Source organism: Cornus florida, unplaced genomic scaffold (genome assembly GCF_030987335.1).
Source record: "Cornus florida cultivar Cherokee Brave unplaced genomic scaffold, ASM3098733v1 CherokeeBrave_3.0.0_Hap2_Chr04, whole genome shotgun sequence".
In the NCBI taxonomy this organism is placed as follows: domain Eukaryota; kingdom Viridiplantae; phylum Streptophyta; class Magnoliopsida; order Cornales; family Cornaceae; genus Cornus; species Cornus florida.
In genome coordinates, this window is record NW_026775574.1 from 95,578,396 (window position 1) to 95,722,574 (window position 144,179).

The following is a 144,179-nucleotide window of genomic DNA, read 5'->3' on the forward strand; positions in this document are numbered from 1 at the left end:
ACTGTTTTATTTAGGAGTTTATTTAATTGTACTTGTTGTTATTTTGAATTGAATTAATTGTATTCTTTATTTTATTTAAATGTTTTGTTTAATTGTTTGTTTTAATTATTTGTTTTCCTTGTTATATGCTTATGTGGATTAGTGAATTAAATGTTTTAATAGTTTTAGGGTTTTATTTTCTTCATGGATGTAGCCGACTTGGTTATGTAAGTAGGTTAGTTTTCCTTTCCTTCTCTCCATATAATTAGAATTAGGGTTGGTATTTGTATAAGCCTATATATGTACCTTTATACGTCTGCCAAGGGTTTGTAAACCCTGTTCACGCATACAGAGAGACAGAGAGAAACAGAGAGAAATAGAGAGAGGAAGATTAAGGTTTGGCTTAGACTAAGACTAAACCAAGGAAGGGAAATTGGTTTGCTCGTGGGTTGACCAAGGAGCAACAGTGGTCGGTGAAAGCAGTAAGGTCGCCGGAATTATTAAAGACAACGGTTTAAGGTTTTGAACGAAAACATAAAGGCAAGTCTTTGTTCTATCTCTTTCCCCTAAACCTGTGTTCTGTGCATGCCTAGGTCGACTCCAGGGGTTTAATTAATGCTAAAACAAATATTTTATGCATGTTTAAACTATATTTAAACTCGTTGAATTAAACTGGTTTGCAAATTCTTAAAGTTCTGTTAACTGGTTTTTACTGTCTTTGAGTTTACGCTTTGTTTAACTGAGATCGTTGATGCATGTCAACGTCTTATAATTAACTTGGGACGTTGAATGAACACTAGAACAAGTATGTAAAACATTACAGAGGCCCTGAGTATAGTCGGAGGCAAGGAAGACGAAGCAGAAACACATAACTACTTCAGGGAGTGAGAGAGCAGGCTCCCAAAAGGAGGGAGCCAGCTCCCTCCCTCATTGATGGAGCCTGCTCCAAGGAGTATGAAGCTTGCTCCCAACTCCTTAGAGATGGCTCCCAAGTTAATGGAGCAGGCTCTCAACTTATGAGAGCCTGCTCTCGCCCGAAACGCATAGTTTTGATCTTTTTAGGGTCTGTTTGGGCTATCTGGAGTATTTTTAATCCGTTTAAATTGCACTGAAGGATGTAATTAATTGTGATAAACCTATGAAAATATTAGGAAGCATTATCCCATTAGTGTATTAAAGAATGAAGCAACATGAAGATAAAGAAAAGCCTACATGTTGAGCACTATTTTGTTAAGTTGTTTGCTTACTGAAACTTACCAAATCTTTCGCATATGATTTAATCATATTTCAACAGTGTTATAAGGGTGATGGAATACCCGTAATTAACTAAGCTTGGTTTGGATTAAATTGATATTTAATTTATTAAAAACGGTATCAATTTCTAGACTGTTTGGAGGATTTAATTGCTTACTATAATGCTAACATTTTGTGTATGTATGATTAAACAGTATTAATCATGTTTAAGCACTGATATAAGCATAATTAATTAACTAAAACTGTAGTATGCTTATATGGAGTTAATTGATGTTTTAACGGTTTAGATTGCATCAATTGTTGGATTTATGGATTGTTATGAAATTTAAGTTTAAGAATTTCATTATAATGTGTTTAGTAACGATTCTGATTATTATTATATTGTTCTGGATTATAATTGATGAACTGCTTGTACTATTTTATCAATTGTTAGATTGGTTGTGTGTGTATACACCGGTATGGGACAGTGGCATACTAGGGATGAATTAGTTCAAAACACTAAGTCCTCCCTTATTTTTCAGGTATTCGTCACTTCCATGGTCAGAGCTTGATCGTGCAGAGCAGATACAGTCACTCACTCCTCCAACTACGTAGGATTGCTTTCTATGTTTCGTTTTAGATTTTGTTACAATTGTTTCCTTTTTAGTGTGGGATTTGGATAGGGGTCCACTATATGGATTCCCGAGTTGTACAGATATTGGAAAGTTTGGAATTTATATTAATTTATAAATTTTGAAGATTTTATAATTAGAATTCTTTTCAGCTTATTTCTTATTTCATTTTAGTATTCTGTACTTATTTACATATTAATTGTCTGGTATTTCTCGGATCTGTGCTCGGACTTGATCACCCGTGGCTTTAGAATCGAGGGGTATCACACAGTACGATCAATGATTATCGAAATTCTTGTCATGGTTTTACTTACTAGGACTTTCCGTCTCACCATCTTCCAGTTTCAGGTACCAAAGATAAACGTGGATTGCTAGTTTCGGGCTTAGGTGGATGAGTTGGCGTTGCGAGATTTAATTTATTTATTTGGGGAATTTTGTACATATTTGAGGAAATTGATTTTGTATAAAAGAGGACAGTTTTCTTATGATAACGGGATTATAGTGATATATTTGTATTTGAATGAATTGAGGATTTTATTAGCCTGCACCTAGCCGAAAGTGTAAGTGTAGTGATGATGTAGACGGGTGTGAGTGAGCGAGTGTGTAGTACTGGTCAGCTACCACTTGTAGCCGAGTGTGTGTGTGCGAATGGTATTCACTGGCAGCTACTGGGATGGTTAGTTAGTGTGGTTGGGCAGGTAACCCAGGTTTGCTATTGTTTGTTTTTTTTTTAGTGGGCGGGTGACATATCGACTAGCTACCATAACGGTTACGGAGTGTATGGGCGGGTGACTAACACTGGCAGCTACCACAACGTCCTACATATCACAGTATCTTACATCACCTGGGATAAGAATTTATAGGTTTTGTTTTGAGGTTATTGTTGTTATCGGGTATACGAAGGCTGTTGGATTTGAATTTCGGAGACGAAATTCTTTTTAAGTGGTGGAGATTGTGATGACCCAAAATGTTAGGATTTTAATTTAATTTATCTTATAATTTTTAGTGATGTTATTTAAATTTGGATTGGGGACTTACTAATTGGATATTCGAATATGATATTGCAGTTTAGAAGAATTAAACTTGTGTTGATTTAATCTTTTTGCATTTGTATATATATAAGGCCAGCCAAAATGGAAAGAAAAAGAAAGTTGAAATTGGTGATGGTGATGATGGGGCCCACATGGAATGATGTTTATGAAGTTTTGTTTTGCTGTATTGAGATATTTAACATTTTTTTTTATTTTGCTGAGGGAATTTGATGGCTTCCGAAAGTGGGTTTGGTTTTATATTTTGATATGGTGATTTATCTGCGGGTCCCACCAATGTGATTTTGTGGCCAAAAAGCTTTTGGCCTTTATTTCCTTCATGTGGGCTAAATTAGTGTGTTATTAAGTTATGTCAGAAAGAGATTTGAACTTAGAGAAAAGTAAAGATAAGGTAATAATGTGGTGGGACCCACTAATTGATATTTGGAGTAAAGTTTGTGGGGTTATGCTTTATGCACGTGGGTTTATTGGTTGATTTTGTGTGAAATCAATGCCTTGCCTATATATTTTGTTTTTAGGACTTTGGTAAGAGAACAAAAAGGATAGAAAAAAATTAGAGAGAGAGAGACAGAAGAGAAAAATTAGAGAAGATTGAGAGAGGGCCGAGATTGAGGATACAGAGTGAGTTGAGAGAGAGAAATAGAGGAGCCAAGAGTTGCAGAGAGGTCCGAGAGTTTACAAAGGAGGTCTTGGAGCTTGAGGCTATGATGATCCAATGAGGAAAATTCTTTTTCAGGGTAGGGGTCTCTAATTTGCATTTTCTTGTTCCTTTGTGAGTCAATTCTTGTTATTTGATGCCAACATGCTTAATTGAAATTAATTACTTCTAGAATGATTTTCTTGCGGGTGTAAAGTTCATGACTATATGTGTAATTATTGATTTATATAAAAAGTATGCTATATTATTAATTTCTTTATGTTATTGTGTTGACAAAATTGCTAAAAATGATATATGGAAGCTTAAGAAAATTTTCTTAAAATTATTGTAATTTCTTTATGTTATTATGTTGACAAAATTGCAAAAAATGATACATGGAATCTTATGAAAATTTTCTAAGAATTATTGTAAAGTATGCTTAATATGTTAATTTTTCCATGCCTATGATGCTTAATAATTTATTGAAAATTTTATATGGAAGTATGTTAATTGTGTGATAATAATTCTCTCCATTTCCATAGTATTAAAAAGACATGTGATATGCATTCATAGCATGGGCCTGAAAATTAGTACAATGATTTAATAAGAATGAAAAAGGAGATTTTTGGGGAGAATTTGATGAAACGGTTTTGAGAAAACTCGGTCGCCGCAAAGTCACCAAAGGGCTGGTGTGTTAATATAGCCTAGAGGGAACTAGGTAGATTGTCCTAGCGTGGTTGATCTATCTGGGCCCCAAATGACGCTGCAAAGGTACCAAAGGTCAAGGACAGTAGCCAATCCTTCTCTCGTGTCGCTGCGGAGTCACCAAAGGGCGGGTTATATTAATAGTTTGTGAAGTGATGGAAGTTTTCTAAAAACGGGGGGTGACATGCATGACATTGCATTCATGGCACGACATTCATTTGTTTTGAACTTGTAGATTTACATTGTATTTTCCCTGGTTTAGCATGACCCCTCTCCCTATTGTCCTATTCATTATTTGGGTTCACAGGGTCACAAGAGGTGCATCTTAGGCACTACCTACTGAGCTTTACGCTCACCCCATTATTTAACATTTTTCAGGGTTGGGAAAGGAAATAGTGAATGCCGATCCCTTTCAAGCATGAAGAGAACTAAAGATCTATTTTGATACCTTTTGTGTTTTGGTTAAATTTTTGTAAAGTCTCAAATTATGGAAAAGAGTATTAATTTATTTTATCATGGCCATGTAACATAACTAAGGTACTTGACTACTTTTTTTGGATGTAAATTGAGACTATGTAAATGCTTAAGCTGAATGGAATGACGATGATGGGCCAACTCGAATAGGTTGTTGATGTGGTAGTATTGGGGAATGTATAATTTTTTTTTGTATTATGTGTTGGGACAGGTTGGATATGTCTTGAAAGGCCAAGAAAAGCCATTGAATTTTTTTTAAGCAGGTTGTTGTAAACCCCTTTTTAGCAAAGGTCATGTATAAATTTTTTTTTTTAAAAGTATCAGTTTAGGGTCGTTACATACATACTTTCATGTTTGATCGAATTACACACACACACACACACACACCTTTTTGTCTTCATCTTACAAAAGTTTTTAATGTTGGGGATAAATTTATTCAATTATATATATATATATATATATATATATATAATAAGGATATTTATGTAATAATCCATCAAATTGTCACTTTTTAGCAATTAAGTTTCAAAATTGGTGACTATTTATCTTTTCTCGACTTTAAGGTTAATTTACAACAATTTTGTATAGGTTTTGTCACCAAATTCTAATTTTTCCATTCTTCTTTAATGCATGGAAAAGGAGTGGAGGGAAAATAGAAAGGAAAGAATGAACTTTCTTTGTTTGGTAGAAATGATATAAGGAAGAAAGATGATCCATCTTTCGACCTTTATAAATTTTCATCCGAAAAAAAATTGATGGAAGAAAGGAGAGAAAACAAGTGGACTATTATAGAAATTTTAAATTAAATATTATCCTAAATTATATAAAAGTTTTAATTATAAATATTATTTGATATAATGGTAAAAACAATTAAAATATTTTATTTCCTTCTCCCAAAACGAACATAGTAAAAATTATGAAGTTATTCTCTTCTCTTTTATCCAACCCAACAAAAAAAAAAGGAAATATATAATCTATTCTCTATGAATGTCTCATCCATCCATTTTTCACTCCATTCTATCTAATTTTTTTCTCTCCCACCAAACAAATCATTAATGAAAACCAATATTAATTATCCATATCTAATTTCACTCCATTCCATCTAATTTTTTTCTCTCCCACCGAACAAATCATTAATGAAAACCAATATTAATTATCCATATCTAAAGTTTGTGTCTTCACTCTTCTCCCATTTACTGTCAAATGATTGCTAAGCTTACACAAACACAAAAACTGGAAATTAGACAGAGACATGAGGAGGACTTACTTCATATGCTTGGTTTGAAGAAGCTTCTCTGCAACAGAAATGGATGCATCAAGCTCCTCATTCTGGTAGAGCGATTTCGGATCAGAAACCATCTGGAGATTTCTCTTCTTGAACACGGCCACACACTTGCATCAATCTTGTAAATGGGCTCCCTGCAGGGTCTATATTTCGATACAAAGGGTATCCAATTATGAATGCTATCACTGACAGAGCCATTGCTATGGCTGGAACTCCGAATCCCCATCCCCATCCAATGTTGTCCTGAAGTTTTTGACTACTAGCCATGTTCATTGAATTGCTTTTCAAATTAGTCTTAAGCGTTGAATATACGAAATTTGGGCCCCTCCAAATTTGACAATTTTCGTTTTAGTGCCCTCAGTTGAATCTAGAGTTGAATATTTGAATCGGAATTATGTAATAATAGTAGATTTTCAATTAATTTCTAAACACATTATCAAAACCCAAAATATATATATATATATATACACACACTAACAAACTAGATTGTGAAGATATCCGTTTGAAGAGCTGGACACTCCACCATCTAGACCGGGTATTATCCCAAACCCATTGTATTTATATGAAAACATGTAGATTTTTTATTTATCAATTTACATTTGGCTAGTACATTGTTTGTCAAATTTGTCATTTATCTCCATATATCCATGCATCTTTTTCTAATTGTTACTTATTGATTTATATTTTTCCGCACCAGCTTACTATAATCTTTAGCGTGTCTGTTATGAATTTTCTTTATTTTATTCTTATTGTTGGATGAAGTAAATATGTCTAATTTTCTACAAATTTTTTTTTTTTTAGTTAATTCTTTGCCATGTGTTCTTTATTTACTTATAAGTTTTTTTATGCTTATGTGCATGTAAAATTTTGGATTGTTTAAATGTGCTTTACTTACCAAGAGTCTTAAGATATAGTGATATCTTATCTATCTTTCAAAGGGAACGGTAAGGGCCTGTTTGTTTAGTGTTTTACTTTGCTGTTTTTGTTGTAGGCTCCATTTCAGGCTCAAAAACATGTTTGGTAGCATTTGTTTTGTTTTAAACAGTACAAAAATATTGTTTTTAACAGTGCACAATTTGAGCCCAAAAGTGAAACACCGAATTGGTGTTTTTTGTTGTTTCTAAACTGTAGCCCAATAAAAAGAACTATAGCGCTTGAAGTAAGTTCGGTCTTGCACTGTAGCGGAGGAAGTAACTTCAAAACGTCGTTTGCAACATTTCGCCCGATCTTTTCTCTCTCCTCTGAAACCCTAGAGAAGGCGATTTAGGAGGCGATTTGGGAGGCGACTGCGATATACTGTGAGTATTCTCTCTCTTCTATTTCTCTCCTGTTTAAAGTTTCCTTTGATGTTGCTTTACTTCCGAAAAACCTCTTTCTTCTTGCTGCGTGAATCCCCCCATATTTCAGTCGATTTGATTGTGACGCCCTTAATGCTTTTCTGGATTTATTTGTGTTCTTGAGGTATTCCATTTCAGAAATTATTTTATGAAAATTTGGTGATTTAGAACAGTTAAAATTTTTAACTTGTTTAAACTCTTCTACTCCTATATCAGATTTTTAAGAAATACATCTTTCCAAGGACCAAAACGCACCTATACTTGTAGTTTTCTTTTTCTGTGTTTCTGGGTGTGTATATAAAAGTTGAATTAGAAAAAGAAAAGTACAAGTAAGAAACATTCCATCATGACCTTTTTTTTTTCTTCATAAAATGTAATTGGAAAAATAAAGAGTACAATTTCTTTGAAATTTCCACCATAGCCACAGTTAACGAGTTAATAATTGATGATTGAGGTGACCACTACATGGCATAATTTAGAATTTTTTTTTTATCTTTCTGAATGAAGGTAATTTGTCATGATAAATGTCTCTTGAGAATTTTGATATAACATTGACCCTTACTGAGCTAGCTTTCTAAAGTACGTACAGTTATATATATATATGTATGAAGCTCTAAAGTTTAATCCAAGGAGCTACCCCTGGCTGTTCTGTACAATTAAGAGACGCTTTCAAATTGGATGCTAACTTTAAATTATTTTGAAATGTATAAATTAAACAATATTTTATATTACGCGTTTGAATTGGAGGAGGATCAGATGGGGAGATCGAGCTCAGCAAATTTATAGAAATAAATAATATTGTCAGAAACCAAGGAGACATTGATGAGGCTTCATTTTAGTATTTAATTTACAAATACAATCTTAAGTTTGTTTGTTTGTTTGTTTATTTATTTATTTATTTATTTATTTATTTATGATAATGACTTAAAATCATCATCTTCATTTGTCCACGTCTTTGGGTTGATTGTTATTGTTATGTGAGTGATCAAACTGATTACCAAACAAGTATGAATGGCAAGTGGTGACGGGAATGGTGACTCTCCATTACTGCATGCCTAAGCTAATAGCTAGGAACAGAGAGTTTGTTGCGATTCATACATATTTTATTCTGCCTAATATTTAAGTGTAGACTCCATCTTACTATATAAGTATGATATCAAGTGTGAGCATGTAATATATACATACATAATATATATATATATGATCACGTATGTGTAGAAATAGTAATATATATGGATCAAGATTTTTTAAGACATAAATAAATAGACAACAAGAAGATTGAAATTTGTGTGTGTGTGGGGGGGGGGGGGGGGGGGGATACATTGTAGTATTAATGTAGTTGCTTGATGAACTGGACCATATTCATTGCACTCACATGCTAATGGGATGATATTATATACACAATTATTGACTCAACTTGGGTTTTGCTCTACTGTGTCTCTCTTATCCATTCTTATGTTGAAAATTACATCTTATATATTGATTTTCTGGATTTTCTTACCATATACAAAAGATTGAAATAATCAGATCAAGCTTGACTTGTTACAAACATGACGAAGTAATGAAAACCAATGAAAACTCAATGTTTTCTTTCATAATAGAGCAATGGATAGTTTTATAGAGAAATAATGTGTGTGTGTGTGTATATATATATAAGATTATTAACTGCTTATACTAAAAAAGCAAAACAAGTGCCCGGAGTCATTACTTTGGAAAACCCTCCCATTAATGTCCCCATCTAAAAGAAATTTTCAAGTTGTTAATGTCCCCATGTTTATCAGAAAACTTTTGAGGATCTGCTATTTAACTTTCATTCCAATATGTTGTAGCAGCCTTTTCCCTCTTCCTTTCCCTTTTGATCTAGACAGCAATACTATGAAATACTATGTAGTTAAATAGAAGACTGTGTTGATCAACCAATGAATGTGAGGTTTCAATTTTCAGTTGAGTATTGAGGAGTACTATTTCCAGTCTCACTTCACTTCTAATGTACTTACCAATTGTGTGCTATGTAAAATGCAAATGGGCACCCAACACTCTAGCAGAGGTTTCATTTTTCAGTTGAGTATTGAAGAAAACTATTTAAAGAAATGATAGAAACATAATTGCAATACACAAAAAATCATAGAGTATAGTCAGATTTATCCAATATGTATCAAAGTATAAATTAACTTAATAAATTTATCATAACTTGAAACCCTTTCATCAAACTCTTACAAGATTTGCAACAAGAGAGAACCCAAACGACATTAGCTCAGAATATGTATGAAACTATAGAACATTATTGATCCTGTTAAAAGAATGAAGAATATCAAGAACAAAGAATATGAAAAATAAAATTAAAAAAAATGCTCACTTTGATTTACTATTCCTGTCCTCTCTATTATTATATCATTATGATTATCTCATAGAGTCAACTATTATTATATTACTTATGTTTCTTCTTTCTTTTTTTTCTTTTTTCTTTTCCCTTTCTGTTTCCAAGATTAAGGAAAAGAGAAGAAATGTTGGAATCTTTCGCATTGCTTATTTGAATTTTTATATATTTTGAATCAACCTGTAAGAGTCAAAATTTTGATTCACTCTAGATTCCTAATTTTTATATATTATACCAATGTTAAATTTTATGTCTCCCTTATCTGATTTTCATGATTTAAACAAATCTTCTATAATTTTGCTTTTACATGTTCATATCCCAATGATGAACTATTTAGAAATCTAAATTTTTGCATGGAACTTGTAAAATTTGGTGCTCTCTCTTGCAAGCTCATTGCTGAGGTTGAGGAACCATGAGTTCATGCTAGGTAGATAATAGGCATTTTGAGGGATATGCTGTTGTTTGATTTTAATATTTTCTTTTTGTTTTTTCTTTTTGGCTTCATTTTTTTAGCACAAATATACTTATGATGCTTTATTGTCCTACAATGTATTGTGCCATAAGACTCCACTTGTCGTATGGGTTTTAGAAATTTTAGCTTTATCTAGAATTATAAGATAATTTTTTTAATAAATAAGTTGATGCCATGGAGACCTGGGCTTCAATCACTTGGCATGATTCATTGTTTGGAGAAACTTATATCAATAATATTAATTTAAAAATGGTTGTTTTGTTATATAATTTCTACTAAATTTATTTACTGAGGTCACTTGTTTTGACTTTGGCATATTGTGCATCCATTATACCAATGTTAAATTTTATGTCTCCCTCATCTAATTTTCATGATTTAAACAAATCTTCTATAATTTTGCTTTTACATGTTCATATCCCAATGATGAACTATTTAGTAATCTGAATTTTTGCATGGAACTTGTAAAATTTGGTGCTCTCTCTTGCAAGCTCATTGCTGAGGTTGAGGAACCATGAGTTCATGCTAGGTAGATAATAGACATTTTGAGGGATACGCTGTTATTTGATTTTTTTAATAAATAAGTTGTTGCCATGGAGACTTGGGCTTCAATCCCGTCAGCCGATGTGTTTTTGACACAACTTCATTAGAAATCAATATAAGCCTGATGATTTATTTGATGGTGACGATCCTCCTCGAGAAATGGATCAGTTGCGTAATACTATTGCTGATCGAATCTGGAATTCTCTTGGGCACTCTTGATCTTTCTGAAACTGATGGTATGTTTTTTCTTTTATATGTAATATATTTGTTGCTATTATTGTTAATATTTTTCAACTTAAATTTTACCATTACAGATGTGAAGTGTGTTGATACTTTCTTGAAGGTGATGTGTGCTGTTATGAAGATGACGTGTCCTACTACTGAAGCTTGTTCCATGGAAGTGAAATTTGTGTTTTTTGAAGTATGTCTCCTGTAAGGAAAACATAAGGAAACATCTTTTTATTTGTAAGCATCTTTTTTTTCGTTTTTGAATCCTATTGTTGAAATTTGTAAATAATGAAGTGAATTGTGTTTGAATTTTGAATTATATCTCCTATTTAATTTAATCTACTGTTTAATTTGTTCTGAATTTCTTTGTCATTTTTCCTAATATAGAAGAATGAGTATGATTTGAGAAGCTTCCTTGCAAGCTTCCATTCTAGCAGGGTGCTTCTTTTTTTATTTATTTATTTTATTTTATTTTATGATTCCTTGATAGATGTTTTGTGAAGTTTGACTCTAAATAGATGGATTATAAATGAAAAAGGTAATCTTAGATCATAAGAATACAGTAAAAAAATAGAACTCTACATGTCATCAAGATTCAAGTTGATGTCGAAACATTGGTCTCGCTGAAGCAACACTTCTGTAATTACACTTTGGTTATATATATGTGTGTGTGTGTGTGGTTGTGTATTCAAATTTCAATATATTTATTAAAAATATATAGACTATTTATATAGAAATAAATTTATAAATATATTTAAAATTTATAAAAATAAATTAAAAGCAATGATAACCAAACATGTTTTTTTGTTTCTGTTTTATTTATTTTTAACAACAATTAGAGTTACCAAACATATTTTGTTTTCAAAATTCTTGAAACGCATGGCTTACCAAACATGTTTTTTATGTTTCTGTTTCCGACATTTCCACAACAAAACATCGTTCCCAAACGTGCTTCCGATTTTTGCCAAAACACTCCAATAGTAAAAACATTGTTTCTGTTTTAGCCAAAAACAAAACGCCTAAAGTAAAAAGGATGCCAAACGGGCCCTAAGGGTTCGATTCTTCAAATAAGCAAAGTGGGTATGTAAGTTTCTAAAAATAAAAAAAAAAATGTGTTTTACTTAATATGTATCATGTCACATTATCTAGATTAAATGTTGTCGAACACAATTTAGTTTTAAAAAAAATGATACAGGTTCAGTTTTATCTTTTATTTCAGTTTTTTAGAGATTCAGAACACGTTGGACTAGATCAGGGCCGTCTAACCAATAAAAAAGCTCCAAAAAAATTCTTTTTGCTTTCATTGAAATTTAATTCTTTTTGAGAGAATATTCACTTGTTTGATACAGGAAGACCAGTTAAATTTCCGTAATGCTTTGGCCCATCTCTCCAACAATTTGGGATTGAAATGAGTGTGAAACTGTGTAATAAGTTTAGAGAATAAATTGGAATGGTCACTTTTATGTAATTAAGTTTTAAATTTGATGACTATTTATTCTTTTCTAAATTTATTATTAGTTTAAAGATATCTTGTTTAGAATAATTGATCAGAAAAATAAAATTTTTTCTTATTTTTAATTAACAAATAATGATCAAAAGACAGCTTTGTTTGATTATACCATAGCATGAGCTACAAGAGAACAGTATTAAATAGACAATGGTTATATCTTTTTTACAATCCAAAATCTTCTGCTGAAGTCAATATAGCTGAAAACTCAAAAGATTAAAATCAGGAGCTCTTTGATTATGTTGAAGATGACAGCTACTAATAGCTTTAGACAGAGAGAATATATATATATATATATATATATATATATATATATATATATATATATATATATAATAGACGATTTATGAATCGAAATCCACCTACATTTTCTGTGTTTATTATTTGGTGTCCAATCACCGTTACAAAGGCTATTGAACTAGATTTTCACCATATTACAGAAAGGAACAGCCAAACAAAGAAAATTACACCACCAGCAAAAGGACACAGGATCCCAATTAAAAACACCCCCAGCAACTCCAAACAGCACCACAGCTCACACTACACTCTTTGATTTCCAACAAGTCCTGCAGATTAACATTCTTGAAATTTTCATCATGTAAAACTTGAACAAAGAATCAATTTTAGTAGTAGTTCTTACTTCATAAACATGAAAATTGCATATTAAGCAAGTGTGAAAACCGTAATCCCAAATACACCATTCAGATTCATGAATGGATTGTGCATCGTATAGTTATTAATTCCATCCAACCCAGATTCTGCCCCACAAATGATAAATCCACTTTCCACAAGAATTTAACTTTTTCAAAGCTTTTGTAGAACTAAAACAGAGCTAAAATTGGCTGTAAATATTTTTAGGGTGTGGCTTGCATGAAAAGGGCTACCTACGAATCTAGAAAATTCAAATAATATCCAAAGAATGGATGTGCTCTATATGAATAGAATAAATTTATATAGAAACATTAGAAAAAGGCTACCTATGAATCCATCAAATTCAAATGATATATCTAAGCAAACAATGAATGTGCTGTATATGAATAGAATAAAATCTACCTGCTCAATATCACATTCAAATGCTGTAACAGTTCATAGAATATCTAAATATAGAAAAGTCGTAGATGATCAGTACATACCAAACACTAGCGATGGCATAAAGTGCTTGTGTTTTCTCAAGCATCCCTCCTACTCAATAGCTATATGCAACTGACAAGAACCAGAAGAGGATGAACCACTGTTGGATGAAGAAGTAAAAGCCGAGGGATCTTTCTTCTTCATTGAAGCACGCCACTCATTGATATCAGCCGCCTGATCAGGATTCAGACTAGGAAGTTCACGCTGTTGAAGGATTTCGAGAATCTCTTCAGTTTCACCAAGAAGATGAGCTGCATGCTGAACATTTTTCTCCCTTTCTTCTATGGCACTGCAAAAGCATTTTGTAGTTATAACACGTGGCATGTTGGTAAGACAAGCACCCAATATATCGGCAACCATAACAGATAATTGATCAAACAGCCTTTCATGATCCATCTGGTCTTTGCTGCCTTCTTGGTCAAGCAGCAAAGTTTGGCTGATTCTGTACATTGAATTAGCAGCAATAACCTTCATGGGCCACTTCAAAGGGTTCTCCTTCCCATTCATGTTTGCCTTGAATTCCATGACAATATTTTTAGATATGTCAAGAAGTCTCTCCAGCGTCTCCTTTGAGGTTTTTCTTTCAAGAGCGATTTTTCGGAGATCTTCATCTAGCCACTTGCCGAAGAGATCAACTCCAAACCACACTATGTCGGCAGTATTTTTTATGCTCACCAAGTCTCCTTTGGCATCCAAAATTTTTTCTACAAGGTTGACATACAAGAGGCCTTCTCTCACGCTTCGACGCAACCAGTTCACCTTCTGATTTTCATTGTTTGGAAGTGCAATGGCAATACTTGTTAGTGTAATCACAGGAAGAGACCAACAATTGGGAGGTTCTTCAGAATTTAGAAATGGGACTCGGTCACTGTCAAACTTTTCCACCCCCATAAAAGCAGTAGATTGATCTAAAAGCTCTTTCAAATATTTTGGTTGCTGCTTTTTACCCTTCTGAATAAAATGATTAGTAGCATCCCTATTGTTCTTCATAATCTGTAAGGGCAGTTCCTCTTCACCTTCAAGATATATAACATAACGGCTAAGATCCAGTGTTGTACCAGGCCCCGACTCTGGTTCTCTGTGATTGTTTGAGGTAGTAGGCTTACAGTATCTGAGCTTCTGCTTTAACACCTTGTAGTAGAGACCAAATGACATCAACGTGCTCACTAAGAAAATAGGAATGAGCAAAATTAATTTGCTGGCCATGACAATCGTAATTTGAACTCGTATAAAGAAGTTTAGAATTAGATTCTTGGTTGAATGAACAAGTTTTCTGCATTTTTGGCCCCAGATCCGTAAAGCTAAGGGCTTCTCTCTCCACCCTACTAGCTTTTCAATCCAGTAGTTCTCTATATTCAACTCAGTTCTGTAGCTCTTGACTCTTTTCACTGAGCATCTTAATCTTATGACGGCAAACCATCTAAATGCTACGGCAATTGTACCTACTACCACCCCAAAAGACTGAATCACAAAAACTACAAAGATTGACCACCTATAACATGATCCAACCACGTACATATAATGCATGTACAATTGGTAACCACGGGTCCACATCCTGACGTTTGCTTCTGCTAAAGTGAAAGCAGCCAGAAAACAAATTGTCCCCGAAACATAGCAGGTAACTGAACGTGCTATAACAAATTGAAGACTACCCGTCTCTGTCATTATCCAATATTTTTTAACATCCTCTTTCAAGTTAACAATTTTAAACTTTTGGATTCCCTCTGATTCTTCACTCAAAATCTTTTTGTATATGTCATCATAATTCAGTTGTAGACGCTTTCTAATGGTGGAAACCGTCAAAGCGGAGAAACTCAATATTAGAAGCAAAACAAGCATGAAAGACACAGCTGCAATATATTCTCTCTCAAGAAAAGGATCTATTAGTTGAGTACGTAATTGGATGCAGATATCTACAAAAATGGTGATCACAAGAATAGCCAAGGCTGTTATGTTCATGAAAATTTCTCTGTCATTCATAGTTCCTAAAGAAGGCAGAAAATTACCCATCGTTGTAGACATCAAGACGGTGCCGGTAAGTTTCACCAGCTGATCCATATTTCCTGGCATTTGGGTACTGAGATCCACCGGAAGCTTCATTGCTACACCTAATAATGTGAGGGAAGCGGCATTGAGAGTGAAAAATTTGCATGGAATCCAAAGTTTTCTGTGGCGAAAACCGTGGAAGACGTCAGCAGCCATTGCAAGGGAGCAGACTAGAGATGCTGCTGCAACATAGATACCGATCCATGGCATTGGTGCTTCGTGTTGTTTGTCCTGCTGACAGAAAAGCATCACGATTCGATCATTGTAACTACAAGAGTAATTGGCTTCCTCGTATTGGTAATAGTCGCAGATGGACATTTTCTTTTCCTTTTTCTCTCTTCTTTATTTTTTCTTCCCCCTTCTTTAGTTATGAGCTTTATTTTCTTTGGAAGAAAGGGATGGGCTTGGGTTGTAGTTGTTGGTCCTGTGAATGCTACTATATGTATAGTTGCTGATGAATCATTTTCCGGGTATGATTCATCGAGAAAACCAATGTTCAATATTCATTGATGGATACATGGGCCATGTTCTGTCTAACAAGCAAGTGGCACAGTAGCTGCTGAATCATTTTCCTGGAAGCTACCATGCAGGAATGTGATTGGTGTTGAATTTCTCCAAGTGAATTGGTCTTCTAACTGCGAAGTGTCTGAGAAGGAATATCAAAGTTTGAAGACACATCCGAGTGTCATACTAAAGCTTTCCAAGTGGTAAAGAAACGATTTCTGATATTTTTCCTAGAAGCTGTGGATAACGTGAGCATGTCACATTCATAAGTCAATCAGTAGAAGACTGAAAGAAAATTCAAAGTAGAAATGTTCCGCCACTGTGGATAGACTTTGGTTGGTATATATTGAAATCATATTATTTAATGAAAATTCAAGTAGTGGATTAGAGCAACCGGAGTAGTGGCTGGTTTGGTAGCTGGGAAGTCACAGAGGCTAGTAAGTTGTTTGGTATGAGGCTAGCCAATAGTGGGTCCCATGTGAAGAATAGCAAAAGCAATAGCCACGTAAACATGTGATGATTGGACCCAATAAATTGCAATGGCTTTGTAAGAACCGAACATGAGGGTTCGAATCGTTAATCTGGTTTTTACTCGAACCTGAAATTGTCTAAGGGTATTATAGTCAATTTTAATGTCAATACATAATATACGTGTCACCCCAAGGCTTATACAAAAAAAAATGTGATCGCAGTTACAAAAGATGTCAAAACAGTTCACTAACCCATCTAAACTTGTGGAAGAGCGTCGTCCGCCACTTTCTTCCCGTGACCTGAAAATAACAAAGAAAAAGGTGAGTACAACGACTGAGTAGGAGGTGCCTGTCACGACCCGAAAATTTCTAGTAAAGTCCTCAATTCATTCAAATCCAAATACATCAAAATACACTCAGGAACAAATAAAATGCCTTCATTTATACAAAATCAACTTCCTTAATATAGACAAAAATTCTCCAAATAAATAAATAAATCCTGCAACGCCAACTCTTCCACCTAAGCCCGAATCTAGCAATCCCCGTTTATCTTCGGTACCTGAAATTGGAGGGTGGTGAGACAAAAAGTTCCAGTAGGAAAAATCATAACAAGAATTCCATAGAGATTTACTAAAATAGCTTCACAAAATATACATATTCATGTGAATATATAAACAAAATACATATGCATTTAATTAAAACATTTAATAAAAATCATTGAAGCAAAATCACTCTAAGCCATTCAAGGTATAGAGAATCCTACACTGAAAAAGAATTTTCCTCACTGGATCATCAAAGCCTCAATCCTCCGGCCTCCTCTGCAACTCTCGACTCTCTCTCTCTGTCCTCAACTCGGCTCTCTCTGTCTTTTTCTATGTCTTAATTTTCTTCCCTCTGTGTATTTACTAATGTCTCAAAACATACACTAATATATATAGAGACAATCCACCGGCTCCATACACACGTCAATACTGCTCACCACACCCTCAAAAAAGATGTCAAACAAAATAATACATTCAACTAACAAAAATCAAAAGTGGACCCCGCCACCCACTTATCCTTATCTTTACATTTCCTTTATCACATCTTCATTCATCAGAATCCATAACCAACATCAGCCCACGTGAACAATTCAAGGCCATAAGAGTTTTGGTCAAACAAAACTCTTTAGTGGGACCCGCCACTAACACATCACCATCATCACAATCCCCTAGTGGGTCCCATGCCAAAACCATTTCTCTCTTCCCCAGTTTCGGCCAACCTGCCTTCCATCTTCATCATTCAAAATATATATATATATATAAATAAGGGAAAATTACATATAAATGGAGTCAAAGTTCCATATTTACTTAGAGGCTGAGTCAAAGTTCCATATTTCTCTAAAATGGATTGCTGAGGTGGCACATGGTTTTTTACTGTTTAGAAATTGTGGTGCCTAAAATACCCTTCCGCGAAGGTACTACTTTTTCTTCGAAGGTACTACTTTTTTGAACTGAAGGTACTACTTTTTGGTGTCCAGGTACCATGTTTTTTAAACACCCGCGAAGGTACTACTTTTTCTTCGAAGGTACTACTTTTTTGAACTGAAGGTACTAATTTTTTGTTAGGGAAGGGCATTTTAGGCACCACAATTTTCTAAACAGTAAAAAACCATGTGCCACCTCAGCAATCCATTTTAGAGAAATATGGAACTTTGACTCAGTCTCTAAGTAAATATGAAACTTTAACTCCATTTATATGTAATTTTCCCTATAAATAAATCACATTTCAAAAAACCAAAAAACAAACCCATGACAAATGGAACCCGCCAAAAACAACTTTTCCTTATTTATTTCATTTCTCATCACTTCGGCTCACACTGTACCTTCAGATGCCACAAGGCTATATATATATATAATATGCAACAACCAAATAATCAAATCTTTTTATTGGGTAAATTACCAATAAAAATTAAATACTCAATCCTGATAATTATAAATCATGAAATAAATATAAATTAAAATCCTAAAAATATGGGTTATCACAATGCCTAAGACACATCTCTTAATGACCCCGTAAATCCACACAAAATATAGAGTAAAGATATACGAGATCATGCCATAGGAAAAAATACAATAACCACAACAACAACAACAATACTACAGGTCATCCGATCATATGTATACAATACATGCCAATATAATGCAATGACATGCCAATGTCGTTTCCTATTTTCAAAACATTTTTGTTTCACCATTCCAAACCATTAATGCAACCCAACCCATGGCAACTCCATGGCGACACGAGAGAATGATTGGCTAGCTATTCCTGATCACATGGCAACTCTAAGGCGTCATTTCTGGCCTATAGGTAGCTCAACCACGCTAGGGTCTTTTCCTAGTTCCCTCTAAACCACATTAACGCCATGGACCATTAAGCAACTCCTAAGTGCCCGGGTTTTCGCAAACCATTTCAAAACATTTCCCCAAAAACCAATTTCTTTGCTTTAAAAAAAAAAACTTTTCCTTTTTTTTCCCAATGAAATGCATGAATGCTTCATGCCATACAAAACCATAACGATATATATACATTTCCATAATTTACATTTGACCATAACAATATAACATGCTTTCAAGAAAAACTCACAAGGAATTATATCATATCTTGACATAATGAAATTTCAGTATTTATAATTATACAAGGCAAACAATAATTTTAGTTTAGCATACTTCATCATATCTTTCCAATTAACTTACATTTTCAGTCAATTAGTCACATAAATCACATTGGCACATAAAACCCTCAATATCATAAGCAAAATAATCAAATAAAGCATGCTTAGAATCAATTTAAAGAGGAAAATTCACCAGAATCAAAGAAATTGTGTATTAGAACACCCTTACCTCAGCAAATTGAAGAAAAGCCCCAAAATTTTCCAAAATCCCGAAATCCAAAGGTGCTCCAAATTAAACTTTGCCTCGATCAAATTGAAGCTCTTGTTACACTCTCCAACTTTGTTTTCTATGGCAACATCAATTTCCAAGAAGAGAGGGAGGGATTTAAGCTTAAAAGCTTGAGAAAGGAAAAAGAAAAAAATAATAATAAATACAAAGAGAAAGAGAGAAGCTGCGGTCTGGGAGGAAGAAAAATGGGTTTATGCCCCTTAGTCAATGGTGGGATCATGTGGGGTCCACATGTCTCGCAAATAATCTATTTTTGTCTTTCATTATATACACATATACATATACACATGCTACAATACACACCCAACTACATAGTGTAGTGATTCCAATTTTCATCATTTTTCATTTTTTTAGAATTTTTTATTTTTCGAGGGTATTTTCGTCCTTCCTCGTTTTTGCGTGCTGGACACCGTGGAGTGTGTCTGTTCTATCCGAGAGTTGGTTGGAGGGTTTCATTGAGTTCATGGCTCTTTAAAATGCAAGGGTGGTCATTCTGGCATTTTCAATTTTTCGGGCCGGACGGTTCCATGAGGGACCCGCTACCAGAATTGTTATACACGAGGATTTTGGTTCGGTCCATTTATATCATATTTATTTTATTCAATGTGTTATATGTGGTTATTGTATAGTTGGTGCAGCATATATATATATATGTTTAGGGTGAGAATTAATAAGAAAAATAAAAATAAAAATAAAAGAAAAATAAAGTGGGACCCACCACCCCCCTTAAAGGGTTAAAGACCACCTTTTTGGTCTCTCAATTTTCTCTCTTCTCCCGCATCTCTCTCCATCCCCTTCTTGTTCTAGATTTTTTTCTTTTCTTTTGGCTTCCAAATTTCAATTCTTGATCTCTCTTTCAATACTTAGTATTTTTGAGTGCCGTTTGCGGCAAACTGAAGCTCACGACTAGATCTACAAGTTGATCGGAGCAATTTCTAGTTTGGTGCACTATTTAATTTTTGAGATCTAGGGCACAAATTGAGGTTTTTTACTTGATTTGACGTAGGGGTCTCTACTACATGTTTTCTTATACTTTTGTGAGTGAAATTTCTACAAATTGTTGATTTGCATGCTTAATTGGCTTGAATTCTTGCTAGTTACTTATATGTTGCACATAGAAAATATGAGATTATGTGTTAGTTGTCAAATTGTGTGATAGCATGCACTTGTGAAATGGAAATTTCTCTTTATAATCTTAATATGCTAAATTAATGTTGAATGAAAGCATAAGGTACTTGTTTTAGAAATTTAACTTGCAAGCATGTGTGATGTTCTATAGTGGGATTAACAATTAGAAGCATGAGGCATTCATGCATCCATTGGAAAAGGAAAAAGGGAAAAATGTTTTAAAAGCAAGTGAAAGGATTTTGGGAAAATTGTTTTGAAAAGTGTTGCGAAAATTGAACGCCTATGAGGCACCTAGTGGTCCGTGTTGTTAGTGTAATCTAGAAGGGAGTATGGTTGAGCTAACTAGGCTGGATGCGACACCTTGGAGGTGCCTTATGGTCGTGGATAGTTAGTCAACCCTCCATTCGTAACGCCTTGGAAGTGCTTTGGGTCGGATTACACTAACGGTTTGGAAGTTCAAACGGAAATGTTTCAGAAATGGGGAGCGACATGAGCATGGCATTGCATTTCATCGGCATACATGGCGTATTTGTGACTTGGATGACGTTTGTGTTTATACTGGATATTATGGTTATGGTTTGCATCCCCGGTATAGCGTTCTCTTGTTTTCTATTCTACACGTGGATTCACGAGGTTATAAGAGGTGTGTCTTAGACACTTCTTATTGAGCTTTATGATCACCCCTTTATTATTAACATTTTTCAGGTTTGGGCAAAAAAACGGCAGATGACAATCCACCACTTGTTTAGTCGGGTTGATGGACTTGGGCTTTTGTACTCGATATGCATTTTACTCATATTTGTTGTATATAATATTGAGGAACATTTGGTATCACCTACATGGTCGGAGATGTTCTTGAGACCATTCATTTGCAATTAGAGGCCTCATTATGATTTCAATATCCATGTAAGGCCTTAAGGCCATAATTTTAATGTATGACGTTTTTGTTTGAATTTAATGATATATTGGACCCATGTATGGCCATATTTGATTTCATTACCATTTAATTATGTTAGTTCCACCATTAAATGGATGATTTGGGACAGGTTTAGGCTTTGAATAAGGTTACCAAAGGACCAAAGTTGTGCCAAGGTGAATAAAATCATAATTTTAGGCAGTTTGGGGCATTTTGGAGGTTCAAGGCATCTTGAACCGGTTCAGCCCAATTGAACCGGTTCAAAAAGGGATCTTTGATTCGAGAATAGGCATACTATCCATCTTGAACCGATTCAAGACCATTGAATAGGTTCAAGTCCCCCAGTGCACTATTTTGTCTTCTATAGTTTGACAGCTTTGATCACCAGACTTTGGACGGTCATAACTTCTTCGTTCCTGACCCAAATAAGGTCATTCTTGAGTCCATTTTCAAGAATTTTTTGTTGGATTTCCAATGAGACCAACCTCATCCTCAAATTCCATCCATGTTAAGAGTTATTATCATTTTAGTGGGATTGTGTCGAAAATTTTCTTAAATCGTGTAAGGGTACTTTTGGGAATTTTTATCCGGCGACCGTGGAACCTCACTGAGCATCATGGAATGACTAAAATAGTTGTTTTAGACCTCATTTGACTACTTTAAGGATGGGTTATCCTTTTATATTGTAAAAAGACCATTTTACCCCTAGTATGTTCTCGGGTTCTGGTTAGCGATCCGGACCCCTGATTTGAGTCATTACAAAATGGTATCAGAGCTTTAGGTTCGAAAACCTAAGGACAACGGGTAGGGTTGACCTAAGTGGGACTTCAGTTGATTTGGAAGTAAACTGTTAAGCTGTTTAATGTTTTGAGAAGCATGTTTACTTGTTACTTGTGTACGTGTTCACAAATTTGAAGGCATGCCTATTTGCTAAGTGCTTATGTGCTTAAATGTTAAAATTTATGTTACATAGCCATGCATGTGAAGTAGTTATATGATCCAACTATGAAGATGAATTGGGAATGTATTTAAAAGCACGTTATACTTGATAAGATGGCAAGTTGTGAGCACGGATTGTGCAAGTGTATAGTATATGAAATGATGATGAGGATGAAAAGGATATTTAATTTCACATAATAATTTAATGGACTTATTGTTTAAAAATTATGTGATAGGACAAGGTCGTGTCAAGGATTATGCTTCGGTTATTGTGAATGTATATATATAAGTATGTCTTGTGTATATACCTATTTTCTTATGTGTATACACTGTCGAGCATGGGATGGTTGTGTGAGTTTTGACTTGAGTAGGTGAGGAGCTCGGTTGCTCTAGGATTGTTTGGATGCCAGTTCTCATCGAACGAATTGCTTGGTCCCTTAGCTCGTGGATTGAGCTATTTGGTGTGTAGTCGTTTAGATTTCCTTGTTGCATTTGTGTGGTGCTTAGAGCACGACTTTTGAACGGGTTTATATTTCATGGCATGGTGGATGTGTTGTGTGTGAGTCTCATGCATCGATGGATGGGTTCTTGTGATCATGGAGGTCAGGTGTGTGTGAGGGTTTCGGTACGACCTTAGGAGGTTAGTGTTTGTGACTTGGGTCACGGTTTGGTACAGAGGTTCTTTTCAAACCAGTTGTAGTAGGAGTGACTGAGGTTGTCTAAGTCACGAATGTAATTTATGGGCTGTAGATATATATTACGGGTGTCCTGGTATGGTCTAAGGAGCGTGTTGTGGTTAATTGACTCTCAGTGAGTTGATTTCATAGCTCGGTGGATGAGTAGGGTTGTAGGTTGTATCGGTTGTCGAGAGAGCCTTGAGGTGGTGTATAGTGGTTAGTTTTAGCTGTGTAGTGCAGGGTTGCACGATAGGGCAGGTTGTATGAGGTCATTGAAGTGTTTAGTTGTTTGTGAATAAGGTGATTGATGGTAGGTACTGTGTTATCAAATGGACTGTGTTCTAGGATTTGAAAGCTGTGGACTGGAGTTGAATTTTATGTTGCGTCTGAAGTATGAAAAGGTAGTATTTATTGTTTGAAGATTTAAAAAGGTAGACTGGTAACAAGAATGATTTGGGATGAGGTTGATCTTGTAGGTTTAGTTGGTAGCCCCATTCAACTTTTGTCGGGGCCAAGGGTGTTCTGAGGAACGGGAATGATGAGAAGTAGTGATGTTGAACCTAGTACGTGAAGTTTCATTGTTTAGGCATGTAGATTGCCTTAGGAATAGTGATTCAAGTAGCTGGATAAGCATTGGTGACTAATTGCATCATTGATGGTTTTAAGGAGACAATTAGGTGTTGAACATTCTAGGTTTTGAGCCATTTTGTTTTGAGGATTTGTTGGCATGGCATTGCCGTATGGAGGTTCTTTTCTAGTGGAATGTAGTGGTCGTTATGGGGAGTATTGAGGATGATAGTTATTTTCTTGTTATAGTGGTATCATCTTAAGGATGTTTGAGGGAGAATCCCTTAGTAATGGCTTAATGGTACGGTGGGATGATAGGTTTGAACTATTGTTAGAATGAGTGGTAGTAGAGGTGATATGGTGTTATGGTGTGATGTTTAGTATTGATGAGCTTAATGGTTTGAGGTATGATCCAAATGTGGTTTAGAGATTGTAAGTTGTTTATTGCGTATTATCAGGTAGGTGAAGGGGTTGTGCATCAGTCGAGGTAATGGTGAGCAACTTAGTTTTTAGAGCCAATAAGAGTGGTGTTGTCAAGTAGGCATCTTTTCCTTTTAAAAAGTCAGTGGGTTATTGTGACTGAGGTTACGGGTCTTATGCGCAGTGTGATCGAGACAATGCTGTCTGGGTAGGTAGAGATGTAATGGACAGTAAAGTGTTATTTTATGGCATAGAGGTTGTCGGTTGGGAGTGATTGATTCTAGGTAGAACGGGATGTGGAGTCTGAAGGGCTGTAATTGTTTCTTAAGTCAGTATAACGTGAGCGTCGGTGCCCTTACCTAATTGGTTTTGGTTAGCAAGGGTATCGCGGTGTATCGTATGTGAGATTTCTATATTGATAGAGTGTAACGGTCCGTTAGTGGCGAGATTGCCTGGAATCGAGATCGTAGTCCCTTATATGTTTTCAATTGGTTCTTCTCTTTGTGTGTAGGAAGTTCATTTCATCTCAGGTGAGGTTGGGTGTCTATGGTTGGACGATTGGTGCGTAACGTGTGATAGGGTGTTTAGTTCATTCAGGTGCTAGTTGTCAGTCTCTTGTGAGAGCGGGGATCATTACCATTTTTCCATTTGTTCTAATCCTGGCAAAGACTTCGTTCATCATAAGTCTTATTCTCCTTTTAGGAGTTGTGTGCGTCTGCAGATGGACAAACCTGTATGTAAGTTGTTGTGTTATTAGAGTTCACCAGTAAAGGTTTGGTTAATTCCACAGAGGGAGGTGGAGTCTTTGGTTTTGTGGTGCTTGTTCTGAAAGTGTTCTTGATGGGTGGTGTGTGAGGCATGATTTGCCGATTAGGGATGGTATGTTCCCGGTGTTTAGTACTAGCGGTGATGACTAGAGAATGTGTCGTGAACGGCAGTTTGAGGATGGTTAGGTGATGTGATGTAAGTCATGTACTCGGGTGTTTTGTTGATGTCTGGTTTGAACAGTGTCTTAAGGATAAATGTTGGTGTTCTTTGAGTACTGAGTAGCTAGAAAGTGAATGTGTGATTCTATTGAGGAATAATAGGAACGATTGACTTTGGTTTTGAGGTTTCGAGACGATCATATTATGCGTTTTGAAGAAATAAGAATTGAATTAAATGATGTTATGATGTTGACTACCTGTTATAGGTAATATAAGGTGACTGGAAAGCTTTTAGGTTGATTGATGATTGTGGTGTTGGCGCTATGTTACTTTTAGTTTGTTATGATTAAGGTATAATTGGGATTTTTAGAGTATGTATGTGACTATATAACCGTTGAGGTTATGTAAGGCGATAGATTGATTAGAGAATGGATCTCGTGGTTGTTTTATGGACTGTGTTTGAGGTTTGGACCTAAGGACATGAACGATATTTATGTCAAGGTCGGATTGAGGATGAGAATGGCCTGGCCAACTATTTCTCTTGAATCAATCCCTTTTTAACACGATGTCGGGTCAAAGGTCAATGATTGTTTCAAGTTATCATAAATAGTGAAAAGTATGGTGTTGGGTGTTGTGTCAGTGTGATGGTGTGGATTTAGGAGGTTGTCTCGGGTGACGAGGTATGTTAGGTGGGACCAAGTGTCCAATCCACCTGATTATTAAAGATCTTGTTTTGAGAATTTGAGTTATGGGCACAGGATAATACGCTTTATTGGTTTGGAGACTCATGATTGTATGATTGTTAGATTCATCATTTAGTTATCTCAAGGTTGATTAGTATAATAATTGCCGGTTGGTGTGGTTAGTGGTCGTTGTATGATTATGCAGTCGTATAGCCGTATATTGGATGGCAAGTGTTGGTCTGACTGAGAGGTGTAGATCTGAGTTTGAGTCCGATTATGTGGTGGATAGTACTCCTTGTCTGGGACTTGTGTGTCCTTTAAAGGGATGGGTTGAGATAGGATGATGTCATGTTCAGGGGTCTTATGACCATTCTTCTTTCAAGTCTTGTGTAACAGTGTAGCGGGGACCAGTGTTGGTTTTAAGACGAGTGTAGAATTCAGCGGGTTTTGTGTATGATGTTGTGAGTGATGAGTACCCTTATAGGGTGGTGATCATTGGGTTTTCTAGCAACATTGTGTAATTGCCTATTGACATCGGGTGTCAAAGGCAATAAGGTTGTTAGGTCCTTAGCTCTGCGGTTTTGTGTGGTATTCTCGGAAGGTGTGTGGTTGTGGCCTCATTCTTTAAGGAGGGTAGATTTCGAGGACGAAATCTTTTAAGGAGGGTAGATTGTAATGATTCCAATTTTCATCATTTTTCATTTTTTTAGAATTTTTTGATTTTTCGAGGGTATTTTCGTCCTTCCTCGTTTTTACGTGCCGGACACCATGGAGTGTGCCTATTATGTCCGGGAGTTGATTGGAGCATTTCATTGAGTTCAGGGCTCTTTGAAATGCAAGGGTGGTCATTCTGGCATTTTCAGTTTTTCGGGCCAAACGGTTCCGTGAGGAACCCACTACCGGAATTGTTGCACACGGGGATTTTGGTTGGGTTCATTTGCATCATATTTATTTTATTCAATGTGTTAAATGTGGTTATTGTATAGTTGGTGCATATATATATATATATATATATATATATATAGGGTGAGAATTAAATAGAAAAAAAAAAGGAAAATAAAAGAAAAATAAAGTGGGACCCACCACCCCCCTTAAAGGGGTTAGAGACCACCTTTTTAGTCTCTCATTTTTCTCTCTTCTCCTGCATCTCTCTCCCTCCCCTTCTTGTTCTAGATTTTTTCTTTTCTTTTGGGTTCCAAATTTCAATTCTTGATCTCTCTTTCGATACTTGGTATTTTTTAGTGCCGTTTGTGGCAAACTGAAGCTCACGACGAGATTTACAAGTTGATCGGAGCAATTTCTAGGTTGGCACTCTTTGGTTTTCAAGATCTAGGGCACAAATTGGGGCTTTTTACTTGATTTGAGGTTGGGGTCTCTAATACATGTTTTCTTATGCTTTTGTGAGTTAAATTTCTACAAATTGTTGATTTGCATACTTAATTGGCTTGAATTCTTGCTAATTACTTATGTGTTGCATATAGGAAATATCATATTATCTGTTAGTTGTCAAATTGTGTGATAGCATGCACTTGTGAAATGGAAATTTCTCTTTATAAGCTTAATATGCTAAATTAATGTTGAATGAAAGCATGAGGTACTTGTTTTAGAAATTTAATTTGTAAGCATGTATGATGTTCTATAGTGAGATTAACAATTAGAAGCATGAGGCATTCATGATCCATTGGGAAAGGAAAAGGGAAAAATGTTTTAAAAGCAAGTGAAAGGATTTTTGGGAAAATTGTTTTGAAAAGTATTGCGAAAACCGGACACCTAGGAGGTGCCTTGTGATCGTGGATAGTTAATCAACCCTTCATTCGTGACGCCTTGGAGGTGCCTTTGGTCGGATTATACTAACAGTTTGGAAGTTGAAACGGAAATGTTTCAGAAATGGGGAGCGACATGAGCACGGCATTGCATTTCATCGGCAGACATGGCGTATTTGTGACTTGGATGACGTTTGTGTTTATACTGGATATTACAGTTATGGTTTGCATCCCCGGTATAATATGATCCCGTTCTCTTGTTTTCTATTCTATACGTGGATTTATGGGGTCATAAGAGGTGTGTCTTAAACACTTCCTACTGAGCTTTATGCACACCCCTTTATTATTAACATTTTTTAGGTTTGGACAAAGAAATGGCGGATGACAATCCACCACCTGTTTAGTCGGGTTGATGGACTTGGGCTTTTGTACTCAATATGCATTTTACTCTTATTTGTTGTATATAATATTAAGGAACATTTGGTATCACCTACATGGTCGGAAATGGTCTTGAGACCATTCATTTGCAATTAGAGGCCTCATTATGATTTCAATATCCATGTAAGGCCTTAAGGCTATAATTTTAAATGTATGACGTTTTTGTTTAAATTTAATGATATATTGGACCCATGTATGGCCATATTTGATTTCATTACCATTTAAATGTGTTAGTTCCACCATTAAATGGATGATTTAGGATAGGTTTAGGCTTTGAGTAAGGTTACCAAAGGACCAAAGTTGTGCCAAGGTGAACAAAATCACAATTTTAGGCGGTTTGGGGCATTTTGGAGGTTCTGGGCATCTTGAACCGGTTCAGCCCCATTGAACCGGTTCAAGAGGGGATCTTTGGTTCGAGAATGGGCATACTGCCCATCTGGAACCGGTTCAAGTCCCCCAGTGCACAATTTTGTCTTCTACAGTTTGACAACTTTTATCACCAGACTTCAGATGGTCATAACTTCTTCGTTCCGGACCCAAATAGGGTCATTCTTAAGTCCATTTTCAAGAATTTTGAGTTGGCTTTCCAATGAGACTAACCTTATCCTTAAATTCCATCCATGTTAAGAGTTATGATCATTTTAGTGGGACAGTGTCAGAAATTTCTTTGAATCGGGTGAGGGTACTTTTGGGAATTTGTATCCGGCGACCGTGGAACCTCACCAAGCATCATGGAATGACTAGAATAGTTTTTTTAGACCTCATTTTACTACTTTAAGGATGGGTTATCCTTTTATATTGTAAAAAGACCATTTTACCACTAGTATGTCCTCGGGTTCGGGTAAGGACCCGGTTAGTGATCTGGACCCCTGGTTTGGTTTGTTACACATAGTCACACAAACATTTACTAAATAATCATGCATGAAATAAAATAAACCCAAAACACAATCCCTGTGCTCAACAACTTCCGTAACGGGTCCCACCTGGGAGCTCTTGACCCGAAAAATAGAAAAATGTCGAAATGACAACCAATGCATTTTCAAAAGTTCTGAACTCAAGGAAATATCCCAATCAACTCTTACCACTCACCCGGCACACCCCACAGTATTCGGCACGTAAAACGAGACGGAATGAAAATAATTCAGAAAAATCAAAAAAACCCAGAAAGTGAAAAATAGGAAAAATCAGGATCATTACAGGCTCTTTATTTATTTATTTATTTTTATTTTCTTTACTATTTCCTTTTATATGTAGTTTATTTTTATTGTAAAAAATATATTTATGATTTATGATTTTGATTATTTTATTTTTATTTTCAAATAAATATGTATGATTTATATTTCTTTGTCTTTTGAAATTTTTTTTAAAAAAATTTGTGAACAAATATTTTAGAAATTTTTTGTAAAAAAATAATACTGTTAGAAATGGTCTCTTTTTTTTTTTTTTTTTTACTATTTCCTTTTATATGTAATTTAAGTTATACTTTTAATGACTTTTATACCTTGAAAATTCAAGTGGGGTATAGTAGGATAATCTTAATAAGAAATCACCTATATGAGTGTGAAGTGGGGTCGCTTCTATGAGAACTTCTAAGACTAAGTATTCTAGAGCACTTATGAAATACCAGGAGTTGTTCAGGGCCATATGAACACAACCATGAGAACCGACTTTGTGCGGGAAGGAACTGTGTGCTTGTTATTGTCTTGGTTTACATCAACGGCTGAACAGTTTAAGACATCATGTTCACTGGTTAGTCAGTAAATCCGATAATAATATACTAGGGAAGGTTTAAGGCCAAAAGCTACCTATCCCGATGCAGTTACTTTCCAATAGTACTCTCTCTAGTGTCTGTATCTTCTTCATTTGCAATTTACGCAAATTTCCATTCATGTGGGGGATTGTTGGAAACGGGGGCATTAAAAACATAAGCTTTGGATGAGATTTTGAATAGATTCTGCTAAGAATTGTTTGCGGATCTATAGACAAGTGCATTCCTCTCCGTAAGGAGATCAATGTGGTATATTTACTTTCTCAAACCCGTTTCCGAGTGAATGAGAAATTACCTTCAAAGTAAGGTGTTTGATAGGCTTAAATGGGTTTGTAAAATGTGAAAAATATTTGTCCCACATCGAAAAAATATTAAAACCTAAAGATACCAAGAGGACTATTTAACCCTTGGGTTCATTCCAAAGTACTCCAATTCAAAATCCTTTTCTCTAATTCTGAATTCTCTCATTTCTCTTTTTCTATAAGTGTCTATGGGTACGAACCCTTGTCTTTAGGTTCGAGTCTTAGTCAGTCACTCCTAGTCCAAGTTTAGTCAGTCACTACGAGTCAGAGTTCGAGTCAGAGAGTACTACACCGAGCCGGTTCGCCTATCATTTGGTTTGCAGTGCTACTACCGAAGGAAGTAAAAGTCGCTGTATCCTGGGAGATAGACGTCACTGAGTCCATTAGCACCATAACGGGGCAAATCTGTCTTAAAGATATAGAATCAAATTCTAACTTCAACTTATTTCCAGATTCTTTTATTTTATTTTATAAGATATTATATATACAAATTATTATTTTATAATAATAATTATATATATACACACATTATATTTATGTATAATATTTAAAAAGTAATAGTATAGTGTATGGTATATTTAAACCATATTTTGGACAACATGTCACACCACAGCTTTCAAGTGGTAATGAATGATTTCTGTTATATTTCTTAGAAGCTGTGGAGAACGTGAGCAAGTCACATTCATAATTCGGCCATTGCGGATAGACATAATTCGAAAACTGAAAGAAAATTCAAGTAAAAATTTTTGGCCATTGCGGATAGACATTGTTTGGTATATATTGAAATCATATTGTTTACTCCGTAATATATATGTATATAGTATAATTAAAATTCAAGTAGCGCGTGTGGACCGACATTGGTTGGTACATATTGTAATCATATTAATTGTTTAGTGCCTTTGGCGGTGGGTCAAATAACCCATTTAGAGCATCTCCAATGCTAAAAAGCTAAATTCGGATGCCAAATCTATATTTTGACAGTGCTACAGTGTCAAAATGCTACATTTTAGCAATTCTGCTCCAATGATGCATTTTATGCAAAATGCTATTTTTTAACACAATTACCATTCTTTTTCAACTACCATTCCCACCATTCATATTTGCATCAATAATATTAATATTAGGCACATTCCAAGTCAAGTTATAGACATTAAGAGGAAACTATAATTAAACCTAATAAAAAAGAAGCAAAAATCTAAAATGCGGCAGGTCAAAAAAGGACCAAAAAAAATAAAAAATAAAATGATCAAATTAATGTAATCAATTTTTTTTTTTTTTTCTGAATGGAGTATTTTATAAAAGAAATCAAAATAGTAGTTCAATTACAACAGGAGAAATTCTCCAATACATAAAAGAAAATGGACTAAACCCATTTCCAACCATCCTAATCTGAAACTAGGATACATTAACAAAACCAAGAAGCCCATCAAAAAATTTCAGTAGCAGCAGCTCCTGGAGCAAGCAACCAGTCAAGAAAAACCAACAAGAAGTCATTGGTGTCAAAGATACAAGCAACCAATCAAGGTATACCAACAGCAAGTCATTTGTGTCGAATATGTAAAGTGAAAAAATCTTATCTGTCAAACCACAGCACAATGTAAAACAATCTCCAATCCTGCAATGCAATCTTGTAAATGGAATGTCAAACCACAGCGCACCCTGCAACTGAACTTTAGCTTATTTCATCCGGAAAAAGCATCCCTAAAAGCATCTAAACCAATTGAGAAGAAACTCAGCACCTCCCAAATAATGCCATTTGCTGCCACTAACGCCAACTCCTGACCTTCTCCATGCAACACAGAGTTCCTTACCCTCCATATCTTCCAAAGAAATACACAGAAAACCCCTTTTAAAATTTTGGATTGAAGACACACATTCTGAACCAACTATAAAACCCAATCCACCATCTGATTTAACCTTTGAAAATGCACAACCTGAATAAAAATGAACCTAAAATTAGCACCTATCATTTGATACTGATTGATTCTCTTTGATGTTTAATGTACATTTGCTTCTTTCTTTTTGATTTAAATATTGATGTTCTTGTTTTATTTTTAATGCACATATGTTTTCCACCTTTTCTCTTGAAGAATGAGAAGTCATCAACTTTGAATTGAGTCTATATTGTCATGATAAATAAGCCCATAAATTTTTACAAATAGAACTGTGTTGAAGTTGATATATATTTTAAAACACAAACGTAAATAGTGTGGTTGAAGAGAAAGAACAGTTTGGACCTTGAAAGTATGTTATGCAGATGTAAGGTTTCTAATAGATTAGTGTTATCAAACAAAGAATGATAATGATCACATTAAAATGCATTGATTTGATTCAAAACTATTATCTAATAGATTGTATAAAATCTAATAGATTAGTGTTACTAATTGATTAATGTTATCTAATAGATTGTATAAAATCTGCTCCATATTAATCACCATGTATACAACGATATATATTCAAATATATGTCTTCAAGCCTAAGGACACATGAACCAAACTATATATCTGTACCTTGAGCTTATTTTAAAAAAAGATAAATTAAAAGGAGACAATTTTTTTGACCAAAATCATATGATAAACCTAAATTATCAATATGCTTCCTAGTTGCATATTGAACTTGGAAAATCCCAACACCTATACTTAACATGTCTTGTTTCAAAATGTTACTTCTAACATTTCACACTGGTATAGAATAATTGATGTAACATATATTTCAATTAAAAAAGTGCATCAAACAATTACCACTACTTTTTTTTTTTTTTTTCCCCAGTAAATTTGTTCCAATTTTATCGGAGGTTCAGAAAGAAACTATAACTTGAATTTAGCATAAAATTATCTAATTGAGCTGCACAAGTAATTGAGACACATACATTATCATGATTACACAAACATCACATGAGAAAGAGCTTACCAAGTAAAGAAAAAGAAGCCGGTAACTAGAGCCAAAAATTTCTCAGCAAAGATCTTAGAAGGTTTGGAGACCCTGCAATTAACATTAAATTATCTAAATTTATATTCTCATCAACAATCTAACTAAAAAATCTTGTTGTATATCAAGCAAAATCAAAGACCCAATTCACCCAAATTTTCCCTCACGTATATTGCAATCATTTAAAAAAATAATAATATTAATGAATCCATTTTTGATTGATTCTGCTTTCTAGAAGATTTAGATTAGAGCTGAGAGGAAGATAATGAACAACAGTGTACCTTCGAGGTCAGCAATGGATTGATGGTGACCCAGCGACGAATCGGAGGGACAACGATGAGGGACAAAATGAGTCTAACAACAATGAGGAAGAGCAATGGATTGACGGTGACCCAGCGACGAATCGGAGGGACAACGATGAGGGACAAAATGAGTCTAACAACAATGAGGAAGAGCAATGGATTGATGGTGACCCGGCAACGAATCGGAGAGACAACGATGAGGAAGAGATTAACTTTTTGTCGCTGGTGGCCGGTCTCTTCTGTTTCCGTTGCCACCATTCTCTTCTCTCTCTCTCTGTTGCCCTAGATAAATACGAGCGAAATTGGAGCTGTCCCTTCTTTTCTGTAGCCCCAGTCTATAAGAAATAACAAAGTTAAAAAATAGTGGCCCATATAGCATTGCATTGGAGAGCCCAGTTTTAAGCCCACCTGATATATTTTGAATTGACAGCCCATATAGCAAGTGGGCTGGAGATGTTCTTAGTGCCATGGAACTTTCATTGCACGTGTTATATAATGTAGCTTCTTTTTATGCTATGTACTATTTATATAGCTTCTTTCATTTATTCATTTTTTTGGTAAATATTCTTCATTAAAAATGATAAGTACGTAGTATTTGGAAATGAAAGTGGGGTATGGAATTAATTTGACTTATAGATCCATAAATTTCAAGTCTTTAATTATTTGTTATCCATGGGAGTTTTATAGAAATTTTGGAAAGTACCCATGTATCAAAATACCCATGTTAACTATTTGTGTATTATCTACAAATTTATTAGACTTAGTTTCACTAATAAATTGTTAATTACCATTCAATACAAAATTTTGAATATGATGGGATGTATTTTTTTCAACATGTTATTGGAGATGTTAATACCCTTATTATTTTTCATGAAGATGATTTGTGTTGCATTTCTCAAGTCAATTGGTCTTCAAACGTGAAATGTCTTAACAAGGAACATCGAAGTGTTAGTAATGCTATTTTTCCACGATGCCATGGAAAATGTGAGCATGTCACCTTCAAAGTCAATCAGTGAAGGACTGAAAAAAATAATAATAATAAATAAAATAAATAAATTTTTGTTGTTATGCTGGAAAGGGACAAAAGTAGTGAAAAAGTAGATGCCATGCTCCATAGGTACTAATTACAGGTTTCACAAGATTACCTGAGGAGGCCCCGGACGACATGGGCCGGATCCGACTTGCAAACACTACATTCAGTCCGTACAGCTGGGTCGGCCCATATAAAGACACTGCCATATGGGCTGAACGCGAGTAAGCCCATCAAAGGTGACCAGGACTTATGGAGGAATAGGCCCAGATCCAGCAATCAGTAAATATCTTGTAAATATCTTGTAAATATCTATAAATAGGATAAGGAATGGAAATGAAGGGGATCTTTTTGAGTTGAGGTGTAAGAATTCTAGAGAGAGAAAGAGGGGAACGAATTTCTTACATCTTCAATTGGCGCCGTCTGTGGGAAACGCATGGAAGTTTGGTTGATCAATGAGGAATATCGAGTGGATTCAAACCAATTCGGTTGATCGAGACTCGATCTTTGGGATTTGGATCCAGATCTGAGCGATTGTGACCTACTCTGGAGGAATTACAATTCTTGAAGCTTTGGCAGGAGTGACTTCAGATCTACGCAACAACGAGTTGTTCGATTGTGGCAGGATCTGACGGATTTAGAGTTCAGACAATTCAGATCTCGTAAACAGTGAGCATAATTCGGAGAATTAGAAGCCAGATCTAAAAATTCCTACTCACAAAGCTCGGATCTACTTGCGAACTTGAGATTAATGCCTTTACTCCGTTCGGGAATAATGATAGGTGAAAGCTCCAATCCGATGGAGGCTGTCCAGCAAACAAAGCTTGAGGAGTTGATGAACTTGATTGAGAAGAGAATGCAGAATTGAAAGCTGGAATGCAACATCGGCAAATACCTGCGGTTTCGCATCCACTCCCGGTCGGAGAAGGAGGTGTTCAATCTAATATCGCGCATCAAGGCGAACAGGACGAGAACAATCAGTCAGCTCACCACCGTGATGAAAGGATGATGGACAATTTGCCGCCAAATGTTCGTCGAGTTGAAGATCACGAAGGATCGACTCACGTTGATCCGCATCGGGAAAGGTTCGACCGAGAGGAAGTGATGGAGGTTGATCGCCGTCGAGTAGCGTCGCCTTGGCAAAGAGAGTTCATAGAGGAACGGTCGTTCGATCCGTCTTACCGGCCCTCCATGGTTACTATCACTCATCACGGTTCGGAGGGCAGAACCGTAACTCACAGAGCTACCGCTGGACTCCAGAGAGAGAATGAAGCTCTCCGATCCGCAGCTCGGACGGTGGATTCACCATTCACCGACGAGATCTTGAATGCCCCGCATCCAAGGAAGTTTGCTATGCCAGTCTTTATTCTGCTCGACGGAACGACCGATCCGATCGATCATGTGTATCATATCCAGTTGAAAATGGCCCTGAATACGGAAAACGACTCTTTAATGTGCAAATGTTTCCCTACAAGCCTAGCCGGACCGGCGCTCAGCTGGTTCAAAAACTTGCCTAGGAGCTCCATTGGTAGTTTCCGAAACCTGTGCGATCGGTTCATAAGCCAGTACTATGGGAACAAGCGCCCGCCGAAGGACATCTCGAGCCTATTCACGATGAGGCAGCACAAGGATGAACGTCTCCAGGCCTTTCTTACCAGGTTTAATCTCACTAAGAGTATGGTGATCGAATGCCACCCTTCTACAGCAGTTCAAGCCTTCAAGTTAGCCATGACACGCGGAACTCCGTTTCACACCAGTCTGGTAGTGAACACGCCGACTACTATGGATGAACTCAATGAAAGAGCCGATGGCTTTGTGCGCCTAGAAGAAGAGGAGGCAGCTAATGCTCGGACAACGTCGCTTGTGTCGACCGAGGAAAAGTCCAAGGCAAAGATCAGGCAGAAGCAGGCTCAGCCGCAACGTCAGACCTCTTGGAAGGCAGAAAAAAGGTCCAGGGAGGAAGAGCTGATTACTCCGCTGAAGGTCACTCTGGCGAGGCTGTATCAGGAGAACAAAGATAAGTTTCATCCACCACTGCCAATTAGGCAACCCCTCGAACAGAGGGATCAAACTAAACATTGTGCTTTTCATTCTGATTTCGGTCATCAGACTAACGAATGCAGGAACCTGAGGAGGCAAGTGGAGATGTTGATAGCTAGAGGGGAGTTCGCGAGTTATGTTCAAGGTTCGGCGATGGAGCAGAATCGACCGGTGGAACAAATAAAAAGGAGTCATAAACAAAGCTCCTACAATTCACAATCAGTTCGTATAATCAATGCTATCCATGGTCGACCCGAGCCTAGTGAAGAGTCAGATGAGCTGCTCCGGGTGCGCCTGCGGCAGGCGCAGATGAAGAAAAGGGTCGGCAGTGTGAATACTCTACACCAGCAGAGCCCGTCGATGCAGATAAAGTTCAACTGGACAGACTTGCAGCGTGTTCAACTACCTCATGACGACCCGTTGGTAGTCAGTTTGACAGTGGCAGATTGCTTGGTGCGCAAAGTTCTGATCGATCCTGGGAGCAGTGCGAATGTCATGCCGAGGGACACATTTGACAGGCTCGAGATTAAACCAGAGAGGCTCAAGCCCACTGGAAATCCCTTGTTAGGGTTCGATGGGAAGAGGGTGGAGCCCGTCGGGATGGTGGAAGTGGAAGTTCAAGCTGCAGAACGAGCTCTTATGGAAACTTTTGTGGTTGTGGAAATTCACCCCTCGTATAATCTCCTGATGGGAAGAGGATGGATTCACAGAGTCCAAGGTGTACCCTCAACTCTGCATCAGGTCATGAGGTGCCTCGGACCCGATGGAGATAAAGTGATAGACATTCGGGGGGATCAGGTTGCAGCCAAAGAGTGTTATTCTGTCACACTAAAGCATGTTGGGAAAGGAAAGGCGCCCGTCCGTTCGGCAAGCCCCAGATAGCAATTACAGGAACCTCCGCTCGAGCAGAATAGGGTGGAGGAGTCAGTCGACTTGACCGAGGAGCCCCTTCTGGATGTGCAGATCGATCAGTCCAGGCCAGAACGAACTACCAGAGTAGGTATAAGACTGACCAGAGAAGAGCAGCAAGAGCTAGTGGATTTCTTGTCCCACAATGCCGACGTATTTGCATGGAGTCACCTCGACATGCCTGGAATTAGTCCCTCCGTATCCTGTCATTCCCTGAATGTCAATCCCAATTTCAAACCAGTGAAACAGAAGTAGCGAAGATTTGCTCCAGAACGTAATCAGATCATAGCGGAAGAAGTCGATAGGCTGCTTGATGCGGGATTTATCAGAGAGGTGCACTACCCTAATTGGTTGTCCAACGTCGTTGTTGTGCAGAAGAAGAATGGGAAATGGCGAGTATGCATTGATTTCACCAATTTGAACAAAGCCTGTCCGAAGGACAGCTTCCCGCTGCCTAAGATTGATCAAATGGTGGATGCCACCACTGGGTATGAGCGTTTAACCTTTCTGGACGCTTATTCAGGTTATAATCAGATTCCTATGGACCCCGCAGATGAAGAAAAAACTTCTTTTGTCACCGAGCGAGGAACATACTGCTACAGAGTTATGCCTTTCGGACTAAAGAATGCGGGAGCAACTTATCAAAGACTTGTTAGCAAAGTTTTTAAGAATCAAATGGGTAAGATTGTGGAAGCCTATATTGATGATATGGTGGTAAAGAGTAGAAAGAAGGATGATCATCTGAAGCATCTGCAAGATGTATTTGATGTACTAAAGCGATATGGGATGAGGCTCAATCCAACCAAGTGCTCGTTCGGTGTGAGTTCCGGACAGTTTCTGGGACACATGGTCAACCGCAGAGGCATCGAAGTTAGCCCCGCTCAAGCAGAGGCTTTGATTAAGAATGCCGAGCCAAAGACGATCAGAGAGGTGCAAGCCCTCACAGGACGAATAGCTGCATTAAGTCGATTTATTTCAAAATTGTCAGATCACTGCAAACCATTCTTTGACACGATTCGGAGCCATGGAAGGCAGGTCTGGGGGGATGAACAACGACAAGCATTGACTCATTTGAAGGAATATATGCAGAATCCACCAGTCCTGTCAGCCCCAGATCCGGAAGAAAAGTTATTTCTATATCTTGGAGTATCTGGTGTCGCGACGAGTGCCGTTCTGATTCGTTGCAAGGACGGGGTGCAATACCCGGTATTTTATGTAAGCAAAACACTGACGGAGGCAGAAAAAAAATACTCAAAGGCCGAACGGGTGGTACTTGCACTTGTAAATGCAAAAAGAAAGTTGAGGCATTATTTCGAATCCCACCCCATAGCTGTTCTAACGACTTTCCCAATCAGAACGCTTATGCACAAGCCAGAGCTCTCGGGCAGAATGACAAAGTGGGCCATAGAGTTGAGTTCATTTGACATAACGTATGAGCCGAGAACAGCTGTTAAGGGGCAAGCGGTGGCCGATTTCCTGCTAGAATGTGACGCCGAAGATACGGAAGAAGACCTTAGATGCGGCTCTTGGAAACTTTTTGTGGATGGCTCCTCTAACCAGATGGGGGCTGGAATTGGGATCAAACTGCAAACCCCAGAGGGTACTTCCTTGAGCCAAGCACTCAGACTTGAGTTCCGAGCCACCAATAATGAAGCGGAATACGAGGCGTTGCTAAATGGATTAAAGTTGGCCAGAGAGCTACAGATCAAAAGTTTGACAGTGTATAGTGACTCGCAGCTGATTCTTCGGCAGGTAAATGGTGAGTACGCGACCAAGGATAACACGATGGGGGCATATCGTTCTGCCGTTCTGCATAAAGCCAAGGACTTTGCAAAGATTGAATTCATACAGCTGCCGAGGGAACAGAATGCAGATGCAGACCGGTTAGCATGTAGTGCTTCGAGTTGCGGTGAAACATTGGCGAGGGTGATTCCAGTAGGAATAGTGACCCAGCCATCTATTTTCGAAGAACCGTTGGACTCTGACCCTTGGCAAGTCAACGTCATACCGTATGAACCGAGTTGGATTGACCCCATCATTACCTATATTCGAGATGGCGTTTTGCCTATGCAAAGGGATGAAGCTAGGAGACTCAAAAAGAATGCTGCAAAGTACGCCATCGTGCGTAACCAGCTGTACAGAAGGTCCTACTCTGGCCCATACTTGAAATGTGTCACCCCCGCGGAGTCGCAGCAGGTATTGCGAGCTATTCATGAGGGTGTGTGTGGCAATCATTCTGGGGGGCGATCATTAGCGCATAAAGCAATGACACAAGGGTATTTCTGGCCAAACATGTCAAGAGATGCGGAGGAGTTCTCTCGAAGGTGCGATAAATGCCAACGATATGGACCATTGATCCACCAACCACCTGAGGAATTGCACGTAATGGCCTCGCCATGGCCTTTCGCGCAATGGGGGATGGATGTGGTCGGTCCTCTGCCAACTGCAAGAGCTCAGAACAAGTATGTGTTACTGGCCATGGATTACTTCACTAAATGGGTGGAAGCAGAACCATATCCTAGCGTGACTCAGACTCATGTGAGACGATTTATTTGGAACAATATTATCTGCCGTTTCGGTGTTCCCAGATCAATAGTCATGGACAATGGCACAAACCTCGACAGCAGGCAAGTAAGAAAGTGCTGGAGGAGTATGGAATCAACCAGAAGTTGGCTGCAGTAAGTCATCCTCAGGCCAACGGACAAGCAGAAATCACAAACAGAACCATTTTCGCCTGCATTAAGAAGAAGCTGGAAAATCATAAGGGGAAGTGGTTGGATGAACTCCCGAACGTTCTATGGGCTTACAGAACCACCCTAAGGCGGCCGATTGGGGAGAGCCCGTTCGCAATGGCGTATGGTACCGAGGCAGTTATACCGGTTGAGCATTTAGTCCCCACTATCAGAAGCTTAGCATGGAGTCGAGATCAGAACGACAAGATGTTAAGATTGAACCTCGATATGATAGACGAAAGGAGGGACGCAGCGGCTATAAGGTTAGCATCGTATCAGCAAGTGTTGGCGAATAGTCACAACAAGAGAGTAAAACACAGGGATTTTGCCCCTGGCGATCTGGTTCTGAAAAGAAAGGTGGGGATGGTCAAAAAAATGATGCCACCCTGGGAAGGCCCATACAGAATTGTAGAAGTCATTGGCAAGGGGGCATATACGTTGGAAACCATGGCGGGAAGGTTGGTCAGCAAGCCCTGGAACGCCACGTCTCTGAAGAGGTACTACCAATAAAAGCTAAGTTCCGGCTTTAATTGGATGTTGTTTGTTGTCAATCAAATACGTATGAATGAGCAAGTTACTGAAATTTACAAAAAATAACTTTCTTTTCCAACGGTCTACTATAAAAATTTAAAGCCAAGTGGCAAGTGGCATTCTAGCCGAGCGCCAGGCACTTAAGCAAGATAAGTGGCAGCTGGCACCATGAGCCGAACGCCAGACACTTGCTAAAAATTTAAAGCCAAGTGGCAAGTGGCATTCTAGCCGAGCGCCAGGCACTTAAGCAAGATAAGTGGCAGCTGACACCATGAGCCGAACGCCAGACACTTGCTGAAAATTTAAAGCCAAGTGGCATGTGGCATTCTAGCCGAGCACCAGGCACTTAAGCAAGATAAGTGGCAGCTGGCACTATAAGCCGAACGCCAGACACTTGCTAAAAACTTAAAGCCAAGTGGCAAGTGGCATTCTAGCCGAGCGCCAGGCACTTAAGCAAGATAAGTGGCAGCTGGCACTATAAGCCGAACGCCAGACACTTGCTAAAAACTTAAAGCCAAGTGGCAAGTGGCATTCTAGCCGAGCGCCAGGCACTTAAGCAAGATAAGTGGCAGCTGGCACCATGAGCCGAACGCCAGACACTTGCTGAAAATCTAAAGCCAAGTGGCAAGTGGCATTCTAGCCGAGCGCCAGGCACTTAAGCAAGATAAGTGGCAGCTGGCACCATGAGCCGAACGCCAGACACTTGCTAAAAATTTAAAGCCAAGTGGCAAGTGGCATTCTAGCCGAGCGCCAGGCACTTGCCATAAACAAACACACGGCAAAGCTAATATAAAAGAAAAAGAGAGAAAAGATATGTATGTATTGAAAATAAGTTGAATAGAGCACAACACATAGGGAAAAAGAGTTCTGTCGTTTCATTAATATTGAGCATTGAGTTTACAAAAGAGAGATGTCCATCATTACAAAAAGATATGGAATGGAAGAATCCAAAGGAGCCCTAGCTAGACGCCTCAGTACCAACAGCATCCTGGTCGTGCCGACTCGCCTCCTCGGCCCCATCAGCCGTCTCACCTTCACGAGGTGGGGAATCAAGGTGAATGACTGAATCGTTCGGCTGGGGCTCAGCGTCAGCAGTGGCTATGGAAGGAACCACGGTTGACGATTGAGGAGCGGTCAGTGGCAGAGCGGTAGGAGGAGCTGTGATGATCCTTGAGGAAGCAATGTCCTGGCACTCATCGAATATGCGCTCCGCTTCGGTGGGTTCTGGGTTGACATAGACCCCCAGAGGTTCGATCCCCAGATCCTTGTCTACCTCATCCGGAGTGGAGCTGGTCTGTCCCTCATCCGAAACCCGGTCGGCGAAACCTTCCCGAAATCCTTGAGCATACCTAAGAGCACCGACCCTTGAGAACCGAGCGTGAAGAGCCAGCATCCCACCACCCACTCTGCTGATCGCATCGATCAGAGCGGTACGCTCGTCCAGAGCTCTTTTCTCGAAAGCCATCCGAGCAGACTGTTCGTCAGCCAGAAGGCGCTGGAGTTCTGCCTTTTCTTCTCTAATTGATTCACGCTCAGTCTGCCAGACGCTCTTTTCAAGCTGGAGGGCGTCCTTCTCATCCTGAAGGGAATCATTCTCCTTCTTCAGGACATCTCTCTCTTGTTCGGTTTTGTCAAGCCGAGCCAGTACCTCGGTATTCTTCATGGCGAGGAGGTCGTTTTCTTTATTAGCCACCTCCAGGCTGTCAGAAAACTTGGCGTTCCCCATCTCCACCTGCTTCTGCATGGCCATCATTCCGAACAATGTCTGCATAGGTGCACATTAAAAACGGTTAAGCCAATAGTCAGGTCGGGCGAAGGCAAGACCAAATAATATGAGAGAATTCATGAGTTGGAAAATAAAAGTCACCTCCATAGCAGATTGGGGAAAGCGGCTGAACACATCCTTCTGGGAAAGGCCCTTTGCCGCCTCAAGGTCCTTCGGAGTCCACATGCTCCTGTAGTAGGCCATAGCGGTCTGGCCATCCTTCAGCATGGTCTCGTTCGGTTTCACGAACGTCCCATCCGTTCGGGTGTACCGAGGGGCCCATGGCGGTAAGGTGGGGATAGAAGGGGGGCCTGAAGCAGAAGCGGAGCCACCAGCTGCAGCAGGCCCAGAGGGAGCAGGAGCTCTGATCGCTCGGTGCAAGAGAGCACCCGGCCCGGAGACCCGGGTCCTTCTAATGAGAGGCTCCTCCTCAGGATCGACTTCACTGTCAGGATGAGGCCTTTTGCCTCGTTCTTTGTCCCGAACGCCCCCCGCAGCAGCAGGAGCTATGGTAGCTTGGGGAGACGCGCTCTGGCTGGCAGCAGGGGCGCTGGCAACAGGGTTAATAGCCACTGTGCTCGGGACAGTGTCAGAGATGGTGGCTGAGGAAGAAGCTGACGCTGGAGAGGAGGTCGCCCCAGCAGTAGGAGTGGCTGGGGGAGTATTTTTCTTCCTGCCAAAAGAAGGAATCTGAAGTCTGCTCATGTTGTAGCCGAGTGATGAGAACGCTAAGAGGTTGTCTGAAGTGAGGAGATCTGAGCAAGAAGGAATATCGTTCAGAACGTATTTCTTCAAGTAGTTACTCCTATCCCTGCAAACACTATAGCTCAAGTCATCACAAGGTATTCCTAAGGAACGGCATAAGAAAGTGCAAAAACGAGGAACGCATGTTCGCAGGGGCAGTCATGTTTATGGGATTTGAATTTCTTATAGGAGGAGACAGAACAGACACCAAAGGCGCTCGGGATTGGGTAATCCTCTGCAGCCGGCGAAGACCAAGCCCCACTAATGCCCACGATGCTATCCCTCCAACCCTTCTCAGATTTTATTGTGTCCGTACATATGGACATCTTCTCGAACGGGTAGAGGTGGTAGAAGGGTTCGTTAGTACGGATCTTACTGACCTTATAGCACAGAAAGAGGTCTATGAGGTCAAGGTCCAGATTTCTGTCACGCATCAACAAGAGCATAACAGATATGATTCTAAAGAAGTTAGGGTTGACCTGCAGAGGGGATATCCCCAATCTGTTGAAGACATAACTAAAGAAAGGGTGCAGAGGGAACCTAACAACATTCAATTGAAGGTTCGTGAATAAGACTTCGCCGGGCAGGAGGCCGGCGCCGGTCATAATGTTAACGTCCTGGGGGCAAACCCTAACTTCGATGTTGTTAGGAAGTCTAAGTCTCATACGAAGAACATCCAGATCTACAACCATGGTGGAAGTGCTTGAAGAATCTAAAAGGGGGTAAATGGAAGCCTGCCGAAAGTAAAAAAGAACGAAACTAACCTCGGAGGACTGCAAGATCGCTGGAAGAATGACTCTTGAAGGATTTCACCAGAAAAAGCTTAGCACTGTTCTAGAAAGAGAGAGACTTGACTGATGATGGAGACGGTAAAAGGACGTGAAGTGGAATTCTAGAGCATTATAAAGGCGAGGGGGCCCGAGGGCCGAAGCGTCGGGAAGGCGAGAAATTCCTCGAGCCCCGGAACATTGATTCTGGATCTGACCGTCCGTTCCCCCACGTGGTTATCTCGAGCCGTCAACATCATGATGAGACGCCATCAATAATTACCCCTTATTAAATAAAGGGCAATTATGGGGGCAGTTGAGGAGGCCCCGGACGACATGGGCCGGATCCGACTTGCAAACACTACATTCAGTCCGTACAGCTGGGTCGGCCCATATAAAGACACTGCCATATGGGCCGAATGCGAGTAAGCCCATCAAAGGTGACCAGGACTTATGGAGGAATGGGCCCAAATCCAGCAATCAGTAAATATCTTGTAAATATCTTGTAAATATCTATAAATAGGATAAGGAATGGAAAGGAATGGGATCTTTTTGAGTTGAGGTGTAAGAATTCTAGAGAGAGAAAGAGGGGAACGAATTTCTTGCATCTTCATTACCAAAACAAATGGCTGGTTTAAGGTAATATTATAAGCAAACCAAAAGGTTACAAGATGTGAACTATAATATTGTAAATGGGTAACTTTCGTGTAAAAAGTTCAAAACAAGTACGATCACGTCGAAAATTTTTAGTTTGATTTTAAGACTCAAGATCGGATGCGAAATTAAAGATTGATCATGCCAACTTTTTATACACTCCAAGATGATAAGAACAATGTATTAGTAAGGTATGAGTATGTAATAACACTTGCATGTTTTCGGGTTTAAGCCTTTAGGAAAGAAAAAAAATTAAATTGTTTTTTTTTTTTTGTTCTTTTCTCAAACTGCCTCTGCGGAACCGGATCCGTCCTGCATAACCGGCTCTGCAAATGAAGTTTTTTCAAAATTAAGTTAACTCGAAAACATTCTGGCCAATTGGAATCAGTTTGGCAGCATAAAAAAAATTGCGCTCTTGCAGACCGAACAGGAAACTTCAGTCCTATTCTGTTTTGGCTTTCTCTTTTTAGATAGACTTTTGAAATAATAATCATGCTCAAAATTAACTTGTTTTCAAAGTACAATTAGTTTTTCAAAAATTTATAAATACATGTTTTCTCATTTAGGGTTCGTTTTTTGCATATTAAATTTCTAAACTATTTTGAGAGCTAACTGTGTAAGAATTTTTAGAGTATTTATTTTCATTTAGAGCATACACACTATACACACAAGTGACTTGGGTATTGTTCCTATTCTGATCGGAACACTAGTGTAATGTTTCCAATTTTTACCATTTTCCATTTTTTGGAATTTTTGAATTTTTTAGGGTATTTTTGTCTTTTCTCATTTTGCGTGCCGGACATCATGAGGTGTGCCAAGTGTGTCTGAGAGTTGGTTGGGGCATTCCATTGTGTTCAAAACTCGTGGAAATGTAATGGTTGTCATTTCGACATTTTTTTTATTTTTGGGCCGGAAGGTCCCAAGTGGGACCCGTTATCGGGATTGTGGTATACAAGGACTGTGTTTTGGGTTCATTGCATTTCATACATGTCTAATTATTGTACATTTGTGTGGTGACATGTTTACTTTGTGGATTTAAATTGGTTAATGTAGATATATATTTATATAAAGTTTAATGTTAAAAGATATTTTAAGTGGCCATGGGACTTATCATCATTGAAAGTTATTACAAATGACTTATTACATTGGCAGAGTCTTTATTTCTCACCTAGCAGTCACAAGATTCTCTTTCTCGGCTCCATTTTCTTTTCTTTTCTTTTTTTTCTTACACACTTCAAGCCTTGATCTAGAGTTAATTATTGAGAATTTGATCTTGCCACCTGAAGCAAAGTTGATGAGCGCGTCGAGATCTTCGTTTTGATAGGAGCAAAGTGACGATTGGCCAACCATTGGATTTTCAAAAATTTGGGTAATTTTTGGGCGTTTTCTCTCACTTGAGGTAGGGATGTCCTAATCCACAAAAACTCTTTGATTTTTGTAAATTTTCTTTATAATTGAATGTATGGCACGCTTAATTGTACTTAACTCTTGAAAAAAAAAATCATTATATTGTTGTTAATGATTTGTATATTTATGTGAAATTCTATGTGTAAATGATGTATGTATATGTGGTTTGTAAACTTGATGTGAGAAGCATGCTTATGTGAATTTGTTTCATAGATTATATGTTTAACATGCTAGATTATTGTTACATGGAAGCATGATATGTTCTTCGTATTATTTGTAGAGTATGTTAGGTGGTTAAGTTTGAATTAGAAGCATGATAATAAATATTGATATGGCATGAAAATGCATGATACATTCATGCATAAACATTGGGAAGAAATGGGAAAAATGATTTTAAAGGAAACGAAAAAGGTTTTGGGAATAAGTTTTGAAAGGGTTTACGAAAACCCGGCCGCCTAAGAGTTGCCTAGAGACCGTGGCGTTAGTATGGCCTAGAGGGAATTAGGGAGATTGCCCTAACGTAGTTGAGTTACCTGTGCCCCAAATGACGCCATGGTGTTGCCATGGGTTAGAGACAATTAGCCAATCTTTCTCTCATGCCGTCATGGAGTTGTCATGGGACAAGTTACACTAACAGTTTGGAAATGATAACAGAAAAAGTTTTGGAAATGGGGAGCGACATTGCATAACATTGCAAGGCATGGTTCGTTTATACCTTAGATTATTGTTGTTGATGTTGTGGATATATTTTTTGCCCGGAAATGGCATGATCCCGGTTCTTTTTTTTATTCCTCGTTTAGATTCACGGGGTCATAAGAGGTGTGTCTTAAGCACCTCCTACTGAGCTATTGTGCTCACCCCTTTATTATTAATATTTTTCAAGACACGGAAAGGAGGTAGCGGACGACCATCCACCACAAGTTTAGACGAGATTGGAGATTTATATTTTGCTATTTTTGTTTTAGAACTTTAATATTTTGTAAATGTAAATCTTAACTATTCTGTAAAGCTTTAGTATAATTTGTATAATGTTGTAAATTATGGACTTTTGATTTCAGCTGTATTTTATGGACTATAAAATTGATGTAATTAGAGTATGTTCCTTGTAAGGAGTATGAGACTAAGCAGTGGACTGGCGCTTCCATGTTTTTGAAGTAATTGGAGGAATTGGATTCTTTTTATATATATGTCATTGTTTTGGGAATGTTTTATATTATTTGCATTATGCGTTGAGACGGGATAGATTAGTTTAAGGAAAAGTGAGGCCATTACATTTTTTTTTTTTTTATGCAGTTCAACAGGTTGTATAAGAACTTTTTCTGCGAAGGTTATGCCGAAATTTTATATATTATTATTATTATTATTATTATTATTATTATTATTTTGGTATCTTTTTGGGTCGTTACAAATTTGGTATCAGAGCATTATGTTCGAAAACCTTTAGGATAACGGGTAGTGGCTTACCTAGATTAGGTAGAAGATTGACTTGCATTGATTGTGTGCTTGTGTTTACATGTTTACTGTTTTAAGAAATATGCTTCCTTGTTTCCTATTTAAATGTTTAATGTTTGACAAACATGTCTATTTGCTAAGTGCTTATATGTTTAGATGTCAGTACATGTAAAAGAAGTGTATATGTGATTTGAAAGTAAGTTAATTGTGACAAGATGACAAATCTAAGATGCATGGTAATGGCGAGTGGTAGGCACAGTTTGTGCAGATTTAAATTTAACTAATAATGTAGCAAGTAGTGGGTATGGTATATGAAAGCACATTTCATATGGTATTGTGGGTTACAGTCATCTTATATATAGATATCTAGATACTTATGTGCATATGCGGTCGAGCCTAGGATTGTCGCTAGTACGGTAGAGTACTTGTTGCGACATAGATGGTTGTGTGAGTTTTGACCCGAGTAGGTGAGGAGCTAAGTTGCTCCAGAATTGTTTGGGTGTCGTTTCTTATCGAACGAATGGCGTAGATTTTTAGCTTATGGATTGAGCTATTCGGTACGTAGTTGTTCATTTTTCTTGTTATTTTTGTGGTGCGATGCTCGAGGCACGGTCTTGGAACGGTTACATGTGACGCAATGTAGTGTCCAAGGTGAGACGTATGAATTTCATGTGTTAATGCGTGAGTTCCTGTGATCGGAGAGATCAAGTGTGCGATGTGAGGTTTTCGTGAGAAAGGTATGACCTTAAGAGGTTAGTTTTGGTGACTTAGGTCACGGTTTGGTATAGAGGTTCTCTTCGAACCGTTTTGTTATGAGTGTGATAGAGGTTGCTAGGGTCACGAGTGTAGTCTATTGGTTGTAGACGTGTATTTCGAGTATTCTAGTATAGTTTAAGGAACTGTGTTGGTTATAGTGGTTGAGGAGACTTGTTGGACTTTGTTAGTCTAGGGTGACGTAGGCATTGACTGGAGTTATGCTAATGTTGGGTAATCGACTATTTGATGTGATTATTTCATGGTTTTGTAAGAGTCTATTTTAGAGACCGGTTTATCGAGGGGTGATCCCCATTTCGGAGAGTTACAGGAGTGTGTTGCGGGTAATTGACTCTGAGTGAGTTGATTGTATGGCTCGGTCGATGAGCAGGGCTATGGGTTGGTACGGCTGTCTATAGAGTCTTAAGGTGGTGAATAGTGGTCAGTTTTAGTTGTGTAGAGCAGGATTGCACTATAAGGCAGGTAGTATTTGGTCATTAGTATGTTTGGTCGTTTGGGGATGAAGTGATGGATGGTGGGTATTATGTACCAAATGGGCTGTGTTTCAGAATTTAGAAGTTGTAGACTGGGGTTATGTTACAATTGCATCTGGTGTATCAGGAGATAATGCTGGTTGTTTGGGGATCCGAAAAGGTAGACTGATGATTGGACTGATTGGGACAAGGGTAATCTTGTAAGTTTAGTTGGTAGCCACATTTGACTTTTGTCGGGTCCAAGGGTGTTTTGAGGAACGGTGAAGATGGAAGGTGATGGTGTTGGCGCTAGGGCGTAAGGTTTCTTTGGTTCAGTATGTAAATTGTCTTAGGAAGAATAGTCGGAGTAGCCGATTAAGTGTTAATGATTGATTGTGTTATGGATGGTTTTAAAGAAACAGTTGGGTGTTGAGCATTCTAGGTTTTGTGCTCATTTTTGTTTTGAAGATTTTTCGGCATGGCATTGTCGTATGAAGGTTCTTTTCTGGTGGTAAATAGTAGCCGTTGTGGGGAGTATCGAGAGTAATGCTTATTCTCTTGTTATGATGGTAGTATCCTAAAGATGTTTGAAAAAGAATCCCTTAGTAGTAGCTTGATAGTCCGGTGGGATGATAGGTTTGAACTGTTGTTTGGAATGAATGGCAGTAGAGGTATTATGGTGTGGTGTTTAGTGCTGATGAGCATAATGGTTTAAGGTATGGTCCAAGGCTGGAGTAGAGATTGTGGGTTGTTTGTTGTGTGTTGTTAGGTAAATGATGGGATTGTACGCCAATTGAGGCGATTGTGGACGGCTTAGTCATTAGAGCCAGTATGGACGATGTTGCCAGATAGGCACCTTTTTCTTTTGACAAGTCAGTGGGTTGTTATGACTGAGGTCACGGGTCTTGCGTGCACGGTGATCGAGGCAGTATCGCCTGGGAAGGAAAAGATGGAATGAGTGGTAAAATGAATTTTTATGGCTTAGAGGTTGTCATTTGGGAGTGACTGATTCTAGATAGAATGGGACACGGTGTCCAACGTACTATGATCGTTCCTAGTGTTAGTACGCTGTGAGCAATTGATGCTCTTATCTCAGGGCTGACCCTGAGATTGAAAAAATCTTGAGAGGCCCTAGGCGAACTTTAAATGTGAGGCCCTCTATACATAAGAAGGCCCCATAATTTTTTATTTCTCTATATATTATAACTTTCCTAAAATAATTATAGTATTTTCTTTAATTATTAAACTTCAACGTATAGAGAAATTTGACAGTTAATCTAAAAAATTTCTATTCTTTTTTTTTTTTTTTTGAGGCCCCCAAATTTGTTTTTTTCTTTATACATTATATCTTACCTAAATATTTTATTTTCTTATATCATTAAATCTCAACAAATTCAAAATTTAATAGTGTGTGCAAAATATTTCTATCCTAGTATTATCTTCTTCTTCTTCTTTTTTTTTTCTCTCTCTCTCTCTCATCCTCATTACATCAGCATATACACACATTAAAATTAAATATTATATTGAGCCGCCCTGTATATATATAAAATTATATATATATAAATTGGATCTAAATAATTGTAAGTTTTTTTTTTTATCAAAATGAAGCAAAATGGCTGTATAAAATGGTTAAAAAATCAGTACCCAAGAATGACAAGGAGGTAGATTCTCCAAAGGAGAGAGAAATTGAGTGGAGGAAGCAAAGTTTTCCTGCAATTAAAGATTCAAATAATTAATAATACATATTTAGTGTGTGTGTGTGTTAGAAAAAGTAATGGGATGGGTGTAAGAGAGAGAGAGAGAGACTTGTGGAAAAAAAAGGACCAGGCAAAGGGCAAGAGAGGCAATGAATACTTGGTAGCTGAGGCCTCTGGAAGTGACTGCTTTAAAGAGTGTGCTTAGGCGATGATGATAGACTGAAGTAGATGCGAATCACGCGATGTGAGTTACAAACCCGAACTGCGATTTGCGAATTGGAAGTCTGGATTCTGAAACAAAGAGAGAGGAACAGACGAGTGAAGATGATGATAATGTGATGTTTTCAATTTTCTGGGTTTTGAACTTTTGATTTTTGAGGAAATTTTTTTTTTTTTTTTATTGTTGCAGTTGTAGTCATGCAGAGCAGAGAGAGAAAGGGGGGGTAACCAGGTAAAGTTGAGAGTTGAGATTCTTGAGAACGAGAGTTACGATAATGGAGATTGGCGGTTCAAATTATTATTATTTTTTTTTTTTTTTGAGGCCCCTTAAATGATTTGTTGGGTTACAATTTTTATTTTATTTCTTTATTATTTTTTATTTTTTATTTTTGTAGCCTATCATTCATGGGCCTATAAATTTTGTGGCCTTTTAAAAGATTTACTACATCTGGTTACAATTTTTTTTTTTTTTTTAGTGACCCATCATGCTAGGCCCTAGGCAACCGCCTTGGTCGCCTTGGCCAGGGCCGGCCCTATCTTATCTGATTGGTTTTGGATAACATGGGTGTTGCAAAGTAGCGTATGCGAGGTTCCGGGGTTGATAGTGTTTGACGGTCCACTAGTGGCGAGGTCTCCTAGATTTGAGTTCATAGTTCTGTACGGGTATCCAGTTGATTCTTCTCCTTATGTGTAAGGAGTTCAATTCATTTCAAGTGAGATTAGGTGTCGACGGTTGGACAATTGGTGAGCAGCGTGTGACAGGGTGTTAGGCACATTCAGGTACGAGTCGTTAGACTCTTGTGAGAGTGGGGTTCGTTACCCTTGTATTTGTTCTGGTCCTGACAAGGACGTCATTTGTCGTATGTCCTATCCTCCATCTAGGAGTTGTGCGCGTCCACGGATGGGCTGACCCGTGTGTGGGTTGTTATGTTGTTAGAGTTCATCGGTATGGGTTTGATTGAATTGGTCGACTCACTCCCACGAAGGGAGGTGGAGTATTTGGTTTTTGTTGTGCTTGTTTTGAGAGTGGCTTGACCGATGGTGTATGAGGCACGAGTTGCCGAATAAGGATTGTGTGTTTCCGGTGTCTGTTACTAGCAGTGATGGCTAGGGGATGTGTCGTGAACTGTAAGTTCGGGGATGATTAGGTGATGTGATGTGAGTCATGTACTTAGGTGTTTTTATAGACGTTTCATTCGAGCGGTGTTTTGAGGACTAGTGTTGGTATCGTCTCAAGATCAGGATTATATGATTTGAAATGTAAATGTATGATTCCTTTGCGGAGTAATCGTAGTAATTAACTTTGGTTTTGAGATCTCAGGCATGAGATAATCGCATTGTATGTTTTGACGAGGTAGGAATTGAATCGAGTGATGTTATGGAGTTGTTTACCTGGTATGGGTGTTATGAGGAGATTAGAGAGCTTTTATGCTGGTCGATGATTGTGACGTTTGGTGTCGTGTTATTTTTAGCTTGTTATGGGTTGTGTGATTAAAGAATGTTTGGGATTTTTAGAATAGGTATATGACTGTATAGTTGTTAAGGTTACGTAGAGCGATGGATTAATAGTGAGTGGATCTCATCGTTGTTTTGTGGACTGTGTGAGATTGTGTTTGAGGTTTAGACCTGAGGACAGGAACGACATCTGTGTTGAGACTGGATCAATGATGAGAATGGCCTGGCCAATCATTTCTCCTGAATCAGTCCCTCTTTAGCACGATGTCGGGTCAAAGGTTTATGATTGTTTCGATTTGTTAGTGACAGTGAAAGCATAGTTCTGTGCGTCGTGTTTGTATGACAGTGTGGACTCAGATGATTTGTTTTGGGTGACGAAGTGTGTTAGGTGGGACCAAGTGTCCAATCTATTTTATTATTATCTTGTTTTGAGGATTTGTGTCCTGGGTACAGGATAGTGAGCTCTATTGATTTGGTGACTAATGTTTATGCAGTCATTAGGAGATTCGTTGTTTGGTCATCTTGAGGTCAGTAAGTATTGTGATTGTCTTATAGTGCAATTAGTAGTCGTGGGTGCAGTTATGTGATGGTGTAATTACATGTTAGATAGCAAGTGATTGGTCTAACAGAGATGTATAGAATTGGAATTTAGTGTGTCCTTTGAAGGATGAGTTAAGGTTGGATGTTGTCTTATTCGGTGGTCTGGTGACCGTTCTTCTTTCGGGTTTTGGAGTCTTTCGTGGCAGTGTAGAGTGGACCGATGTCCGTTTTGAGTCAGGCATAAGGTCTCGTTGATCTTGTGTTTTGATGTTTTGAGAGATGAGTACCCTCATAGGGTGGTGAGCATTGTGTTTTAGTCGTAGCGGTATAATTGTCTATTGACGTCCAGTGTCAAAGGAAATAATGCCGGTGAGTTCATGATAGTGTGGTCTTATGGGGTGTTTCTCGGGGAAGTGTGTTGCTGTAGGCCTTCTTCTCTAAGAAGGGTAGATTTTTGAGGACGAAATCTTTTAAGGAGGGTAGAATGTAATGTTTCCAATTTTTACCATTTTTTGAAATTTTTTTATTTTTTTAGTGTATTTTTGTCTTTTCTCATTTTGCGTGCCGGACACCGTGGGGTGTGCCTGGTGTGTCTGAGAGTTGGTTGGGGCATTCCATTGAGTTCAGGACTCTTGAAAATGCAATGGTTGACATTTGGCATTTTTTTCATTTTTGGGCCAGAAGGTCCCAGGTGGGACCCGTTACCGGGGTTATGGTATATGGGGACTGTGTTTTAGGTTCATTCATTTCATGCATGTCTAATTGTTATACATTTGTGTGGTGACATGTTTACTTAATTTGTGGATTTAAATTGGTTAATGTAGATATATATTTATATAAAGTTTAATGTTAAAAGATATTTTAAGTGGCCATGGGACTTATCATCATTGAAAGTCATTACAAATGACTTATTACATTGGCAGAGTCTTTATTTCTCACCTAGCAGTCACAAGATTCTCTTTCTCGGCTCCATTTTCTTTTCTTTTCTTTTTTTTCTTACACACTTCAAGCCTTAATCTAGAGTTAATTATTGAGAATTTGATCTTGCCACTTGAAGCAAAGTTGATGAGCGCGTCGAGATCTTCGTTTTGATAGGAGCAAAGTGACGATTGGCCAACCATTGGATTTTCAAAAATTTGGATAATTTTTGGGGGTTTTCTCTCACTTGAGGTAGGGATGTCCTAATCCACAAAAACTCTTTGATTTTTGTGAATTTTCTTTATAATTGAATGTATGGCATGCTGAATTGTGCTTAACTCTTGAAAAAAAAAATCATTATATTGTTGTCAATGATTTGTATATTTATGTGAAATTCTATGTGTAGATGATGTATGTGTATGTGGTTTTGTAGACTTGATGTGAGAAACATGCTTATGTGAATTTGTTTCATAGATTATGTGCTTAACATGCTAGATTATGGTTACATGGAAGCATGATATGTTCTTCGTATTATTTGTAGAGCATGTTAGGTGGTTAAGTTTGAATTAGAAGCATGATAATGAATATTGATATGGCATAAAAATGCATGATACATTCATGCATAAGTATTGGGAAGAAATGAGAAAAATGATTTAAAAAGGAAATGAAAAAGGTTTTGGGAAAAAGTTTTGAAAGAGTTTGCGAAAACACGGCCTCGTTGGAGTTACCTAGGGACCGTGGCGTTAGTGTGGCGTAGAGGGAAATGGGGAGATTGCCCTAGCGTGGTTGAGTTACCTGGGCCCCAAATGACGTCATGGAGTTGTCATGGGTCAGAGATAGTTAGCCAATCTTTCTCTCGTGTCGCCATGGAGTTGCCATGGGACGGGTTATACTAACGATTTCGAAATGATGACGGAAAAGGTTTTGGAAATGGGTAGCGACATTGCATGGCATAGTTCGTTTATGTCTTGGATTTTTGTTGTTGATGTTATGGTTATATTTTTTCCCAAAAATGGCATGATCTCGGATCTTTTTCCTATTCCTCGTTTGGATTCACGACGTCACAAGAGGTGTGTCTTAGGCACCTCTTACTGAGCCATTGTGCTCACCCCTTTATTATTAATATTTTTCAGGATACGGAAAGGAGGTGGCAGACGACCATCCACCACAAGTTTAGATGGGATTGGAGATTTATATTTTGCTATTTTTGTTTTAGGACTTTAATATTTTGTAAAAGTAAATCTTGACTATTCTGTAAAACTTTAGTATAATTTGTATAATGTTGTAAATTATACACTTTTGATTTCAGCTATATTTCATGGACTGTAAATTGATGTAATTATAGTATGTTCATTGTAAAGGGGTATGGGACTAGTTAGTGGACCGGATCTTCCATGTTTTTGAAGGAATTAGAGAACTTTTTATATGTATGTTGTTGTTTTGAGAATATTTTATATTATTTGCATTGTGTGTTGGGACATGATTTATTAGTTTAAGGCCAAGTGAGGCCATTACATTTTTTTTTTATTTTTTATTTTTTATTTTTTTTTTTATGCAGTTCAACAGGTTGTAGAGGAACTTTTTCTGCGTTGGTCATGCCAAAATTTTATATATTATTATTATTATTATTATTATTATTATTATTTTGGTATCTTTTTGGGTCGTTACAACTAGATTTTGAAGAATTTATCGAGTCCGATCAAAGAAAGTAGAATTTCTTCCTTCTACGTCAAAATATGATTTGAAGGGCGATCACACTTTGAATGAGTCAAAGCATTCGTGGAGTGTTGTTTGATCTACCTACAACCCTTCTACAGAGATCAAGAGTAAGTCTGAGGTCGAGAGCTGTTAGACGGGGGAGTCGCAAAGACAGGGATTGTCAGCAATTGATTTTTGGTAGAACGATAGAATGTGAATGTGAGTCTGAGTCAAAATTCAGTATACTTTGCTTCAAACATAGGGAATTGTTTTGCTCTAGACGGTAGTTTGCAAGGTCTTGTCCACAACAATGATTGGTCTCTTTTACCGATCGGAGTTTCTTTGCTAAAAACTCTGATATCATCTCTCAATTTTATTTACTTTTAAGTGAATTTTATTTTTTTAGCAGTGAGTTTGATTTTAGTTTTATTTTGATAAAATTAAAATAAAATAAAATAAAATAAAATAAAATAAAATAAAATAAAGTAAACTTTATTTACCACCTCTCCAAATTATTTTTAATACAGCCTTTGCCGTCCATTCCGCTGGCCAACCAACACCAAGATCTTTGGGGTGTCGTTGTTAGTCGTGTGAATGCTATTGGTATTGCATTTCTCAAGTCAATTGGTATTTTTGCTATTTTTCGTCCTAAGCTGTGAGCATGTCACATTTACAAGTCAATCAAAGGAAGACTGAGAATGGCATTTTAGTGTTGTGGGCCAAAATTGAGAATGGCATTTTGGAAATTAATTTCTTGATGCTTCTGATAATATTTGACATTTCTTAAGAAATTTGATATTTTAATTTGAGAATGGCGTTTTGGAAATTAATTTCTTGATGCTTTTGATAATATCTGACATTTCATAAGAAATTTGATATTTTAACAATTTACATGTAACAAGTTGAGTCACTGTTTCATTAATTGTATAATATGATTTATGTACATATAGATGGGAGACATACATTGAAGAAATAAATCATTCATATTATACCTATATAAACATATGTTCGCATATATGTGAGAATGTAATATGTTGGTTTTAATTATATCATTGGCTTATCATAATCAATATAAATAAATGAGATGTACATGTACGACACATTAAACAAGATTAAATATAAATTGTAAAAATGATAATAGCCCTCATTGTAATTTTCTCTATATAATTGTACTGTTCTAACAAGTTACTATTAAATCTGAGAAAATAGTGAACTTGTTTATTACTAAGTAGTTGCTTTGATTTATATGCCTCTAAAATACTTTCGTTAATCACTAATTACAGTAGTATAACATTATTCATATAAGGTCACTTATTATTGAATATTATATATGTATTTTTTAGAAGCTGTCAGGATGTTACTGCTGCTGTCACATTCCCAATTCAAGTCGACTCGAAGTCTCAGAGAAGACTTGCACCGACAGCTGGAATAGATTTTTGGCCTTCCGAAACTTTCACTCAAGCAGTATAGGATTTGTCCTTTTTTTGTTTCTTCTTCTTATTATTAGTATTTTTTTTTTTATATCCATGAACAACGTCAAAAGGCATTTTTTAGAACTGGACGCATGTCAATAGAAGGTCACAACGTAATTTTTTTAATCATAAATCCAAATTCAGATCTTTATTTTGGGGTTGAGCTCGGTTAAAGAAATTCGAATTCAAGAATTAGGGGTGCAACCCGAGCTTGCCTATGATATCTGATTAGCTACCAACAAAATTCTATGCGTATTATTGAATTAGACGATACCAATAAAATTTTAGGGAAAATTTCTAGATAGATCTATTTTGAAGTTGAAAGACAATCAAATCCTATTGAATTTTTTTTTTTTTTTTAGGACAAATAAGTCCTATTTTGTAATTTATTTCTAAATCAGTTCAAATTAATAATTTTTTCCAACATTACCCTTGCTCTTTTTCTTTTTTTTTCCTCCTGGTCTCTCTCTTCTCCGACGAGCTCAGAATCCGGTGGAACTGTTCTTCTTGCATGACTCCGGCGACGCCTCGACGGCCTTTTTTGGACCAAGCAACACCTCCAATGCACCCGTAGTTCGACACAAAATAGAAGCTCTCAACGATTCAAAGGTTGCCCTTGCCCTTCTTCCTTTTCGACTGCGAGAAACCCCATCTTTTCGCAGAAGATGTTCGATTAAGATAGCGAGGAGCTTGGGTAAATGTAAAGAGCAGCTACTTGGGCAATTGCCAGTTCTCCGGCCCAAACCCATACCTGACAGACACATCACCATCTTTTTTCGTGCCTGTTGGCTTCGTGTTATCGTCGTCGTCATCTTTGTCCGGTTCTATTGCACTGACCAAGAAAAAGGCTTGTCCTGCTGACCAGAACCTCAGCCCAAACTTCCAGAAACTATTTAGGATCATCTTTTTGACAACAAAAATCAAATAAGGGATTCAAAAAAATGGAAAAGTCTTGGTAGTGATGAGGACAAGGCTTATGCTGGAAGCACAGTGTCACATCATCTGCCCTGGGTATTTGGAAGAACAATGGCTATTTTATGGCTTGGATGGCGTGAGAGGAGAGGGGAGAGCCGAAAAATAGAGAAAGCAAAACTAAGGGTAATGTTGGAAAAAAAATATTGTTTTGAACTTACGTGGAAATAAATTGTGAAAGTAAGAGTTATATATGTCTTGAGAAAAAATTTTAGGACTTGATTGCCATTCAACTTTAAAAATAGGACTATGTAAGAATTTTTCCTAAAATTCTATGGTTTTTTTTCTTTTTTTTTTTTTTAACAGTTCAATTTTTTAAAATAAAGAACCTTGCCCTATTACAAAAACTTACATGTGAGTGTGAGAGATAAATCCAATGTAGAGTTCAAATCTTTATTTTCGGGTTGAGCAGGGGTTAAAGATATCTGATTAAAAATTAAGTTGATTTCGAGTTAATTTTGAGTCAGATTGTTCTTAATTATATTTCGGTATCTTAGATTTGAGGTTAAAGGAAGCTCAGTTTAAATTTTAAACTAAATTTTTTTTAATTTTAAATCTAAGGCACCGATGTGGTATTGCCAAACATAACTTATGTATAAAAAAATAAAAATAAAAATAAAATAAAATAAAATGAAAAAATTATGAGAATTTCTAATTTTGAGAATTAATGTTCCAAAATATTAATATTCAATAAATAAACAATGAAACAAAAGGAAGTTAGAAAGAAAACGGTGATCATAATTTGAAATATTAATAATGTTTATAAAGTTAAAAAATAGAATTAGAATTCGGGTTCAAATTAGACTCGAGTTGTTAACAATCAAATCTAACTTTAATTAAGTTATGATTGAAAATTTTTCAACTCAGGCTCAATCCTAATTTTAAAAATAATTGTCCATATTCATGAAAAAGCGGGCTAGACATATGTTAGCTAGACATGCGATTGGAATCAGGGACGGAACCAGGATTTCAATTGAGGTGGTAACAAATGTAAAATGCAAAAAAGAAAAAGAAGAATACAATTATTCAAATATGCAAGTTAAAAAAAAGATTTTTATGTAGTAAAAATTGAAAAGAAGAGAAAAATGAGAGTTCCTAATGTTTTTGAATTGCAGATGAGCAGTATAAAAAATAATAACAAAAATATTAAAGAACCTTTTTTAACAAGTTATGTTTTTCTTCCCAAAAGGTCATTTCTGTTTCACGTGCCAAACAGACCGTGAGGGTTTTGCTTCTTAATTCTAGCCCTCATTTTCAGCTTATAATAATGTTGCCACCCGATACACTCCGACGGCCGAAGAACCAATCCCGGGCTATGACAGGACCGTACATCGTAAACGCCTTGGAGAATGATGGACCAATGTCTCACCAGGATTACAGTGACAAAAGGAGGTGAATTTGAATTCCATTATTTCTTTAAATCACATATTAAGCTTGAAATTTTTCAACTTGTGATTGTTAAAGTTGCTCAGACATGAATTCCATTAGATCATTGATGGTCGGTTTTTTCGTTTGATTTTTATTTGAATGTTACCGGAAATTTCAAGTTCCCGTTTGCAATTGGTGGAGTATGATTGTAAGTTCCCGTTTGCAATTGGTGGAGTCTTATACAACTTTTTTAATATGTCTGTTACGAATTTTCTTTACTTTACTCTTATTATTGGTCTTTGTGATGCTAGATTAATTACATATGTCTAATTTTCTACAACTTCTTTTAGCTAATTCTTTACTACATATATATATATTTTTTTTTTGCATTTGTAAATTTTTAATGCGACGTGCATGTGAAATTCTGAACTATTTTAATGTGTTTGACATGTATAATGTCATATTCTCTAAATTAAGGGTCGTCGAACACAAATTTGATAGTAAATGTTTGATCTTTTAATTTAGTTTTTATATAAACTCATGTCATGTCATGCCATTAACCTTTTATGCATTTTGTGCATGTCCATGCCTGAATTAGCTAAGCATATTTCTGTAAATATTTAAGGAATTATAAATGGCTGCTAATTTAGAAATGATCTTGTTTTAGATATTCTTTACATTAGGAATTAAGAAGACTTCTACCGTAAATAAATAAATGCTGTATAAAAATATATATTATACAATTTATAATTTTTTGAAAATTTATTTTTATAGTATTTGTTTGACCCCCATTTTGAAAATTCCCAGGTCTGCCCTGTTTTTTTCCAAAGGAGCTCTAAGAATCACCTCAACTTTTGGATGGTGATCATCAAGAAGACGTACTTCTCTAACACCTTCTCTAAGTAAACTTGATATCTGGAATGAGTTTATTGTTTCTTATCTTGGCTGCCTAGTCTTCTCTATTTTAGTTTCAAATCAGCTGCTCATTTGCTAAGAGAAAATTTGTCAAAACAAGAGTATATTTGGTTCCACATGGTGAGTCATTTTCTGTGATTGGAACCATTAAGGGACTTGCAGCTTCTAAAACTTGGTTATGGATACTCAAACATGCCCTTCCCTAACTACTCAAGGGTCGAGATAAAATGGAGAAAAAATTGGTTGTTGGTTAGGGTCATTAGGGAAATGAGCTTGTGGCTTTGTTTGATTGCAGTAAATTCAAAATCATATATAAACAATGAAAATCATGGATTAATCTAAGGCCTACTATTATATTATAACGTAAGGTACATGTGTTGATTAATCAAAGGCTTCGCATGTTCCAAAGCTGAGAATTCATACAATATCTAAAGAAAGAAAACTACTTGTACACGAGTACATAGCATACAGTAATATTATAATTTACAGGTACATTTTTAACCAAACGTCTTACTCAACTGCTATATGCAACTCACCAGAACCAGAAGATGTGCCATCATTGAACGAAGAAGTTAAATCCATGGGATTCTCCTTCTTTATTAATGTACGCCACTCATTAATATATGCCACTTTATCAGGATTCAGACGGGGAAACTCACGTTGTTGGAGGATTTTCAAAATCTCTTCAGCTTTCCCAAGAAGTTGAGCAGCATACTGGACACTCTTCTCCCTCTCTTCTATAGCACTGCAAAAGCATTTCATAGTTACAACACGTGGTAAATTGGTGAGGCAGGCACCTAACATATCCGCGATCATAACTGATAAATGGTTGAATAGTCCTTCATCTGTTTGGTTATTGCAGCATTCGAGGTCCAGCAACACTGTTTGGCTAATTCTATACATTGAATTAGCAGCAATAGCCTTGATGTGCCAGCTTAAAGGATTCTCCTCTTGATTTCCATTCATGTTTTCCTTGAATTTAGTGGCAGTGATCTTAGCTATGTCGGCAAGTTTCTCAAGAGTCTCCTTTGAGGTTCTTACTTCAAGAGCAATTTTTTGGAGATCTTCATCTAGCCACTTGGAAAAAATATCTACCCCCAACCACACTATGCCTGCTGCATTTATGATGTTTACCATATCACTTTTGGCATTCAAGAATTTTTCTACAAGGTTGACATACAAGAGGCCTTCACTCACACTTTGTAGCAACCGCTTCACCTTGTGATTTTCAATGTTTGGAAGTGCAATGGCAATACTTGTAAGGGTAACCACTAGGAGAAACCAACAATTAGGAGGTTCTTCAGAATCTAGAGATGGAACTTGGTCATTGTCAAACTTTGCCACCCCCATGAAAGAAGTAGAATTACCTAAAAGCTCTTCCAAATATTTTGGCCGCTGCTTTTCACCCTTCTGAATAAAATAATCAGTAGCATCCCAGTTGTTCTTCATAATTTGTAAGTGCAATTCCTCCTCACCTTTAAGATACAAAACATAACGGCTGAGATTCAGCTCCGTACCAGCTAGCCCTGGTTCTGATTCTGTGTGATTGCTTAAGGCATTATGTTTAGAAATGAGCTTTTGCTTCAACACTTTGTACAAGTGCCCAAATGACAAGAATGGACTTATTTAGGTAAAAGAGAATGGCACAATTAATTTGCTAGCCAAGACCATCACAATCTGAACTCCGATGCAGAAGTCTAGGATTAGATTTTTTGTGTTAAAAATAAGTTTTCTCAACTTTTGGCTCCGAACCGGTAAAGCAAAGGGGCTCTCCTTCCACCCTACTAGCCTTTCGATCCAATAATTTTCTTTTATCTGAGCACCTTAAATCTTATGGCGGTGTACCATCTAAATGTCGGGGCAATTGTACCTACTACTACGCCAAAAGACTGAATCACAAGAACGACATCGGTTGACCACCTATAATTTGATCCAACGTGGTGTGGACTAATAGAGGAGCGGTATCCGAAGTATATATATGTTCTGAGGTATGCTTCTGCCAAAGTTAATACAGCCAAGAAACATATTGCCCCTGAAGCACAGCAGGTAACTGAACGAGTCATAACAAACTGAGGACTACTAGATTTTGCCATCATCCAATATTTTTTTACAGTTACTTTCATTTTTTCAATCGTGTACTTTTCGGGTTCTTCTGATTCTTCACTCGAAATTATTTTGTGCATCTTATTGTAATTTAGTTGAAGACACTTCTTAGTGGAGGAAACCGTCAAAGCTGAGAAACTCGAGACTACAAGTAAAACAAGCATGAAAGAGAGAACTACAATGTGTTCTATCATGAAAGCAGAATCTATTACTTGAGTACTTAACTGGATGCAGATATTAACAAAAATGGTGATAACCAGAATAGCCAAGGCTGTTATGTTCATGAGAATTTCTTTGTCGTCCACAGCTCCTAAAGATGGCATAAAATTACCTATCAGCATCGACAAGAAGGTGGTGCTAGTAAGTTTCGCAAGCTGATCTATACTGCCTGGCGTGCTGGTAATTAGATCCACTGGCAGCTTCATTGCTACAGCTAATAATGTGAGGGAAGCAGCATTGAGAGTGAAGAATTTGCACGGAAACCAGAGTTTTCTGTGGCGAACCCCATGGAAGATGTCAGCAGCCATTGCAAGGGAGCAGACTAGAGATGCTGCTGCAACATAGAAGCCGATCCACAGCATTGGTGATTCATATCGATCTTCATATAGCTAATTGATTTTGTAGTCGTCGCAGCAGTATGAGCTGATAGAACTGTAGTCACTGCAAGACAGGGGGTGCCGTTCGTTGATTGGTTTGACTTTCCCTTCCCAGTAATAGAACTGTAGTCACTGCAAGACAGGAGCTGATAGAACTGTAGTCACTGCAAGACAGGGAGTAGGACATGTTATTTTGTTTGGGGAAAGGCAAGGGCTTGGGTTGTAGTTGTTGGGCCTGTGATTGCTATTGTGTGTGTGTGTGTGTGTTCAAATAGCTTTCATGTTGAGTTCAGAAGGACTCGAATGGATACAGTTTCTATGGATCTTCCTAGAAGCTCTGAGGATGTGTGGTTGGCTTTACGTTTCGGACGATAATTAGAATTTTAAAGTTGAGAAGAGTCCATGTTGTGGACAGGTCACTTCCATAACTCAACAGTGTAATCTGAAAGAAAATTCAAGTCGAAATTTTTCCTCTTGTGGATGGACAAGTCATTGTGGTTGGTATTGAACCAGATAAGGCATTTAGTGCTGCGGCCAAAACTGATAATTAGAATTTTAGTTCATTGTTTATCTAATTTCTCATTTATCTCCATATATCTAATGCGTGCACCTTTTCATATTTGTTGAACTAAAGTCTACAATTTAATGTGTCTGTTATGAATTTTCTTTATTTTACTCTTATTAGTGGTCTTTGCATGTGAAGCTAGAATAAGCAAATATGTCTAATTTTCTACAACTTTTTTAGTTAATTCCTTGCTACGTGTTTTTTATTATAATTTTTTTTTTGGTTATGTGCATGTGAACTATTGGATAATTTGGATGTGTTTTATTGATAGTAATTAATATTTGATCTCTTAAGTCAGTTTTTTATATAAATTCATGCCGTACTTGACTTCTTCATGCCAAAATTGATTTTTTATTAATTTTTGTACAAGTACATGCCTCAATTACTCAATGACTTATGAAATGCTTTTAATTTACGAATGGTCTTGTTTTCGATATTCAATAAGAATTAAAACTTCTCCATTAATAAAAAAATCAGTTGAACATTAGTGTGTGCGCGCACCGTGTATAAACAAATTATTTAACCTCCAAAAACGTTCGGTGGAACTCTAACTAATAATGGTCTTAAATTTGTTTGCACCTTAACTCTACTGTGAAAGAGCTTTAGTTCATCGCTTAGAAAATTTTATTTAACGTTTTAATTACATGACAGTCTGTAATTGACCGAGATCACATGAACTATTTAGTAATCTATACGGGAGAGAACTCAATACACTAATATTATAACCAACAACCAAAATTATTACTCCGTATAAAATAATAATAACCAAGGCAGAGGGCTAGCTGCTGTGTGTTACCTACCAATTAATAACCAACTAGCTGTACCTAAGGGAATTATCAAGCTGATAATACCATAAAGATTATAAATGGGGCTCTGCATACACATAGTACCACTAAACTCATATTTCAAGCAACTAAAACCTATCAAATATCAAATGAAATAATAATAACAATAATTATAAAAACCCATGAAGAAAATACTTTTTTTTGTTTCACTCAAAAGGTTAGTCATAATTTATATTTCAAGCTGTGTGCAATGGTTGAGAAAAGAAAAAAGATATAATAAATAAAGATAATCGAGAGTACGTGCTGGGAGGAGTACGAACCAAACAGGTTTTCAAGTTTATCATATATATTGATAAAGTAACTATTTTATGAGGCAAACCAACAATCTTAATCATGTCAAGTTTTCAATTTTCCTTGATGAACAAGACATGAAAAGTTTTCAAGAAAAATCATGATTGTGCAGGGACACCATGTGTAAAATAGCCATGGGGTATTTACTTTCTACACCAATTCGAACCTGTTATTCTCTTCTTTTCCGGGGGGAAAGGTAACATACTAACATGTTCCTTAACGTTTGCAGTTGTTTTGTTGGACATCCTTCCTCCTATGCTAGCTAGTTAGCAAGTTTTGGGCTTCTATGGCCTACTTCTGCTTTAGTCCTGGGCTTTATTCTAAGCCATTTTTTCCCCTTCCCTCTGGGCTTATGCTCTTTCTGATTTGAGTCACCTGGGGTATGCCCCTGCGGCAGTGGCCCTGCCCTGCCTTGGTATAGTTGGTATTTTATTTTTAGATAAATTACACTGACCTCTTTTAATGTTTGAACAAATTATATACGGATAGAATATTTGAACTTCATTATTTTGACTTACCATGAAAATGTAAAATGTCTTTTATACTCTTATCTGTCTTATCTAGTTTAGGAATAATTTAATTTTTAAAAAATCTGTCAATTAAAAAGACTCTATTAACCCTTTTATTTTTTAACTTCTTGTAAACACTACATTACCCTACCTCTTATTTATTTTATTTTTTTTGAAAAAAAATACCTAATCAAATCATAAAAACAAACCTAATCAAATGTCATTAAACAATATATATATATATATTGTGTAAAATATAATAATATGAAATTGGTATGAGAATTGATATTTTGCATTGGAATGACATTTTATGGCATTTTTGAGGGACTGATAGCTAATGATAATCATGTACTGATAAATGGAACAGACAATTGCTCAGATGACTAATATTTAAATGGAATGGAAGAACAGTTGGTATATGAAGCTGCAGCAATTCAAACGATCGATATGCAAACACTGAACTTAAATTTCCATATGAATACTACAAACCTGTGTTAATTAAAAGCTTTTACAAAATCAAAACAGATAATTCATACAATATATAAACATATGGAACTCGTAAACAAGTACATAACATACCAATAATATGCCAATTTTTTCTCATGCAAGCCTTCTACACTTCACCAGAACCAGAAGAAGATGTGCCATCATTGTTTAAAGAAGTGAAAGCCTCGGTATTTGCCTTCGCGTAATCACGCCACTCATCAATGTAAGCCAATTTATCAGCTGGGTCCAGACTAGGAAGCTTACGTTCTTGAAGGATTTTCAAGATCTCTTCCATTTCACCAATAAGTTGAGCAGCATGCCGGACACTGTCCTCCCTCTTTTCTATGACCTCAAAGAATTTCATATGTATGACACGTGGCAAGTTGGTGAGGCAAGCACACAATATATCAGCGATCATAATAGATAATTCCTCGAAAAGTGTCTCATTGCTGCCTTCAGTATCTTGCAGCACAGTTTGGCTGATTCTGTACATTGAATTTGCAGCAATAACCTTGATGGGCCAATTCAGAGGGTTTTCCTTCGGATCTCCATTCATGTTTTTCTTGAACTCAATGACACCTTTTTTAGCTATGTCAGCAAGTTTCACAAGAGTCTCTGTGAAGTTTTTTGCATTAAGTGCAATTTTTTGAAGATCCGCATTTAGCCATTTGCGAAAAAGATAAACTCCTGACCACACTGAGTCTGCTGCATTTCTGATGTTTAGCATATCAGTTTTGGCATTCAAGAATTTTTCTATTAGCTTGGCATACCAGAGGCCTTCATTCACACTTCGAAGCAACAACTTCACATTATCTTTTTCAATGCTTGGAAGTGCAATGGCAATACTTGTAAGAGTAACCACAGGAAGAGACCAACAATTAAGAGGTTCTTCCAAATGTAGCGATGAAACATGGTCACTGTCAAACCTTGCCACCCCCATGAAAGTTTTAGATTTATCTAAAAGCTTTTTCAAATATTTTGGCTGCTGATTTTTACCCTTCTGAATAAAATGATCAGTAGCATTCCTGTTGTGCTTCATAATCTGCAAGAGCAGTTCCTGCTCACCTTCAAGATACAAAACATAACGGCTGAGATCCGACTCCGCAGGCTCCAGTTCTGATCTTGGGTGATTGCTTGAGAAAATATGTTTAGATATGACCTTGTAGTACAAGTCCCCAAACAACAAGAACGGGCTTATGAAGACAAAAGAGATTAGCATAATTAATTTGCTAGCCAAGACAATCACAATTTGAACTCCTATACATAAGTCCACAATTAGATTCTTTGTGCTAGAAACGAGTTTTTTGCATATTTGACTCCGGAATCCTAAAGCTAAGGAGCTCTCTTTCCACCCAACTAGCCTTTTGATCCAATAATTCTCTGTTTTAAACTCAGTTTTGTAGCTCTTGACTCTTTTCCCCGAACACCTTAATCTTGTGGCGGTGACGCATCTAAATGTTGGGGCAATTGTACCTACTACCACTCCAAAAGTCTGCATCTCGTGAATGACGAAGGTTGACCATTTATAACTTGATCCAAGAATAAAGCTGCGTGGATCAGAATAGTGTTCCGATAAAAATATCCTGATGCGTGCTTCTGCTAAAGTGAATGCAACCAAGAAACAAATTACCCCTGAAGTATAGCATGTTACTGAACGAGCCATAACAAACTGAGGACTACCAGAGTTTGCCATAATCCAATATCTTTTTACATTTTTTTTCAAATTTTGGATTGTTAACTTTTCGGTTTGCTCTGATTCTTCACTCAAAATTATTTTGTGTATATCATCATAATTCAGTTGAAGAGATTTTTTAGTGGTGGAAATCGTCAAAGCTGAGAAACTCGACAATACAAGCAAAACAAGCATGAAAGAGAGAGCTACAACGTGTTCTACCGAGAAAAACTTATGTACTACTCCAGTGGTTAATTGGATGCAGATATTAACAGAAATGGTGATCACGAGAACAGCCAAGGCTGTTATGTTCATGAAAATTTCTTTGTCATCCATAGCTCCTATAGATGGCATAAAATTACCTATAATTGTAGACAGGAAGGTGATGCTGGTAAGTTTCGCCACCTGGTCTGTTACGCCTGGCATCTGAGCAGTCAGATCCACTGGCAGCTTCATTGCTACACCTAACAATGTCAGGTAAGCTGCGTTGAGAGTGAAAAATTTGCATGGAAACCAGAGTTTTCTGTTGCGGAACCCCTGGAAGACGTCAGCAGCCATTGCAAGGATGCAGACTAGAGATGCTGCTGCAACATACATACCGATCCACGGCATTGGTGCTTCTGGTAACATAATTTTTTATTTTTTTTTAGGAAACTGGAAAGGTAAAGAGATTGGGTTGTAGTTGTTCCTGTGAATGCTACTATATATATAGGAGTGGACCCAACATGTTCCCCTGGGGCATGCTGGCCCACTAATTTCTTATTTATATACCCTGCTATTATGTACTCTCCCAATTTCAAAATAGTTGGGTAATTATAGTTGACCAATCATTTTGGGACAGAGAGTATATAGTTTTACATTATGCTCTTAAAATAGTTTTTAACTCTACTTCTTCATTCTTTAATTTGTTTTTTATGTTATTTTCTTCAAATAAATTTTGCACTTTCTTTCTTCAATCCAACCTTAAATTTTTTCCAATTTTTTTTCCTTGCACTATTTTTTTCTTCTTTTTTCTTTGTTTTTAACTTTCTTTTCTCTCAATTTATTTTCCTTCTTGCACTCATGTGTATTACCTTACTTGATTAGAATTTTTTTTTCGTCGCGTCAGATATGCCCCTTGTTCAAATTCCCATCTTCCCCTATATACGTATTCAAATAACTTTCATGTTGAGTATTGGATGGATATATTAGACTTGTTCCACTAATGGAGTCTATTATTGTCCCGCTGCTTTTGGATGACTATTTGGAGACTCGAATACTTGGAGTTTCCATCAATGCTCATGGAAGCTTTGGAGATGTGTGGATGGTTTTACTTTTCTTAGGATAGCCGGCTTAAAATTAAAGTTTTAAAATTAAGATTGTTAGAATTTGAAAAAATATTATAAAAAATTAAATTAAATTCTTTTTCTTAATTTTAAGACTTTAATTACACGCAACCAAACACAACCTGACCATAATTAAAATTTTTAAATCAAGCAGAGTCAATGTTAAGTGTAACAGTAGAGTAGAATAATCACTTATTTTAAATGGATGGCATCACTCATTTTTAAGATAAGGAGATGTTGCCTCTTGCTAGGTCTGTCTCCTTGTTATTTATATATTTATTTATTTATTGTGTGTCGTAAATAAGCTTCTTAACCGTGATAGCTTCGGGAATTACTTATTTCAACAAATAATAATAATTATAGTAACTCTGTTAACAAGGGGCAAAAATAGGGGGAAAAACAAAACAAAACTCCGTCAATGGCCATATAAACCTAGCTAAAAGGCTTTTTGGAGACGTCAGGGCAGACATCACTCAATCTATTTGGTCAGTATGCTAACAATTTATGTAAAATAATTTTTTCTTGATACAAACAAGTTTTTTTTATTTTTTTGATAATTGGGCTATTCCGGTCCTTTTCCCAACTAATTTAGGGACACCATACAAACTGCAAAACACTTTTTATACACGGGTGGGTAAAACACTGGTTTTCATCCGTGGGTGTCGGGTGTGGTCCCAAAATTTTATTTGCACTAAAAGAAAGTTGAAACTTAAACTTGATACTTCTTAAAACATAGTAGCCAAATGGCTTTGAGTACTTGAGTTAATCACTTGGGTTCAAATAAACAATATTGTTAATTTGCATAAGGGAGACTATATTTGCACCTTATTTATTTTTCTCTAATTGCGCTTCACTTACCTTATCTTTTAAAAGAAATGACAAGAAAGTTCCTGAACTCATTAACACACCATTCCTTATTTTATAATGCCAAAATTACCCTTTATACAACTTTAACTTTTTTTTACCTTTTTTTAATTCTTTTACTATTTTTTCTATGCGCCAATAATTTATTCAACAAAGTTAAATTTTTTTTTTCTAATTTATGATAGGTCTTGTAAAAAGAGATAATTTATTCAATATAAATAACCTCTTTTTTTTTCTTTTCTTTTTTTGTCTTATCAATAATTTATTCGACAGAGATTTTTTTTTTAATCCTCTTTTTCATACTCTTTTTATTTTTTATTTTTTGAATTTGACAAAAGAGATCATTTCTTGAATAAAGATATTTTAATGGATTTTTTCTCTTGTCAAAAGTGATAGTTTTTTTATAATGGGGACTTTTTTTTCGGATCAAAAGAGGCAATTTAGTCAAAAAAAAAAAAAAAAAAACCTTTTAATTTGGATACCTTTTTCATGTTCTCTCTCTTGCAGCTCTCTCTATTCATATATTTTTTTCTTTTCAAATTTTCTTTCTTTTTTTTTTTTTTTTTCCTTGTGTTCAAATTAAAATTATTACCAAAAATTTCTACCATTTTCCTTGAAGCTATGTAGAATGAGTGTACCCGTGTTCAAGTACTCCTTTCCTTAATTTATATGAAAAATAATAATAAAATAAAGTAGACATTAATAAAAATAATAAATTAAGAATAATTAGTGGCACATTTGATCCATGGCATTGGTGCTTCATATCGACTATTTTTTACGTGGTCCAAGCAGCCGTCATGACTGATATCATTGTAGTTATCGCAAGTCAGGGGCTTCCGTTCCCCTAACCGGATGCACGGCCCTTGCCTCGTCGAGTAATAGTAATAATCGCATTCGGACATTTTTTATCTTTTTTTTCCAGGAAATGGAACAGCTTGGGTTGTAGTTGTTGTCCTGTGAATGATAATAGATATAGAGAGAGAGAGGAGGGAGAGAATAGATTATGTTAAGTGGTTCAACAACTTCAATCAATCTTCCTGAAAGCTGCCTGGTGTTATAAACCTGACATTTCTGAAGATAACTAAAGTTTTTGATTGTGAATATTCCGGTAGAATTGGTCCAATTAGAGTTTAGTTGGAGCAATAAAAAGTGGTGCTTTGAATTGGTGCAATTATATGAAAATTGCATTGATGTATTATAAAGATTGTCCAAATCAAGATAATAAGCAAATTGATTTGAAATCCTCCTCTCTATTTTCTCCTAATTTTTCAATTGTATAGTTACACTCCTTTGATTTTTCTGATTGATTTGGTTGGGTAGAAGTAGTAAGAAAGAAAAAGAATGGAAAAAAAAAAATTAAATAAATTAAACCTTGTTTGGTAAGAAGGAAAATGAAAATTTTGAGGAAAGTATAATTCTCGCGAGTGGTGTAATTTCTCCAAAATGTTTTTGATATAAAACACTAGAAAATTTTTATTTCTCGTAAAAGTTGTCACTCTACATATATATTTTTTCTTTTTATTATGTCCCAAATTAGTTGATGATTTTATATGTTTAAATATTTATAAACTTGTATATAAGACAATAATTTATAAGACACATTATTAAAAGGAAATTTGATCTCTTCTTATGTGATACCCCCTAATTTTGGAACACGGATTGATCAAGTCCGCGCACAAAATCAAGGGATATCAAAACAATTTAAGTATTTAACAAGCACAGAATACAAAGATGAATAATAAAGAATAAATAAACCGCTGAAGAAAACTAATAAATAAATATTACTTAATGATTCTCCAACAATTACAATTCGGAAATCCCATAACTCAAGGACCCCTTAAAACATTATCCAATAATCCAATACTATTTAAAAGTACACAAGATGAATAGACGAATGACAGTCTCCCAGCTGCGGATCCTCAACCTCGAGACTGGAACCTCTAATAACCTGAAAAATAAATCGTGGGTTAAACCCTACGAGCAAGTTCACTCTACCAGGCCTCTGAAAACCAATAAGCAGATCATCTCTGATCAAAACCAAACCTAATAAAGTTTTAACTTTAATAAAGCACGATATACATGTCTATATATAATTATATATACTATACTAATCACATCCATTAATAGGTTTATTAAATTTTCATACCTATTAAATAATTATTAAAATAATATTCATACCTAGACCAATCTACCATTTCATTTTATAAAAACTCCTTTGACCTTAATCCCATCCTAGACAGTTGTCTAATCATTTAAATAACAAATTATAATAAAAGAAATACTCTATTTAATCCCAACCCGATAATGATTTTAATTGTTTAAATCACATATCCAAAATCCAAGTTTTGACAAATCATCCACGTCTTCCCCAATATTATTTTATTAATGTAAAATAATACACTAACCAGTAAGTACTAAACTATTCTCATTTAAGAATATCTAACCCTAATCCAATCCATACATACAACAACCATAGATGATATTTTAATCATCTAACACATAACAACGTAATTATGCTTTGGCAAATCAACCATGCCATTGTAAATATTTTTATTTATATATTGGCAATTCAACCATGCCTCCATAAGTATATTTATTTATACATTGGCAATTCAACCATGCCTCCGTGTATGTATATTTATACATTGGCAATTCAACCATGCCTCCACAGGTATATTTATTCATACATTTAATTAGCAATTCATCCATGCTTTCCATATATGTATTCTATTCATACAAATATTTAGGTAATATATTTAATCATTTGACAATTCATCCATGCCCACACTTTAACCATGAATTAACTTTAAAATTAACAATACGCTAAATCATACATAACCATCACATGCATATTATACGCATATCATTAATTTAACAACCAGCCTATTAAGATATGCCAAATAAGAATGATAATATTAATCATCTTAAATGATTTATATATATATATACCTACACATATGTTATTTAATGTATATATGTGTTTAACACCTTCTTTAATAATCCTTGATTATTTAAAATCAATATACATACATACATACATACATATATATATATATATAATTATTTATATATGGGTATATATAGTTTAATTTGTCTATACCCATATATAAATAATTATATATATATATATATATATATATATATATATATATATACACTTCCTTCCATAACAAATTATTAATTTATTATATTTACACAAATTAGTGCAACTAAATATGTCAGAAATAGTTTCCTTTAAATACTCCATATTGGTTTAAATAGTTTTCCGACACTTTCTCACTAAAACATAAATATCTCCTAGTAGGATGGGAATCTGATAATGAAATTGGTACCATTGGAAAGAAGACGAAAAATCCTTGAATTTGAGCTCAAGAATGACCAAATTTCGATTTAAAATGACTAAGTTATGACCGTTTTAATTTCTAGTGTCGAATTAGGCCAACATAGTTTCCCACGCGCGCCCACGTGCTTACTATGCACTTGCACGCGCTGGATTCAAGCCTCCTTGTGTGCTGGTATTGGCTAAGCTCTTTCAGCTACCGTGAGCTCACCACACTGAATCCATCACTTCCTTTATGCCGCATCCAATGGTCATAAATGAGTGCGCAAATGAACACGCTCACACTAGATTATTTTCTATTAACTATAATAGATCTAAGGTCCAGATCAGCGAGTGCACCATCTTCTCATGGTCTGCTATACACCAAATAATCCCATAGTTGACCAGACCACTTTTATGGTCCAGATACACATGCGCACCAAAGTTTTATGCGCCGCGATGCACCATATCAATTCACATAAGTTTAATTAATCAAATGGCCCTAATTGGCGTATACACCCTATTATCCTACACCGCGCCGCACTGGATCAATTCTTTGTTTTCCTAACAAATAATAGGAAAATAAATCCTAATAAATTCCTAAAAATATCAGAAAAATTTCAGAAAATTACAGAACAATTCTAGAAAATAAAGAAACCATAATTAACTCTCTTGGGTCACAAATCCACCTATAGATTGATTTTAAAATATACATAACACCTATATATATCAATTAAAATCCAATAATCTAAAAATCAAATATAATAGTTTATACTTTTTAATTATTCCGATCTAACCATAATTTTTAAACAAATAAATTTAATTAAAGCCTTGATACTCAAGGTGAAATCCTTATGAGTTCTAAGAGGAAAGTTAGAGAAAACTCGCCTGAAGGTTTCGAAACGAAACCGACGCTTTAAGCTTTAATTATCTCTTCCAATTCCGACGTCCTCCTTTTCAGATCCGACCTCCTCCTTGTCAGCCCTTCTTCTTCCTCTCTCTCTCTGTCTGTTTTATTTTTCTAACGTGTAAAACCTTTAACCCTAAAGCCTTATGTGTATTTTTATACACCTTAAATTCCAAATCCTATTCCAACTAGTATTATGAATTAAAATAATAATCTTTAAATAATTTATATCTATAAACATATATATATATAAATATATATTCCTTCCATAATTAACTCATTAGTTAATTAAATCATATATACTTATAAATATCAATAAATATATATCTATATATATATCTTTCCATAACAATTATTAATTAATTATATTTATATATAATTATATATATATATATATATAAATATAATTGATACAAAAGTGATCATTTAAATAATTAAATAACCACGGACCTTCATTAATTAACCCAATAAGGTTTCATACAAGCCCAAGACCACATCTTTTGGTCCAACTTTCCTTAAGCCCAATCCAATTAATTTAAATAAATAAGATAATTAATTAAATATAGAAATTAAAATAACTAATTACATGAAGCACATAAACAAACAAGAATTTACAACTAAGTCATATAATACCAATAAAATCAACACACCAATAATTCAATCAATAATCAACCACACAAACAATCAATCATCATACATAATCACGAAATATAACTTAATTAAAATAAGATAATTAATCTAGCACTCAATAAAATAAAATAAATCATTGAAAAATAAAATAAAATAATTAATCCTAATTAATAAATCTTTTAAAATTATCGGGGTATTACATCTTATTTATATAAATTCGTGAGGAGTTCGTTATAGAGATCGCTATTGTTTGAGTCACGCCAGTATTTGTAAATTTCGCAGATGGATATTATTTTTTATTTTTTTTTTCTGCTTTAGTTATGAACGTTATTTTCTTTTAGGGGAAAGGCGAGTGCCTGGGTTGTAGTTGTGGGTCTCGTGAATGCTATACTTATAAATCATAGAATGATTCGTAGAGGAAACTAACCCCCAATATTGAGTGATGGATGGGCCATGCTCTCTCCAAACAACTTAACAAGTAAGCAATGTCACAGTAGCTGAGGAATGATTTTCCTGGAAGACGTAGCAGGTGTGTGATTGGTGTTGCATTTTTCCAAGTCAATTGGTCTTCTAACTACCACTTAAAGGCACGTCTGAATGTCACACCACAGCTTTCAAGTGGTAATGAATGACTTCTGCTATATTTCTTAGAAGTTGTGGAGAACGTGAGCATGTCACATTCATAATTCAATCAGTCGAAAAGTGAAAGAAAATTCAAGTAGAAATTTTCGGCCATTGTAGATAGACATTGTTTGGTATATATTGAAATCATATTGTTTACTCCATAATATATATGTATATAGTATAATTAAAATTCAAGTAGTGCGTGTGGACCGACATTAATTGGTACATATTGTAATCATATTAATTGTTTAGTGCCGTTGGCGGTGGGTCAAATAACCCATTTAGTGCCATGGAAAATTCAAGTAGAAATTTTCGGCCATTGTAGATAGACATTGTTTGGTATATATTGAAATCATATTGTTTACTCCATAATATATATGTATATAGTATAATTAAAAGTCAAGTAGTGCGTGTGGACCGACATTAGTTGGTACATATTGTAATCATATTAATTGTTTAGTGTCGTTGGCGTTGGGTCAAATAACCCATTTAGTGCCATGGAACTTTCATTGCACGTGTTATATAATGTAACTTCTTTTTATGCTATGTATTATTTATATAGCTTCTTTCATTTATTCATTTTTTTGGTAAATATTCTTCATTAAAAATGATAAGTACCTAATATTTGGAAATGAAAGTGGGTATGGAATTAATTTGACTTATTATAGATCCATAAATATCAAGTCTTTAATTATTTGTTTTCCGTGGGAATTTTATAGAAATTTTGGAAAGTACCCATGTATCAAAATACCCATGTTAACTATTTGTGTATTATCTACAAATTTATTAGACTTCGTTTCACTAATAAATTGTTAATTACCATTCAATACAAAATTTTGAATATAATGGGATGTATTTTTTCTAACATGTTATTAGAGATGTTAGTACCCTTATCATTTTTCCTAGAAGCCAACATGAAAATGATTACCAAAGGGCCTTTGACCTAATGGTATAACTTTCTCATCTTTAAAGAAGATGGAAGGAATTCGATCCCGAGGGTGAACAAAAAAGTGTATATATGTTTGTTTTACCATCCCAAAAAAAAAATCATGAAAAATGATTTGTGTTGCATTTCTCAAGTCATTTGGTCTTCTAACGTAAAATGTCTTAACGAAGAATATCATAGTGTAAAATGTCTTAAGAAAGAACATCGAAGTCAATATTAGTAATGCTATTTTACCACGATGCCGTGGTAAAATGTCTAAACGAAGAATATCGAAGTGTAAAATGTCTTAAGAAAGAACATCGGAGTCAATATTAGTAATGCTATTTTACCACGATGCCGTGGAAAATGTGAGCATGTCACTTTCAAAAGTCAATCAGTGAAGGATTGAAAGAAAAAAGAGAAAAAAAAAAGTTGTTATGCCGGAAAGGGACAAAAGTAGTGAAAAAGTAGATGCCATGCTCCGTGGGTACTAATTAAAGCTTCCACAAGATTACCAAAACGAATGGCTTGTTTAAGGTAATATTATAAGCAAGCCAAAAGGTTGCAAGGTGCGAGATATAATATTATAAATGGGTAATTTTGGTGTCAAAAGTTCAAAATAAGTACAATCTTGTTGTAAATTTTTAGTTTGATTTTTAAGACTCAAGATTGGATGCGGAATGATTTTTAAGACTCAAGATTGGATGCGGAATTGAAGATTGATCATGCCTACTCTTTGATATACTCCACGATGATGAGAACAATGTATTAGTAAGGTATGAGTATGTGAGAACATTTGCATGTTTTCGGGTTTAGGCCTTTAGGAAAAGATTTTTAATTATAATTTTTTTTTTTTTTTTTTTTTTCAAATTGCCTTTGCGGAACCGGATCCGTCCCACATAATCGGTTCCGCGAATGAAGCTTTTCAAAATTAAGTTTACTTAGAAAACTTTTGGCCAATTGAATTGGTTCGGTGGCACGGAACCAGTTGCACTCTTGCTGACCAAACAAAAAACTACAGTCCTAGTCTATTTTGGCTTTCTCTTTTTAGATAGAGTATGGAATAATGATCATGCTGAAAATTAACTTGTTTTCCAAGTATAATTAGCTTTTCAAAAATCAATAAATACATGTTTTCTCAATTAGGGTTCGCCTTTTGCATAATAAATTTCTAAACTATTTTGAGAGCCAACTGTGTGAGAATTTTTAGAGTATTTATTTTTTATTGAGAGAATACACACCATACACACGAGTGACTTGGGCATTGTTCTTATTTTGATCGGAGCACCAGCTTTTGAAGAATTCATCGAGTTCGATCTAGAAAGTAAAATTTCTTCCTTCTACATCAAAATATGATTTGAAGGGCAATTATACTCTAAAGGGGTCAAAGCATTCGTAGAGTGTTGTTTGATTTACCTGTAACCTTTTTACAGATATCAAGAGTAAGTATGAGGTCGAGAGGTGTTGGACTGGGGAGTCGCAAAGTCAAGGATTGTTAGTGATTGGTTTTTGGTAGAACGATAGGGTGTGAGTCTGAGTCAAAGTTCAGTATACTTTGTTTCAAATATAATGGATCAAAAATCCTGATCTCATCTTTCAACTTTAGTTACTTTATTTACACTCTATTTTTTGTTTGTGGGTTTAATTTTAATTTTATTTCAGTAACATTAAAATAAATAAAAATTAGATAGAAGAGCAAATAAAATCTATTCACTAACTCTCTAAATTATTTTTAATACAAAATTTCACATCCGCGTAACCAACACCAAGATCAATTTCACATCCGCATAACCAACACCAAGATCATGGGGGTGTTTATATATATATATATATATATTCATGGAAGCTACCAGGAATGAGATTGGTATTGCATTTCTCAAGTCAATTGGTGAACCATTTTTGCTATTTTTCGTCCAAGCTGTGGAAAATGTGAGCATGTCACTTTTACAAGTCAATCAAAGGAAGACAGAGAAATTTCAAAGTATGGACATTGGTTATGGTTTGGACATAAAGCGACTCAGACAAGCCATTTAGTGTTGTGGGCCAAAATTGAGAATGGCGTTTTGGAAATTAATTTCTTGATGCTTTTGATAGTATTTGACATTTCTTAAGAAATTTGATATTTTAATTTGAGAATGGCATTTTGGAAATTAATTTCTCAAAGCTTTTGATAATATTTGACATTTCATAAGAAATTTGATATTTTAATTTACATGTAACATGTTTGATATACATATACGATGAATGCCTTGTATTGTTTAATTCCAGAGTTGAGTCAATGTTTCATTAATTGTATAATATGATTTATGTGCATGTAGCATTTGTTGTAAAATGGCACATTTGAGGGGCTGATAGCTTAATAATCATGTACTGTAAATGGAACAGTCACTTGCTCAGATGACTAATATTTAAATGGAATGAAAGAACAGTTGCTATATGATGCTGCAGCAATTCAAACTATATGTAAACACTGAACTTTCCATATGAATACTACATATATATCTATCTATATTATCACTTAACAACCCTGTGTTAATTAAAAGCTTTTACAAAATCAAGACAGAGAATTCATACAATATATAAACATATGGAACTCCTAAGCAAGTACATAACATATAAATACAATATAATATGCCAATTTTTTTTCTCATGCAAGCCTTCTACACTTCACCAGAACGGCAGAGCCAGAAGAAGATGTGCCATCATTGTTTAAAGAAGTGAAAGCCACGGGATTTGCCTTCACGTAATCACGCCACTCATCAATGTAAGCCAATTTATCAGCTGTGTCCAGACTAGGAAGCTTACGTTCTTGAAGGATTTTCAAGATCTCTTCCATTTCACCAATAAGTTGAGCAGCATGCAGGACACTGTTCTCCCTCTTTTCTACGCCACAACAAAAGAATTTCATATTTATGACACGCGGTAAGTTGGTGAGGCAAGCACACAATATATCAGCGATCATAATAGATAATTGCTCGAACAGTGTCTCATTGCTGCCTTCATGAGCTTGAAGCAGTATAGACGTCATTGCTGTCTCATCAGTTTGGTGAGTCCAGTCTTCATGGTCTTGCAGCACAGTTTGGCTGATTCTGTACATTGAATTTGCAGCAATAAGATTGATGGGCCAATTCAGAGGGTCTTCCTTCGGATCTCCATTCATGTTTTTAGCAATGTCAGCAAGTTTCTTAAGTGTCTCCGCGGAGTTTATTCCTTCACGTGCAATTTTTCGGAGATCTTCATTTAGCCACATGCGGAAAACATCAACTCCTAACCACACTGAGTCTGCTGCATTTCTGATGTTTACCATATCACTTCTGACATTCAAGAATTTCTCTACAAGTTTGGCATACACGAGGCCTTCACTCACACTTCGAATCAACCACTTCACTTTGTCATCTTTAATGTTTGGAAGTGCAATGGCAATACTTGTAAGAGTAACCACAGCAAGAGACCAACAATTAGGAAATTCTACAAAATATACAGATGAAACTTTGTCACTGTCAAACCTTGCCACCCCCATGAATGAAGTAGATTTATCTAAAAGCTCTTTCAAAAATTTTGGCCGCCGCTTTTCACCCTTCTGAATAAAATGATCAGTAGCATCCCAGTTGTTCTTCATAATCTGCAAGGGTAGTTCCTCCTCGCCTTCAAGAAACAAAACATAACGGCTAAGATCCAGTTCTGTAGGGCCAGATTCTGATCTTTTGGGATTGCTTGAGGCAATATGTTTAGATATGAACTTGTACAAGCTCCCAAGTGACAAGAATGGTATTATTAAGACAAAAGAGATTAGCAAATTTAATTTGCTAGCCGAGACAATCACAATTTGAACTCCTTTACAAAAGTCCAGAATTAGATTCTTTGTGTTATGAACAAATTTTTTGCATATTTGGCTCTGGACTTGTAAAGCTAAGGGTCTCTCTTTCCACCCTACTAGCCTTTTGATCCAATAATTTTCTGTTTTCAACACAGTTTTGTAGCTCTTGGCCCTTTTCTCTGAACGCCTCAATCTTATGGTGGTGAAACATCTTATTGCCGGGGCAATTGTACCCACTACCACGCCAAAAGATTGAATCACAAGAATGACAAAGGTTGACCACTTATAATCCGATCCAACATATTTTGGATCATATGTATAGAAGCTGCCACCATGTAAGAACAGTACCCTAATATGCACTTTTACTAAAGTGAGTGCAGCCAAGAAACAAATTGTCCCTGAAGCATAGCAGGTAACTGAACGAGCCACAACAAACTGAGGGCTACCAGTTTTTGCCATCATCCAATATTTTTTTACATCTACTTTCAATTTTTCAATGGTGAACTTTTTGGTTTCCTCCGATTCTTCACTTGAAATTATTTTGTGTTTATTATCATAATTCAGTTGAAGACACTTTTTAGTGGTGGAAACCGTCAAAGCTGAGAAACACGACACTAGAAGCAAAACAAGCATGAAAGAGAGAGCTACAATGTATTCTACCATGATAAAAATATCTATTACTCCAGTAATTAATTGGATGCAGATATTAACAGAAATAGTGATCAGGAGAATAGCCAATGCTATTATGTTCATGAAAATTTCTGCGTCATCCATAGCTCCTAAAGATGGCATGAAATTACCTATAACTGTACACATGAAGGTGGTGCTGGTAAGTTTCGCCAGCTGATCTACAGGGGTTGGCATCCCAGCACTTAGATCCACTGGCAGCTTCATTGCTACACCTAATAATGTCAGGTAAGCAGCATTGAGAGTGAAAAATCTGCATGGAAACCACAGTTTTCTGTGGCTAAACCCGTGGAAGACGTTAGCAGCCATTGTGAGGGAGCACACTAGAGATGCTGCTGCAACATAGATGCCGATCCATGGCATTGGTGATGCATATTGCTTATTTACTCCGTGGTCGAAGCAGCAGGCATCACTGATTTCATTGTAGGTATTGCAGGAGTCCTGCTGACTCAAATAATTGTCGTTGGAGCAAGACAGGTTGTAGTTTTTCCTTAGGTTGATTGCATTCCATTTCCACTCATAGTATTCATCGCATACCGACATTTTTTTTTTTTGGTATAATTATGACCGCTATTTTCTTTTGGGAAAAAGAGGAGCTTGGGTTGTAGTTGCTGGTCCTGTGAATATATGCTACTATTTATATTAATTATGTTCACATATATATATATATAGCTTTCATGTTGACTTGTTCCACTAATGGAGTCAATTATTGTCCCGCTACGTTTGGAGACTCGAATGGATACAATTTCCATCAATGTACGTTCCTAGAAGTTTTGGAGGATGTGTGGTTGGCTTTAAGTTTCTGAAGATAATTAGAACTTTTAAGCCAATAAGAGTCAGTGTTGCGTAAAACAGTAGAGTAGAATAATAAGCTCTTAAGATGCCATCACTCATTTTTAAGGTAAGGAGATATTGCTGAGGTCTGCAGACTGCCGAGTATTTATTTATTTTTTATTTTTTTATTTTTTTGGTAAATAAGTTTCTTAAGAGTGATAGCTTTAGAGATTACTTATTCCAACAAATAATAATATTAATAATAACTCTTTTATATAGGGCAAAAATAGTGGGAAAAAAAAAACTTCGTAGATGGGTATAAAGGATAAACCTAGCTAAGAGGCTATTTTGAGACTTCAGGGCAGGCATATCATTCAATCTATTGGAACGGACAAATCTGTGAAATAACTTTTCTTGATACAAACAATATTGTCAGCTAAGCTGCATCGAGAGTTAAAATTTTATATAACTTGTAAGGGAGCAGACGAGATGCTGCTGCAACATTTACAGGTTTCTTTCCATGGAGTTGGAGATTTGAACCGTTCTTCCTTTTTCTCCTTGTAGCAGTAATGATAACCAAAACATTATTCTTTTTTTATTTTTTATTTTTTATTATTATTATGTTCAAATTAAAATTCTTATGAACAATTTCTACCATTTTTCTCGAAGCTGTATAGAATGTGATTGATGTTAATTTCTAAGCCTGAATTGTCATTGCTAGCTAGTGTGAATGTGTAAGCTTGTCGAGAAGATTCCCAAAAAGTTTCCATGTCTAGTATTATTATTTAGCACGTCATTAGACTTTGTTCCATTAACAGTTGAGAGGGAGAACTCATAGAAAACTAATAATAATAAAATGGGACTTACTCTTTGCCTAGTTGATAGAGTATTCAATTTTTCCGGTCGGTGTACGGTGTTTGAATACTCCTCTCCCTAATTTACATAATAATAATAAATAAATAAAAAATCAAGTCGACATTAATAAAAAAAAATTAAGAATAATTAGTGGCACATTTGATGCTTATAAATATCATTTTTATTTATAAATCTATCATTTCTTTATTGTATAATTCAAGCCATCCAGATCAACTAAAGATTGTCAAATAAATAGAGTTATTTAACATAATCGCTCTTTGGACAACTAGTATATGATAGGTGATGAATTATTTTTGGGTTAATTTCACTAACACCCCCTCAAGTTTGATCAAATATCACTCTCAAACATTTTTCGAAAATAACTATCACCTATGTCCATTTTCACTTTTTCGTCATAGTTTCCGTTAAAAATATATAAAAAGACAATTTTGTCCCTAAATACCCTTTGACTTGGTCAAAAGTGCTCTTTAACCTAAAAAAAAATTAAATAAAAAGACTACAATACCCCTAAATACATTACAAATTTACAAGTATAGATATATCATATATATATATTTTTATATGTATGCATACATATATATATATATATATATACCAAGCAGGAACCTAAACGAGAACTTTCCCCTCTTCATTCCCTCACCACCACCGAATTAATGAGAGTAGCAAATTTAGATTAACGTCAATCCTAATTCAAAGTTCAAGATTCGTTGACCAGGGGAAGCCAGGATTCATTGAAAAGGAAGGTGTCATTTATTAAGGAAATCTGACGATGAGCAGGTTTCAGTAGATCGATTCAATTGCCGTGTATCTCCACCAGTTGTGCCATATCTCTGTTGTTTGCCGTAATCAGCGGCCCCACCGGCTCCTTCTTGGCTGAGACCCTCGCCGCCAACGGGATCTAGACCTTCCTCTTCGAGACTCGAGTGCAACCTGTCAGTGCCATACCTCTCTCCATGATCGACGAGTTCTCCATCCCGCCGGAGTTCATTGACCGGAAAGTGACCCACCATGGATATCTTACTTCGAACCCTTTCCTAACATCAATCTGGTATTCTTTACAATTCCAACACAAGGCGCTCGATCTGATGCTTAAACCTCTTCCCTAGTTCGTTACTCGACCCCATAGTTTAGGCTTTGATTCAGACCCTTATGCCGTTTACGATTGAGTGTCGGAGAAAGGAACATGATCTTGTATATATATATATATATATATATATATATATATATATATATAATTTGTAAATTTACAATAAATTGAGGGATATTTTATTCTTTTAATATAATTATTTATGTTAAATAGTTGTTTTAACAAAATCAAAAGGTATTTAAGTCATTTTACATCTTGTTATAACTGTTTAACTAATAATTGGGATGTGAGTGAAAAACGGAACAAAAGTTTGTAATATGAGTGATAGTTGTTTTCGAAAGATATTTGAGAGTGATATTTAGCCAAATCTGAAGGAATGTCAGTGAAATTAACTCATCATTGTTTAAGAAAGCTAGTTACTAGTTATAATTGTTGGGAAACGTGCTAGTTTTAAAAACTTTTTGAGGGATTTTCATTCACAGATCTTGATTCATCACATAGAGACAAGTTTTATGCAAAAATAAAATATGATGTGTCATTCAATTAACAGATTGAATACTTACATCAAAGGTCTGAGTAAACCTTTAAATCTTTCCTCTAAAGTGAATATTCTCACTTATTGTAGATCCCTTAGCAAGATGCCTTTTCCTTGGATCTCCATCTTCTTGATAATTGTTTTGCCTTTAGGAATCACTCATAAGCCTCTATGAATGACCTTAGAAAACTAGGCTTGTGGGAGCCTCCATTAGATGAGAACATTAACCCTAATTTTCTAGAGAAAGAAAATGTGTATTCCTTTTTCCTCCTACCAAAAATCATACCTAAAATATACATAGACCATGTATATATATAGGCAACATAAAGATAAAGAAAAGGAAATAATAAATCTTTCTCAATCTCTGATTCACATGTCTCAAATCTAATAGGATTCCAATATCAAGTTGGGCTATAAGTGAGAATCCTTTGGATTTATTATTTTATTGGCTACAATGAATTAATAATTGGCTCGATCCATGGACCCAATTCAATTAATTCATAAATTAATTTCTATTCCACTAAAAGAAATTAATTGAACTCCAATTAAATAATAAATAACCTCTAAGTCAATGTTACACTTTGACCCCTCTATGCATAATTAATTATCGGATAAATAAATCCAACAATCCGACTACTTAATTAATATATTTATTTTGCTACCATTAATTATTTCTGGCTCGATCACAATAAAACATTGTCTCAAAACACACGAAGGCCTTCGAATTTACTTTGTGATCAACCATAATTAATACAAAATAAATACAAGTAACAATGATGCAAATATTGAAAATATAATTTTCTAATTATTAATTACATAACTACCTAAAGTGTCGGTCTAAGGATCCCGAAGTATCCGTCGAACAAATCAAAGTAATTATTAATTAATAAAAGAGTTTATATTTTTCTCATGCTTAAGAGTCAAATGCCATGACGGTGATAGGGAGTAATTGCATACGACGGCTCTCGCAATATATCTCAACCTAACGCGGATCCAGTTCAAATCTTAATTAATTATGAGTCCATCCATAATTACCGACTATGAACAATTTATGATTACTATTTATATTCATGTATTGATCGCCATCACATACATATATAAATATCTCTTGTAAACAAGTGGAAACTATCAATTCTATAATGAATCGAAACATAATACATTTAATTCACCAATTGTATAAAGCATAAATATTTCAGAAACGTCAGGAACATATGTCACTATAATCCAAATAAGAATCTGCCATGCCAGGGCATATAAATGTTAGAAATTATGTCTCAAATTCCCATTATTATTAATTTCTATTTTAGAGTGTAATTTTATGGTAATTTCTTATAGACACGTGAATTGGGCTCTAAGAAATTGTAATCCTTGTCTACAAAGGAATTGGGTATGTGACTTTATAAATAGACACTTAAGTTATTGTTGAGAGTTATGAGTTGAGAGAGATGTAGCCTCATGAGGGAGTATGTTAATGGTAGGGATGAGTTACGGGTTTGGTAGAGTGAACACTGATGGCGAGAGGGAGTCTCGTGGAGTACACGGAGAACTCGGTCAAGAGTTTGTGTACATGGTCTGGTGTTGAAATTCTCTACTATTGTAATATCTCTACATATATAGTGAATCTCTTCTAATCTGTGGATATAATCTTGATTTTGAGAGAACCACGTACATATCTTGTGTTGTGGTTTGAATTATTGTTTTCTGTAATACCCCTAATTTCAAAAGGATAGTCTTGGTAGTATTTTAATTACTTTAATTGCATTTTAATTATTTATTTGTTTCTTGGCTAATTGTTTATTTGATTAATTGATTTAATTATTCGTTTAAATGTATTAATTGACTTATTTGTTTAAATTAAATTGTTGTCTGATGATATGTATTTTAATTGTTAGGATTTAAATATTTATTTTATGTTTTATGTTTAAAGGAGTTGAACTTGGATAGTAGTAATGGGTTTACCAATTAGGCCCTATGGATTACTTGGATAGGAGGAATAATGGGTACGGATAATTACCCATGGATTGTGTACATATATATACGGGTATATATGTATATATTTATAGGTATTTTATTTCTTAAGTTTTATTTGTATAGTTTATATATATATATATATATATATATATATATATATATATATATATATTTATATACATGGATGTATTCAAGGATGAAATCATGAAATACTAATTAAGGTATATAATACACAGCTAGTTATTATATCTTTATTATTATAGTTTATATTTTTGTTTATTCAAGTGTTATATTAATAACTTTTAGGAATCAAATTTGTCCTTTAGTATTAGATGCTTTAGGTCTGTACGGAGGCCATGTCTTATAATAGAATTGGGATGTTTGTTTTTATTATTATTATATGAAAACTTTTGTATCATTAGTTTGGCATGTCTGTGACTTGTAATTGACGGGTCATTAGGTTGGGCTGGGTTTGTTATTATGTTGACTAGGGTTAGGATTATATATTATTTATATGTATATATGTAAAGTGATATAAGTCTGGGGAGAGAGGAAGTCACGAAATAGAGAGATAATAGCAGAGAGCGGCGCCAGTGAGAGAGTCGAGAGAAAAAGGGAGAAAATAGAAGAAAAGAAAGAGAAAAAGAGAGAGAAGGAAGAGAATTGGGTGTCGCCAGATTTAGGGGAGAAAGCAGAGAAAATAATTGGGTTTTCAATCTGAAAATCTTTAAGGCAAGTTTCTTTTCTTATTCTTCTCCTTTGACTTGTATTCTATACATACTTTAATTAATTCCAAGATGATCTAATTAAATTAAATGAACCTATTTGTATATTAAAATCTAAAATTCTGGCATGTATAGATATTGTATCTGGGTTTGTAAAATTCTGGCATGTTTTGGGAATTTGATGCATCAACCCATGAGGGGCGATTTAGCCTGTGAGAGGAATTTTATGGGTTTCTTACACTGTTTGATATTTTGGGACCAGTTTTAAATATTTTAAATTGGCTAAATTAAATTCGTTATGGGTTGGCATGCCTAATATAACATGATAGAAACTTGGGTTATTATGAAGTTATAATTTACTGCCATGATATTTAAGGAAGGAGTGGTTTATTTTAATTGTTTAAAACAATTGAAATAGTATTTATATGATTTTGTGTATGAAGGATTTTAAAAGCACAATTTAAAGTATAGACTAAGTGTGGGTTTTAATTAATTAAAAAGGTTAAATTAATTAAATATGATAGGATTAAATTTTTTTTTTTAAATCAATTGTTTAGATTTAAATTAATTTAATCAGAATATGGAGATGTACAATTTAGTTGAGATGCATGTTAACTTCTTGTGATGTAAATTAAATGTATGCTATTTGGAATTTATATTTTTGCTCAAGTAAATGCAAAGGATGTGTATATGATTTATATCATATTTATTTGGATTGTTATATGTAAACATTATTGACATTATCCTTGGATTTGAAACTTTTAGTTGATTATGATATGGATTAATACACCATTATGGGATGGGGGCATATTAGGGACGGATTAACTTAAAAGTTAAGTCCTACCTATTTTTAATAAGGGAACGGATTAATTATAGTGTTAAGTCCTACTTATTCATGTCAGGTCAACGGAATAGTTGGATGACATATTATTAAAATAATAATTGGATAATTTATTTTTTTGATGGTTGGATAGGACGGATTTTAAATATATAATTATATACCATGACATGAGCTTGAGTCTCAGGATCAGTGGTTACGGTGCGTATATTGCCAGGGATGTGTAGCTAGATATAGCGTAGTTGTGTACCCTGTTAGGTCTAGGTACTCATGCCCATTATATGTGCGTTTTGCATGTTGCCTACTATTCAGGTTGAGATAACTCTATAGTCTAGTGAGGTTCCTTTAGTGTGTATATAGCTACATATGGACTATTTAGTTATTGTTGAATTAATTAGGATGTGTACGTGTATCGGGTCTCTGTTTGGGATGTAGTAGATTAGAACTTGTTTGTGGACCTGACCCACCATTATTTTTCAGGTGTTCGTCAGTTCCAGTCTTAGAGATTGTTCGTGCCGAGCAGAGACAGTCATTCACTCTTCCGACTCTACGTAGGACTTGTCTTCATCAGTTACTTATTATTTTTATTTCGGTTCAGTTATTTCAGTTAGGATATTATTAGGGGTCCACAGGATGGATTCCCAAGTTATAGTTTAATTAATTACTAGTATCCGAAGATTGGAGGATTTTTTTATTGGATTTTTAATTATTATTTATTTGAGGATTTTAAAATAGGGATTTATTATTTAGTTTCCTTCAGCTTATTATTTATTTATTCTTTATTATTCTTTTTGTATTCAAATGCTTGTTTAAATATTAATTGTATGATATCCCTTGTATTCTGTGCTCGGACTTGATCACCCGTGGCTCTAGAATCGAGGGGTATCACAGTTGGTATCAGAGCACTCCAGGTTCAAGTGTCTCTAAGGATCTATCGTTTTAAGACTTCCGCGTAGCGTATCTTTTATTTAGAGCCTAAGATTAGGATTCGTTGTATTCTTTGCAGTTCGGTTAAATCGTACTTATGTCTGTCTTTCTATGTTAACAGAATGGTTAACGCTAGAAGAAGATGGGACAATCAGAGAAACAGGCAACGAAGGGAGGCGGCCCGTAGTCAGCGTCCGGAGGATGAGGGTCCGTTCTATGAGGAGCATGAGGAAGTTCAGCAGACTCGAGATCAGGGAGGAGATCCAGAGTTTCCTCCTCACATCAATGACCTTATTGCTCGGGCTATAAAAGCAGGGGTAACCGCTGTACTTCGGAATCAGCCTCAAGTACAGCTAGCACCATTACCAACACCGGTGGTTCAGACTGATACTTGGGAGAAGGCCAGGAGTTCTTTCACAAAGGGGAGTCCACCTGAGTTCACAGGCTCCACCGATATGAGAGCAGCTCATTAGTGGAAACAGGATATCGAGTGACATCTTCGTTTGGTTCATTGCACAGAGATTCAGAAGCAGATGTTTGCTACCTTCAAGCTAGTTGGGGATGCACTACAGTGGTGGGAGTCAGTTACCACCATAGAGGAGAGGATGGCTTTGACTTATAATGAGTTCAGTGTACGCTTTGAAGAGAAGTACTTCCCTTATGCAGTCAGGGCAGCCATGAAGACTGAGTTTCTTAATCTGCAGCAGGGGAACATGACAGTAGCGGAGTATGAGCAGCAGTTCACACACTTGTCTCTCTTTGCACCGGAGGAGGTGGATACAGAGGAGAAGAAGCGCAACAGTTTCGTCAAGGGACTGATATGGTCTATCAAGAGAGCTATTACGGGTAGTCCAGCCTATACTACCTATACTCAGGTGGTAGACGCCGCTCTACAGCAGTATCAGTTGACCGTGGATTTCAGACAGGCTAAGGGTGAGAAGCGGGGTGACAGAGACTCTGCTAATCAGTCAGCTGATAAAGGGAATGGGAACGGACACCGACAGAATGACAAGGGCAAGTTCCAAGGACAGCAGCCTTGGAAGAAGCACAAGGGTGGTTCAGATGCTCCCAGGGATGTGGTACTTGTTCAGTGACAGCAGAATGGGGGACCACAGGCAGGACAGGGTCAGCCACAGGCTAACCGACAGAGGAGGCCATTTGGTACTTTTCAGGGTAGTTGTTATACTTGTGGAGAGTATGGTCACACTTCCAGGCAGTGTCCTACAGTAAGACAGGAACAGAGACAGCGACAACATGCGCAGCAGGGGCAGAGGGCACTAGTGCCTTTACCAGCTCCACAGGTTCCACGGATTCAGGGACAGACATATCCGGCTCTACCAGCGCCACCACAGCCTCAGGGACAGGCACCGCAGCAGTTGCACTATGGTAGGGTGTACAACCCCATGCCACAGAATATGCAGGCACCTTAGGCTGTTGAGGGTAAGTTTCCTATTCATAATTTACTTGGACGTGTTTTATTTGATACGGGTGTTACACACTCATTTGTAGCTAGGTCATTTGTTGCTTTGTCTGGGATGATGACTCGGGTATGCAGTAGACCACATGGAATTTCTACACCGTTAGGCAATACAGCCATTCTTCATGAGAGTGATGGGCCTGTGACACTAGATATCGGTAGACTCAGATTTCTAGCCAATCTTTTGGTCCTGGACATGCACACTTATGATGTGATACTTGGGATAGATTGGTTATCGCATTACCATGCCCAAGTTTATTGTTATGATAGGTCCGTAGTTTTCAACATACCTGGTTAGGATGTGTACGTCATCGCTATACCGCGTTTTAGGGGGGTCACTAGCACCTATTTGTTTCATGTGAAGGAGGAAGCGGAGGAGGGGACTACTGTATTATTGGATAACATACCAATTGTACAGGATTACCCGGATGTATTTCAGGAGATTCCAGGGTTGCCGCCTAGTCGCGAGATCGACTTTGTGATAGACTTAGCTCCAGGCACTACGCCTATTGCTAGGGCACCGTATAGGATGACACCAGTGGAGATGCGCGAGCTGAGGGATCAGATTCAGCAACTACTCAGCCAGGGTTTCATTCGCAGGAGTACTTCACCCTGGGGAACACCGGTTTTATTTGTGAAGAAGAAGGATGGTTCGCTCCGCTTGTGTATAGATTACAAGGAGTTGAACAAGATTACTATTCGTAACAAGTATCCTTTGTCCAGGATTGATGACTTGTTTGATCAGTTGAAGGGAGCTACTTATTTCTCTAAAATTGATCTGCGGTCTGGATATCATCAACTTCGGGTTCGGGAGCAGGATATTCCGAGGACAGCGTTTCTCACTAGATATGGATCTTATGAGTTTCGGGTGATGCTGTTCGGGTTGACTAATGCACCAGCGGTTTTCATGGATTTAATGAACAGAGTCTTCAGGGCTTACTTGGATCAATTTGTTATTGTCTTCATAGATGACATTTTGATTTACTCGAGGTCAGAGGATGATCATGCTAGACATCTTCGAATAGTCTTACAGACGTTTCATGAGCACCAGTTGTATGCCACGTTTGAGAATTGTGAATTTTAGCAACGGGAAGTGAAATTTCTGGGTCACGTGGTGTCAGAAAGGGGAATAGCGGTGGATCCAGCCAAGGTTTCAGCAGTGGTTGAGTGGGGACAACCTACATCACCTACCAAGATTCGGAGTTTTCTCGGTTTAGCAGGATATTACAGGAGGTTCATTCAGGGGTTTTCAAAGATAGCGGGACCACTCACTCATTTAACTAAGAAGGGTGTACGGTTCGTGTGGGATGAAAATTGTCAGAAAGCTTTTGATGAGCTAAAGACTAAGTTGACTTCTGTACCAGTTTTGTCTACCCCACAGAGCGGGATAGAGTATCTTGTGTACACAGATGCTTCGTTGCAGGGTCTTGGATGTGTTTTGATGCAGGAGGAGCGACCGATTTCGTATGGATCTCGGAAGCTTAAGCCTCACGAGCTTAATTATCCAACGCATGATTTGAAGTTGGCAGCTGTGGTCTTTGCCTTACGTATTTGGCGGCATTATCTGTTGGGTGAGTCCTTCAGATTATTCAGCGATCACAAGAGTCTGCAGTATTTATTTACTCAGCGGGAGCTGAATATGAGATAGCGCAGGTAGTTGGAGTTTGTGAAAGACTATCATTTTTCTATACAGTGTCATCCAGGGAAAGCGAATGTGGTGGCGGATGCACTCAGTCGTCGACCTGTTGGTAGTCTTTTCGCTCTATTCACTACTGAGTGGAATACGTTGAAAAGGGTGGATGAATTGTCGGATGCTTTCCTGGCTTGCATAGTAGTTACACCTTCTATCATTCACAAAGTTTTGAAGGCACAACTCATGGATCAGCAGTGCATTGATAAAGTTGCAGAGATAGCTTCCGGAGAGGTTTCATTCTACTATGTTGGGGCTGATGGAGGTTTAAGGTACAAGGGACGGTTAGTGGTACCTTCTGCTAATGAGTTGAGGAATGAAGTACTGACTGAGACTCACTACTCTGAGTTTTCGGTTCATCCAGGAGGTGACAAAATGTATCAGGATATGAAGCGGCAGTTTTGGTGGGCAGGTATGAAGAGGGACATTGCTCTATTTGTCTCACGATGTAGTACTTGTCAGATGGTCAAGATTGATCATCGGAGGCCGCCAGGAGCTCTACAACCACTGCCAATACCGGAGTGGAAATGGGAGAGCATTTCTATGGATTTTGTGGAGGGATTACCTAATTCGTTCAAGAATCACAATTCCATTTGGGTCATCGTTGATAGGTTGACCAAATCAGCTCATTTCTTACCTATTCGCACTGATTACACTTCGCATTACAGAGATTGTGAAGTTGCATGGCATTCCGTTATCTATTATATCGGATAGGGATTCGAGCTTTGTATTAGGGTTTTGGAAGAGTTTTCAGTAGGCTTTGGGTACAGAGTTGCATCTTAGCACTGCTTATCATCCTCAGACTGATGGACAGACTGAGAGGGTTAATCAGATAATGGAGGATATACTTCGTTCTTGTGTCCTTGACTTTAAGGGCCATTGGGAGGAGTATTTGCCACTTGTGGAGTTCGCATATAACAATAGTTTTCAGAAGACTATTGGTATGGCACCGTTTGAGGCATTATATGGACGACCATGTAGATCTCCTGTTTGTTGGATGGAGGTTGGCGAGAGCCGATTTTTGGGTCCTGAGTTCATTAAGGATACTTCTGAGAAGATTGCTCTTATTAAGGATCGCATGCGCACTGCCCAGAGTAGGCAGAAGAGTTATGCGGATCGTTGTACTCGTGCTTTGGAATTTTAGGTTGGGGATCAGGTTCTACTCAAAGTGTCTCCTATGAAAGGTGTAATGCGCTTTGGGAAGAAAAGGAAGTTATCACCATGGTTTGTGGGTCCATTTATGATTACTGATCGCGTTGGAGCTGTAGCTTATCGGTTGGCACTTCCAGATCATTTGGATCGAGTGCACAATGTGTTTCATGTTTCCATGTTGCTAAAATTTCTGCTAGATGAAGATCGGTATCAGCATATCGATGTGGGAGAGATTGAGTTGCAGCCGAATGCAACATATGTGGAGCCACCGTGTCGCATTATTGACCGTAAGGATCATGTTCTTCGCAATAAAGTCATATCGTTGGTACGTGTCCAGTGGAGTCACCATAATGAGGCTGAGTCTACTTGGGAACGAGAGGATGTTATTCGCTCACGGTTTCCTGATATAATGGAAGAAGGTAAGAGCGAATTCCGAGGACGGAATTCCTTTTGCTAGGGGGGAATAATGTAATACCCCTAATTTCAAAAGGATAATCTCGGTAGTATTTTAATTACTTTAATTGCATTTTAATTATTTATTTGTTTCTTGGCTAATTGTTTATTTGATTAATTGATTTAATTATTCGTTTAAATGTATTAATTGACTTATTTGTTTAAATTAAATTGTTATCTGATGATATGTAGTTTAATTGTTATGATTTAAATATTTATTTTATGTTTTATGTTTAAAGGAGTTGAACTTGGATAGTAGTAATGGGTTTACCAATTAGGCCCCATGGATTACTTGGATAGGAGGAATAATGGGTACGGATAATTACCCATGGATTGTGTACATATATATACGGGTATATATGTATATATTTATGGGTATTTTATTTCTTAAGTTTTATTAGTATAATTTATATATATATATATATATATATATATATATATATATATTTATATACATGGATGTATTCAAGGATGAAATCATGAAATACTAATTAAGGTATATAATACACAGCTAGTTATTATATTTTTATTATTATAGTTTATATTTTTATTTATTCAAGTGTTATATTAATAATTTTTAGGAATCAAATTTGTCCTTTAGTATTAGATGCTTTAGGTCTGTACGGAGGCCATGTCTTATAATAGAATTGGGATGTTTGTTTTTATTATTATTATATGAAAACTTTTGTATCATTAGTTTGGCATGTCTGTGACTTGTAATTGACGGATCATTAGGTTGGGTTGGGTTTGTTATTATGTTGACTAGGGTTAGGATTATATATTATTTATATGTATATATGTAAATTATTCTAGAATAGGTAGGACTTAGTGTTTTGAACTAATCAATCCTTAGTATGCCACCGTCCTATACCGATGCATACAATCCTCCAAATAACATAGTTAATAAAACAACACTATATATTCATCAACCATTCTCCAAAATATGCATCAATATAAAATAATACATATATAACGATATTATGCATTCATTATAGAACCTAAAAATCAAGTGCCAACTATGTAAATTACTAAAATAAATTTAAGCATTTACATCCTCCAAATTATTCAGAAATTGATACAGTTAAATAGCAAACAAATATCAATTTATTCCAAACCAAGTATAGTTAATTTCAGGTGATTCACTATACTTATAACTCTGTCTAAATATGATTAACAGTATTAAATCATAAATAAAATAATCTCCGAGTTCCAGTAAATAAGTTTATTAACAACAGTGCACAACCTACAGGTTTTTCCTCAAATTCAACTTGCTCCATTCCTTAGTCTAGTTATGAATTAATGTTTCCCCATTATTTTACAGGTCTACAGCAATCATATACATCATTTACAACAGGTTAAACCAAGTAAAAACACCCCGCATTGTCCAAACAACGCCTTAAAAACAGTTAATACGTAATTTGGGGCGAGAGCAGGCTCTCATAACTTGAGAGCCTGCTCCATTAGCATGGGAGCCGGCTCCCTAACTTTGGGAGCAGGCTCTATGGAGATAGGAGCCGGCTCCACACATTGATGAGGGAGCTGGCTCCCTCCTTATGGGAGCCTACTCTCTCACTCCCTGAAACCGTTTTGCGTTTTCTTCTTCGTCTTCCTCGCCTCCGGTGATTCCTATGGCCTCTGTAATTCTTTTAATACTTGTTCCAGTGTTTAATCAATGTGCCATAACAGTTATAAGGCATCGACATGCATCAACGATATCAATTAAACTAAGCTTAATCTCAAATACAACATGCACTAGTTAACAGAACTGTAAGAACTTGCAAACCAGTTTAATTCAACAAAATTAAATATAGTTAAAGCATGCATAAATGATTTGTTTTAATATTAATTAAACCCCTGGAGTCTACCTAGGCATGCACAAAACACAGGTTTAGGGGAAAGAGTTAGAACAGAGACTTGCCTTCGGTTTCAGTTTTGAAACCTTAAACCACCGTCTTTGAGTTTTCTGACAGATTCTGGATTACCATTCAACACCTCTGTTGCTCTTGATTCAATCTAGAAGTAATCCCTTCTTGGTTCAGCCCTTGTCCCTAGCCAAATCCTAACTTTCCTCTCTCTATTTTCCTCTCACAACTCTCTATATTTCGTCGCATCCACTGCTACGTCACTTGGGTTCTAAAAACCCTTAGCAGACTAATACAAGTATTTATATAGGCTTATACAAACACAGCCCTAATTCTAATTATATTAGGAGATGGAGAAAAATAATTAATCATATAGCTAAGTCAGCTACGACATAAAAATATAAAGCCCTAAAATAAATATATATAAACCAGTATAAATGTAATTATTAATAAATCCTAATGGTTAACTTAATCCTATACACACACACATATATATATACATGTATATACATCCATGGATAATAACTGTACCAATAAAATCCCATATCTAAGCCCAACTCCGTTGCCTAAAAACATTAATTTAATTTAAACATATCTTATCATTTAAACAAATAAATCAATTTAAACAATTAAAGTAAAACCCACATAATCATATAATTAAATTAAACACATACTTCAATTAAATAATTAAACAAAAACACAATTAGCCAATTAAACAAATACACAATTAAATCAATTAAACATAAAAACACATAGCCACGTAAACAATTAAAAATGCACAAGAAACCAAATTTAAATTCCAATTTTATCATTTTGAAAATTAGGGGTATTACAGCAATTGAATAAGTTGAGTGACTAACTGGATTATAAATCTTATGTCAGGTCATTATATAATTGAATAACATACTCTGGTTTTGGACGGACTTTACATATATGGTTATGGTACCACGAGATGAGCTTAAGTCTCAGGCTCGTTGGTTAGGGTGCGTATATACAGTGGATGCGTAACTGGCTATGATAGGTTGAGGTATACCCTGTTAGGTTTAGGTATTCATGCCCACCTTTGGGTGCATTTTTGCATGTTGCCTTCTGTTCAGGTTGAGACCCCCTTTGTAGTTCAATGAATATCCCTTAGTGTGGATATATATATATTTATGGACTAGATAGATATTATGAGATATCTAGGATGTATCTCCTTATCAAGTCACTGTATGAATTGCAGTTAGATTAGAACTTATTTGTGGGCTTGACTCACTCTTATATTTTTCAGGTATCGGATGGTTCTAGTCTTAGGGCTTGATCGGGCTGAGCAGAGACGGTCATTCACTCTACTGATGATATAGGATTTCATTCCATGTTTTAGATTTGGATTTTATCTTCAGTTATTTACTTATCATCTGAGATTTTATTTAGGGGTCCACTAGATGGATTCCTGAGTTGTACTCTTGAAGGTTGTGGAGAGTTGGATTATTTTAATCTTTAACTTTGGAGGATTTTGTATTTAATGATTCTTTCAGCTTTATTATTTATTTTCTTAGATTTTTTGTATTCTGTGTTCGTTTATATATTAATTATTTGATATTTTCTCGAATTTAGACTTGGGCCTGATCAATCCATGTCTCAAATTTGAGAGGTATCATAATAATTGACTTAGTCCATTAGTGGAAGACTAATCTCCACATGCAGTTTGGAGGACTTGTCTTAGTAGTTTTATGTCTAATTCAGTACCACCAATGTCCTTCCACAAGGAGGAAAATTTTATATTTGAATATTCTTTCCCTAATTTGACTTATGAAATCAGACAAATTAGACAAGCACGTGCTAGATAATACTGGTCAACTTGGAAACTTTATGAAAATGTCGACATGCTTACACACCAATTACGGAGAAGTTAAAAATGAAAAGAGTCTATTTCAAGTTTATAAATTAACATCAATCCAATTCTACTTACCGAGAGGAAATGAACAAAAATTTCACGTGGTCCATTAGTGGAACATTCTCCACATGCAGCTTGAAGGACTTCTCGTAGTAGTTTTATGTATAATTCAATACCAAACAATGTCCTTCCACAATTAGGAAAAATTTATAGTTGAATATTCTTTCAGATTCCACTAAATTTATTTATGAAAGTGATATGCTCGCGTTCTCCGTATTTTGGAAAAAAAATAGCAGAAAGCGTTGGTTACCAAATGAAACTTTTAGTGTGACTTTTTTTAATAGTGATAAAATGGATAATTTTTTATTTACCGAAAAAAAGAAAAAAACTTTTAGTGTGACATTCAAACACGTCATTACAATTTGATATTCCTTCTCAGACGCTTTGCAGTTAGAATGGGTAACTAACTTTCTTAGAAAATGATTCATCACCTACCATATATTTGTCATCTAAGGAGCAATTATGTTGAATAACTCGATTTATTTGACAATCTTCAGTTGATCTAGATGGCGTGAATTCTATAATAAAGAAATAATAGATTTATAAATAAAAATGATATTTAAAAGCATCAAATGTGCCACTAATTATTCTTAATTTTTTTTTTGTTAATGTCAACTTGATTTTATTATTATTATTATTATTTTTTATGTAAATTAGCGAGAGGAGTATTCGAACATGGTACACCCACTCGAAAAATTGAATGCTCTATCAACTAGGCACACAGTAAGACCCATTTTATTATTATTAGTTTTCTATGAGTTCTCCCTCTCAACTGTTAATGGAAACTTTCCGGAAATCTCCTCCACGAGTTTTCACATTCACACTAGCTAGCTAGGACAATTCAGACTTAGAAATTAACATCAATCACATTCTATACAGCTTCGAGGAAAATGGTAGAAATTGTTCATAAGAATTTTAATTTGAACATAGAAGAAAAAAAAAAAAAAAAACAATGTTTTGGTTAACATTACTGCTACAAGGAGAAAAAGGAAGAACAGTTCAAATCACCAACTCCATGGAAAGAAACCTGTAAATGTGCAGGATCTCTTGTTGCTCCATCTACTCCCTAACAAGTTATATAAATTTTTTACTCTTGATGTAGCTTAATTGACTGCGACATTTCCGATTTTTACTATTTTTCTTTTTTTTTCAAAAATTTTATCACCGCAAGGGCATTTTCGTCATTTCACGTTTCGCGTACCGGACACCATGGGGTGTGACGGGTATGTCGGTTATTCGTTTGGGACATTTCATTGAGTTCGGCACTCTTTGAAATGCAAGGTTGATCATTTTCACAATTTACCGTTTTTCAGGCCGGACGGTCCCGTGTGGGACCCGTTACCGATATTGTCACGTACGGGATTTTTGGTTGGTCCTTGCATTTTATACATTTTATTTTATGTGAATTATGTAACATTCCTAAGGTGGTATATTGTATATGTGTATGTGGTATGAAAATGAGAATAAAAGAAAAAGAAAAAAGAAAAGAAAATTGGTGGAACCCACCACCCACTTTCTAAATGGTCTTGAGACCACATGTTGATCACCCTCATTCTCTCCCCGCTAGTCTCTTGCTCTCTCTCATTTTCTCTTCATTTTCTTTTTCTTTTGGAAGCAAATTTCAAGCTTTGATTCCATCTTCAATACTTGTCGGATTTAAGTGCCGTTTGAGGCAAAATGAAGCCCACGACGAACTTTATGCATCAGTACAAACAATTCTAGATTTGGTGCTCTCTTTGGCCTTCGAATTTTGAAACCCATTTTGAGGGTTTTTCGTATTTTGGGGGTAGGGGCCCTTAATCCATGAAATCTTGTGCTTTAGTGAGTTGATCTACTTGATTTGTGTCTTAGAATGCTTAATTATGTTAATTATAGTTTAAATTGACTTGATTGAGATATATGAACATATGAGAATGTGTGTTAAATATGTTGTATGAAAAACATGTTTATATGATAACCATGGAACTATGTGGATTAAATGCTTTATGTAAAGAGCATGTTTATGTGTTGATTTTCATATGCCGAAAATGCTAGAATCTTGTTATATGCCATTATGTGGTAAATCCTTTGAGAATTTTTGTGAACCATGCCTTGTTAATTAAATTTGAACTAGTCGTGGGATTATGAGTATGGACATAGCATTGATGCATTCATGCACTGGCATTGGGCATGAAAGGGAAGAAATCGTTTTGAAAAGAAAAAAAGAATTTTGGGAAAGTATTTTAAGGAATCGGTTTTGTGAAAACCCGGTCGCCGCAGGGGTACCGAAGGGCCGGAAGGTTAATATAGCCTAGAGGGAACTAGGGAGATTGCCCTAGTGTGGTTGAGCTACCTGGGCCTCATAATGATGCCGCGGGGGTACCAAGGGTCAGGAAGACTAGCCAATCCTTCTCTCGTGTCGCTGCGGGGTCACTGAAGGGTGGGTTATATTAACAGTTTACAAGTGATGGTTTTGATTTTGAAAACGGGGAGCGACATCGGCATGCATTGCATTCCCATTGCATTATGTTACTTATGTAGAGATTGATTATTATATTGTGGTTTCCCTACATGACCTGATCCCCATTCTGATTGCTCTATTCTATGTTTGGATTCACGGGGACACAAGAAGCGTGTCTTAAGTGCTACCTACTGAGCTTTATGCTCATCCTATTATTTAATAATTTTTTTCAGGAAACGGGAAAGAAGTGGCGGATGACTTTCCATCACAGGCCTAATTTGGATTAGAAGACTTCTTTTTGCTATTTTTGTATTAAGTCCCATATTTTTGTAAAATCTTAGTTTGTTATATTTGGTATAAAGATTTGTGAACTCTTGTTATTGTAACTATATTTTGGGACTGTAATTATGATAATTTGGATTCAACGGTATGTAGATGTTCCACCATGAGATGAGCCATGTTGAGGTATAATGAACGGATGGGTGGGATGTTGGAGTATATTAATTATATTATGTGTTGGGACAGGTTGGAGGTGTTTTGAAAGGCCAGGAAGGGCCATTGCGTTTTTTTTATTTGAGCAGGTGGTTGTAGTCCCCTTTTTAGGGAAGGTCATGCCAAATTTTTTTTAAAATGGTATCAATTTAGGGTCATTTCAAAGTATTTTTATTTTATTATTATTTTTTCATCTAATTAGTACTCACATATACATGTCTCGACTGAGGCTCGAACCCTGACCTCCCTTTCTCGACTGAGGCTCGAACCCTGACCTCTTTTTAAAAAGTAAGAGCTTTGTACCGCTAGGACATTGACCTGTTAATAACTGCAATATTGTTTGTATCCTTTTTCGGACAGAAAGAGTATTTTACATATATTGTTCCAATAGATGGAATGATATGTGTGACAACTCTAATTTTTAAGATTTTAAATTTATATTTATTTCATTTATCATAATTAATTTTTTGTTTATTATTGGAGACTCAGTGATTTACCCAATTGAGAACTTTTATGGGTTTTGATAATGTCCATCTGTGAAATTTACAAACACTTGCATGACTCAAACAATAGCGATCTCTATAAACTCCTCACAGATTTATATAGATAAGAAGAGATCAAATTTCCTTTTAATAATGTATTTTCTAAATTATTGTTTTATAAAAGTTTATAAATATTTAAACACATAAAATCATCAACTAATTTGGGACATAATAAAAAGAAAATATATATATATATATATATATATATATATAGAGAGAGTGACAATGTCACGCCCCGAAAATTCTTGTAACGACCCGAACCCGAGGGTCCGAATCGCTAACCAGGTTCTTATCCAAACCCGAGGTCAACCAACGACACTATCGTCCTTTCCTACGTTAATTCATAATATACGTGTCATCCTAGGTTTAAAAAAATATATATATATAGTAATAGCAATAATAATAAAATGAGATTATAGTTACAAAATATGTCAAAACAGTCCACTAACCCATCGAACCCTGTGGAGGAGCGTCGTCCGCCACTTCCCTTCCGTATCCTGAAAAATGTGAATACTAAAGGGGTGAACATAAACTCAATAGGAAGTGCCTAAGACACACTTCTTATAACCCCGTGAATCCACACAAAGAACAGGTAAAAGGAAACAGAATCATACCATAGTGACTATATATCAACAACCACAACGACAAGTAAATACAACAAATGTTATCAAATCCCAAATACACCACAAATGCAAATGAAATGCAATGTCATGCAAATGTCGTTCCCGATAACATTTCTGTTTCAACTTCAAAACCATTAATGTAATCCGACCCATAGTTATTCTATAGTGTCACGAGGAGAGGGTTGGCTAACCATCTACGACCACAAAACACCTCCAGGGCGTCGCATCCGGCCTGGTTAGCTCAACTAAAGGAGGATCAACTAACCATCCACGACTACAAGGCATATCCAAGGCGTCGCATCCAGCCTAGTTAGCTCAACCATACTCCCCTCTAAACTATACTAATACCACAGACCACTAGGCGCCTCCTAGGCGTCCGATTTTCGCAAAGACTTTTAGAAAACTTTTTCCCAAAAGTAAGTTTTGATTGTTTTAGAACAAATTTTTTTTTTTTCTTCTTTTTTTCCCAAATGGATGCATGAATGTTTCATGTTTATTTTCGTCAAATCAACCATAAAACTTTCACACATATTATTCAAAGTAAATTTCAAAAAAATCCATAATTCATGTTTCACAAATTGCCGTAATCTCATAAAATTCATTCTTACAATAGTGCATGCTTTAAAAGGAAATTCCACTAGAATGTAACATACTTACTAACACCCAAAATTTCAGCAACTAAACATGTAGAATTAAAAACACAACCATTTAAGCATGATACTCAATTAAAATTTAACAACCATAAACTCACAAATTACTTTTACATGCAAGCTCACATGAATACACAATATTTATATACAACACTATAACAATTAATCAAATGAACTACCCCAATTTTAGCATGTTATACATCAAATACAAGAAGATAAGTCACAAGAATCAAAGATTGAGTGGATTAGAACACCCCTACCTCAAATTGTAGAAAAACCCTCAAAATGGGTCTCAAAACTGAAATCCTTAGAGTGCACTAAAATTGAAATTGCTTATATGGATGTGAAGATCTCGCTGTGCTCTTCGAATTGCCGCAAACGGCACCCAAAAACTCCAAGAGATGAGAAAGTAATTGAAACTTGAATTTTTTTGTAGAAAAAGAAAAAGAAAAATGAAGAACAAAATAGAGAGAGATTTACGGGAAGAGAGAAGGAGGATGAGACCAAATGGTCTCTTGGCCGCAATTTCCTTTAAGTGCAAGGTAGGCCCCACCACCAAATTTTAAAACCCTATCTCCTTTGACTTTTCTTTTGCACCACAAATATGTATACATGTGTAAATAAACTGCAAACATTACAATTCTAACAAAATGCTCTGATACCATTTTGTCACGCTCTGATACCATTTTTGTCACGACCTATAAATTCTAACAAAATGCTTTGATACCATTTTGTCACGCCCCGAAAATTCTAACAAAATGCTCTGATACCATTTCGTCACACTCTGATACCATTTTGTCACTACCTGTAAATTCTAATAAAATCCTTAATTTATACAAATCCAAATACATCAAAATACACCATGATCAAAAAAATAAAAAATAAAAAAAAAATCCCTCTTTTACAAAAAAAAACAATTTCTCAAATATACACAAAAACTCTCCAAATAAAAAATCATGCAATGCCAACTCTTCACCCTAAGCCCGTATCTAGCAATCCCCTTCCATCTTCGGTACCTGAAACTGGAGGGTGGTGAGACGGAAAGTCCCAAAGTAAAAAAAAATCATAACAAGAATTTCATGAAAGTTTAACAAAACAGCTTCACAAAATATACGTATTCATGTGAGTATATAAACAAAATACATATACATTTAATTAAAGCATTTAATAAAAATTATTGAAGCAAAACCACCTCATTTCATTCAAGGTATAGAGAACTCTACGTTGAAAAAGAAATTTCAATCATCACATCTTTTCCTTTCCCTCCTCTCATTTCGGCCAACCTGCCTTCCATCTTCATCATTAGATAACATACAATATATACATACATGAAACCAACTCATTAAAAGTCTAAAGTGGGACCCGCCCAAGAAACGACCACAATTTCCTTTCTCTCTCTTCCCATCTCGTTGGTACCATGCTGCCACCAACAGACGTTACATAATATATTATATTATATATATATATATATATATATATATATATATATATATATAATATGTAACTCAAATACCAAATTAATTAAAATGAAACATTAGTCTTCAATTTAGTAAGTCTCCAACTTAAAATAAAATAATCAATTTTTGATAATTAAATTAAAATTTATAAAATAAATTAAAATCTTAAAAAAATTCGATTTATCACAAACAACTTTTACTAAAAATAAAATTTTCTTGTATTTTATATCAAAAACATTTTGGAGAAATTACACCACTTGTGAGAATTATACTTTCCTTAAAATTTTCATTTTCCTTCTTACCAAACAAAGTTTAATTTATTTAATTTTTTTTCCATTCTTTTTCTTTCTTACTACTTCTACCCAACCAAACCAATCAGAAAAATCGAAGGAGTGTAACTATACATTTGAAAAATTAGGAGAGAATAGAGAGGAGGATTTCAAATCAATTTGCTTATTATCTTGATTTGGACAATCTTCCGCTATAATACATCTACGCAATTTTCATATAATTGCACCAATTCAAAGCACCACTTTTTATTGCTCCAACTAAACTCTAATTGGACCAATTCTACCGGAATATTCACAATCAAAAACTTTAGTTGTCTTCAGAAATGTCAGGTTTATAACACCAGGCAGCTTCCAGGAAGATTGATTGAAGTTGTTGAATCACTTAACATAATTTATTCTTTCCCTCCTCCTCTCTCTCTCTCTATATCTATTATCATTCACAGGACAACAACTACAACCCAAGCTGTTCCATTTCCGGGAAAAAAAGAAAAAAAATGTCCTATTGCGATCATTACTATAACTCGATGAGTCTAGGGTCGGACATCCTGCTAGGGGAACGGTACCCCCTGACTTGCGATGACTACAATACAATCAGTTATTACTGCTGCTTGGACCACGTAGAAAATAGTCGATATGAAGCACCAATGCCATGGATCGGTATCTATGTTGCAGCAGCATCTCTAGTATGCTCCCTTGCAATGGCTGCTGATGTCTTCCTTGGGTTTCGCCACAGAAAACTCTGGTTTCCATGCAAGTTTTTCACACTCAATGCCGCGTCCCTCACATTATTAACTGTATCAATGAAGCTGCCAATGGATCTCAATACCGATATGCAGGGTGATTGGGATCAGCTGGCGAAACTTGGCAACATTGTCATGATGTCTACAACGATGGGTAATTTTCTGCCTTCTTTAGGAACCATGAATGACAAAGAAATTTTCGTGAACATAACAACCTTGGCTATTCTTGTAATCACCATATTTGTAAATATCTCAATCCAATTACAAACTCGACTAATAGATCCTTTTTTTGAGAGAGAATACATTGCAGCTATGTCTTTCATGCTTCTTTTGCTTGTACTATTGAGTTTCTCAGCTTTGACGGTCTCCACCACTAAGAAGAGTCTACAATTGAGTTATGATGATATATGCAAAACGATTTCGAGTGAAGAATCAGAGGGAGTCCAAAATTTTACATTTGAGAAATTGAAAGAGAATGTAAAAAAATATTGGATGATGGCAGAAACTAGTAGTCCTCAGTTTGTTATGGCGCGTTCAGTAACCTGCTATGCTTCAGGGATAATTTGTTTTTTGGCTGTTGCTACTTTAGCAGAAGCAACCGTCAGGAAATCGATCCATTATTATGTATGGTACAGGCGTGAAGACCTGTACTTAGCTAGATCGGGTTATAGGTGGTCAACCTTTGTGCTTCTTTTGATTCAGACTTTTGAGGTGGTAGTAGGTACAATTGCCCTAGCATTTAGATGGTTCATGGTCATAAGATTAAGGTGCTCAAAGAAGAGAGTCCAGAGTTACAAAACTGAATTGAAAACAGAAAACTACTGGATCAAAAGGCTAGTAGGGTGGAGAGATAACCCCTTAGCTTTACGGCTCCGGGGCCAAAAATGGAGAAAACTTGTTCATACAACCAAGAATCTAATTCTAAACTTCTTTATACAAGTTCAAATTACGATTGTCACGGCCATCAAATTAAATTTGCTCATTTCTATTTTCTTAGTGAGCACGTTGATGTCATTTGGTCACTCCTACAAGGTGTTAAAGCAGAAGCTTGGCTATTGTAAGCCTACTACCTCAAACAATCACAGAGAACCAGAGTCGGGGCCTGGTACAACGCTGGATCTTAGCCGTTATGTTATATATCTTGAAGGTGAAGAGGAACTACCCTTACAGATTATGAAGAACAATAGGGATGCTACTAATCATTTAATTCAGAAGGGTAAAAAGCAGTAACCAAAATATTTGAAAGAGTTTTTAGATCAATCTACTGCTTTTATGGGGGTGGAAAAGTTTGACAGTGACCGAGTCCCATCTCTAAATTCTGAAGAACCTCCCAATTGTTGGTCTCTTCCTGGATATTAACCCCCAAATATAAATCAAAACAAAGCAAAGCTTACAAAATGGAGCTTCATCACCTCCCTAGAGGAGGTTTAGTTACCCATGGTGGCCCTAGATGAAGGAAGAAGCAAGGCTTTCCCCTCTATTTTCGAGCTTCCTCCTTGAAGCTTCAAGAACTCCTCCTCTTTGCTCTTTTCTCCCTCATCTAATCTTGTAGAATGAAGCTTAATGATTTTGTGTGGCCTTGCTTCCCTTTATTAGATATCTTATCCACTCCAAGAGGCTACCAACCAACATCTCCAACCACTTCATTAAAGAGGAAAACAAAATGAAGAAACCAAGGTGCAAGTGGGCTGAAATGAGCCATTTCCGAAGGGCATTTTGCCCAAAATTCGAGCACTCTAAGCAAGGCCTCGAGCACTCGAATTTAGTGTAAAAAGCTCTATGCTTCACTTGTTCCGCCCAGACCTACTTTGATTAAATGGCCATAACTTTGCGCTCCGAACTCCGAATGATGAACCGTTTGAAGATTTGGAGAGCTAATTCAGAGCTTTAAATACTTCATGTTTTGGTGGAGATCCAATTCTCAAGGATGGTTGATCAAAAATGAAGATCAAGGCAGAATTTCATTGCTGCCAGGCAGTTCTGCACACCTCTGGTAACAAGGCCATAACTCTCTGCTCCGAGCTCCAAATGACAAACCATTTGAAGATTTAGAAAGCTGATTCAGAGCTCTAAATCTTTCCTGTTATGAGGGAAGTCCAGTTCTTGAGTTTGCTAGGTCGAAATGGCGAGCAAAGTCCTGACTCCACTGCTGCCAGAAATTCAGCCGTGTGCCTTTTGATGGTCTAAAATCCACAAAGTCTTATTTGTACTCCTTTTTGGCAAAAGGACCTGAAAATATATACAAACACACAAATGGGGATAATCTACATAAAATAAGCAAACAATGGACTTAAATAATGCAATTAATGGCATTTAAATATGCAATATTCGGCGCTTATCATGTATCAAAGAGTAGGCACGATCAATCTTCAATTTCACATCTAATCTTGAGTCTTAAAAATTAAATTAAAAAATTACAACAAAATCGTACTTGTTTTGAACTTTTAACATGAAAATTACCCATTTATAATATTATATCTCACACCTTGTAACCTTTTGGCTTGCTTATAATATTACCTTAAACAAGCCATTTGTTTTGGTAATCTTGTGGAACCTTTAATTAGTACCATGGAGCATGTCATTTACTTTTTCACTACTTTTGCTCCTTTCTAGCATAACAACCGTATTTTTATTTTTATTTATTTATTTATTTATTTTTTCAGTCCTTCACTGATTGACTTTTGAAAGTGACATGCTCACATTTTCCACGGCATCGTGGAAAAATAGCATTTACTAATTTACACTTCGATGTTCCTTGTTAAGACATTTCACTTTAGAAGACCAATTGACTTGAGAAATGCAACACAAAATCTTGGCTTCCAGGAAAAATGATAAGGGTACTAACATCTCCAATAACCATGTTGAAAAAATACATCCCATCATATTCAAAATTTTGTATTGAATGGTATTTAACAATTTATTAGTGAAACTAAGTCTAATAAATTTGTAGATAATACACAAATAGTTAACATGGGTATTTTGATACATGGGTACTTTCCAAAATTCTATAAAACTCCCATGGATAACAAATAATTAAAGACTTGATATTGATGGATCTATAAGTCAAATTAATTCCATATCCACTTTCATTTCCAAATACTGCGTACTTATCATTTTTAATGAAGAATATTTACCCAAAAAAAGGAATAAATGAAAGGAGCTATATAAATAGTACATAGCATAAAAAGAAGCTACACTATATAACACGTGCAATGAAAGTTCCACGGCACTAAATGGGTTGTTTGACCCACCGCCGACGCCCCTAAACAAATAATATGATTACAATATGTACCAACCAATGTCCGTCCACACGCACTACTTTGAATTTTCATCATACTATATACATATATATATATATTACGGAGTAAACAATATGATTTCAATATTTACCAAGCAATGTCTATCCACAGTGGCCGAAAATTTCTACTTGAATTTTCTTTCAGTTTTCGACTTATTGAATTATGAATGTGACATGCTCACGTGCCTTTAAACCTTGATATTCTTTCTAAGTGGTAGTTAAAAGACCAATTGACTTGGAAAAATGCAACACCAATCACACACCTGCTAAGTGGTAGTTTCCAGGAAAATCATTCCTCAGCTAATGTGACATTGCTTACTTGTTAAGTTGTCAGGAGAGAGCATAGCCCATCCATCACTCAATACTGGGGGTTAGTTTTCTCTATGAATTATTCTATGATTCATAAGTATAGCATTCACAAGACCAACAACTACAACCCAAGCTCTTGCCTTTCCCCTAAAAGAAAATAACGTTCATAACTAAAGCAGAAAAAAAATAATAATAATAATGTCCATCTGCGGAATTTACAAATACTTGCGTGATTTAAACAATAGCAATCTCTATAACGAACTCCTCACGGATTTATATAGATAAGAAGAGGTCAAATTTCCTTTTAATAATGTGTATTCTAAATTATTGTCTTATATATAAGTTTATTAATATTTAAACACATAAAATCATCAACTAATTTGGGACATAATAGAAAGAAAAAAAAAATATAGAGTGACAACTTTTACGAGAAATAAAATTTTTCTAGTGTTTTATATCAAAAACATTTTGGAGAAATTACACCAATTGCGAGAATTATACTTACCTCAAAATTTTCATTTTCCTTCTTACCAAACAAAGTTTAATTTATTTAATTTTTTTCCATTCTTTTTCTTTCTTACTACTTCTACCCAACCAAACCAATCAGAAAAATCAAAGGAGTGTAACTACACAATTGAAAAATTAGGAGAAAATAGAGAGGAGGATTTCAAATCAATTTGCTTATTATCTTGATTTGGACAATCTTCCGCTATAATACATCTAATGTTTCTAATATAAATTTATTCTATTCATATAGAGCACATCCATTCTTTGGATATTATTTGAATTTTCTAGATTCGTAGGTAGCCCTTTTCATGCAAACCACTCAAATTTTAGAAATCCTGAGGCAGTAACCCTGAAAATATTTACAGCCAATTTTACGTCTATTTCAGTTCTACAAAAGTTTTGAAAAAGTTAAATTCTTGTTGAAAGTGGATTTATCATTTGTGGGGCAGAATCTGGGTTGGATGGAATTAATAACTATACGATGCACAATCCATTCATGAATCTGAATGGTGTATTTGGGATTACGGTTTTCACACTAGCTTAATATGCATTTTTCATGTTTATGGTGTAAGAACTATACTACTAAAATTCATTCTTTTATTTTCGGTAAGTACTAAAATTCATTGTTTGTTCAAGTTTTACATGATGAAAATGTCATGAATGTTAATCTGCAGGATTTGTTGGAAATCAAAGAGTGTAGCGTGAGCTGTAGTGCTTTTTGGAGTTGCTGGAGGTGTTTTTGGGATCCTGTTTCCTTTTGCTGGTGGTGTAATTTTCTTGATTATTTATTTAATTGTGGCTCACATGATTTGGACATGTGACATATTACTTGGTGGCTAAGTAAATAGATATCAATTAATTATTCTTGGTCAACTTATAATTACTTTTTTTGGTAATTACTTATTGGAGAAGTGTTTTCTTTCTAATTCCTTACTTTGATGGAAAGTAAAATTATGTTTCTAAAAGGAAAACTAGTCCTCTCTCTGCCTTTATAAAAGTGCATATACTCCATCAATTATGTACGATTATTGAGACAACACGTAAAAGATTATTGTGTGCAAAAGGCCAAGAGAGATAAACCAGTTTCCAGCTTTGTCTGTTAATCAGAGTTGCAGATTGGTTCGTGGTTAAAGTATCTGGACGTTAGATTTAATTTCAATAAGGTTTGATATCATGAATAGAGGTATGTATATCTAACTATATTTATTTATGCGTTATAAGAATGTGAAATTAATTGAAGTTCTAAGATCTAGGGTTTTATGATAATTTGTGATTAAAGTCTAACACAAATTGAATTAAAGTTTTTACATGTGGTATCAGAGCCAGTAGTTTTGGAACTCATTAATTTTTTCCATTATTCTTGCAGAAATAATATGCCTAAGTTTAAATTAAAATTAAATAATAATATGATTTTAATTTATGGTATACGAACACTGTTTTAATTCGTGTACTCGTTTTTGAACGAGTGTCAAGAAACTGTTTGTACATATATAATGATCAAATTTGTTGTATTGTTATCTGTTTGTCGAAGACAACTGATGTTATGTGCTGTACCTTGTTTGCCGAACTTGTGTGTGTGTATATATATATATATATATAACATAAGTTAAGTCTGTTAATATATATACATATATATATATATATATCATATAGAGACAAAAACAACTTAAAGGGTGAAAAACGAATCTGGTGATTCAATTAAGTTGTGTTGGGTGATTGTATATATACATATATATATATATATATCATATAGAGACAAAAACAACTTAAAGGGTGAAAAAGGAATCTGGTGATTCAATTAAGTTGTGTTGGGTGATTGTATATTATATATATCACAATGAGTAAAAAACAAGTCAAAGAAATTGGTTTTTGTCTATTTCGTGTAATCAAGTGACATAGTGAAATATTTTATTATTATTCCGCTGCTGCGCAAATCGAGGTATTAAATTATGATCATGTTTTTGTTTGTTTTGTACATGATTAAATATATGTTACACTATTATATCTATGAAATTTAAGACACCCACAAGTAATTTAATTAAACATGTTTGTTTTGTACATGATTAAATATATGTTACAGTATTATATCTATGAAATTTAAGACACCCACTTGTATATTATATATATCACAATGAGTAAAAAAACAAGTCAAGGAGATTGGTTTTTGTCTATTTCGTGTAATCAAGTGACATAGTGAAATATTTTATTATTATTTCGTTGCTGCGCAAATCGAGGTATTAAATTATGATCATGTTTTTGTTTATTTTGTACATGATTTAATATATGTTACAGTATTATATCTATGAAATTTAAGACACCCACTAGTAATTTAATTAAACATGTTTGTTTTGTACATGATAAAATATATGTTATAGTATTATATCTATGAAATTTAAGACACCCACTAGTAATTTAATTAATTGACTTTGTAAATTATGAGTGCATAATATGGTGGGTAATTTAATGTTGAATTTATCACTAGATAATTTAATATTCATATTATAGAAAGGTTGGTAGCTACCAAAGTGGCTTCACCATAATGATTAATGAATATTAATTTTAGTGATAGACATAATGCAATATTTCATGAATAATGATACTTATAATTTTTGTAAAATTCATGAACATTGGGTTTATTCAATTATTAGAAATAATTCCTCAAAGGAAATTAATTTTCGAGTGATTAAATAAACATTAAGGGGTTGTATGTAATTTTTAATTGGGTAGATATAGGATATCTAAAGGTAATTTGTCTATTTAATTAATTAGTGCATCACCAATGAAGCTATATATAAATAAATACATCTAAGCATCATTTTTTGTATTTTGTGGTTACTACCCAAAGGGGTACCATAGTTGTACAATGTATTTATTTATTTTTATATGTGTTGTTATCTCAAAGTATTAATGTTATGAGCATTTACCTTATTATAATTATTTTATTGCAGTATCTCTTCCTGTTTCAGTGAATTCGCATGCTTCATCTGTTCCAATTCTCAATGGGACTAACTTCTCAGAATGGTATGAGCAAGTTCAGTTCAACTTAGGTGTGCTAGATCTTGATTGCATTTCAAATTGAGAAACCTACTGCTATTACTGGTGAAAGCAGTGAGGAAGAAAAGTCTCTCCATAAAGTTTGGGAGAAATCGAACAAATTGAGTATTATGTTTATGCGAATGACTATTACAAACAATATCAAAATAACTCTTCCCCAAACTGATAGTGCTAAGAAATATTTGAAAAATATTGAAGAACGTTTCCGTACTGCAGATAAGTCTTTTGCAGGGAAATTAATGGCTGACCTCACTACTATGCGTTTTGATGGTACGCGAAGTATGCATGAGCATGTTCTTGACATGACTAATCTTGTTGCGAAATTGAAGACTTTAGGGATGAATGTGGATGAGACTTTTCTCGTTCAATTTATTCTCAATTCCTTACCTACTCAGTATGGGCCATTTCAAATTCACTATAACACTATTAAGGACAAGTGGAATGTGAATGAATTGGCCAGTATGTTAGTTCAAGAGGAAGGAAGGCTTAAGCAACAAGATAATCATAATGTTCATCTCATGACTCAAGAAGGTAGAAAGAAATTTGGGAAAAGGCCTGGAAAAGGCATTAAGCGAGCAACACCCCAAATAAAGGATTTTGATCAAGCTACTCAAAAGAAGGAACGCAAGAATGATAAGTGCCATTTTTGTAACAAACCTGGACACTTTCAGAAAGATTGCATGAAACGTAAAGAATGGTTCGAAAAGAAGGGTAAGCCTTTAGCTTTTGTTTGTTTTGAATCAAACTTAATTGAAGTTCCTTCTAATACTTGGTGGGTTGATTCAGGCTCTAATGTTCATATTTCCAATACGATGCAGGGATTCCTTTCAACCCAAACCACAAATTCAAATGATGATTTCTTGTTCACAGGGAATAAGGAGAAATTCCAGTTGAAGCCATTGGGACATTTCGTTTAGTTTTAGATAGTGGATTTCATTTAGATTTGTTTAAAACTCTTTATGTTCCTTCAATTTCCCGTAATTTGATTTCTTTGTCCAAACTTGATGTTGATGGTTTTTCATTTAAATTTGGTAATGGATGTTTCAGTTTGTTCAAAAAATCCCAATTTGTTGGTTCTGGTATTCTTGTTGATGGTTTATACAAGATAAAGCTTGATGATTTATTTTCTGAAACACTTTTGACCTTCCATCATAATGTTGGAACCAAACGTAGCTCAATTAATGAAAATTCATCTTTCTTGTGGCATAAAAGATTGGGTTATATATCCAGTGAAAGGTTAACAAGATTAGTAAAAGATGGAATTCTTTGGAATCTAGATTTTACTGATTTTATTGTGTATGTAGATTGTATTAAAGGTAAACAAACCAAACACACAAAGAAGGGCGCCACAAGAAGTATAGAGCTTCTTGAAATTATTCATACAGACATTTGTGGACCTTTTGATGTTCCATCTTTTGGTGGAGAAAAATATTTTATTACCTTTATAGATGATTTTTCACGTTATGGATATATCTATTTGTTGCATGAAAAATCTCAAGCAGTGAATACTCTTGAAGTATACATAAATGAGGTTGAAAGGCAACTAGATAAAAAAGTGAAAATAGTAAGGTCAGATAGATGTGGTGAATATTATGGAAAGTATGATGAAACGGGTCAATGTCCTGGACCGTTTGCTAAATTCCTTGAAAAGCGTGACATTTGTGCTCAATACACTATGCCAGGCACGCCACAGCAGAATGGTGTAGTTGAAAGGCGTAATCGTACTCTTATGGAAATGGTTAGGAGTATGTTAAGTAATTCCTCGTTACCCATATCATTGTGGATGTATGCTCTTAGAATTGCTATGTATATATTAAATAGGGTTCCAAGTAAGGCAGTTTCAAAAACTCCATTTGAACTGTGGACAGGAAGGAAACCTAGTTTAAGGCACCTGCATGTTTGGGGTTGCCCAGCGGAAGCAAGGATTTATAATCCACATGAAAAGAAATTGGATTTTAGAACAATTAGTGGGTACTTTATTGGTTACCCAGAAAAATCCAAAGGGTATAGGTTTTACTGTCCTACACATAGTACAAGAATTGTTGAAACCGATAATGCCAGATTCATTGAGGATGGTGAAATCAGTGGGAGTGATAAAAATAAGAATGTGATCATTTAAGAAGTTAGGGTACAAATCCCTTTAACCACAACTTCTAAAGAAATAATTGTTTCTCCAGTTGTTGAACTGCATAACAACGAAGAACAATTAAATGATCAACAACTCCATAATGAAACTATCACCAATGATGTTATAGAAGAACCACAAAGAATAACATTAAGACGGTCTCAAAGAGAAACGAGACCTGCTATTTCGGATGATTATGTGGTATATCTACATGAATCTGATTTTGATATAGGGATATGTAAGGATCCGGTTACATATTCACAAGCTATTAATAGTAATAATTCTACTAATTGGATTAATGTCATGAACGAGGAGTTGAAGTCAATGGAACAAAATAAAGTTTGGGAACTCGTTAAATTGCCTGAAGGATTTAAACAAGTCGGGTGTAAATGGGTCTTTAAGACCAAACGCGACTCTAATGACAATATTGAACGATATAAAGCCAGACTTGTAGCCAAGGGCTTCACTCAGATAGGAGGCATTGATTATAAAGAAACCTTCTCTCCTATATCTAAGAAGGATTCCTTTAGAATTATCATGGCGCTTGTAGCTCATTATGATTTAGAGTTACATCAAATGGATGTGAAAACAGCTTTTCTAAATGGGAATTTAGAGGAAGAAGTATATATGGATCAACCTGAAGGCTTCAGATTAGAGGGTAAAGAACGCATGGTCTGTAAACTTAAGAAGTCAATATATGGACTTAAACAAGCTTCCCAACAATGGTATATTAAGTTTAATGATACTATTACTTCTTTTGGTTTTAATGAAAATACTGTTGATCGGTGTATATACCAGAAGGTTAGTGGGAGCAAGTTTATATTTCTGATTTTATATGTTGATGATATTTTGCTTGCTAGTAGTGATCTTGGTTTATTGCATGAAACTAAAAGTTACCTCTCTAAGAATTTTGAGATGAAAGATATAGGTGAGGCATCTTACGTGATAGGAATAGAAATATTCCGTGATAGGTCACGTGGATTGTTAGGATTGTCTCAGAAAACATATATTGAGAGAATTCTAGAGAGATTTGGTATGGAACATTGTTCAGCTAGTATTGTTCCAATACAGAAAGGGGATAAATTTAGTTTGATGCAATGCCCATAGAATGAATAAGAACGAAAAGAAATGCAAAATATTCCTTATGCATCTATTGTGGGAAGTTTGATATATGCACAGGTTTGCACTCGTCCAGATATTGGTTTTGCAGTTGGAATGCTAGGCAGATACCAAAGCAATCCAGGAATGCATCACTGGAAAGCTGCAAAGAAAGTTATGAGATACTTACAAGGAACAAAAAATTATATGCTCACATTTAGAAAGACTGGTGAGTTAGAGGTTATTGGTTACTCAGACTCAAATTTTGCTGGATGTGTGGATAGTAGAAGATCCACTTTTGGTTATTTGTTCCTTTTAGCTGGAGGGGCAATATCATGGAAAAGCGCAAAACAGTCTATTATTGCTTCATCAACTATGGAGGCTGAATTTGTAGCATGGTTTGAGGCTACAAATCATGGTTTGTGGTTGCGGAACTTTATTTCAGGATTTGGTGTTATGGATTCAATTTCCAGACCGCTGAAAATTTATTGTGATAACACCGCAGCTGTCTTCTTTACTAAAAACGATAAGTATTCCAATAGCGTTAAGCATATGGAGCTGAAATATCTTACCGTTAAAGAAGAAGTTCAGAAACAACGAGTGTCTTTTGAAAATATAAGCACACAGCTTATGGTTGCAGATCCATTGACAAAAGGATTACCACCCAAGACATTCATAGGGCATGTTGAAAGAATGGGTCTTGAATGTAATCAAAGTTAATTATTATTTTTTGTTGTGGATTGCTTAACAATGCTTATATATATTTGATATTTTGAGCTAATTAAAATGTGTTTCTGATATTTCCTGTTAATTTATGTATGTACATGCATGTATTACTTTAAATGACGAAAACAGGAATAGCCTTCGAAAAAACATTATTGCTAGACCTTTATTGATGCTTCTCACTTATAGACTATGTTAAATGGGTTGCTAGTGTTGTGGTACATGGAAGGGACTGTGTCGTTTAGTGACATACAACCGCCATGACTCACATTGGTAATTTGTTTACCATGGTATTTATGATGACCATATTAATATCTTAATTTGATTTATGGTGCACACTAATGACTATTTTACTAAATCACTACAGAAGTTATCATATGTGCCAAGTGGGAGAATGTAAGATTATTTATTTAATTGTGGCCCACATGATTTGGACATGTGACATATTACTTGGTGGCTAAGTAAATAGATATCAATTAATTATTCTTGGTCAACTTATAATTACTTTTTTTGGTAATTACTTATTAGAGAAGTGTTTTCTTTCTAATTCCTTACTTTGATGGAAAGTAGAATTATGTTTCTAAAAGGAAAACTGGTCCTCTCTCTACCTTTATAAAAGTGTATATACTCCATCAATTATGTACGATTATTGAGACAACACGTAAAAGGTTATTGTGTGCAAAAGGCCAAGAGAGAGAAACCAGTTTCCAGCTTTGTCTGTTGATCAGAGTTGCAGATTGGTTCGTGGTTAAAGTATCTGGACGTTGGATTTAATGTCAATAAGATTTGATATCATGAATAGAGGTATGTATATCTAATTATATTTATTTATGCGTTATAAGAATGTGAAATTAATTGAAGTTCTAAAATCTAGAATTTTATGATAATTTGTGATTAAAGTCTAACACAAATTGAATTGGAGTTTTTACATAATTTTCTTTGCATCTTATTTTTTGTTTGGCTGTTCCTTTCTGTAATATGGTGAAAGTCTAGTTCAATAGCCTTTGTAATGGTGATTGGACATCATATAATAGACACAGAAAATGTAGGTGGATTTCGTCTATTATATATATATATATTCTCTCTGTTGATCATTATTTTAATCTTTTGAGTTTTCAGCTATATTGACTTCGGCAGAAGATTTGGATTGTCAAAAAGATATAACTATTGTCTATTCAATACTGTTCTCTTGTAGCTTATGCTATAATCAAACAAAGCTGTCTGTTGATCATTATTTGTTAATTAAAGATAAAAAAAATATATATATATATATTTTAGGGATCAATTCTAAATAAATTATTTTTAAAATAATCATAAATTTTAAAAAAATAAATAGGCATCAAATTTAAAACTTAATTACATAAAAGTGAGCATTGGAATTTATTCTCTAAACTACCATTGGCCTATTACACAGTTTCACACTCATTTGAATCCCAAATTGTCGGAGCGTGGGACAAAGCATTACGGAAATTTAACTGTTCTCCCTGTATCAAACAAGTGAATATTCTCTCAAAAAGAATAAAAATTCAATGAAAGCTAAAAAAAAAAAAAAAAATTTGGAGCGTTTTTATTGGCCGGGCCTTAGATGGCCCTGATCTAGTCAAACCTATTCTGAATCTCTAAAAAAACTGAAATAAAAGATAAAACTGAACCAGTATCATTTTTTTAAAACTAAATTGTGTTCCACAACATTTAATCTAGAGAATATGACATGATACATATTAAGTAAAACATCTCTTTTTTTTTTTTTTTTTTTTTTTTTTGTGTGTGTGTGTGGTCACACACACTTCACTCACACACTCACTTTATTTATTTAGAGAATCAAATAAGTCACAAGATTCTTAATAAGTAAAACACATTTAAACAATTCAAAATTTTACATGCACGTAAGCATAAAAAAAAAAAAATTAAAAAAAAACTTATAAGTAAATAAAGAACACATAGCAAAGAATAAACTTAAAAAAATAAAAACAATTTGTGGAAAATTAGACATATTTAGTTAGTCTGAAATCACATGCAAAGGTCAAAAATAAGAATAAAATAAAGAAAATACAGACATGTTAAAGATTATGGTATGCTGGTGCGGAAAAATATAAATCAATAAGAAACAAGTAGGAAAAGATGCATGGATATATGAAGAGAAATGACAAATTAGACAAACAATGTAACGACCCTCACCCTGGCCAGACACAATATTATCCGCTTAACTACAGAGTTCTGATGGGTTCACGGCCATCACGGTTTTAAAACGCGTTGTGTCATAGAAGGGTGTTGAATCTACATATAGCACTTGCCTACTGGTGCCCCCTGCACACGCTCACACACACCCGCCCACAAGGTCGCCACAATCACCCCCCCTTTGGGGCCCAATGTCCTCGTTGGCCACACTTCCGGCTGGATCAGGCTCTGATACCATTTGTAACGACCCTCACCCTGGTCGGACATAATATTGTCCGCTTTTAGCTCACCCAGACCAGAGATTTCCCAAGGGGTCACCCATCCTGGTACTACTCTAGGTTAAGCACGCTTAACTACAGAGTTCTGATGGGTTCACGGTCATCACGGTTTTAAAACGCGTCATGTCATAGAAGGGTGTTGAATCTACATATAGCACTTGCCCCATCCACACCAAGACGATGTGGAATTGTGCACTTGTAACTCGCCCAGTGTAATTGTCTACTGGTACCTTCTGCACACGCTCACACACACCCGCCCACAAAGTCACCGCAAACAATGTACTAGCCGAATGTAAATTGATAAATAAAAATCTACATGTTTTCATATAAATACAATGGGTTTGGGCAATACCCGGTCTGGATGGCACATTCAACATCATTCTTTTACCTCTAGCACACATAATTTGACTGCCAGCACATTCGTTCTCTATTGGCTTTTCCTTTTACCATCCAAAAATTTCTAACATACATATATATATAGAGTAGCATTAACCGGTGACAGGACCAACGTACAACTACAAGTCTACAACCCTAGGACTTGCCCTTTCCCCCAAAGTCTACAACCCAAGGACTTGCTCTTTCCCCCAAATAAAAATGGAAAAGTCCATTTGCTACAATTTTATGCAGCAACGGCACCCTATGTCTTGCAGCGACTACAGTTCTATCACCTTTGGCTGCTGCCACGAGATGTTCCACAAGTATAGTGACGATCATGCACTTCATCGATTTGAATCACCAATGCCATGGATCGGCATCTATATTGCAGCTGCATCACTAGTCTGCTCCCTTGCAATGGCTGCTGACGTCTTCCACGGGTTTCACCACAGAAAACTCTGGTTTCCGTGCAAATTTTTCACTCTCAATGCCGCTTCCCTCACATTATTAGCTGTAGCAATGAAGCTGCCGGTGGATCTAAGTACCAGCATGACAACGGCTGAAGATCAGCTTGCGAAACTTAGCAGCACCACTTTCATGTCCACAGCAATGGGTAATTTTCTGCCGTCTTTCGGAACTATGAATGACAAAGAAATTTTCGTGAACATAACAGCCTTGGCTATTTTCGTGATCACCATTTTTGTTAATATCTGCATCCAATTAACTACGCTGGTAATAAATCCTTTTTTCGTGGTAGAACACATTGCAGCTCTGTCTTTCATGCTTGTTTTGCTTGTAATTTCGGGTTTCACAGCTTTGACTGTTTCCACCACTAAAAAGCGTTTACAACTGAATTATGATGACATGCACAAAAAAAAATTGGTAGATGAATCAGAGGAAACCGAAAAGCTTACAATTGAGAAATTGAAAGAGAATGTAAAAAAGTATTGGATGATGGCAGAGACTAGTAGCCCACAATTCGTTATAGCTCGTTCTGTCACCTGCTATGCTTCAGGGGCAATCTGTTTGCTCGCTGTAGTCACTTTTGCAGAAGCGTACCTCAGGCTGCGCAAGAGTAACCCCGAGGAGTACAAAGCTTATAAAGGGAGTAGTCTTGAATCAGGCGGTTATAGTTGGTCAACCATTGTGGTTCTTGTGATTCAGTGTTTTGGGGTGTTTGTAGGTACAATTGCCCCAACATTTAGATCGTTTACAGCCATAAGATTAAGGTGCCCAGAGAAAAGAGTCAAGAGCAACAAATCTGAATTGAAAATAGAGACTTACTGGATCGAAAGGCTAGTAGGGTGGAGAGAGAGCCCCATAGCTTTACAAGTTCGGGGCCAAAAATTCAGAAAACTTGTTCATAAAACCAAGAATCTAATTGTAAATATCTTTATAGGAATTCAAATTATGATTGTCAAGGGCAGCAAATTAATTTTGGTCATCTCTATTTTCTTAACGAGTCTGTTGATCTCATTTGGGCAGAAGCTCGGATGTAAACCAACCGTCTCAAACAATTACACAGAACCTGAATGGAGGGCTCGTACAAAACTAGATCTTAGCCGTTATGTTTTGTATCTTGAAGGCGAGGAGGAACTTCCCTTACAGATAATGGAGAATAACAGGGACGCGACCAATCATTTTATTCAGAAGGGTAAAAAGCAGCAATCAAAATATTTGAAAGAGCTTATAGATCGATCTACTTCTTTTATGGGAGTGGCCAAGTTTGATAGTAACCAAGTTCCACCTCTAGCTTCTGAAGAACCTCCCAATTGTTGGTCTCTTCCTGTGATTACACTAACAAGTATTGCCGTTGCACTTCCAAACAATGAAAATCACAAGGTGAACGAGTTGCTTCAAAGTGTGAGAGAAGGCCTCTTGTTTGTCAACCTTGTAGAAAAGATTTTGGATGCCAAAGGAGACTTGGTGAACATCAAAAATACTGCCGACATAGTGTGGTTAGGAGTTGATCTCTTCCGGAAGTGGCTAGATGAAGATCTCAGAAAAATCGCTCTTGAAAGAAAAACCTCAAAGGAGACGCTGGAGAGACTTCTTGACATATCAAGAAGTATTGTCATGGAATTCAAGGCAAACCTGAATGGGAAGGAGAACCCTTTGAAGTGGCCCATGAAGGTTATTGCTGCTAATTCAATGTACAGAATCAGCCAAACTTTGCTGCTAGACCAAGAAGGCAGCAAAGATCGGATGGATCATGAAAGACTGTTTGATCAATTATCTGTTATGGTTGCCGATATATTGGGTGCTTGCCTTACCAACATGCCACGTGTTATAACTACAAAATGCTTTTGCAGTGCCATAGAAGAAAGGGAGAAAAGTGTTCAGCATGCAGCTCATCTTCTTGGTGAAACTGAAGAGATTCTCGAAATCCTTCAACAGCGTGAACTTCCTAGTCTGAATCCTGATCAGGCGGCTGATATCGATGAGTGGCGTGCTTCAATGAAGAAGAAAGATCCCTCGGCTTTTACTTCTTCATCCAACAGTGGTTCATCCTCTTCTGGTTCTTGTCAGTTGCATATAGCTATTGAGTAGGTGGGATGCTTGAGAAAACACAAGCACATTATGCCATCGCTAGTGTTTGGTATGTCCTGATCATCTACGACTTTTCTATATTTAGATATTCTATGAACTGTCACAGCATTTGAATGTGATATTGAGCGGGTAGATTTTATTCTCTATTCATATACAGCACATTCATTGTTTGATTAGATATATCATTTGAATTTTCTGGATTCATAGGTAGCCTTTTTCTAATGTTTGTAATATAAATTTATTCTATTCATATAGAGCACATCCATCCTTTGGATATTATTTGAATTTTCTAGATTCGTAGGTAGCCCTTTTCATGTAAACCACTCAAATTTTAGAAATCCTGAGGCAGTAACCCTGAAAATATTTACAGCCAATTTTACGTCTATTTCAGTTCTACAAAAGTTTTGAAAAACTTAAATTCTTGTTGAAAGTGGATTTATCATTTGTGGGGCAGAATCTGGGTTGGATGGAATTAATAACTATACGATGCACAATCCATTCATGAATCTGAATGGTGTATTTGGGATTACGGTTTTCACACTAGCTTAATATGCATTTTTCATGTTTATGGTGTAAGAACTATACTACTAAAATTCATTCTTTTATTTTCGGTAAGTACTAAAATTCATTGTTTGTTCAAGTTTTACATGATGAAAATGTCATGAATGTTAATCTGCAGGATTTGTTGGAAATCAAGGAGTGTAGTGTGAGCTGTAGTGCAGTTTGGAGTTGCTGGAGGTGTTTTTGGGATCCTGTTTCCTTTTGCTGGTGGTGTAATTTTCTTTGCATCTTATTTTTTGTTTGGCTGTTCCTTTCTGTAATATGGTGAAAATCTAGTTCAATAGCCTTTGTAGTGGTGATTGGACATCATATAATAAACACAGAAAATGTAGGTGGATTTCGTCTATTTTATATATATATATATATTCATTCTCTCTGTTGATCATTATTTTAATCTTTTGAGTTTTCAGCTATATATTGACTTCAGCGGAAGATTTGGATTGTCAAAAAGATATAACTATTGTCTATTTAATACTGTTCTCTTGTAGCTTATGCTATAATCAAACAAAGCTGTCTGTTGATCATTATTTGTTAATTAAAGATAAAAAAAAAATAAAATAAAATAAAAAAAATAGATTTTAGGGATCAATTCTAAATAAATTATTTTTAAAATAATCATAAATTTTTAAAAAAATGAATAGGCATCAAATTTAAAACTTAATTACATAAAAGTGAGCATTGGAATTTATTCTCTAAACTACCATTAGCCTATTACACAGTTTCACACTCATTTGAATCCCAAATTGTCGGAGCGTGGGACAAAGCATTACGAAAATTTAACTGTTCTCCCTGTATCAAACAAGTGAATATTCTCTCAAAAAGAATAAAAATTCAATGAAAGCTAAAAAAAAAAAGGGATTTGGAGCGTTTTTATTGGCCGGGCCTTAGATGGCCCAGATCTAGTCAAACCTATTCCGAATCTCTAAAAAAACTGAAACAATTTGTAGAAAATTAGACATATTTAGTTAATCTAACATCACATGCAAAGACCAACAATAAGAATAAAATAAAGAAAATACAGACACGTTAAAGATTAGATTATGGCATGCTGGTGCGGAAAAATATAAATCAATAAGTAACAAATAGAAAAAGATGCATGGATATATGGAGAGAAATGACAAATTAGACAACCAATGTACTAGCCGAATGTAAATTGATAAATAAAAATCTACATGTTTTCATATAAATACAATGGGTTTGGGCAATACCCGGTCTGGATGGCACATTCAAAATCATTCTTTTACCTCTGGCACACGAAATTTGACTGCCAGCACATTCGTTCTCATTGGCTTTTCCTTTTACCATCCAAAAATTTCTAACATACATGTGTGTGTGTGTGTGTGTGTGTGTGTAGTAGCATTAACAGGTGACAGGACCTACGTACAACTACAATCTACAGCCCAAGGTCTTGCCCTTTCCCCCAAAGAAAAAATGGAAAAGCCCATCTGCTACAATTACAACTATTTTATGCAGGAACGGCACCCGTCTTGCAGCGACTACAGTTCTATCACCCATGACTGCTGCCTCGAGATTTTCCACAAGGATAGGAAAGAACATGCACTTCATCGATTTGAATCACCAATGACATGGATCGGCATCTATATTGCAGCAGCATCACTAGTCTGCTCCCTTGCAATGGCTGCTGACATCTTCCACGGGTTTCGCCACAGAAAACTCTGGTTTCCGTGCAAATTTTTCACTCTCAATGCCGCTTCCCTCACATTATTAGCTGTAGCAATGAAGCTGCCGGTGGATCTAAGTACCAGCATGACAACTGCTGAAGATCAGCTTGCGAAACTTAGCAGCACCCCTTTCATGTCCACAGCAATGGGTAATTTTCTGCCGACTTTAGGAACCATGAATGACACAGAAATTTTCATGAACATAACAGCCTTGGTTATTTTCGTGATCACCATTTTTATTAATGTCTGCATCCAATTAACTACTCTAGTAATAAATCCTTTTCTCGTGGTAGAACACATTGCAGCTCTGTCTTTCATGCTTGTTTTGCTTGTAATTTCGGGTTTCACAGCTTTGACTGTTTCCACCACTAAAAAGCGTTTACAACTGAATTATGATGATATACGTACACAAAAAAAATTTGGTTGAAGAATCAGCGGAAACCAAAAAGCTTACAATTGAGAAATTGAAAGAGAATGTAAAAAAGTATTGGATGATGGCAGAGACTAGTAGCCCACAATTCGTTATAGCTCGTTCTGTCACCTGCTATGCTTCAGCGGCAATCTGTTTGCTCGCTGTAGTCACTTTTGCAGAAGCGTACCTCAGGCTGCAGGAGTAACCACAATCGTTGGTCAACCATTGTGGTTCTTGTGATTCAGTGTTTTGTGGTGTTTGTAGGTACAATTGCCCCAGCATTTGGATCGTTTACGGCCATAAGATTAAGGTGCTCAGAGAAAAGAGTCGAGAGCAACAAATCTGAGTGGATCGAAAGGCTAGTAGGGTGGAGAGAGAGCCCCATAGCTTTACAAGTTCGGGGCCAAAAATTCAGAAAACTTATTCATAAAACCATCTAATTCTAAATATCTTTATAGGAATTCAAATTAAGATTGTCAAGGGCAGCAAATTAATTTTGGTCATCTCTATTTTCTTAACGAGTCTGTTGATCTCATTTGGGCCCTACTACAAGGTGCTAAAGCAGAAGCTTGGATGTAATCCAACCGTCTCAAACAATCACACACAACCTGAATGGAGGGCTGGTACAAAACTAGATCTTAGCCGTTATGTTTTGTATCTTGAAGGCGAGGAGGAACTTCCCTTACAGATTATGGAGAATAACAGGGACGCGACCAATCATTTTATTCAGAAGGGTAAAAAGCAGCAACCAAAATATTTGAAAGAGCTTTTAGATCGATCTACTTCTTTTATGGGAGTGGCAAAGTTTGATAGTAACCAAGTTGCACCTCTAGCTTTTGAAGGACCTCCCAATTGTTGGTCTCTTCCTGTGATTACACTGTTGGAAACGGGGGCATTAAAAACATAAACTTTGGATGAGATTTGAAATAGATTCCGTTAATAATTTTTTACGGATCTCTAGACAAGCGCGTTTCTCTCCACAAGGAGATGAACATGGTATATTTACTTTCTGAAATCCATTTCCGGATGAATGAGAAATTAGCTCCAAAGTGTAGTGTCTTGATAAGCCTAAATAGGTATGCAAAATGTGGGAAGTGTTTGTCCCACATGGAAAAAATATTGAAACAAATTGAAATTTAAATAAGCTGAGTTTAGGATTTGGGCTTGGGCCTAGTTGTAAAGTCCAGATTATTCTTTTTTGGAATTTTGGATTGGGCCTAATTTTAGGCTGGGCTTATTTAAATGGGTTTCACAAATGAGTGGGTTTTTTTTTAGGTGGTTGGTTTTTGAATTAAAAAAACTACTTTTTAGTTTTTCTAAAAGGTTACACCTTTTAAATTAAAAAAACCATATTTTAGTTTTTCAAAATGGTTACACCTTTTAAATTAAAAAATCACTTTTTAGTTTTTTCAAAGGGTTACACTTTTTTTTCGAACCATCATGACCCATGGTTGCACCCACTCGAAAAGGCACATTGCAACCTATTAGAATGGATGTGTCTATTGGTGAACAGACACCATGTGAACCATTGCAACCTATTGGAATAGATGTATCTAATGGTGAACAGACACCATGTGAACCATTGCAACCTATTGCAATGGTTGTGTCCAATAATGAAGAGATATACCCAATCCGAAAAGGCATATCCGTTTCTATAAATACCCCCATTTGGATCATTTGCAATTCATTCATTTTTCATTTTCTTCTATCTCCCTCTCTAGACTGGAACCCAACCCAAGTGGATTCAAACCATAGGTTAAGTGGTTCGAGCCACTTCGACCCTAATTCAATTTCATCGAGCCATATTAAGATTGGTCCGAACCATTTGGTTCGGATTACACCCAATTCAGCATTTATATAGTATATAAATGCATTTTTGAGTCAGAGAGAGTATTACACGGAGGAGGCTCGCCGTATCCACGAGTTTGTAGTGCTGCTACTGGTGGATGTAGACCGTTGTATCTTGGGAGATAGACGCCACTGAGTCCGTTAGCACCATAGCGGGGCGAATCTGTCTTAAGGACATAGTATCCAATACTAGCCTCGGTCCAGGTTCATTCCTTGCATATTATTATTATTTTATTGCTTTATTTTGCATATTTTATTAAATATAGAGTTGCATATTTAATTAATGATTTATTAGAATATTTTTAATTATTTCATGACATATTAGTATAAGGGTTGTTATATCTTAAAAGTTACATTAAGTATAAATTTTTCTAACAATCTTAAGACAGATTCCTTCCTTACGTAGATTTTATTATATGTTTCTATTTAAGATATAAACAAGTAGATATTATACTAATAGTTGAGATATGATAAAATAATGTTATATACATTATTATATGATAATATGTTAAATATTAATGCATTCAATATTATGTGAAATTGAAGCATGTTATATAAGTGGATTATTGAATTATTCAATATTGGTTGAATTATTTAATTTTATAATATAATATTATGAAGTATATGACATTACCTTAAACATGTACCAACTAGAGGTGGAAAAAAGTACTTCGTTACTTTTATCATTGGTTGCACAAGATACCGTTATGTGTATTTGCCACGAACCAAAGATGAAACCTTAGAAATATGACATCATATGAATTATGGAAAGGTTGAAAACCTTTCTATAAATTCTTAAAAGTGTGGGGGTGTCTATTTAAGGTTGCAGATCCTAATCCTATGAAAGGTTAGAGTGGACCTAAAATGTGACAACCTTGTAGGTGAGTGTGTCGTGGACGGGTGCAAGAGGCACTGACATGTTATCACATTGAGCAAGTTACAGGTGCACAGTCCCACACCACCTACGTAAGGGAAAGGTAAAGTGATTTTATGTAGTGGTGTTATCTCCAATTGGTACGAGGCCTTTTGAGATAAAATCTAATAATAAAATCGTGCGAGCTTGATCCCAAAGTGGACAATATCATACTATGTGATGGAGTGGATCGTTACATAAAACCTTTGATAGCTTATAACATCAGTGCATATTATTTTCTTGTAGGCTAGAACGTCTACATCTTTTGGTCCTAATTTTCTAGTATGTTTATTGGAGAATGAGCCACAAATCTTTTTTTTTCTTAAATTAATTATGTGATATAATTAATCATGCGATATAATATGAAACTATATTGTTATGCAAATTCAATATTATTTTTACAAAAGTTTATTATTTGAAATTATAATATTGAGATATGTGGTTGAATTACTTAGTGTACGTAGTAATTTAATTTTACAATATAGCTTATTTAATGTGTGATATTATTAATTTTGTATGAGTTCATGACTGGTTTGTGTATTTAATACAACAGACAAAAATTGATTAGTCTAAGTATGTCAATTCTTCCAATAGTCAAGGGAGAAAGATCTATAGTAGTGTCTAAGACACGTATAGCTGTGAATGGGCTAAATAAGATAAGATTTTTCGATAACTCTAAAGAGTTTAATGTTATGGATACACTAAGCTAGTACACTGAGACAAGCTAAATCAAACTAGTTAACTCTAATGTACAATTTAGCTAAAAGCTAAAATGTTACTGAGTTGCAAGCAAGGTAGCTTAGCTATAAGCTAAAATGATTAATGAGGTGCACAGAACCTAAGAGGAAGATGGAAAATCTGTTAGTTGGTTCTAGCTCTCAACTTGATAGTAAAAAAAACACGAGGGTGATGAGTAGCTATTTTAGCCATAAGCTATTTGAGCTATTCATCATATCTGCTCATGTAGGAGGGAATAATACTATTTATAAAGTAGTAGTTTTTGAAGAATATTCTTTAAAACAAATTACTCTACTACCAAGGTAGACTACTTAGATAAGTGTGTACTAAAACTATGAACTACTAGAATTGATAGCTAAACAAACTTAACTTCAAGCTAGCGGTAATAGCTAAAAAGTGGGTGCTCATCATAACCTAGTAGTGAAATATGAGAAGAATGTACTTAATCTAAGCTAGTAATGATAGTTATGAACTCACTTTTGACTAGTAATGATAGCTAAGAAGTGAGTGCTCACTCTGTGGTGATTGTATCCAAAGCTTAAATAATAAGATAATTATTTGCTTAAATGATTGAGTTATGTGACGTGTGACACATGAAAGGTTATAACATGTTAATATGACTGACTTAACATGAACCTAAACATGAATAACTCAATTTACAAATATAAAAGAAGTAAAAGCAAATATTAATTAGAACCCATTGTAATTAATATCTTTAGCATTAATTCACGGTAATGTCGGTGAATTATTATAAGAATATGCTAAAGATAAAGTGAGTACATATGCACTAGAGACTATTATATATGCTTGTTGAGAAGCGAATATGGAACCTTGAAAAGGTAGATGAGGTGAAGTATTTAATATATGGTACTTTCATAGTTGAAAAATCATAATAAATACATTAGAGATAAAACTTCAGGATTATCTCAAAGTTGTGGGGGGATATTGTCCATAGATAAAATTTGCTATGAGTTACCTCACCAAATAAGAAATACTTATAAATGTAGGGTTCTTAATCCTAAGAAATTTTGGATAGAACCAAAAATCATTTATAGTATTATAACAATAGTGCATGTTGTTTCCTATGAGGAAAATATTATGGAACAACTAGAAAAGTTCTTTTTCCAGCGGAAGAGCCGAGTTATATGTTCTAGTTGAAGAGTAAAGTGTGCAAGCTTATAAGTCATTGAGTGGATTAAAGCTAGTACCAAGACAATGACATAAATGTGATGTATAAGTCATTGTATGCCTTAAAAAAAAAATTAATGATATACTAATTAGTATATTTGATATGAAAGATTTAACATCTAATAACATAGTATATTCTCAGTAGAGTGAGATTGAGATAATACTAGTTATGATAACAAAAGCCTAGCTAACTTTTGTAAATGTAAATCTCAAATATAAATACTAGCCAAAGTATATCATTGGTTGAGATTGCAAGGCATCTTAATAATTGTGTTTAATTGCACATTTTCAATCCAGGATCGGATCACTAAAAAACAATAAATTGGGTAGTTGAGATACACCCTAAATCCAATATTGCATAGATCGAGGTATCTAACTAAATTGGAGGTGTAACAGTGATACAATCTGGATATGGGATATTAAAGACTTCAAATCCAATAGTGGATATGTCTTTTATATTAAAGATGTAGTTCTATGTTGTTAATATAACTCAAAGTTAGAAACTTTGAATAAATCAAATAGGGAAGTCAATAGATTTCACCTAGAGGACAATTCAAAGTAAGTCTACACCTGTGCCACTAAAGAAAATGATATTGCTAACAATAAGCAATTTTAGGGCACAAAGTATACAGTTGCTCTCACCTGGAGAAATCTCTGCAGAGTGTAATATTTCTAAACGCAACCTTGTGGACACATATAAAATTGAAGGTTGTACTAGAGAGCAATTGTACAGTTCATCGAGGGGAATGGGGTTTAAAGCCGAAAGCTAACGAGTCACCTTAATGGAAACCCAACCTAGTTGACTGGAGATCCCAAGATCTAGGTTCAAAGGGACAACAGAAATTCTGAGTGACTCACTAGAAGCACTAGGAAGATATAAATCTTCTACCCATTTCTATGATGAGACAGTGCTACCTACAACGATGATCAGGATAAGCTACGCTTTTAATGACTCTTATACCTTGAAAATTCAAGTGGGGTTTGGTAGGATACTCTTACTAAGAAGTCACCTATGTGAGTGTGAAGTGGGGCCGCTTCTATGAGAACTATAAAGGCTAAGTTTTCTAGAGCACTCATTGAATACCAGGACTTGTTCAGGGCTAAAATGAACACAACAATGAGAACCAACTTTGTGAGGAAAGCTACTGTGTGTTTGTTATTGTCTTGGTTTACACAAACGGCTGAACAGTTCAAGACATCGCGTTCACTGGTTAGCCAGTAAATCCGATAGCAATACACTAGGGAAGGTTCAAAGCCAAAAGCCACCTATCCTGATGCAGTAACTTTTCGATTATACTCTCTCTAGTGTCTGCATGATCATCTTTTGCATTTTACGCAAATTTCCATTCATGTGGGGGATTGTTGGAAACGGGGGCATTAAAAACATAAACTTTGGATGAGATTTGAAATAGATTCCGTTAATAATTTTTTACGGATCTCTAGACAAGCGCGTTTCTCTCCACAAGGAGATGAACATGGTATATTTACTTTCTGAAATCCATTTCCGGATGAATGAGAAATTAGCTCCAAAGTGTAGTGTCTTGATAAGCCTAAATAGGTATGCAAAATGTGGGAAGTGTTTGTCCCACATGGAAAAAATGTTGAAACAAATTGAAATTTAAATAAGCTGAGTTTAGGATTTGGGCTTGGGCCTAGTTGTAAAGTCCAGATTATTCTTTTTTGGAATTTTGGATTGGGCCTAATTTTAGGCTGGGCTTATTTAAATGGGTTTCACAAATGAGTGGGTTTTTTTTTAGGTGGTTGGTTTTTGAATTAAAAAAACTACTTTTTAGTTTTTCTAAAAGGTTACACCTTTTAAATTAAAAAAACCATATTTTAGTTTTTCAAAATGGTTACACCTTTTAAATTAAAAAATCACTTTTTAGTTTTTTCAAAGGGTTACACTTTTTTTTCGAACCATCATGACCCATGGTTGCACCCACTCGAAAAGGCACATTGCAACCTATTAGAATGGATGTGTCTATTGGTGAACAGACACCATGTGAACCATTGCAACCTATTGGAATAGATGTATCTAATGGTGAACAGACACCATGTGAACCATTGCAACCTATTGCAATGGTTGTGTCCAATAATGAAGAGATATACCCAATCCGAAAAGGCATATCCGTTTATATAAATACCCCCATTTGGATCATTTGCAATTCATTCATTTTTCATTTTCTTCTATCTCCCTCTCTAGACTGGAACCCAACCCAAGTGGATTCAAACCATAGGTTAAGTGGTTCGAGCCACTTCGACCCTAATTCAATTTCATCGAGCCATATTAAGATTGGTCCGAACCATTTGGTTCGGATTACACCCAATTCAGCATTTATATAGTATATAAATGCATTTTTGAGTCAGAGAGAGTATTACACGGAGGAGGCTCGCCGTATCCACGAGTTTGTAGTGCTGCTACTGGTGGATGTAGACCGTTGTATCTTGGGAGATAGACGCCACTGAGTCCGTTAGCACCATAGCGGGGCGAATCTGTCTTAAGGACATAGTATCCAATACTAGCCTCGGTCCATGTTCATTCCTTGCATATTATTATTATTTTATTGCTTTATTTTGCATATTTTATTAAATATAGAGTTGCATATTTAATTAATGATTTATTAGAATATTTTTAATTATTTCATGACATATTAGTATAAGGGTTGTTATATCTTAAAAGTTACATTAAGTATAAATTTTTCTAACATACACTAACAAGTATTGCCGTTGCACTTCCAAACAATGAAAATCACAAGCTGAACGAGTTGCTTCGAAGTGTGAGAGAAGGCCTCTTGTATGTCAACCTTGTTCAAAAAATCTTGGATGCCAAAGGAGACTTGGTAAACATCAGAAATGCTGCAGGCAGAGTATGGTTAGGAGTTGATCTTTCTCAAAAGTGGCTGGATGAAGATCTTCAGAAAATCGATCTTGAAGTAAAAACCTCAAAGGAGATTATTGAGAAACTTGCTGACATAGCTAAAAACAATGTTATTGAGTTCAAGGCAAACACAAATGGCGATCTAATGGAGAACCCTCTAAATTGGCCCATCAAGGTTATTGCTGCAAATTCAATGTACAGAATAAGCCAAACTGTGCTGCATGACCACAAAGGCAGAAATGACCAAGATGATGAGACACTGTTTGAGCAATTGTCTGTTATGATTGCGGATATATTGGGTGCTTGCCTCACCAACTTACCACGTGTCATAACTATGAAATGCTCTTGCAGTGCCATAGAAAAGAGGGAGAAGCGTGTCCTTCAGGCTGCTCAACTTCTTGGTGAAACTGAAGAGATTTTGAAAATCCTTCAGCAGCACGAGCTTCCCAGTCTGAACCCTGATAAAATGGCTTATATTGATGAGTGGCGCCGTGCATTAATTAAGCAGGAAAATTCCTTTGCTTTCACTTCTTCAATCAATGATGACACATCTTCTTCTGGTTCAGGTGAGTTGCAGATAAATATTGAGTAGATCGAAGGCCTGCTTGAGAAAATACTGGCATATTATAATATAAGTTGTATGGTACGTACTTGTTTAGGAGTTCCCATTTTGTACATATTATATGAAATCTCAGTTTATATTGTGTGAAGCCTTTAATAACATGGGTCTGTTAAATGATATATACTCTTGTCTGTTCGGTACTTCCAATTAAGGGCAGGGCTTGGGCAGGCTTAACCAGAGCAATTCGAGTCTAATCCGAAAATTTGGCAGGTTTAGGAAAAGAAGCCATGCCCTGAAACCGAACAAATGATTGGATACAAATAACTAAATTATGAAAGAGCATCACGAGCAATTTATCGCATCACAGAAAAGGACATGCCCTCAAACTAAACAGATGTTTAGATACAAAGGCAAACCAAAATCAACTCCACCATATTACAAAAATCTACCTACATCAGAATTATCTGGCTTTAGATACACTTACTTTTACCTTTGATGTGAGCCATGCATAATCAGATTGGAGTTGGACCTCACTTATTATGAATCATGCACTATATAAAAAGAAAAGTAGGACTTAAAAGTAATTTTCCCTTAGAAATATTGGAGGTTATTTTAACTCAGGCGACAATAAGTTGTGGGCAGTGGTGATCAGAAAATTAAACATTTTGTTCTGCAAAATAATAGATCAAATACAGTCACATATCCATTATCATACCATGTGGTGAAGTGGGTCGTTACAGAAAGGCTAGTAGGGTGGAAAGAGAGGCCCTTGGCTTTACACATCCAGGGCCAAAGATGCAGCAAATTTGTTCACAACACAGAATCTAATTCTCAACTTCTGTGTTAGAGTTCAGGTTGTGCTTATCACAGCTAGCAAATCAGTCCTGCTCATCTCCAGTTTCTTGCTAAACCCATTGCTGTCATGTTTCCACTTCTGCAAGGTCTTAAAGCAGAAGCTCCTGTCTAAATCTAATGCCTCAAGCAATCATCCAGGATCAGAATCGGAACTTCGTACACAACTGTATCTTAGCTGTTTTGTTCTGTATCTTGATGGTGCAGAGGAACTGCCCCTACAGATCATGAAGAACAACAGGAATGCTACAGATCATTGTATTCAGAGAGGTAAGAAACAGCATCATAAATATCTCAAAGAGTTTTTGCTACTGAATTTATGGGGGTGGCAAAGTTTGACAGCAACCAGGTTCGATCTTTAGATTCTGAAGTTCCTCCTAACTGTTGGAGTCTGCCTGTGGTTACACTGACAAGTATAGCCATAGCACTTCCCAATATTGCAAATCACAAGGTGGAGAGGCTGCAACAAAGCGCGAGGGAAGGCCTCTTGTATGCCAGTCATGTAGAAAAAATCCTGGATGCCCAAGCTGACTTGGTAAATACAGAAATGCAGCAGAGACCGTGTGGTTCGGAGTTGATCTTTTTCGCAAGTGGCTAGATGAAGATCTCTGAAAAATTGTTCCTGAAGGAAAAACATCAAAGGAGACACTCGGGAGACTTGCTAACATAGCTAAAGACATTGTCATGGAATTCAAGGAAAACATGAATGGGAATCTGAAGGGTAACCCTCTGAACTGGCCCTTCAAGATTATTGCCGCTAACTCAATGTATAGAATCAGCCAAACTATGCTGCTGGACTATGAAATGACCAACAACCAGACAGGTGAGAAACTATTTGAGCAATTATCTGTTATGATTGGGTGCTTGCCTCACCAACTTACCACGGCTTATAGCTATGAAATGCTTTTACAGTGCCATAGAGAAGAGGGAGAAAAGTGTCAAGCAAGCAGCTCATCTTCTTGGTGAAACTTAAGAGATTCTGGAAATCTTTCAACAGCGTGAACTTCTTAGTCTGAATTCCCATCAAGCAGTTAATATCAATGAGTGGCGTGCTTTAATGAAGAAGAAAGATCCCTTGGTGTTTACTTCTTCATCCAACAATGGTTCATCTTCTTCTGTTTCTAGTAAGTTAAATATAGGTATTGAGTAGGAGGCCTGTTTGAGAAAATACAGGCACATAATGCTATCATTGTATGGTATGTACTCGTCTCTGAGTTTTCTATATTTAGATACTGTATGAATTCTCAGCATTTGAATGTGATCCTAAGCAGGTAGATATATTCTATTCGTATACAGCACATTCAGTGTTTGTTTAGATATCATTTGAATTTGTTGGATTCATAGGTAGCCCTTTTCTTCTAGTTCTATTGTAGATTTATTTTTTTTCATGTAGAGCACATCTGTTGTTTAGATATTATTTGAATTTGCTGGATTCATAGGCATCCCTTTTCTTGCATGCCACTCAAAATTTAGGAATCCTGAGCAGGTAAACCAGAAAATATTTACGGCCAATTTTACCTCCATTAGTTCTACCCTTGAGTTGCTAGGGAAGGAGAAGTATGGTATTATGTATGATTATCAGAGACATGGAATGAAATATTCCATCCAATAGTGTGAGTTTAATTGAATTATAAATACCCAATAGGGATGTCAATCCATTGATCATGACAAGAATGAAGGATATTGCTGCTAATTCAATGTACAGAATCAGACAAACTTTTCTGCTAGACCATGAAGGAAGCAAAGACCAGATGGATCATGAAATACTGTTTGAGCGATTATCTGTTCTGATCACAGATATATTGGGTGCTTGCCTTACCAACTTACCGCGTGTTATAACTACGAAATGCTTTTGCAGTACCATAGAAGAAAGGGTGAGAAGTGTCCAACATGCAGCTCATCTTCCTGGTGAAACTGAAGAGATTCTGGAAATACTTCAACAGCGTGAACTACCTAGTCTGAATCCTGATGAAGCAGTTTATATTGATGAATTGCGTGCTCTAGTCATGACAAAAAATCCATTGGAGGATTTTACTTTTTCATCCAGCAATAGAACATCTTCTTCTTGTTCTGGTGAGTGGAATTTAGCTGTTGAGTACCATAAGGAAGACAGTTTGAGAAAATACAGGCACATCTTTTTCTTAGTTTGGATTTTGTGTGAATTCTCAGCATTCTATTGAGTAAAGGCTATATTGGACACAGGTATTTCTCTTCTGTTATAGACATGTAATATTCATATGTATCATTTGAATTTGTTGGATTAATTCATAGCCAATGTTCGTGCATGCCATAACTCAAAATTTTAGTCTCCTGAGCATGTGCTTTTTCCCAATAATCTTATTCTTAACCAACAGACCAATTTAATTTCCATTATCTCTCGACGCTTGAGTAATTTTTTTTTCCCCTTATACATACACAAGTACTCACTTTGTCTAAATGAGGACTTACCTTGACCTTTTATACAACCCAAGCATACGCTTGATTATCAGTAGATATGAGTGCTTAATTGTTCGAAACTCAATAAATAACTTGCAGCAGTCCACATTTGATTAGAAAGCTGTGGATGTGAATATTAGTCTATTAATATTGAACGATATGATTTATTTGGCCACTTTGGCTCCCTAATTCTCAGTTAATAGACAAAATGACTGATTCAGAACAAATGACTATATAATCAAGCAGCGAATCTTGCGCACACTTGCTACAGAACTAGCACACTGCTACTAGTCTACAAAATTAAAAGTGTAAGTTTGGTCGAATCATAAAATACTCAACACACGGGCGGGGGAATTCAACCAGGAAGTCTAGTTGATGGCAATATGGATGCATGACAATATACAACTTGAGAGGAGATATTCAGTATGTTGAATAGAAATGTATCTAATTATCATTAATGTGCAAATTATCCAACAAAAATATCGGGTTTATAGCAGATTAGTTAAAGTTGGAGATTCGAGCACGAGGTTATTGGACAAGGTTCATGCTCTGTATAGTTCTGAATTTTATCTGGGGAACTTAAAAGCTGGTTGATATAAGAAAGCAACGAGGGCTGAAAGGAATCCTCCTGGAACAAACGGAGTTGTTACTTAAAAGGTCGGTGATGGCTAGTAGTTCGTGGCTCAATTCTTTTCAGAATATAAAGAATATTTTCCCAGCTAAAATTTCGGGTTATTGTAGTATCGATAATCCATTGCCCCCTAAACGAGCAGTTCAAAATTTATTAAAAATCTACATGATATGAATTTTAGTTATGAATTTTAGTGCAGCACTTATGCACAACTGTGTGATTGTATGGCTCACTCGTCTTATGAGCTTCCATGCTCAGGAGGGTTTGGAAAAATGAAATTTCTAATTCTTTTTAAAAGGAGATTAGTATTGGTCACATGCAACACATAACCTAGCTTTCAGGACCATCTAATGCATAAACTGGTCAATAATTGTTGGATAAATTGGTCAAGTAGCATTGGATTAAGAGCCATTAACCATCTGTTAACTTCCAGTGAACCTTTTGAATGATCAGAAAATAATATAAGCCAAACATGATTTATTTAATATATTTTATTCTAATTCATGGTTTGTTGCAATCACTTCATTTATCAACAATGTTGGTTGATGAATCTATACATTAATTTTTCATAATTAATGTATAATACCTAAAACATTTAGTATGTGTTTTATAAGATTCAACAAATAAAATACAATTATTAGTTCATTAAGTTTGGAAGTTATATCAAGAAAAGATGCATTTGGACAATCAAAGCCCCTCAAGTGTGTACCTGGACATGCAGATCTCTGCTGCACCTCAGACCTGTAGTCAATTTGCCCTGTAAAATCAAAAATTGGGGACGGATCAATCACCTCTTTCTTGTTCCATAGTTGGGGGCGACGGATCATCCTTGAAGATACAAGATTTCATTTCTTCTCTCTCTCTTTTCTTTTTCCTTTCTCTCCACCCGTCATGGTCTATTTATAAGCCATGACCTTTATTGCAGTTAACCAATTACATTGGGCTTATATCCGAAAGCTCTCTTCCTTCTGGGCTGGGTCTTGCAATGGGCTTGACCTTCCTCGGTGGACCCCCCAGGTTCGGCCCATTCCAGGGTGCTTTGGCATGGATCCTACTTCAATCATTCGACTCGATCTCGTTCCCGCGATTCATATCCGGCCCATGCCACTTGCCGCATCCTCAACTGCCCCCATAATTACCCCTTATTGATTAGGGGGTAATTATTAGAGGCTGCTAATGATGACCTGACGGCTCGAGGAGATCGTGTGGGAGAATGGATGGTTAGATCTAGGGGTCGACGCTTCGAGATTCAAAAAGACAACCCATCGCTTTCCTGGCTCCTCGGCCCTTGGGCTCATCTCGTCTTTATAAACTCCATTGATTCTCCATCGATCCTCTTTACCGTCTCCATCTCACCTTTTGCTACTTGAATCCTCCCCGGCGATCTCTTGCGAAAGATCTTCCTTCCAGTGGCTTTGCAATACTCTCTGCCGTTTTTACTCTCTAAGGTTAGTTTCATTTGCATTTTTCTTTTGGAAGACTTCTTTCTTCTCCCCGGAATCCTCATCCACTCTCACCATGACAGTAGATCTAGACGTTCTTTGCATAAAACTTCACCTTCCTAATGATGTAGAAATTAGAAACTGCCCCCGGGAAGTGAATATTAGAATCGGTGCTGGCCTTCTTCCCGGCGAGGCCCTGTTTTCACTCCTCCACCTCAATCTCCTTAGATTTCCTTTACATCCTTTCTTTTGCTATGTTTTTAACAAGCTAAATCTTTCCCCTTTACAAGTAAACCCCAATCTCCTTAGGATTTTATCCGTTATGCTACTCCTGATTCGTGACAGAGGTCTGGATCTGGACCTCGTAGATCTCCTCCTCTGTTACAAGGTCAGCAAGATCAGAACTGACGAACCGTTTTACCACTTTTTTCCCATTGAAAAGAGGTCTATCTGCACAGATAAGATCAAATCCGAGAAGGGTTAGAGGAAAAACATTATTGGGGTTAGGGGAGCCTGGTTCTCTCCAGCTGCGGAGGATTTCCCTATCCCGAGCGCTTTCGGAGAGTGCTCTGTCTCTTTTTACAAGAAATATAAAAACCATAAAAGCAACTGTCCTTGCGAGATTTGCATTCCTCGTTTTTATTCTTTCTTGTGCCATTCCTTAGGCATTCCTTGTGATGACTTGAGCTACAGTGTGTGCAGGGATAGGGATAACTACTTGAAGCGGTACGTTCTGACCAACGTTCCCTCTTGCTCGGACCTTCTCACCTCAGATAATCTCCTCGATATCTCAGTCCTCGGCAAGACAATGAGCCAACTCCAGATCCCTTCCTTCGGCAGGAAGAAAACTGCCCCCAGGCCTATTATCACACCTGCATCAAATTCCTCACCGGCTTCAGCATCTTCTTCCGCTACCCTTTCTGATACCACTCCTTCCACCGATCCATCCGTGACGGCTGCTGACCCGGTCGCCAACACGGTGACTGCCAGTCCGAACGTTGCCCCCTCTGTCAACAATCCTCCTGGTTCTACTGCTGCTTCCGCACGGGAAAAGGCCAGAGGAAAGAGGCATCAACCTGACAGTGCCTTCAGCATAGATGACATTCCCTTGTCTTAGAGGGTTAGGCCCTCTGGGCCGAACGTGATATCCCTGGCAAGACCTCCCCAAGCTAGGCCCCCCACCCCTTCTGGGCATGCCTCTGCTTCTGGAACAGCGCCATGGAGCCCTCGCTTCATTCGAACAGACGGATCGTCTGTGAAACCGACTGAGACCATGTTCAAAGATGGTCAGACCGCAATGGCTTACTACAGGAGTATGTGGACTCCTAAGGACATCGAGGTAGCCAAAGGTCTGTCTCAGAGGGAGGTGTTTAGCCGATTCCCCTTGTCCGCCATGAAGGTAACTTCTACCCCTTAGTCAATAAATCTTTACATACTCTTGACACTTATTTTCTTCTAACCATCTGCTCGGCTTAACCAGTTGTCTTGTATATCTCTACAGACCTTGTACGGGATAATGGCTATGCAGAAGCAAGTTGAGTAAGTGAATGCCCAGGTCCGCGCGCTTTCTGACAGCCTTAGCGCAGCGAATAAGGAGAACGATAATTTAGCTGCTCAGAAGACCGGGTTGATGGTTCAACTTGGTAAAACTGAAAAAGAGAGGGATTTGCTAAGGAAGGAGACTGACTCTCTTCAGGATGATAGGAATGCTCTGCAGCTTGAGAAGAGCGTCTGGCAGACCGAGCGGGAATCCCTCAGGGCCGAGAAGGAAGAACTGCTGCGCCTTCTGAATGATGAGCAATCCGCTTGGATGGCCTTTGAGAAAAGGGCCTTAGATAAGCGCAACACTTTACTTGATACCATCAGCAAGGTAAATGGTGGTATGCTGGCTCTGCATGCTCGGTTCTCCAGAGTTGGAGCCCTCAGATATGCTCAGGGGTTCCGAGAAGGTTACGCCGATCGCGTCCCGGATGAGGGTCAGACTGGCTCTACCCCTGATGATGTTGATTAGGACCTGGATATTGATCCTCCTGGTGTTTATACCGATCCAGACTCCACTGCTGCTGAGGGCATATTTGATGAATGTCAGGAGATTGCGTCTTCTCGGATCACTCCTACTCCTCCTGCCGCTCTGACTTTTGACATTCTTCCTCTGTCCACTCTGACTCCATCTGCCGTTACTGCTGAAGATAACCCCCAGCAGAATGATTCTTCTAACGCTATTAAGGGTAGGACTCAACAGAATGATTCTGTCATTCACCTCGACTCTCCACCTCGTGAGGATGGCGACACCACCAACAATGAGGAGGTAGCCCAGCATCATCAAGAGGCCGATGAAGCAAATGCCTCTTAGTTAGAACTTCTTTTTTTTTTTTTTTTTTTTAATGTACTGACTTTGGTATATTTGCCATCTTTACACCTCATTTTTTGTAACGCTCTGAACCTCATTAATGAGATGGCCGACTTCTGATTAAACTTTTTGTGTCAACTTCCTTTTTTTTTTTGGCAAGTGTTTAGCGTTCGGCTCATAGTGTCAGCTACCACTTACTTTGCATAGGTGTCTGGCGCTCGACTGGAATGCCTCTTGCCACTTGCCCTCTAATTCTGCCACTTACTTTGCATAGGTGCCTGGCGCTCGGCTAGAATGCCTCTTGCCACTTGGCCCTCTAATTTTCTTTAGCAAGTGTTTGGCGTTCGGCTCATAGTGCCAGTTGCCACTTATTTGGCATAGGTGCCTAGCGCTCGGCTAGAATGCCACTTGCCACTTGGCCCTCTAATTTTCTTTAGCAAGTGTTTGGCGTTCGACTCATAGTGCCAGCTACCACTTACTTTGCATAGGTGCCTGGCGCTTGGCTAGAATGCCTCTTGCCACTTGGCCCTCTATTTTTCTTAGCAAGTGTTTGGCGTTCGGCTCATAGTGCCAGCTGCCACTTATTTGCTTAGGTGCCTGGCGCTTGGCTAGAATGCCACTTGCCACTTGGCCTTTTATTTTTCTTAGCAAATGTTTGGCGTTCAGCTCATAGTGCCAGCTGCCACTTATTTGCTTAGGATTTTAGAGAGGAGTGCAATCCTTATAAATCTCAGAAACTCGTACATTCAACTGTTTTCAATTTAAAATAAACAAAATTCAGTACTGAATCTCAACTTTTTATTGATAATACCTCTTTAGAGAAGTAGCATTCCAAGGCTTGTTAACCAGCCTTCCGGCCATGGTTTCTAAGGTATATGCGCCTTTTCCTATGGCCTCTGCAATTCTGTATGGGCCTTCCCATGGTGGCATTATCTTTTTGACTTTCCCTATCTTCTTTTTCAAAACCAGGTCACCTGGCCTAAAGTCTCTGTGCTTTACTTTCTTGTTATGGCTGTTCGCAAGCGTCTGCTGGTAAGATGCGAGCCTTACCGCTGCTGCGTCTCTTTTTTCTTCCAGCAAATCGAGGTTAAACCTTAGCATACTGTCATTATGCTCACGGTTCCATGCCAAGCTTCGAACAGTCGGAACTAAGTGCTCGACTGGTATAACTGCCTCGGTTCCATACGCCATGGTGAATGGGCTTTCTCCGGTCGGTCGTCTAGGGGTCGTTCTGTAGGCCCATAAGACGTTCGGCAGTTCATCTAACCACCTTCCTTTTCTTTCCTCTAGTTTCTTCTTGATACAAGTAAAGATTGTTCTGTTTGTAATTTTCGCTTGTCCATTGGCCTGTGGGTGACTTACTGCTGCCAGCTTTTGATTAATTCCATATTCCTCCAACAGCTTTCTTACTTGCTTACTGTCAAGGTTGGTACCATTATCCATGATGATTGACCTCGGAACACCAAACCGGCAAATAATATTACTCCAAATGAATCGTCTCACATGAGTTTGAGTAACGCTCAGATATGGCTCTGCTTCCACCCACTTAGTAAAGTAATCTGTAGCCAGTAACACATACTTGTTCTGAGCTCTGGCAGTTGGTAGAGGACCAACTACATCTATCCCCCATTGTGCGAAAGGCCATGGTGTGGCCATTACATGCAAGTCTTCAGGTTCGTTCACTAGATTTGAATATAGCATTATTATGTTGTAGAAAGTAAAAACTAGAAAGCACTACCATTGTGTTGGAATTACAGGTTCGTTCACTAGATTTGAATATTCTCTAATAAGTAGTTTTCTTTCTTTAGATATTGTATGAATTCTCAGCTTTGGAACATGCGAAGCCTTCGATTAATCAACACATGTACCTTATGTTATAATATAATATTAGGCCTTAGATTAATCCATGATTTTCATTGTTTATATATGATTTTGAATTTGCTGCAATCAAACAAAGCCACAAGCTGATTTCCCTAATGACCCTAACCAACAACCAATTTTTTCTCCATTTTATCTCGACCCTTGAGTAGTTAGGGAAGGGCATGTTTGAGTATCCATAACCAAGTCTTAGAAGCTGCGAGTCCCTTAATGGTTCCAATCACAGAAAATGACTCACCGTATGGAACCAAATATACTCTTGTTTTGACAAATTTTCTCTTAGCAAATGAGCAGCTGATTTGAAAGCTCTTTATGGAGGGGGGAAAAAAAATCACAAGCATTGACAATTTCCACAAAACAAATGGATATACGGTGCTAAATAGAGAAGACTAGGCAGCTAAGATAAGAAACAATATACTCATCCCAGATATCAAGTTTACTTAGAGAAGTTGTTAGAGAAGTACCGTGTTCTTGATGATCACCATCCAAAAGTTGAGGTGGTTCTTAGAGCTCCTTTGGAAAAAACGGGGCAGACCTGGGAATTTTCAAATGAGGGTTAAACAAATACTATAAAAATAAATTTTAAAAAAATTATAAATTATATAATATATATATTTTTATAGCATTTATTTATTTACGGTGGAAGTCTTCTTAATTCCTAAAGTAAAGAATATCTAAAAGAAGACCATTTCTAAATTAGCAGCCATTTATAATTCCTTAAGTATTTACAGAAATATGCTTAGCTAATTCAGGCATGGACATGCACAAAGTGGATAAAAGGTTAATGGCGAGACATGAGTGAATATAAAAATTGAATTAAAAGATCAAATATTTACTATCAAATTTTTGTTCGACGACCTTTTATTTAGAGAATATGACATTATACATGTCAAATAAAACACATTAAAATAGTTCAAAATTTCATGTGCACATTGCATTAAAAATTTACAAATGAAAAAAAAAAAAAATCGTGTAGTAAAGAATTAGCTAAAAGAAGTTGCATCACAAAGACCAATAATAAGAGCAAAGTAAAGAAAATTCATAACAGACACATTAAAAAGAAATTTTGTATTTGAAGAATAGAATAATGAAGTTCCTCTTTGTGCTATAAATCTACGGAAAGAAACTGATGAAATCAGGGAAGTTATTTTTTTATATAACTGGGGTTGAAGAGCACTTAACACCCCTATAACTGGTAATAGAGATGGCAAGAGGCATAGCAGCATAACTAATTTGACCTTCTTTGGATATATCTATTGTAAGTTCATTATTGGTTTTTTCTTTTCTTTTTTCTTTCTTAAATAATTCAGTCTTTACCTACTCTATTGTAAGTTCACTATTGGGGTGGGTCATGATAGATGGTGTCATTTTCGTTCCGTGTCGGAAATGTGAAAACGTGCACAAGCCCATTAGGATCAGACCAGCATATTAGATCTCAAAATGAGATGATTGTAAAGTTCCACATGTTGGGTCTTAAGAGGGGGTGGTTGTTACGTTTCACATTTTCTTAAGGGAGAAGTTGTTGACACTTATATGTGTGAAAACTTCCAAACTGTGTAGACAAGTTTTAAAAACCAAGAACACAAAGAGTGTTCAAAGACCGACAATATTTACACAGTGGGATTGGTTCCGACAATTTTCAATCTTTTATGGTTTTGTATTGCTCTTGTTGTGTTTGTGAAGGAATTGTTTATTTTATTTTCCAAAACAAAGTAACTACCAACTCTTTTATCTTCCATTCCTCACCATGCTAGTTTTATCCTTGTGAGTGCTCTCTCTCTGAGATTGGCTTTAAGTGCTGTGTCTTCTTTTCGGATGGATGTGCATAATATGCTAAAGAGGAGACTCCAATGAAATATCATTGGACAGCATATGTGACTTTGGAGTGCGCCTTCATACACATATTAATGGAAAATGAAATGAAAAAAATGTTGGTAAAATATATGCTTAATGTGACTTTTAAGATATAACAACCTTTATACTAATATGTCATGAGATAATTAACAATATGCTAATAAATCATTAATTAAATATGCAACTCTATATTTAATTAAATATACAAAATAAAGCAATAAAATAATAATAATATGCAAGGAATGAACCTGGACCGAGGCTAGTATTGGATACTATGTCCTTAAGACAGATTCGCCCCGCTATGGTGCTAACGGACTCAGTGGCGTCTATCTCCCAGGATACAACGGTCTACATCCACCAGTAGCAGCACTACAAACTCGTGGATACGGCGAACCTCCTCCGTGTAATACTCTCTCTGACTAAAAAATGCATCTATATACTATATAAATGCTAAATTGGGTGTAATCCGAACCAAATGGTTTGGACCAATCTTAATATAGCTCGATGAAATTGGATTAGGATCGAAGTGGCTCGAACCACTTAACCTAAGGTTTGAACCCACTTGGGTTGGGTTCTAGTCTAGAGAGGGAGATAGAAGAAAATGAAAATGAATAACTTGCAAATGATCCAAAGGGGGGTATTTATAGAAACAGAAATGCCTTTTCTGATTGGGTGCGTCTCTTCATCATTGGACACAACCATTACAATAGGTTGCAATGGTTCACATGGTGTCTATTCACCACTAGACACATCCATTCCAATAGGTTGCAATGGTTCACATGGTGTCTGTTCACCAATAGACACATCCATTCCAATAGGTTGCAATGGTTCACATTGTGTCTGTTCACCAATAGACACATCCATTCCAATAGGTTGCAATGTGTCTTTTCGAATGGGTGCAACCATGGGTCATGATGGTTCGAAAAAAGGTGTAACCTTTTGAAAAAACTAAAAAGTGGTTTTTTAATTTAAAAGGTGTAACCCTTTAGAAAAACTAAAATATGGTTTTTTTAATTTAAAAGGTGTAACCTTTTAGAAAAACTAAAAAGTAGTTTTTTTAATTCAAAAAACCAACCACCCAAAAAAACCTACTCATTTGTAAAACCCATTTAAATAAGCCCAGCCCAAAATTAGGCCCAATCTAAAATTCCAAAAAAGAATAATCTGGACTTTACAATTAGGCCTAAGCCCAAGCTCAAATCCTAAACTCAGCTTATTTAAATTTCAATTTGTTTCAACATTTTTTCCATGTGGGACAAACACTTCCCACATTTTGCATACCTATTTAGGCTTATCAAAACACTACACTTTGGAGCTAATTTCTCATTCATCCAGAAACGGATTTCAGAAAGTAAATATACCACGTTCATCTCCTTGCGGAGAGAAACGTGCTTGTCTAGAGATCCGTAAAAAATTAGTAGCGGAATCTATTTCAAATCTCATCCAAAGTTTATGTTTTTAATGCCCCCGTTTCCAACAATCCCCCACATGAATGAAAATTTGCGTAAAATGCAAAAGATGATCATGCAGACACTAGAGAGAATATAATCGAAAAGTTACTGCATCAGGATAGGTGGCTTTTGGCTTTGAACCTTCCCTAGTGTATTGCTATCGGATTTACTGGCTAACCAGTGAACGCGATGTCTTGAACTGTTCAGCCGTTTGTGTAAACCAAGACAATAACAAACACACAGTAGCTTTCCTCACAAAGTTGGTTCTCATTGTTGTGTTCATTTTGGCCCTGAACAAGTCCTGGTATTCAATGAGTGCTCTAGAAAACTTAGCCTTTATAGTTCTCATAGAAGCGGCCTTACTTCACACTCATATAGGTGACTTCTTATTAAGAGTATCCTACCAAACCCCACTTGAATTTTCAAGGTATAAGAGTCATTAAAAGCGTAGCTTATCCTGATCATCGCTGTAGGCAGCACTGTCTCATCA

The 144,179-nt window shown here is 36.1% G+C and overlaps 6 protein-coding genes and 1 long non-coding RNA gene across 11 annotated transcripts; 3 read left to right on the top strand and 4 right to left on the bottom strand.

Annotated features, from left to right (window-relative positions):
* The first annotated feature begins 3,444 nt into the window (after nt 1-3,444).
* LOC132302344 (uncharacterized) lies at nt 3,445-4,748 on the top strand. Its single transcript, XR_009480813.1, has 2 exons — nt 3,445-3,630; nt 4,614-4,748. It is a non-coding gene; the product is annotated as an uncharacterized LOC132302344 (long non-coding RNA).
* A 7,984-nt stretch (nt 4,749-12,732) lies between these two features.
* Nucleotides 12,733-17,552, bottom strand: LOC132304038 (uncharacterized). 5 transcript variants are annotated; one of them, XM_059801531.1, is made up of 4 exons: nt 17,370-17,552; nt 15,593-17,165; nt 13,589-15,499; nt 12,733-13,021 (listed from the first exon to the last, which is right to left on the bottom strand). In XM_059801531.1, exons 2-3 carry the CDS (start codon nt 15,948-15,950, stop codon nt 13,638-13,640), a joined length of 2,220 nt encoding a protein of 739 aa, XP_059657514.1. In that variant the 5' UTR covers nt 15,951-17,165; nt 17,370-17,552; the 3' UTR covers nt 12,733-13,021; nt 13,589-13,637. The 5 variants fall into 5 exon arrangements, with proteins under 5 accessions (XP_059657514.1, XP_059657516.1, XP_059657515.1 ...); XM_059801533.1 differs by having other exon boundaries at nt 13,589-15,863; nt 16,859-17,165; nt 17,370-17,551; XM_059801532.1 differs by having other exon boundaries at nt 13,589-15,866; nt 16,859-17,165; nt 17,370-17,551.
* A 15,740-nt stretch (nt 17,553-33,292) lies between these two features.
* LOC132305411 (uncharacterized) lies at nt 33,293-43,196 on the bottom strand. The gene is made up of 3 exons (XM_059803054.1): nt 42,415-43,196; nt 42,265-42,312; nt 33,293-33,640 (listed from the first exon to the last, which is right to left on the bottom strand). Exons 1-3 carry the CDS (start codon nt 43,015-43,017, stop codon nt 33,293-33,295), a joined length of 999 nt encoding a protein of 332 aa, XP_059659037.1. The 5' UTR covers nt 43,018-43,196.
* A 22,019-nt stretch (nt 43,197-65,215) lies between these two features.
* On the bottom strand, nt 65,216-67,574 carry LOC132304039 (uncharacterized). The gene is made up of 2 exons (XM_059801535.1): nt 67,246-67,574; nt 65,216-66,807 (listed from the first exon to the last, which is right to left on the bottom strand). Exons 1-2 carry the CDS (start codon nt 67,511-67,513, stop codon nt 65,339-65,341), a joined length of 1,737 nt encoding a protein of 578 aa, XP_059657518.1. The 5' UTR covers nt 67,514-67,574; the 3' UTR covers nt 65,216-65,338.
* Nucleotides 67,575-77,905: 10,331 nt separating this feature from the next.
* Nucleotides 77,906-80,601, bottom strand: LOC132304040 (uncharacterized). Its single transcript, XM_059801536.1, has 2 exons — nt 80,095-80,601; nt 77,906-79,122 (listed from the first exon to the last, which is right to left on the bottom strand). The coding sequence occupies exons 1-2, from the start codon at nt 80,522-80,524 to the stop codon at nt 78,125-78,127; spliced, it is 1,428 nt and encodes a 475-aa protein (XP_059657519.1). The 5' UTR covers nt 80,525-80,601; the 3' UTR covers nt 77,906-78,124.
* A 22,701-nt stretch (nt 80,602-103,302) lies between these two features.
* Nucleotides 103,303-104,748, top strand: LOC132305413 (uncharacterized). The gene has a single exon (XM_059803055.1). The coding sequence runs from the start codon at nt 103,303-103,305 to the stop codon at nt 104,746-104,748; it is 1,446 nt and encodes a 481-aa protein (XP_059659038.1).
* A 12,907-nt stretch (nt 104,749-117,655) lies between these two features.
* Nucleotides 117,656-120,934, top strand: LOC132304041 (uncharacterized). The gene is made up of 2 exons (XM_059801537.1): nt 117,656-120,062; nt 120,693-120,934. The coding sequence occupies exon 1, from the start codon at nt 117,683-117,685 to the stop codon at nt 120,011-120,013; it is 2,331 nt and encodes a 776-aa protein (XP_059657520.1). The 5' UTR covers nt 117,656-117,682; the 3' UTR covers nt 120,014-120,062; nt 120,693-120,934.
* Nucleotides 120,935-144,179: the final 23,245 nt, after the last annotated feature.

Excerpts from the sequence above, each read along its gene's own strand:
- LOC132304040 (XM_059801536.1), bottom strand. The coding sequence starts at position 80,524 with ATGTCGGTATGCGATGAATACTATGAGTGGAAATGGAATGCAATCAAC. Across the intron at positions 79,123-80,094 it reads CTTCATGTGTACAGTTATAG|GCGAGGAGGAACTACCCTTG; the intron begins GTAATTTCATGC and ends TGTTTCTTGAAG.
- LOC132305413 (XM_059803055.1), top strand. The coding sequence starts at position 103,303 with ATGAGTCTAGGGTCGGACATCCTGCTAGGGGAACGGTACCCCCTGACT.
- LOC132305411 (XM_059803054.1), bottom strand. The coding sequence starts at position 43,017 with ATGAGCAGACTTCAGATTCCTTCTTTTGGCAGGAAGAAAAATACTCCC. Across the intron at positions 42,313-42,414 it reads TTCCCCAATCTGCTATGGAG|ACATTGTTCGGAATGATGGC; the intron begins GTGACTTTTATT and ends GCACCTATGCAG. Across the intron at positions 33,641-42,264 it reads AGCAGGTGGAGATGGGGAAC|ACTGGGGCTACAGAAAAGAA; the intron begins GCCAAGTTTTCT and ends TATTTCTTATAG.
- LOC132304039 (XM_059801535.1), bottom strand. The coding sequence starts at position 67,513 with ATGTTACCAGAAGCACCAATGCCGTGGATCGGTATGTATGTTGCAGCA. Across the intron at positions 66,808-67,245 it reads CTTCCTGTCTACAATTATAG|AAGCACGCATCAGGATATTT; the intron begins GTAATTTTATGC and ends TCACTTTAGCAG.
- LOC132304038 (XM_059801530.1), bottom strand. The coding sequence starts at position 15,950 with ATGTCCATCTGCGACTATTACCAATACGAGGAAGCCAATTACTCTTGT.
- LOC132304041 (XM_059801537.1), top strand. The coding sequence starts at position 117,683 with ATGGAAAAGTCCATTTGCTACAATTTTATGCAGCAACGGCACCCTATG.